Genomic DNA, 144,179 nt, shown 5'->3' with positions numbered 1-144,179 from the left:
AAAATAAGTATGACAAAATTTGTTTTTGATAAAGTCAAAATATCCTATTAAACAGTAAAATATGCTCTAAAAACGCAAAAATATGACATAAATATGCTTTTAAAACAAATATATGCAAAAATATGAATTTAAGGGTAAAACATGCAAAAATATGCACTAACAAATCGATGCCAAAATTCTTAAATAGTTCTGAAACGTTTAAATATCTTATCCATGTGCTCATTAGACTCACCAGAAAAAACATTCATTTGCATATTTTGGTTTCCCTGGTGATAAGAAATTAATTCATACAAACTTAGAAATCTTTTACAGTTACTGTTCTCCAGATATTCCAAATTAACTACTTACTTTCTATACTAATAGATTAGTGGGCGTGAGGTACCATCTTAAGACAATTTATGATATGTGAGCTATTCGGAAGTTTGAGTAATCTGGCAATTATAGTTCTCAAGATTTTTAAAAATAACTATATACATTGTTTGGTAGGTGACTCACACCCTGTTCCGATCCCTCTCATTTTTGATGATTCAGTTTCTTATCAGTGCATGAGATACTGATAAGAAACTGAATCATGTCAAGTTTGAAGATATTCATAATTATAATTTAGCAGATATTCTAAAATAATAATTAATATTTAATTTGTATGGGAGGTGCCACGTCCACTAATCCAATTCCGCATATTTTCAGCTAACCTCCATACAGTAATAGGAAATTGGTTCGTATAACTTTTGAAGACTGTCACAATTATAGTGCTCCAGATATTCGAAAATAACTATTTACTTTGTATGGGAGACGCCACGCCCACTAATCCACTCCAGCACATTTTTGCCGGACTATGTAAAATGATAAGAGAGCTTGATGAATTTCGTAATTATAGATCACAAAATATTTGGAAATCATTATTTACTTTGTATGGGAAGTGACTCCCCCCGAAATTCATATGAAGTTTAAGGGTAATGACAGTGCCACGCCAACTAATTCAATACCGCCCATTTTCATCCAAACTGTGTAAAATTATAAGGGCAAAATGTGAAGACTTCCACAATTATAGTTCTCCAGATATTTGAAAATAACTATTTACTTTGTATGGGAGGTGTCACAACCCGTCGCTTAAACTTCATGCAGTGATAAGAAATTGATTCGTATAAAATTTGAGCCTGTCACAATTATAGTTCTGCAGATATTCGAAAATAACTATTTATTTGGTATTGATGGTACCACACCCATTTATCCAATCCATCGCATTTTCAGGCAAGCAGCTCACAATGGTAACGAAGTAAATACCGCAAAGTTTTGCTACTTCCATAATGATACTTTGCATGAAATTTTAAAATAAAAAGTAGCATATTGTTCATTCCAAATATAGAGGAATATGCATTAAAAATTTCAAGAGGATCGGTCTAGTGGATTAGCTTTCTATAAGGTACATACAAACAAATAAACAATCATAAATATGGATAAACACAAAATTCCAAATTTTACCCATTTTTACCGCCTTGAAGGTAAACTTTCGAAAATATACTTTCTAAATACATAGTTTTGTGATTATAATCAGCTAAATTAAAAATATTTTCCTTTTAAAACAAATATTCGATGTTTAAAAACTAAAGGTATCAATTCTTCACGTTTTCTCATTTTACTGTCCGAGTTATAAAAAACAATATATCCCATTGATCAGTTAAGCCGTTTAGTCTTGATAGTTTAAGAACTAAAGGTTCAAATTTTACCGGTTTTCTTCCTTTTTAACCCTTTCTGGTCCAAGTATTGAAAAAGAGATCTAGGCACCAAATATCAAATCGGTTCAGCCAAACAAACTTACGAAGACATTTATATGGCCTGATTATTTTAATTCTATGGTAACTCAGATTTGATTTTATTTTTCTACACCATTTCCAATTGTATTTCAGAAATTTCTAAATATATTTCAGAAAATTCCAATTGAATTTCAGAAATTTCCAATTATATTTCAGAATTTTCCATTTATATTTCAGAAGTTACTAATTGTATTTCAGAAATTTGCATTTGTATATCAGAATTTTCCAATTGTATTTCAGAAATTTCCATTTGTATTTCAGAAAATTCGAATAACAATACCAATGGAAATTTCTGAAATACAAATAGAAATTTCTGAAAAACAATTGGAAAATTCTTAAATACAATTTGAAACTTTTTAAGTATAAATGGAAAATTCTGAAATATAATTGGAAATTTCTGAAATTCAATTGGAATTTTCTGAAATATAATTAGAAATTTCTGAAATACAATTAGAAATTTCTAAAATACAATTGGATTCATAGTTTTCATGATATTACCCAGCGGGAAATTCATAGGGCTTCTTGAATACTTTGTAAGAGCAGGCAGAGTGGAATGACACAGAAAAAATTATATTTCAATTCAAACATTTATCCCATACTGAACTGGTTTCAATTATTTCATAATACATAATCATAATACAATACAAAAATTATCTATTCAATAATTTTTGTATTTGAAATTCAACCAATAACGAAAATTGTGTAATCAATTGTCAAAATTATGAAATTCAAAACTCAAAATTCAATAGAAAATATCAGAAAATTTTGTTTTTGAGCAAATGAATACTTGATTCAATTATTAAACAATTGAAACCAGTTCAATATGTGATATATATTTGAATTGAAACGGCTTAAGAAATAGTTTTTTCTGTGGAGTATTGGAACTTTTAGAATGTGTATGTATGCATTTTAGAAGGCTTACAAACTGAAGTCCTATCATTCATTCCTTTGAGTTCAAAACAACTGTTTTCTTAGCTGATTGTTTGATTTTGTGTGATTTTTTCATGTAATTCTTTGTGATGTCTTACTAAAGGTTTTGAATGATATACAGTACTTTTGGATATGATCTTGCTAGATCAATAGACTTTCGTTGTTGTCATGGTATAATTTTAGTTTACAGTAATGTCTAGTATCAGATGTAAAGGGAGTTCCAAAATGCATGCATGTTTTAAATTTGGCGCCATTTATGGTGTTATGGCATACAGTTATGGGGCACGGCCTCAGCGTCAAATGTAGAAAAGATCCAAAGACGCCAAAACAAGTTTCTAAGAATGATCACAGTTGCCCCCTGGTATATCAAAAACGCGAATATACACAAAGATCTAAACGTGCCCATTGTAAAAACTGAAATCTCGAAAAATGTACAAAATTATTTAAAAAAACTTGAAGTTCACCCAAACCCGCTGGCCCGCAACATATAAGATAACCGTGGCCATACTCGATTAAGAAGGAGGGACACAGCAGACCTAATCTAGAAGAAAGAATGCCAATTTAACCAAAACAACCATGAATACAAAATTTGTTCGTCCGGCACTGGCTGGACTAATTAAATAATAATATTAGATATAAGATTTGAACCACTTATTGTTAGTTCATTAAATAATGAAGATACAATAAATAAATGATGAGAAAAAAAAAAAATATTTTTTAGAGAACCCATTGAACCAAACTTCATCAGAAGTGAGACTGATCAAGCAGTGACTGTTACTTGTGCTCGATATCGTGGGGTCTTTCTCCCTAAATCAGATAATTACTCATTTCCTGGTCATGTGCTATCTCGTTTCGGTGATCATAATTGAGCTCCAAGATCAATAAAACTACATATATACAATTTAAATTGTTGCTGTTAGTGTGTGGTATTATTTGAGATCTATTTTCAAATGATCCCGCCACGAAAACCCCTATTTTCATAACTGTAACTATTAGTATATTTTTATGCCTGTATCTATCTGTGTATGAATGTGTCATACACTGACAGTTTATATTATAAACTGTGTATTAAAAGAGTTCGTGCTGTAGAATTCTAAAAATTGCGTCTATTCAAAACCATTTGCAAATTGTGTGGTTAAGTTTATTTTCTCTCAAAGTTTGTTTTTTTCCCAAGTACTTCAACTAAGTGTGGCACTATTCCTACATACACAGATTCAAACATACAGTTTTCAATTCAGTTTGTCAGTGTATGGTGGCACTTTTGTCGCAATGTCATTTACTACTGAAACTAAACACAGTTTTTGCATTAGATTTTTTTCAAAATTGTTTTACATATAAAAATATATTTTTTGTTGAAAATAAACAACTAAAATAAATGAAAAAGAAAAAAATATGTAGCCATAAAAAACTAAAAAGATTAAAAAGTATTATTTAAACCTGCTCAAGTACAAGTATGTATGAGTATAAAAGCAGTTTATTTGAATTGCTTTCAACATCTTTATATTAAATTTGTTTTGGGTAGTTTTTTTTTCCAACCGAGGACTTTTATTAAGTGTTGCAATTTAGTAGCGAAAATAGTTTTAGAAAAATAATTGAATTAGATTTTTCATCAAAGAATTGGTTTAAAATATTCGCCTTTAGTAGGGTAACAAAGTTGACCACCTCAGATAGTTTTCATTGAAATTCTCTTAAAGATAACAAATTTAAAGCTATGGTGTAATTAATTGCTTATAATTGTTATTTTTTCTTTTAATTTTATGTAAATAAAATATTTATTTTAATATTGTATCAATCACCCATACTTTTATTGTAACTATTATTTTCTTAAGTTCTCTTCCATTATCTTCTGGCACAATTATAAAATTAAACGATTTTTTTTATTTATTTCGACATCAATTATAATCTTTGATTTCCAGTCATTGATGATAATAATTATGATGATATTAATGATAATGACGATGCTGATGAATAATCCCTTCTTCAAATATATCGCTACATTAATTTTGAGTATTAAGTTGACATTATAAGAGTGCGAGTGTAAGTAATGCCATTAAAAATGCTTTTCATAATGTAAACAAACCAACTGTCACTATTGTAAAATAAATGTTGACAGTAACTTTAGTAGCACTCAATTTCTAGATGTCACTAAACTAACAAAATCATCTGTATTGTTTCCCCAGCTTAGATCTCACTCTTCTACTACCATTATAAAACGTTTTAAATCCTGTAGTTTACACTGCTTCATATAAAAGCAGAGGGTCTCAAAGGTTGGTTTCATATTACGAAATGTTTTATTTTATTAATTAATATGAAAAATTTGGAAAAATGTTATTTACAACCCTTTTGGAAAAATTGCGGTTCAATCATATCAGGATCCATTGTGGTGATTGTAGACTAGAGGGCTTCAAGTTTGTATGGGCGATAAAAAAAAATCAAGCTACAGGACGTCACCCCCTAGAACTGTTCTATAGACTGTATTTGTTTACCATATTATGGTGAATTTACTGTAATAGAATTACTAATTTTAAATGAAACCTATTCCGAATATTATAGTCCAGGTAATGTTAAATACAAACGAGAGTTTTACTAAAATCAAGCAACGCAAACATAACATTTTTTTTAAAAAAATTGGTCAAGTTTGGATAGGGCTGGGGGGCCTACGTCCGCTTAAATGAGCCAAATTATATTTTAGACACTTATGCATTAAGTTCTCTTTCCGAATCATATACAAATTATATATAGTCCCAAAGAACATTTTTGCCTATAAAAGAAAAATATAGGGACTTTTTTGGGAAAAATATGGATCTTTTTACATGTTCCTTATATGGATGAGTGTAAGTTTTTATAGGGATGACATAACTGTTAGCAAGTTTTTTTATTTTATTTTGAATTTTATCGCCAAAATCGCAAAAAAAAATTAAATAGTGAAATAGCTGAAAATAATAAATTTCGCACCGCTAAATCTAAAAAACCACAAAAAGATAGAGCAAAACAAAAAAAAATAAACCTAAATATCTCTTGAACTCACATGTAGCGTATTTTTTGCAGACCTTCTCAAGGACTAATTTTATTCTTAATTTCAGCTCATTCGGATCATAAATAGATTCTTGGCGATTTTATTTTTTAAATGTGAGACCCGGGATGAGCAACTTTGAGGGGCCACTCACTGCCCCCCATTCGGACCACTAAGCTGAATAACTGTAAATCAACTCGAAAACCTTGTAGTATTTCGTTGCGATATTTTAATTAGTTCTCGAGATACCGAATTATTAAAAAAAAAAAAAAAATCAGAGATGTCATCTATTCTACGTTACTATGATATTGTTACGAAGGTGTACTTGAATTCAAATATAACGAATTTAACGACTGGTTTAAAGTAGCATAATGTTTCTCAACTATTATTAACATATCTGTGAGTGTAATTAACATAGCTGTGGAACATAAAACATTGAATAAAAGCTTTGAGATGATCATTGATTGCAAATATGGCAACAATAAATAACATCGAAAGCTCTAGAATTCGAATATACGAGTTTTGACAGTTAAGAACAATCTAGAGTGCAGATGGCAGTGTTATAAATAGACACATAGTGACAATTTAAATTGTTGTTATTGTAAATTTTAAATAAATAAAGAGTTGTTACAATTTTTAAACTACTAAACGGCCTTTATTTGCAATCAAAAGTATCCGGTTTATTTAAAGGAAATAAACCCCGCTTTCAAAAGGTAAAAACGTAACAATATTGTATGAATATTGTACTTAGAGGAACTTAGGCACATATTATGGTTTGTGTAGCATTTTCTGCTTTTGGAAAAACAAGGATATCATTTGTTCCATCAAAAGTGTACAGTATAATTCATAATGAATTTTATAAGATACTATTTTTTTTCCATTTATTGATAAAAAATTCATAATTCAGACAATGCATCCATTCACGTTTCAAAATTATCAAAATCGTGGTTCGCTGAACATGATATTTCTCTGTTGGACTAGTCAATTTCCATACCGAATTTAAACGCGGAGGGGAATTCGTCTGGGTACATTTGACGCAATTAAAAATGCATAAAGACAGTGTCAGATTTCAAACTAAAATTAAGCAAAAGTGGGTTGAAATGGATCTAAATTTTTTTATAAAATTATTTAAATCAATGCCGGACCGCATAATTTTTTTTTATTTATAGATATATATTGTATATAAAAAATTAAGTCTCATTCGAAATCTTCGCATTTGGCTTTCACGTACTCCATAATTCCCACTGGCCAATCATGAATAGCTGCACACACCACATCCATTGGAAAATTGGCCACAGCATAAACCTTCTTTAGATTATGGTTATCAGATGGTCACTCTGCAGAGCAATTAAAAGCTGAAAAATTGTTTCGAAGGTGTTCATCGTTTTAGCCTTATGAGCTGGCATAGAATCCTGCTGTTTTTGGAAATGGAAATGGATAAGTGACTTTAATTTTAAAGAATAAGTTTATATATAATATGTATTCCTATTAGTATAAATTTGTATCCAGTTTCTCTTTCATTAAATTCAGTATATGTAAAAATTAATCTGAAAAAATAATAAAATTTAATAAAAAATATATTAAAATATTTGTATTATTCAGCATTCTCAAATTCATCACAAATATCCCAATTATCATAAGCTTTATTATAATCATTATCTTCATCATCATCATTATTATAATCTTCTTCATCACTATCTTCATCGTTGTTATCATTTACTGGTCTTCTTAAATAAATGACATCCAGAGTTTTTATACAAAAATTAATACAAAAAAAGAGCCGTGCATTGTCTGGACTTTTTTTCTTAAATATAAGCTGATATACTATTCTAAAATCTATAAAACTAATTTTAACTATTACTAACTTAATACTTGTGGCCCATTAAAATTCAATAGGAATATTATATTGAAAGTAACAAAAATAAATGTGTCAAGAAAATAAAAATTCAAGAAAAATATAAACATTTTGTTGTTTCATAAAAAATATGTGTGTTTTCTTTTGCGGATTATAAAGAAATTGGTGTATTCCAGATGGTAAGTTGAATATGTAAATATAATACTGCAATAGGAAAAAATGGACATCGATTTTATATACAAAACTTTTTTTTTTAGTGGACTCTTTACAACATAAAATGCGTCGAATGTAGAAGGAACGCATTTAAGAAGAATACTAGAGGACCAATCTGTATAACCGTTCGTGGAAGGTGATACTGACCTGTACTTTGTACCAATTCAAAAGGTGAGATAATGAACAAAACAAGCTTTAACTTTATATTTTAAATTTATATATGTATGTCATTATTATAATAAATTGTAAATTTGTTTATAATAATAAAAACAACAATTAAAACCATCAAATGCATTTTTAATTAATATAAGAAAAATCTATATTTAACTAATAACAATATAATTATTCAATGTTACAAACTCTATTGTTAAAATTTTACTGCTGACTATTAACAAATTTTTTGTTTAATGTGACAAACTCGTTGTTAAAACATATTGTTGAGTGTTAACAATTTTAAGTAACAAAAATATTTTTTGTATCTACAAAATCGGTTGTTGGTGCCTTTTCAATTAAAAATATAATTGTATTGACGAAAATGGTAATTAATATGACAATTGATTTGTCGTAATTTTTTTCTGTGTAGATTTAATGCTAACAATAATCGCTTGAATTGAAAAACTTCCAATTTTTTCACATTTTTTAAAAATAGCTAACTTTGAGCGCTCACTAAAAATAAAGGAAATAACTTAGTTAATTTATTTTTACAGCTAGTGATGTAGAATTTTATCTACTTTTACCCTGTACCAAAATTTATTATAAAAACATCATTTCTAAATTTCAATTAATCGCCACTTTTATACCATTTGAACCCAACGTGCGTGGAATGAGCTCTTTAGATGATCGTACATATTTTGTTAAATTTCCTGTGGAGCAGTAATTGATTATGATTGTATCCGACAACCAACCTTCTAATAAATTGCAAAAACATTCGTCATTGATAAATTTTTTCCATTATCACCCACAGTCTCACTCATCCATTTCTTGGGTTTTAGCATAAAGTGATGAAAAGGTCTAAAAATCTAAATATTAAATTGCATATTATAATCTCAATTATTTCATACCACAATTCATCTGGCCCGGTCAAGTATACGATTGAGAATCTCTGCAACAGATACTTTAGTTTGTTTAATTTCTTCACAATACTTTTCTTGTTGTTCCAGTTGTGAAACATAATAAGCCTTTTGCAATGCCATTAGCCAACATCTAGCCGAATCATCTATTCAGTCATCTATCTAACCATCCATGTATCTCTCATCTCTTCATTCAATATCACAACGATGATAAAGTTTCTTTATTCTTTGGCTTTACTTTCATTACGAATGTTTTTCAAAAATAAATAAAATGCAAACAAATTGAATTTTGTTTACCCACGTTTTAGGAAATAAAACATCTTGTCATCGCTATCATCTATCTATCTACTCTTCATTATTAACTTTGGTATTATAATTCATGTTTTAGTTGTTGTTACCACCATCACAATTATTATTGTCTTCATCATTCTCATCCTCCGTATCAATATTCTGAAATGTTGAAAGATTTTCATTATTCGCAAATAAGTACACATCCATTCTTTGATGGGTTGGCTGGATGAATGAATGTGCAATGATAGTTAGTCAGTCATTGTGTTTATGAGTGAGTATTCAATTTCACTTGCGTTTATTTGAATTGAAATCAATTTTCAATCCCGCCCCCATCATTCATCCAGCCATTCCCTGTGGAAGTTTTTGATTGTGTTACGTTTTTATTTTATTTCTTTTATTTTATACTTTTATGGCGCACTAATCGAGTCTAATTGGTGCGTGGGAAAAATCCTAAGTGTTCGCGAGTGTGTTGTAAAACGATATTTTATTATTAAGTATTATTGCGACTATTATTCCATCAAGTCCATATAATGGTTTGTATGTGGCTGTGTATTTATTTGGTTGTATTTGTTTTGAGGGAGTGTTACAAAGTTCCTTAGAAATGAACAAGTGTAGCTATATCTGTGTCTAATCATAATTTATGTAAGTCTAATTTTCAGCACCAAGTTAAATGTAATTGTTGGAGCAAAAGCGAAAGACATTTGTTTGTTCCTCCTCCACAGCATAATAGAAATGTAAATTTGTGAAAATCAAAATGAGAATAATCCATGGAGTTGTTAATGAGCAGTCTATTATTTCGCTGCTGAAAATACAGTAGTATTCCAAAGCTTTTATTATAATTTCATTTATGATTTGAAAATGATATTGAATTAGCTGATAATGTTATAGAAAAAGAAGAAAGATAATCTTTAAACTGAATTAGATGTGAATTTAATATTATCAAGAATCTTTTTAAGTGGTAACAGACTTTACGAATATATTAAAATTAAGAAGGCCTTAAAGTTTTTTAAGTATCATTGCAATTGACGTACATGCATTAAAATAAAGAATCGCCAGAAACCAGAGGTTGAATCTAAAAATTATAAGATCAAATGAACGGGCAAGAGAGGTTTATAGAGAACGATCTTTGTCGCAAAGATACTCAAAGCTATTAGTCGTCCTACACTACTGAAATATCATTTAGTCTTCACCAGTTTGGTTTCTAAAAAACATTTTCAAAAATCACATGGTCTGAATCGTTAATAGCTGTGAAAACTGACGATTTGCATTTTTTTTTAATTCACACATTGAACATTATCTAAAAAATAGTGTCCGGCAGTCGTATGTTAATTTAACAGATGTACATTGGAGGCGAACGCAAAAAATTGGTAATAAATCTGAATCTTCTAAACTGCTAGACCGATAGCAAAATAATATATGAAAGAATCGAAGAGGAGGATATATGCTGGTGAGATATAGGATGTCTAAGTCGCCCACCTCTGGTTAGGAAAACTTTATACATGTAAATTGTACAAATTCTCGTATGATCAAATTTTAGTGAGTCAAACTTTGTTATAAATCAATTAGGACGATATGGAAATTCTTGTTTATTTTACTATGTCCAAATTTTAAAAATTTCTTCGTTATCTCCGACCCACATTAGTATTCTTACTAAACCCTTTACAAAACAATTAAAAACATATTTAGCCATTCAAAATTAGTTACTACATTTTGATATCGAGTATGTGATTTGAGAATTTTTACCCTAAAATTGAATTTTAGATAAAAAATAGGCGTTTTTTGGATGGACCTGGTCCCCTCGGAATCAACAATTTAGAAATTTATTTTCATTTAGAATATTTAGTGTAAAGTTAGCTTTTCAAAAAGTGTAACTACCTAATACATCTTCCTAGAAATTTTTTAGATAACTTAAAAAGAAAAAAGTTTTTTTTTTCCCAAAAACTATCGAAAAATCGCCTTTTTTTAAATTCAAATGCATATAACTTTGGAGTCAGTCACGATTAGGGTTTTTATCCCGGGAATCCCGATACAAATTACCCGGGAATTTTGCCAATTTTTCACTACCCGATTCCCGGGAGTTTTATTCGGGAATCCCGGGAATTAAAAACTGACGAAAATACTTAGAAAACAAGATAGAACTCTATTTTTTTCACCAAAAAACAGTAAAAAGTTTTTTTTTACAGTTTTTTGCTTATATCTCGGCAATAATAACTGCTTTAAAAAGTGAATTCATTATTTATAGAATTTATTTCTTATTGAATCATTCTAATTAAGTTTCTTCTTCAAATCCATAACAAAATAGCTTCAAAAATTTATCAAATGATTAAAGACAATTTTTTCAATTTATTTTGTAAATGATTTGATTTAACAAAAATTGAATCATCAAAGTTTGAATAAATTATGTTATTAATTAACTTTAAAATTAATTCATTTTAAACAAAGGCTTTGGAATGAATCTAAAAAATTCAATATTATGAATGGAGTTATGGAATGAAACGCTGACATTCTTTAATTACGGATTAAGATTGTAGTGAATTGAATCTTAATAATGATAATACTAAGTTTTTATATGAAATTTGGCTATAATATTCCTAATTTGGAGTATCATTATTCATATATTTCGGGAATAGCCGGGTACCCGGGAATGTAGTAAAAAATTTCCCGATTCCCGGGAATCAAAAAAGGTCGGGAAATTAAAAACCGTAGTCACGATTTTTAAATAAATTCTTTTTGATTTGCCATATACATTTGTTGTTAGCCCAATAAAAGAAAAATTGATTATTTTCAAATTCGAATATCTCCTAAGTTATAAGAGATAATTGATAGCTTTTGTAGTGCTCGACAAGGATTCTATATATGTAATGGTTTTGAAATCGGAACACAGCTGAAGAAATAGGATCGTTTTAAAAACTGAATTACCCGAGGTGTCCTAATTTGGGGAACCCTGGCCGCACCCCTGGTGGCCCCACGCGGTCAAATTCAAAACTTAAACTCGACAACACTTCTTTTTCTTCTTTCAATCAAATCGGACTAAGAGTTTAGAAGTTACAGATTTATTTCCCTCTTTTTTTTCTCATACCACTGTGCGTTGTCCTGTCCAAATTAAAAAAATGCTTGTGTTCGATTTGTGAATTTTAGAGAAGCGGTTTGAAATCGGTAAAAATAGTTAAAAAAAGAAAAAAAAAACCTGGAATGATAACTTTTATTCATATAGGTTCGGGTTATGTTTGATTTACATTTTATTTTAAAATATGTACAATGAATCTTATGGTCATTTAAGATGTACAACAACAACATAATTAAATAATCATTCAGTGTTTTCATACACGTTTATAAATTCGCAGAAATACACACACTTTATTATGTACAAGTATACATTGGTAATGCAGTCGATGTCTTTACTTAACGATGCTTTAAATTAGACTCACCTATTACTCACTATTTATACACACTGCCATCTGAGTAGCCTAGATTGTTCTTAATCCTCCGACGGTTGAGTAGTTTTTGCCCTTATACGAAGTACAAGGTTCACAGGGACCTTTAGGGAATTTTATATGAAAACGCATTTTTTAATCATTTTTTTTGTTTTGATTTATTATTATTTACTAATTATACATGTATAATGAATGTTAGAAATAAAAATTTCATTTATATATAACATTATTAATTTTTTATGAGTTTTATATGAAAAAAGCCTAAAAAACTATTGTTGAAATTTCAGTACAAGGTCTCTTTTTCACACGTTCCCGTACTAAACACATTTAAATCTCAATAGAAACTAAACTGTTGGTCGGATCGCTTTGATTTTTTTTAAACGATTCTAGATAAAATTTCCTACATGTGTGGGGCGGGTATACTTCTCATGGATCATCAAGGAGTAATTTCAGTTTGAAAATGAAAAAGGTCCCCTCGTATATTCGAATTCTAGAGCTTTCGATGTTAATGTTAGCAGCTTTAACATTTAGTGTTGCCATACTTAAAAATAATGCTAATCAACAGCATGCTATCAACATTGTTGATAAGTAGAAGCTTCTACTGATGGACGATTTGTAAGGACAAACATTTTTCGATATTGTGCATCGATTTTTCGATAGCTTTTAGCATGAGGAAAAAATATCGATTGCTAAATCGACCTACCTTAATATATATTCTGGGTCCCCCTAAGATTCTAAGACGATCTAGCTAAATCCGTTTGTCTGTCTGTTGAAAACACGATAGGACCTAAAATGAGCTAGCTAGCAGAAATTTTCCACAAATACTCTCTGATGATAAGTTTTATTTGGTATTGAAAATTTCACATAAGACCCATACAAATGACACCCCTTAGAACTGTTTGATCAGTCATTAATATGTTGATTATTCAGCAATCCTGATAAAATTTTAAACAAATTATTTTTAAGTACTCTGAAATTATACATACTAATTTGTAGTATGGCTAAAATTGGACAACCTTTGTATCTAGTCCCCATACAAGGTCCCCCTCAGAAAATGACTTGAAAATTGTCTAAAAGTATATACACTAGGGTGGGTTGATTAAGCAATCGATATTGTGCCATAGATATTTCGATAGCATTTGGCATGAAGAAAAAATATTTCTATTACTCCATTCAAAAAATCATTTTCAAGGTGCCCAAATTTCAGAAAAAGTAAAAAAAAATACTTTTTCTTAACTTTTATTTTTAGGGCTGTTAGGCCTTGCTTCACATCGATTCGGATCCATCATTCATCGAAAGTTATGATTCGGTGCAATAATGATTTTCTTTTATAGGATTGAAGCAGCATTTCAGACATACAAAATAATTTTTCAAGTTCTCTCAGTTTCAATTCGTATGATATCCAATTTCCCTGCTTTTGGATGAATCCTGATGCTTGAAACTGTTTTGAATGATTTTGAATTCTCTTGTTGTATTTGACAACAATCTTCAATGACTAATGCCTCAAATTCTTGTTCTTCAAATTTTTTTGGGTGGCCTGGTTGATCTTTGTCTTCCATGTCAAAATCACCACTTCTGAACCGCACAAACTATTTCTCGCACTTTGAAACCGATGGAACACATTTACCATAAGCTTTGGTGAGCAATCGGTGTGCTTCAGCGGCACTTTTTTCCAAATTAAAGAAATAAAGCAAAACTTCCCGCATTGACGCTTTGTTGGCACAAAATTCAACATTTTCGAAGCAAAAAAAAACTTTGTTGATTTCACTATATTGTTTAATAACTAAGTGAGAATAAATGACAGATATGTACCCTTCAAAATGACATATAGGTTTTAATATATTTTATATATTAAATAAAAATATACTTCTGAAGTAAAATTTTATTAGCAAATATGAGTAAAAGTAACCTTATGACATCCTTAGAACCCCATTTTTAATTTTTTGCACGTTTAACATTTTTGAAATTCTAAAATTTGGTCTCATGGCCTATAGTTTCCAAATGACAACCTTACCCACTGTTAATCCTAGACTTGGTGTCCTCTGTTTACTTGGTAATAAAGCTTTTGTCGGCCTGGAGGCATGCTGACTGCCCCAGCTCCAGAATGGAATGCGTTGGCCCAATCAGATGAACATCTTAAAACTACATGATTACCGAAACCTCTATAAATAACGAAAACGAATCCGATTTACCGACAACGACTTTTGAAATGAAAACAAGGACACGATTTAGAACATGAAACATCAGAACGCAACTGGAAGCCTCGAGATTTGCTCAATTATGTGAGGAATTTAAAAGTTACAACATGTTATTCCTTGGACTTTGTGGGACCAGATGGCATGATTAATAAAATAATAGCTCATATTATCACCAAACGAATCTCTGAGGTAGTAACACCAACACTTAGAAATGAACAGGCTGGCTTTATGCCCCATAAATCTTGTATTGATCATATCAATAGTCTGAGGGTCATAACGGATCAATTTGTTGAATGGCGATAAGTAAACAAATTTCATTAGGTATTGCAGAGCGCCAAGGTTGTTTCCTATCGCCACTTCTCTTCAACATTGTTCTTGATACCATCATGGCTAGGATGATGCAGAATGGCAATGGTATAAGATGGGGTCTGAATGGAAGCTTAAGCGACCTAGATTACGAAGACGATATTTCAACGATATGACAGTCAAGCTACAAAACTAACAAATATTACAGAAGAAGCTGCTCTGCCGATAAATATTAGCAAGACAAAAACATTACGTGATAATGAAGCAAGGCATGATAAGTTCTGCATTAAAACGATGTTAACTCCTTCAGCTACTTGGGTAGCATAATAACAAAAACTGGTGGCTCTAAGAAGGACATTGAAAACCGCGTCACTAAAGCCAGACAATCCTTTGGTATACTGAAATCCATCTGGAGTTCTCGAATTCTTTTTCGACGAGTGAAGCATAAAATATTCAACACCAACGTAAAGTCAATCCTTCTCTATGCTGCATCTCGAGATATCCAAAAGCTGCAAGCGTTTGTGAACCAATGCCTCCGCAGAATCTTACGTATCTTCTGGACAAATGTTTGAGGACCCAAACTAATCAACTGTCACTTGCAACGGAAATGAGGAAACGCAAGAGGAACTGGATCGGCCACATTCTACGTAGACCAGCTAACAACATCACCAAAAACACCATCGATTGTAATCCTCAGGGTAACCGTAGAATTGGCGACAAATTGACATCGAAGCTGCTACCATGAACTAAACTTGGGGAGAAAAAAAATTACTTGCACATAATAAATCACGTTGGAACGTGTTTGTTGCGGCCCTATGCGGCTTATTGGAACAATGGAAACGTATAAACATATATGGGGGATTTCATATCAAGTAAACCAACTTTTAAAATCGATGTCTTCAGACACAATTTTTCAACAAGATCGGTCAAGAAATCTCTGAGTTAGATGTGGTCTAATTTGAAATTTTGGCCAAACATGTGTTTTTTCTCATCCATGTAACTTATTACCTATTATTCTTAGCAATATGTGTCCCAAATAGTTTAGATAGCTATTTCTTCAATCTTTCGAAAAAAAATAAAAAAATATTTTAATATTTTTTTTGAAAAAGTCAAAAACTTTTTTGACTATTTTCAAAATGGGCCATTTTTTCTTAAAAGAAAGCTTAGATATTTTCCTTGAAGACCTATTTGGTCGCTTAGTGGGATGCGAGTGGTATATCTATCAAAATAAATATTTTGTAAATCAAGATATACAATTTTTAACTATTTTTTTGCAAAATCTCAAAAGCAAGCTAGGGTCCAGCTCAAAAGAAAGCTTAGGTCCAGTCCTTTAGGAGGTTTTTGGTCGCTTAGTGGGATGTGAGTGGGATATTTATCAATTTAAATATTTTGTAACTCAAGACATACAATTTTTAACTATTTTTAGCAAAATATAACTTTTTAAAAAAAAAATTTTTTAAAAATAATTTCTCCTCATAAGAAAGCTTATGTCTTTTTCTTTAAGACCTATTTGGTCGCTTAGTGGGATAGACCTAAGACACAAATATTTTGTGTTAATGGGTGTTAGTGTAGGAAATTAAAAGAAAACATAACGTACGAGGCGCTACGATCGAAGTCCCCAAACCGCAAATGAATTAAAACCTTAAAATTGGGGGGCTTAAGGTTTTCTCCTCTGGGGTGTATCAAAACCGGCTTCGTCAAGAAAACTCAAGAGGTGAAAGTCTTAGCGCCCGTCCGAAGACGGGCAATGTAAAAAAACTTTTCTGAGCGAAGCCAGTTTTTGATACACCCCAGACTAATTTCATTATGAATTAAATTCCCAATTTTAGAAATGAAATAAATCCCCAAAAAATTAACAAAGTCACAAAATTTCGTTGTTAATTTTGTCTATATAAAATTTTGGGGCCTTAATTTATTTGCGGTTTGGAGACTTTGTTAATTGGGGACTTTGTTCGTAGCTCCCACGTACGATATATCCTTATTTGGATCGATATTTTGAACAACAATGTTTTGAAAGAACTTATTATTTTTTTTTTAAATATCTGAATGGAACATAAAGACCAAATTATTTTTCAGATACTCTTATTTTTGGAAAATCTATTCCACTCTATAGGCGAACAAATGTCACGTACGATGACATGGAATTGCCCATATGTTCTTAATTGTGCAACGGCTTATATTTAAGTAAAATCTTTGGAAACTGGAAGATGTTTTTTTTTTGAGATATCCTTTGACCAAAGACTATTTTTGATGCTATATACTGTTTTGATGTGCAATGGATTTCTTAGCTTAAATATGGGGTAAACAATCATAAAATCCGACTTACAGTTCAAAAAATTGTTAACAGTTTGACTTTAGGTATTTTGCACGCATTTATATTAATTAATAAATATGAACTTTGAACCTAAAAAAATAAACTTATGCAAATTTCTGTATAAATTTAAGTTCTGTGTGGCCATGTAAAACAAGGATCAAAAATTCAATACTGAATTAGAATATTTTTATTACATATCAAGCAGCAGGTAACTCCGCAATTATCTCATTAAAAATGTTTCAAAATATTTTGTTTATAATTAGCACTTATTAATATTTAAATTAAAAATCATTCAAATTGCTGCGCTTAAATGCAACTCAGCATATCGTTGTTGTGATGCAGGCTGCTGGTCGTTGTTCATTATTAAATGTGTGTGTATGTGCATTTGTGTGTTAATCCATGCGGACACTTGTTTAAATATTTTATCGATAATGCCTGTCATAATAATAAAACAATATGACAGCAACGACAACAACGCAAACACTTTTTTCCAGAATTTGTAAATTACAGCAACTTAATTTATTTACTTACACAAACAACTCTACCTACATATTCAGTAAACAATTTTGGGTCATTCACACATGCAACTCTGCTTGCAACATGCATTTAATATACAAAAATATGAGTTAAAATGGCTGCTGCAACTAAAAATTGATGTTTCGCACAAATTTTAATATATTTTTTTTTTGCAGATTTTGGTTGTAAATGTAAATTTTTTGCTGGCAAAATTCAGCTAATTATCTTATTGTTAAAAGGAAAGTAATAATTAAAAACAACACACACACACATTCATAATACACCTATAAGCACGCACATACACACAAACAATGAAAAATAAATCCGTTGAGTTTAAAAGTGAATTTGTATGAGTTTATATGTATGAATGAATGAATGCATCCGTGATGAATGTTAAACAGAACAGAAAAATAAAGCGAAACGAGAAAAAACAGCGGATGTGTGTTGCTGGCAAACTCATTCATTCATGTTTTAAATTTAATTTACAGTTAATAACTTATGCTTGCCTACAATAATAACAGCAACAGCAACAACAAAAACAATAGCAGCCACAATAACATCAACCGTCTGTGTGAGTGTTTTCAAAAGTATAAAATAAACAATAACAGAAAAATTACAGTTGCAATGGCGACAATAATGGCGGCAACAACGGAAATGGAGCACCATTTTATTTTATTTTGTACGAATTCAAATGCAAACTGAACAAATGACTGAGCGAATGAAAACAAATGAATGAACGAATTAATGGATCATTGCCAGTTGGCAAGGCCATCCTTAATGGTGTTGCTAGCACACAACTGTAAATCTACGACAATGAATGGGAGTGGGAACTATTTATGGATAATAATAGAGTACAAATTGTAAATAGGCTCATTTAATTTTTAAGTTGAACGTGGGTTGGAGGGGGTCAGAGCCAGATTGTGTGATAAGAGCGTATATATTTTTTAAAAAAATTCTTAAATTCCTCAATTTATGTGATATTTATTATTATTAGTATTAAATAAGTTTCAACTGCAACCTGATCTACATTCTAAATAATAAATTCTAGATTTAGATATCATGCTTAAGTTTTCGTTATGCAAAGGCTGAGGCATTGACAAATATTTTACAGAAATTAGTGTTTATAAAAAACCGACTTTTTAAAAAACCGGTTTGTCGATTAACCGAAAATTGGTCTTTTTTAGAAAACCGGTTTTTCGGTTAACCGACATCGAAAAAACCGGTTAAACCGGTTAACCGTCATATATATGTAGAAAACATAAAATGTCCAATAAAGTATATACAGCTTTAAAATTTGTAGTTTTTAGTAGTCAGGAATGGTTAATATTAAATACCTATGAATATACAAAAGTGCTAAGTCCATTTTATTTTGTAAAAATTTCAAAATTATTATCTCAGTCAAATGGAATTGAGTATAAATATGTTACTAAATATATAATATACTTGTTTTAATTATTGGTTTATTCATTAAATTTGTCTGATATGGAACAGAAAATGTAGCAAGTCCCAAAAAAGGACCTATAAGATGCAAACGCACTTCTTCTTAGCTGTGATTATTTGTCATTATAAATCATACCAAATAATTAATAAAAATCCAATATTAGATTTCAAATTATGGATTTTGGAACGTTGTTATTTCTAAAAAGCAATTTGTACACTAAGCTAACGAAATGAATAATAAAATAAAATTTTAAGAACAAAACACACAAATGAAGTCAAATTGATTGAAAGAAGGTATATTCAACTTGACGTTTGGTAAAATCATCACTAAGTATATAATGAATCATTATTAAGATTTTGCTTAACTTCTAGAATTCTGCGGAATTTAATTTTTATAGTTTGATTATGTGCAATTTATTCTGAAAAAGTTTTTAAGTATACTCATCGTCCTCTACTATTTAGAATCATTGTAATTCTTAAAAATATCAATCTAAATAGGTTTATATTGTAAATCAGCAGTTTAGGTTTCAAATCAGACCAATAATGTTTGTACAATGAATATAAAAAATGCACAAAACCATGAGATTTCTTAATTTTAAACCGTAATTTTAAAAACCGGTTAACCGAGTGATAAAAACCGGATAAACCGGTTAACCGAAAATCAACATTTTAAATTAACCGGTTCGCAAAAAACCGAGATTTCGATGAAAAACCGGTTTTTCGGTTAACCGGTTTATAAACACTAACAGAAATATAGTAATCGGACTGTTGTAATGTCACAAATCATAATTGGCCCAGAAATCTCAAAAAAAAGGTCTACAAAATAGTCATAGATATATGAGGAGCCGCAAAATAAGAGGTACTTTTTCGATTTTTTTTCCAAATTGGTTTTTTATAACATTTGAGTTGGAATCTTCTAGAAAAAATCAATTGTCCAAAATTTTGAAATAGTTTACGAGTCATTTGAATATTAAAATCGGATCCAAATTTTCCCCGATTTTCTTGAATCTACCATTCTGGGTAGATATAAGGTCGATATGATGCTGGACTATTCTTGAGACTTTTGTGGAGGAATTATTGCAAGCAATTCGTCACATGTTGGTATATCTGATACACATCAGACTGCGATATTCCTGCGTTGAGAACCAAATAAAAGGGGGCTGGTTGTATTTTCTTCAATTTAAAAAGTAATCCAGTGCGCTACACTCCACAGTAGGTAAGTTGGCCCAATATCTTGACCAAACAATTATAGCAATTATAATGTTTTTGTTAATGACGTTTGATTAAGCATAAATCAAAGCAAATAACTGAATATTTGGTTTTTGTAAAAACAAATATCAGCTGATTTATGGGCAGTCGAAGTAGACATTTGCAAGCAACGCACAGTGGTTTAGAAACTTTTTTCATATGGTTTGACTCGAGGTGTTTTCGAGTCGATTTACGTTTGTTCAGCTTCCTAGCGCTAATGTGGGCCAGTGCGTAGCCCCTCAAATTTCTCTACAAACTTGGCCAATTTAAAAAAAAAAAATTTCGGTTTGAGTAAAAAAAAAAATTTCATATGATTTTCCACGAATAAAAATATAAAATTTGAATTAATGTAAAATTTTAACAATTAAAGATATCATAACAAAATTTGGAACGGGGAAAATGTGTTCCGAAAAATTAGTATTTTTAGAAAAGTGCCTACTGTGAGGTTATTTACTGTGTGATAGTAAAAATACTTAGTAGGTATTTAAGAAACGTATGGGATTATACAAATATGAGCTTTTTCGTGAATCGGTGATTTGCCTTTTTAGAATTTTTTACTCAAACCGAATTTTTTTTTAAAATTGGCCAAGTTTGGATAGGTCTGGGGGGTGATATATCCGCTAAAGTGAGCCAAATTTTTCTTTACACGCTTTTGCATTAAGTTGTCTTTTGGGATATATATATGGGCTTTTTTGGGAAATAACGTAAAAAATACGGACCTTTTTACAAGATCCAAATTTGAATGCGTATAACTTTTTATAGGAACGAGATAGCCATTAACAAGTTGGTTTTATTTTATTTATAATGTTATCAGCAATGTGCTGAAATTTTAAAAATAAATTTTGATACTAAGTAGGCCCGCGATATCTAAAAATACAAATCAATAAACCTTCTTGTAGATATATTTATATTTAAAATTTAAGCTCATTCGGATAATAAATGGATTTTTTGGCGATTTTAAAAAAATTGAGACCAACTTTGAAGGGCTACGCATATAACCCCATTAGCGCTAGGAAGCTAAACAAATGCAAATCAACTTGAAAACACCTCGGCTCCAATCATGTTTCTTAACAATATCTCCAATAGTTCCCGAATTTTTTTCCAAAAAAAAGTTTCTAAACCACGTGCGAGATATGGTTTTTACGGTTCAGAAGTAATGATTTTGACACGGAAGACAAAGATCGCCCAGGCAAATAGTTTGAAGATCAAGAATACATAGTACGTGAAGCCCGAATCGATACTAAAGCAAAATATTCATGACGCTAAGGTAATTCTATATATTTGGTAAGAGACCATTTGGCGAGACCATCTTAGGGAACCTGTAACGAAGGCAACAGGTTCGTTTGAAACGAGCATTGGCCGAAAAATGACTGACATGAAACCGTTATATTCCACCATGACAACGCTCGGCCACATATTGTAATACCTGTTTAAAACTATTTAGAAAGAAGTAGTTCGGAAGTTTTAGCCCCCCTTATAGTCCAAACCGTGGTCCGTCCGACTATTATTTGTTTCGATCAATGCAGAACGCTCTCTCTGGGATACGCTTCACTTAGGTACAGAGTATCTGATATTGGTTTGATTCGTTCTTGGCCTCAAAAGATGAGCAGTTCTTTTGGCTCGGAATCCACATGTTGCCAGAAAGATGGGAAAAGGTCATAGCTCACAATGGCCAATACTTTGAATAAATTTGTATTGTACAAAAATGTCAATAAAATTGCAAAATATAAGTTTTTTTTAATTTATACCACAAATCTGGGCTTATTTGCTGAATAGAGGATAGTTGGTATTAAATGTATTTAGTATATTTTATATCAAAGTGTTCTGTTCACATTAAGTATTAAAAATGCATAATTTTACGATACTAATTTCTGATTTGATTTATCTTAAACGATGATGTGATTAATATCTCAAAAGCTTGTGGTCATGGCGCAGTGTTGGCAACTGCCATTTTTTGTTATAATTATAGAACATTTACTACTTTGTTTCAAACTTGGAGTACCGATAGATGAGGAATTATTCATTCAGAAATATAAAATTTAAACATAAAGCTGCCACAGGAGATAAAACTTCTATGATTTTTTGTCCACTATTTAAGAGGGATTTCATTTCAAGCGATCCAATTTCACAGTGCGGTTAACTAATTTAATTCAATAATGATTGAAATTTGGGGATAAAAAAATCAGCAGAATATACATATTTAGTATCTCAGCATAAAATAATCCAAAATTTTCCACAAGAATCGTTTGGGTTAATCATGAGATACAAAGGTCGTATTAAAACTAACTGTAACATCAGTAAATCTGTTGACAAGCTAAAACTGCTGATAAGTATCATGGAAGTTCTTTCAATTCACAATAACTAAGGGGAGAACAAGGATTAAAAGAATAAATTGGCAGAGATCACAATTTACCAGCCTTTTATGAAAAAGCAGAAAACAGAAATCATGATTGAAAATATTTTACATACATACAATTCCGTTTAAAATTATTTCTTAATAATTTATTAAGGATAAATAGTGCGAGAAAATACGAGTTTTTTGCTATTTACCTATGAATAAATTTTTACATTGACTTATTTGATATACGTATGTAAATTAAATCACAGAGAAATGCCTTTAACATGAAAGCAATAAATTTTTTGGATTTACAAGTTACACTGAGCAAAAATTTAATTTATAATGTCTTAAAAACATTTATTGCCTTAAAGTAACATTATTGGCATGATTCTTTTGTTCTTACAGCGTTGTGCCCCAAATTTGTGACATCACTGAATTAGTCTGCCTAACTTTTCATTGGTTTTCTCCAACGAATTCTTGTGTTTTACAATGTTTGTAGTTGCTGGCATGGAGTATGAGTAATTGTGTGTAATGATATTAAATTGTATTACCGTGTGGAGTAGTTTACACAGTGTAAAAAAGGCTTTAATAAAATTGGCCAAATTAATAACATTTTGGCCAATATCCATCCATGCTATATACATTTTATGTACAAATCTTATGCAGGCATACTTTGGGTTTGTAAATATATACAATTTGTACATTGTATACAAACTATATATTTGAGAACATAATACCAGTACGAACACATGTATTCAGAGTATATGTATGTTGTTTACCATGTACATTCATGTATTTTATGTACATTCGCAAATTTGATTGTATTTCAAGGTACACAAAATGTTGCATAATATCTGAGGCATGTTCATGTGTATATTTGTTATAGTTGTTGCCGTTGTGCTTTTTTTATGTCATCAGCATCATGCCAATTTCATTGGCAGCATGCTGAGGTTGGATTCTACAATATCATTTTATTAAATGTATATGTAGGTACATTTGTATTTCTACATGTGTTTACACTATCAGCCAAAAGTTGTTATGCTAATACTAATAAATTTTAAAACGTTTTAAATTATCAAACATCTTAATTATCAAATATGTAATTCGATACGAATATACCAGTTACCGTTATGCTACCGCTACCTCTGAAATACAGTTTCAGCTCACCTACCGTAACCGCTAAGCTACCGTTACCGATATTCTATAAATAATTTGAAATTTTTAATTTTAATAATTGAGTTTATTGAAATTTACAGAATTTGGATTCCTTAGAGAACATAAAAACGCTGCAATGTTTGTTCATTGCATCCTTCTGATTCCTGTAGTTATCATACTTACGGCCATTCTCACAATGTACGATTAAAAGTTAACGTGAACTTTAACCGCAAGTTAGGCTAATTTGAATTTCACAATGTACGATTAATTCTTAATTGACACTATTTAACAACAAAGTTGCTGTTAAATATAACCGAACAAATTTCGCCGGTTAGCATCTTAATTGTAAGAAATATAATAAAAGAACATGGAAAAACATTTATATTTTTGTAATATTTATAATTTTTAAAAGTGTAAAGCGAAGAAAAGTAAATTTTGCACGGGGTGATCCATATACCACCCGGATATTGCACTTACAAACCAAACAACAAATGTGCACTTTTGCTTGTTGGTTTTCAGTAATTGTTGTTCAGTTTGTTCTGTAAATTTTACAGTTAGGTACCTTAATATTTTTGAGTTTTATGTTTTTTTTTATTATACCACTAAGAAAACACAAACTATTATTTTTTATGCCGTCTTTTAGACAATTTTTTATATTTCAATCTTTCATTACACTATTTTTCGTAAACAAATGTATGCATTATTGCCATACTTTCTACTGAATGCTTTGGTTAAGTAATCAAATGATGGTGAAACGTAAATCGGTAACCGTTGGTTAAATGGTCCCCGTTAAACAAACCGACAGTTAGTTAATTTTCCGGTTAAAATGAAATAATCGTACATTGTGAAAATGGCCGTTATTGTAATAAAATGCCGGCAACTTTAAATCGATTCTTTCTCTTGATTCGGGAGCGATTGGCTTCTAGCCTTTCGATATGGTGTTGAGGTGTATCTGCAGCTCTCGAGAGTACATACGGAACATACACACACAAATTAATTTTTATTTATTTCAAAATAACATTTTAAACAATGAAATCTTGCACGTCTGGATGTGCTGGGTAGTTGTCCAATACCAGAAGGATTTTACTATCATCTTTTAGACCAATGTTCTTAAAATGCTCTCTCATTTCTGTTACAAAATTATTGATAAACCATTTTAAAAATATTTGCTGTGTTACCCAAATTTTTATATTGGCCTTACGGAAAGCTCATGCAAACTTTTTTAAAGCTCTTGAACTAGACCTTTTTTCATTAACTAACGCTTTACACTGGTGTGTACCAGCAGCATTAAGACCTTGTGCTATTCTATGAAATTTTCATTAGTACATGCCAAACTGCTCTCGGTAAAGACTTCCAAAATTTTCATCCCCATTATCTCATTGGTGAGTTTTTCCATTGATATGAATTCATTTAATTTTTCCATAAAAACTGTGGCAGCTATATAATCAGCTGAAGAATAAATGAAGTGAATTAAATGTCGCTTGTTTTTAATTTTGAGTGGAATATTTTAGCTTTTTTCTTCACTATTAATCCTGAAATTGGAGTTCATTCAATTCTTTCTTTCCGGAACCATTCATAAATGGAAAAATCTACTTTTGGTTATTCAGCAGTCTTTAAAGTTTTTCGGTTTCGAAAGCCAATAACAGAAGCTCTTTCTACACAAAACTTTAAAAGTTTGTCTTTGTTTTTTGTAATGTCTAACACTAACAATCCACACTGCTCAAATTTCTAATATGCTGCCGACTCATCATGTGAAATCAACACATTTTGATTGTTTGATTGTTCAAAAATAATCGAGAAAAATTATGCTTATAGTCCCGGATAATAGAGGTAATTACGGTTAATCGATGCAGCTAAATTTAAATCGATACAAAAATATTTTATTTCTCTTTCCGGAATAATTAATATACCGGTATACCATATTTGTTAATTTAGTTTTAATTTTTGTAAATTTTTTTTGATAATTTAATTTAGGATGATTACCGAAATAATCCAAATTAGCCTTTGAACCGTATGGAATTCGCCCTTGGAAAATATTAATATGATCAAATCTATATATATAAAAAGAAAATCATCAGGGTACGTTGGTGATGGTTTATGTGAAGGTGTCACGAAATCGGCCCAGTGCGCACAGTGGTTGCGCCCATACGAAAAAAATAAAAAATATGATGGTAATAAATTGGTGGTCTAGCGAAATAAATAGTCGATAATGTTGTCAAATTTTTCTATTTTAATTTTTTTTTGATAATTTCTAACGGTACTTTTGAAATAAAAGCAATTGAAATGTGAACATGCATAGATAAAAGTAGCTCGTTAAAAGAAACGCCAATACAAAGTAAAACTTCAATTGTTAAAGTATATATGAAAAAAGTGTCGACATAAAATGATTTTAAATGGAAATTGTAGTGGATGGCATGTGAAATATTTGTAAGAAATATCAAGTGTGTAAATTGTGTTTTGGCTTTTTAAAAATATAAATCAAAAAAAAGTTATTTTTTAACATAATTTGCTAAACTACCTTAAATTGACTTAAAGTTTTAATTAGTTCCCCAACCGAATCCAATGACCAGATTAGTGGCTGAATGTTGGTACATGTGTATAGTTTATGATAATATATAATTTAGCTGCAGGTTTTTGCAGTTTTTTAAATAATATTCAATATACTATGTCCGATAAAGTCCAATTTCTGGAGGAGATTCGTATGGGGGCTAGGTGAAATAATGGACCGATTTCAGCCATTTTCATTAGGCTATGTCCTTGTGCCGAACAAATTATATATATACAGCCAGTCAGCCAGACGGACGGACGGATATCGTTTAATCGACTTAAAAAGTGATTTTGAGTCGATCGGTATACTTTAAGGTGGGTGCGGGACAATATTTTTGCCCGTTACAAACATCTGCACGAACCCAATTAACCCTCCCCACTATGGTGCAGGGTATAAAAATGGGCGGTAGGTGCATACGACCACGCCCATTTTCTCAGAATATCGTTTTAATGTCACCAGAAATATATTGTGTAAGTTTTAAGTCTATATATTTATTCTTACTATTTTTGTCACTCTCTTCCATACAAGTGCAACCACTGTGCAGTGGTTCCGGAGACACGGCAATTAGATTTTCCAATATATTCCCATAAAAATATCAACAAAATGAACTCTATTTGGAATTGGAATGTTGAGCTGAATCTTTTCAGTCGTTGTTTCGATCGTCATATCTATTATTTTACTGCGGAATTTAAATGCGTAATGGCACAAGACTTGCAGTAAAAAAATTGATGCCGAATTCGATTGAAGCCACAATATTGACTGGCACAGCGAAAAACGAAATTGTGTTTATAGCGCGTAGTCAATGCCATTTGAATTCAAGCTCTTGCGTGTCCATCAAAAACGCGCAAGGACAAACGCTTTGGAGGAGCCATGCTTCTCGCATTAGATTAAGAATTAAAATAATACCTTATAAGTAAAACAAATTCTTAAAATTTTCATATAAAAAAATATTAGGACTTTCATTTTTTTAGTGTAGTGAAGCACTATAGACACAACTTAAGTTTATAGTGCAACAATTTTATAGGTGACACAACAAAATAGTTAAAGGCTAAAAATGAATTCATTTTCAACCACTTTGATGGCAAAACAACGTTTGCTGGGTCAACTAGTAATATATAAAATGAAATGTGAAAATACCAAGTTTCAACAGAATCCTAATATATATAATGAGAATGATTAGCCCTCACTGTATGGTTTAACATTGAATACATTACAAAAATCACTGGATAAGAAAACCATAATCACAATATATGTCAACTTTTGTCCCCTACTGTATGCACATACGAACGAACTACATGTATATGCACCAACACATAAATGCGTAAGTGTGTGAGTGTGTGTGTATATGTATGCAACAATATTATACGTGTATTTAACGTTAAAACCACATTTTCCTTTTTGTTTTACATTTTTAATGATCCTTAAAATCAGTATCTTTTGTCTTTTTATTTTATTAAACAAATTTATTGTAATTGCCATGATAAATTAAAGATTTTAAATGATGCCACAGCAGTAACAGAGAAGGATGTTCTTGTTGATGTTGCTATTTGCCACAAACAACAAAAAATAAAGAGGAGAAATATTAAATGAATGAATTTAATAGTTGTTTGCTTACATTCGATTCTTTCGTAATGTTTGTTTGTTTTACTTTTTTCTTGTCTTCAGACTCGTAACAAACTTTCTCATTCATACACGTACATACATATTTATATAGTATTCTTTTTATATTATTTTTAAAGTCAATTTATTCGTACGAGTACATTTTATGTGAATGTCTGTAATAAATTTATATTGTATTTTGTATGTGAAATTAATATTCAAGAGCATTTTTTTCCTTATAACTACATGGTAGACAAGCTTCAATAAGAAAGTAAGATAAAGTCACACATTGAGAATTTTTATAATGGAATCAGAAGTATTTTTTTGTTCAAATTACATACACCTACGTAAATAGTGTTGCGAATGTAGAAATTTATTTTACATTAAATGTTTCCTATAAGAACCAGTTCAGAGATGATTTCACTGTCATATGTCATCCGTTTTAATCTCAAAATTTTCTTTTAATCATTCTACTAAATTGAACTAAAATTTGTTCAAAAATAGATACCGAGGCAGAGGTGACGACAACAAAGTATAACCAACCGAGGAGCAAAATCTAGTCAAAACTAGTAGTTAGCCGACCAAGATCCGAAGCATTTATATATTCGGTATATAATTTAGTGCATAGGAAAAAACTAGAGGCGAAGGTGGGAGAATAAATTATTAAAAATAAATACTTTCTGTGCCATTCGGTTGCCATGCCCCATCATAAAGGCGGCTACTGTGTCTCAGTCTGCACTTTTGTGTCTGTTCGGGAATATGGTATTGAACTCTTATGCTTTATATTTGGTCGATTCACATGGTCACCTATCATATCAATTTGTCACAATGTCTTAATATTTCTCAATGGTTTGATAATAATACTACTACTAAAATAATACTACTCTGTATGCTATGTTTATTGTGTTATCGTAACCAACCAGCAGAGACTTGAGCCGAACGCCTAAGTGTCGATTAAGCCGAGCCGCCCAGTCGTGAAATATTAGGACATTGTGACAATTATAGCAGACCTTGTGAATCGATCAGTTTTATTATCTGTTTCTGGTTTTCCATCTTGGTCTGTGTCCGACTTCTAAGCAACAGCAGTATAGTTTCTTACCAATGGCAGAGTTGCAAATAGCCAACCCATCTATGAAATGACGACAATGAATGACGGTTCCATGTCCTTATTCTAAGGTACTAAAATCTCCAAGGATAACGTGAGTATTCATACGAAGGGCACAGGCGTCTGTGACTACAACAGACACCCAGGGTACAACCTTTATGAGATCGACAAGAAAGAATTGATCGAGCTCATGTCAATGCAATCACGCGTAAATTGTGAAATATCAACAGGGTCATACAAACGATTGGTCGGCTAGTGGATATATATGCGGCTTCAGCATCGCTGAGTGATACCCAGTGCAAAAATATTCAATTCTGTAAAAATTCAGCTTTATGGAAAGTCACATGATGTCTTCAAATAACCTCTGAACACCAACTTCAATAAGGTTCTACTGGTCAAGAAACACAAGGTCATGTAAATGCAACAGTTTCTCCTGGGATGTCACAGGAAGAATTATCCAAGTTTCCACATCACACAGTTGGGGGCTCTACCGTGGCATGACAGATAGGACTTCGGTATATACGAGGAGAGCATACAGAGAAATACTGGTATATGGGACTGTTTTCCGAGTCAAAAGCTCGGAGGTTACCGCTGTGTTGTAACAACATAAACAATGTTTTAATATTTAAATGGAGGGTTCTGCAAGGTCTATGCGGGACCAGAAAGAAAGTTTTAATCCTAATCTTAGTTGTGCCAGAATGACTCTTATTCTATGCATTGATCTCTTTTCGACATCTACTATCGGCGGTGAGTGACCTCCAACTACGACATTCGACATCATATCCTGCTACCGCAGAATTGATAGTTTCTCTATGAATGTACTTCGTAGCTGATATATAAGAGCTGAGATCTAATGGATACTAATGGATGTATCCATTAGATCCCAGTTCATTCTGGCACAACTAAGATTAGGATTAAAACTTTCTTTCTGGTCCCGCATAGACCTTGCAGAACCCTCCAATTAAATATTATAAAATTGTTTATGTTGTTACAACACAGTGGTAACCTCCGAGCTTTTGACTCGGAAAACAGTCCCATATACCAGTAAAAAGAAATTTTGAAAAAAGTATTCGCTCTATACAGTCCAAACATACTTGCAGAAAGAAGTGCGAAAATATATTTAGATAAGACTTCATTTTTACTTGCCTATTCTTCATACGAATGTTGGCGAACAATTTTAATTACATTTTATATAGCTAAAAATTTCATAAAATTTCAAAACTTTCCCTGGATTTCGGCAAACACTCCTCTATTTCTTGCCCCATTCAGATGATATCCTACATCTCGGAATCCAGTTCACTCCTGAATATTTGTAATCCAAGACATTTTTTTCTTCCTTTAGAAGGCTTTCCGTCCATTCTCGACTTTGTGATGGCTTGTAACAATTTGTATTTTGGATTTCTCATTATATGGCCAATGTAGGCTGTTTTCCATTAGTTGTTACTAGTTCTGTATTCCGCTATATTCTTCTCAACACCTCGTTATTTTATAAAAAATCGGTCCATGGTATTTTTAGCATCCGTCGATAATTTTGAAGGAGTTTAGCTTTTTCTTATCTGTCGCTTTAATTACGTACAGTAGTATCCACCATACATATGTTTTGATAAACGGTATACTAGTATCTAGGTTTATATCATGACTCGTTAGAAATTTTTTATTTTTAAAAAATGAATCTCTTGCCTTTTCTATCCGTCGCCATATTTCTTTTGATCCGTCCAATTGGTCATTGATCATTACTCCATGTTATTGAAAGTTATGAACTAGAGTATCCAAAACCGAAACCGGTCAACCGGGTTTTTCATCTTTGTAAAATCCACCGGTTTCGGTTTTTTTAACTTTTCGGTTTTTGACAAACCGGTTTTTGTATGACGGTTAACCGGTTTTAATGAAATATATTTTCTAAAGCTCATTCAAACATATTTATGAAAAACTTTGATACCATTTTTAAAAATATTGATTTATTTTATAGAAAATTGTAGCATTTGACAACATTTCGTAAAAGATATAAAATAATTGCATAAATATAGAGCCTTAAGACTTCAAAAATGCTAAATTTCCGAATATTTAGTACACATTTCCTATTAGCGTCCACAAATAAAAATAAATTTAATGAGACCCGGTTTTTTCAAAAACACACTGTTTCGGTTAAACCGGAAACCGGTTTCTTAAATTTTACCGGTTTTTTAGACACTACTTCTACAGTTCCATTCATCAACAAAATAAGTTTTATAGCTAAAAATATAATACTAGGGCCAGCAATTAGTTATCTCTTTCAAAAAATGTTAATTAAAATCATACACCAAATCCAAATCTCATGCAAATTATACACATTTTTATTGAGTGGGAAAATACTTTAAAACACGATAACACAAAATATAAATTTTTTTCCAAAAATTATAAGGAGTAGAGCACTGAAATTTGGCACCGAGAATTATATGGACCAAACTAAGAAAAAAATAAAATTTTATCAAAATCGACCACGCCCAACGCCCACTGCCAATACAATCCAAATAGATTTTTTCGCATAAATTTTTTTTTATCAAGTAAAAGTCTAAAAATTTGGTACATATATTTTCTGAAACAAAAGAAGAACGTATGCTAAGTTTTATTAAAATCGACCATGCTCACCTCTACCGCCCATGCAATCCAAATGCAATACATTTTTGTGCAAAAATTATAAGGAGTGGTCGCAGAGCATTGAAATTTGGCACCGAGAATTATATGGACTAAATTAAGAAAAAAATTAAATTTTATCAAAATCGACCATGCCCAACGCCCACTGCCCATACAATCCAAATTGATTTTTTCGCATAAAATTTTTTATATCCAGCAAAAGTCTAGAAATTTGGTACATACATTTACTGAAACAAAAAAGGATCGCATGCCAAGTTTCAATAAAAACGGTCACGCCCACCGCCCACGAAACCCATACATATATAAGAATTTTTTTGATATTTCGTTTATTATTCGACAAAAAATGTTAAGTTTTCGTCCTGTTCCGAAAACTATTTTTTTTTAAATCGAAACAAGACAATCCCACCTTTCATTTTATTAAAAAAAAAGCTTGGGGTAAAGTGGGGCTACATTTTTCTTTCTTCATGGAAAATCAAAAATAAAATAATTTTTAGAGGCTTATAAATATGGCCATATCTTCTTAACGGTTTATGATATCCCCATAATTTTTGTTTTGTATTTATGGAGAAATGCTATATTATTCAAATATGTTAAAGGTAGATGGTATTATTAGGAAAATTATACATATCTAAACCACTGAATTGTGTGAAAATATAAGTAAATTTTAGCTTAACACCCTTGCATGTACTTTACTTCAATTTTACTACTTTACTTCAATTTTACTATCATTACATTACTCTACAAAACTGCACCATTTGATTTTTGAAATTAAGTGTTTGAAAAATTGACTTTTTGACACCAAAATCCCTCTGTGCGCTGCACTATAGGAAATTTTCCCCATTTTTTGGCCATAATTAATTACAGCCAAACGGTTGGACCGATTTAAATAATTTTTTTGGATTCGAATTTTTGAAGACTCTTAAAAGGGAGGGAGGGACCATTAAAACTTTTCCATACACTGAAAAAAACTGTGTTTACCGGGTTCTATGTTCCTGGATCCAGTCCATACCTGTAACTCTTAGGTATTTGCCTAAACTCTTTTATTCTATTTTGTTTTTTGAGTGTAAACTAACTTTTGATAATAAAACAAACTTAGTTATGTTTAAAATTTTAATTTGTTCATCAATTTGATTTTCTAATTCTAAGTTATCAACCATATTTAAAAAACATGGGTTCAAAAGAACGCTCGCTTCTATTTCTTCATCTTCACTTTCCGATTGCTCTTCATCTGTTTGGTAATTTTCTAAAGAAATAGGATAAGATTTCAGCATATTGATTACTTCTGTAGGAAGCTTTAGTTTCTTCTGTTTTTTAATCCGTTTGTTCAGAGAAATACTGGAAATGAAAACGTCGGTCAAATTATTCACACGGCTGCTTTCTCGTGCATGCAACAATCTATCAGATTTATATATTTCATGACGCGATTCAGAGGCGTCTTCACCGAAGCATCCAACGGGAAGCACAGTTGATTCAATAATTTGCCTTCAATGCACAAAACATTCGTGACTGCTCCTCTAAACATTGATTTAGATTTTCTGAACAATCACTTTCATCAATATGTGGCAAGAAATATGCTGCACTCAATCGTTATATGAAAACTTATTTAGAAATCGAACATAAAACAACTGATAAAGTGACAAATAATCAACTTTTCTGCAAAATTTAAAAATATATGTTTACTTTGTTATATTTTTATTTATACTAAAGTATAAAAAATGTATTTTTCAAAAATTTAAATTTTACATTTTGGCCAAGAAATAGGGAAAATTTCCTATAGTGCGCTGTAAGGATTTTTAAACAAATTAATAAGTCTGGGAATTTAAATGTGTAATTTTATTAACTTTTCTACTCATAATATCGTAACAACCTTTAAGCGTTCTGTGAAATTTGTATATTTTTTTTTTATTACAAAAATATCTTCAACAGAAAAAAATTTAAAAAAAATGTTGACCCCAGAAAATTAATTGTAATATTTTAATAAACAAATGTATTCATATAAATATTTATGTAAATCGGACACACATACATATTTAATGTATATAAATATGTACGAATTTATGTATATTTTATTCACCAATCAATTACGAATATTTATAAGAGGCTTGTTTCGACAGTTACTTAAAAAAAACTAAATTCCTAGTGGTTTTATAAGTTAAATCAAAATTTCCATTCTATTTTTGCGATATATGAAATATTTAAAGTTATTAAATCACTCGTAGATTACATTGAAAAAACATATAAAACTCATGTAGAATGTTTTCGCTTTATACAAAATATTTATATTAATCTGAAGACTTAAATGTAATCGATACAATTTTAAACAAGTAACTTATCAAATGTCCTACCTAACCGGTATACTAATGATGAGAAATGAGACGAGAAGAAAACAATATTGAAAACAAAAATGCACTTGAATGTAATCATTCATATTAAACCACATAATTTTAAAAGCACTCCATATTCAGAATTCATCGGCAGCGGCATCACCGTCATCGGTTGAACGAAAAAATGTTTGATTTAATGAATAAATGTATGAATGATATGGTAATATACATTATTTCACATTAAAAACCGCATAATACATACGTGAATAATAAAAAAACAAAGAGAAATGGTAGAATAAAAAAATTAAACACCATTTTTTTTGTTTGTATTCAATATATAATTATCATTATTTACTTCATAAAATATTGTGAATATCATTTATGGATTTTATTTAAACAATTCATGAATAACTGAGTCGGGAGTGCAAATGTGATTGTGTGTTAGTACTCGAATTATGAAATGTAGGTAAACGGGTTGTCCAAAAACAAGTATGTTATTTTATGAAAAACTAGCTGACGCGGTATTGTAATTGAAAATAAATTTAATAACGGAATAATCACATGTGTACACTAAATCTAACGGTGAATGTGTTCCATCGGTTCAACGTACGAGAGAGGGTTGGTTCGGTTCAGAAGTGGTGATTTTGCCACGGAAGACAAAGATTGACCAGCCCAGCCAAAAGAAGTTTGAAGAGCAAGAATTGGAGGCATTACTCCATGAAGATTGTTGTAAAACTCAACAAGAGCTTGCAAAATCATTGGGAGCTACTCAAGCAACAATTTCAAAACGTTTGCAAGCAGCAGGATTCATCCAAAAACAGCGAGATTGGCTACCATAAGAATTGAGGCTGAGAGACCTTGAAACACGATTTTGTATAACTGAAATGCTGCTTGAACGCTATAAAAGAAAATCATTTTTGCACCGAATGGATCCATTACGATAACCCGAAGCACAAGAGATCGTATGTGAAGCCCGGCCAACCAGCCGAATCGACACCAAAGCCAAATATCCATGGTGCTAATTCTCTATATTTGGTAGGAGCAAAGGGTCTTATCTAATAAGAGCTGCTGAAATCTGGTCAGACCATTCCAGGGATCCTGTACCGAATGCATCTGATTCGTTTGAAGCGTGCATTGACCGAAAAAACGCCCAGAAAAACCAAATCACGACAACGTTAGGCCACATTTTACAATGCCTGTATTTAGAATGAAGTGGTTGGGAAGTGTTGCCTCACCCGCTTTAAAGTCCAGACCGTACCCCATTGTTTCGATCGATGCAGAACGCTCTCTCAGGGACACGCTACACTTTGGAACAGAGTATACGATATTGGCTTGATTTGTTCTTGGCCTCAATAGATGTGCAGTTCCTTTGGCGCGGAAACCATATGTTGCCAGAAAGATGGGAAAAGGTCATAGCTAACAATGGCCAATACTTTGAATAAATTTATATTGCACAAACATTTCAAAATAAAAGCTAAAAATGTGAAAATATCTCGCAATCTTAAATGGGAGCTATGGTCAATTATGAATTGATCCTCAGGTGTTTTTAGTTGTATACAAAAGTTATTTGTGGAAAAAAGGATTGTATGGATATCTACAGATAAACTGATATTTCGGGAGGAAATTTGTATGGGGACTAGGTGAAATAATGGAACAATTTTAAATAGTTTCAATTGTGCCAATATCGAAATGTCTTACATGGACAGCCAGACGGACGGACGGATATAAGAACGGACATCATAAAATGGACTCAGAAATCGATTATGAGTCGAAAGGTATGCTTTAAATGATTTGCAATAATATTTACCCTTCCCACTGTAAATGTTGTAAGTTAATGTCTGAGAGAATTCTTATTGTCAGCGTTATATTGTAGAATTTTATGGGGATCATTTTTGTGGAAGATCTTAACCCTGTAGCTCCTCACTTTAAGATTCAATTGGACCCATTTTTCGAGAAAATCAAAAAAAGTCCTTTCAAAAAAGACATTCAAGAATTGAAATATTCTATAAAAATTGTTGCTGGAAAATTAATGTCCTAAATAAAGCTCTTAACGCTTAATTAGCAAAATTAAATGCCACCTCGAGTCCCACATTTTTTTAAAAAATCAGCAAAAATCCATGTATGATCCGAATAAGCAAAAATTTAAAATAAAAATAGTTAATTTATTATCATAACATATTAAAAGAGTAAACTTAGTTCAATGATCGAAGCGCCGTCTTGAAGCTTTGATTTGACCACACAGACATCTATTGTGGGATCGATAAAGATCGATGATCTGCGTATAATTCAGAAAATATGACTATACTATATCGAAAGTTGTGCTATATAGAGCCACAAACCATTAGCAAGTTCTTGGAAAATAAAGTAGTAACTGAGTATTGTTCATATTATATCATATTTAAAATCTTCTATCTAAAAATGTGACCTGTATATGAATAACCCTTTTTATGATTCAACTTTTATTAAACAATAAAAGTGTTTTGTTTTTTAATTACAAATAATTACAATTTGTTTCCATATTTATTGAATTTTGATTTTTTTTCTTCTGTTAGTTAATAATTTTGCAAAATATAAATTGTGCACACATTAACATTACACCTTCCTACCGTCACATACATGCATACAAGATTTACTTAATAATTATCACTGTGTATGAATTTAATTAAAAATAGTTATAATAATAATAATGTAAAACAATATTTTATTACAATACTATTGTACAATTCGTCCCCAGGCTATAATTTCCTTTTATTTTTTGTTTATATATGAGTAATATTTTTAGTACAATAATAGATCCCACCTGACCAATGCAATCAGTTTGCTACCATCGAACTTTATGCAAACCATTCTCTTACAATCTATCGCTAACGATTCGAAAAATGCTCATCTCTCGCTCAGTTTGTGGTAGCAATGTTTGTATTCTAGAATGCTCGAGAACGATATTTACAAAGATTCATTAGCAATTTTTAAAAACTACGGTGAATTGTTGTATATTGTGAATATTCACATTTCTAAAAAATATATTTTTTGTTTATACTTACTATATACATTCTTGAAATTTAAATTGATCACTTTCCAGACAATCAAATATATTTGCATAAATATATGTTTAATACTTATGTATGTGAATTTCTGACTGGGATTGTGTATTTAATATACAAATTGTATTGTTAAATTATTTTAATTGTTAACAAAATTAAAATATAAAATTTAAATGGCATTTACAGGAAGTTAATGTTAATTATCATTTACACATAAATACATACATGGACAATCACATACATGCATTCCTACATTAAATGTTGCTAGATTATATTATTTGGTTGCAGATTTAATTTTTTTTGATTTTTTTTAATAAATGACTTAATAATATGAATTAACTTTGCAATATTATTTACATACAACAAGTAATGATTAATGGACCTGGCTAGAAAAACAGCAGTTAGAGTTGTTTATTATTCGAATTGATTTATGCTTTTATATTAAGAGAATGTTCCTATGATTTCCTTTTGGAGCTAATTTTTATTTACTGACTAACATTTTTAAAGCGATCCTTTATTGACAATAGGTACTTGTGCTGAATCTCGATACAAAAATTTCTACGGGATTTATCATTTCAAATTAAGATATACATTAGGGTTTTTCATTTGTCCAAAGATGTGATTTTCATATGACTTTGCTTACGCCCTGAGTCTCTGTGATGTAAAAGATATACATACCAAATTACAAGAATATTGGGTTATATTTAGGGTTTGCACACATTTAACACTTTTATCTGAAATCGAAGGCATACTTAAAGTGTGTTTAGAACAGTTTTTAACATTATAATCATATATACGGAAAGAAGTCTTATATTATGTATATATAGTAAAAACTGTTTTTTATTATAGTTCTTAACGCTAATCATAAATTTGGTGTTAATAACAATATTTAAATAATAGTTTGTACCAATCGACTTCACTTGAATTTCTTTCATCTTTTGTAGGTAATTGAACTTAAAATGGGAACCAAAAGACGAATTTGGCTGCTGGAAAAGGTACCTACTAATGAGTTTTTAGGAGCTCGGCTCCCTTCAAAGGAACAAGTACTTTAAGTTTTTGTTTACCACCAAGAAACTAAAGAAACACTTTCGGATGCTGCTAAATGTACCAGTACTAAACTACAGCAAGTGAGGAGAAAAGCAAATATCCCTGTTAAGACGTACAACCAATACCAAAATCATGTGGGTAAAGAGAAATCAAGAAACACGGATAAAGCAAATATGAAACGATAGATTTGGAAAGGTGATCTCGTTGAGTTATTTGACATTTCTCGACAAAATGTTATGGACATTGTTAGCGCATCAGAAGAAGATTAAGAATTTCTTATATCACAAAGAGAAGATCGTACGAGTTCGTCAATGAGTGCAGTTGACAAGGTTTTCGCCTCAAAAATAAGAACTAAGTGTGCAAAAGAAAAAACAAAAGATTCATATAAGAATAAACATTACAAAGTAATCGCAGAAACCAATAAGACAGTCATACTGGAACACTCAACTCTATCTGTAACATCTAGTGACGAAGAAGCCAAGTTTTCGCCTCCAGCTAAGAAAAAATTTTGAAAGGGAATTCGTACGAACATTGTTGTGGTTGGCTTGCCGTCATGAACTTATATTGAAAGCGGTATATGAAGCGTGTTATGGCATACCATCAAGTGGTCCTGACATCCAGATTTTTCGTAAATTCCAAAGTCTGTGTGCTTCACTTGATAAGAAATCATATACGACAATGCTAGATGAAGAAAGTCCCATACAAGGCTTTCTAGAATAACAACGAGTGAAAATGGTTACCTACACGCAGAGAAAAATATAATTGGGCATGGTTACTGTAACCATTTATATAGTGTTACAAGATTTTTAACAATATTATAGTCACAGTAACCATTTACATGATTGTGGTAACCATAATATGGTTAACTTACGATTCACATGATTGTCTCAACCATATATATGGTTACAGTAAACATATATATGTTTGTGGCAACCATATTTATGATGAATAATTTTATCATAATATGTTGTTCTCAGATTATGATAAGCATTAAGCCGAGAGCACCATAATATGATAAGTCCTTCATCATATAAATGGTTGTCACAAACATATATATGTTTACTGTAACCATATTATGGTTACCACAATCATGTAAATGGTTACTGTGACTATAATATAGTTAAAAAACTTGTAACAATATTGAAATGGTTACAGTAACCATGCCCAACTATATTTTTTCTCTGCGTGTACATTCAAAATGTCTTAAAAAACGGAAGTCATCCAATAGAAGACTATAAAGAGTTATTACAACTCTAACTCCTGTACCAAGGAGGGTGGTCTGAAAATGACTTCAGTTTCAAGATCCCAGGGGCTCTACATCAGGCAAGGTGGATGGCAAAAGCAATATATTCACTTAAAATTGCCCTCTTCACCAAACAGTTAAATATATCTCAACGAGAGATAAGAGGAATGAAACGGGTAGCACATTTTGTCTGCTCATATATGTTCGATTTTGGCACGAAGCAATTGTAAGTGGATGGGCTCCAAAGAATGATTTGGATATGCTACATGTTCTGAGCACTTAACCAGATGAAGGCGTCAAGAAAATTGCTCTCACAGTTGCTAAGAGACACCTTTGGTATCTGTCAGAAATAAACGTTGGATTGGCTTTTTTAGACGAACGCATTACTGAGGCTGATAAGGAAAATATGATTAAAAATTTAGAAATTTTAAACCCATACACAGTAAATAGTTATTTTCGAATATCTGCAGAACTATAATTGTGACTATCTTCAAACTTTATCAGCCCAATTATGAATCAAAAATTCCGCGGGAGTTTGTTCCCCGGGAGTTTTTTCCCATTGAATTTGAATAGGAAAAATGAGAAAAAAGTCCCGTGGAATTTTTATTCATAATTTGGCTGTATACAAATCAATTTCTTATCGCTGTTTGAAGTTTAATACAAAATTGGACGGATCAGAACAGGGGGTGTGACACCTCCCATACAAAGTATATAGTAATTTTCAAATATGTGGTGAATTATAATTGTGGAAGTCGTCTAAGGATAGCGCCCTTATCATTTTACATGGTTTGGCTGAAAATGGGCGGTAATGAGTAAGTAGGCTTGGCACCTTCCATACAATGTAAATGATTTATTTCGATTATCTGAAGAACTATAATTTCAAAAGTATTTAAACTTTGTACGAATTAATTTCTTATCACTGTACGGAGTTTGAATGAAAATGGGCCAAGCCCACTAATTGTATTAGTGGGCTTGGCGCAACAAGGAGTATGGCACCTCCCATACAAAGCAAATAGTTATTTCTAAATATCTTGAGACACATGTAGTGTGGCCAATTTGATGTTGCCCTTTTTTAACGAAAAACGTTACCCGGAATAAAAGGGATATCAAGCATGCGAATCGTCTAGGACTCCCTTTTAACAATCATTGTCGTTGCTGTAAGGATAGCGAAAAAGAGATCGATTTTCCACCTTCGAAGGAACACCTATTTTCAAAACGGGGTTCCTTCGACTATACTTGATTGTTCGCATGTAGTTTTTGGAACACATTTTCCATGTTTTCGGAATTTCGGTATATGAAAATAAAAAATTTCAAAAATTATAATGAAATTGACTTAAGGACATTTGGATCTATATTATTTCCAAATTTTGGCATTTATACTCGAAAACACGGCCCCAATAGTTCCCGAGATACCGAATTATTTAAAAAAAAAACGTTTCTAAACCACTTTGCGAAGTGAAATTAATGCCTGATGTAATGAGACTTGAACCGTTCCATTAAATGAGGAATGTCATTTGGCAAATCTAAATACTTGTGGTATAATGTAAATCTACCTTGCGCAAATATCGGATTTTATTTATCTAATTTTGAAAAATAAAATAACAAATATACGTAAAAATTTAATTTTTTAAATTTACCAAAATTTACATTCCGTATCCCCAAAGCCAAATTTGGGTAAATACCCTAATCTGACAATGGTTATTTTTTTAACGAATCTGTGTTTTTTTAGCTATCGAGTGGTTTTCTTATATATAAGCCATTAAGGGTGATTTTTAATATCGAAATTATCAGCATATACAATGAATCGAATATCCGAGTACACCAAATGCTGTTTAAATAAACAATTAATAAATACTTACTTTTCACACACAAAATCCACGAAATCCTTTAATAAACCCTCCCTTTTAGAGAATAATAACACACAACAATTAAAATTTGCATATTTTGTCGAAAAATTGTTTTATTTCCTCTTATTACTATATTACATTTGTATATTATTTATTTATTTGTTGGTTTGTTTAATGTTTTTTAAGTGGTACTTGATTTTAAAACTTAAAATATAATTTTGGCAATATAAACAACTGATTATTAATATTATTATTACTATTACTAGGTATTACTTAATTATTTTATTAAATAATATTTATAATTTTTATACAATATACTATATTTGTAATATTAAAACAACAACAATGATTTTTATATTTATAGGAGAATGTTTTTTCACTTAACTTAATTAATAGATGCGAGAATGGAAAGTTTACTTGTCCATTTGATGGGGTTAGGAGGGGATGTTATGGATGGTAGGACGATGGAACTACACATAACGTGTAATTTGAGCATAAAATTCAGAGAGGCAGGCGTGTAATTGTAAAAATGATGGACGTTCGGCTGGTAAGAGTGCCCAACAGTAAGCCATAATGGTGAATCTAAAAAGAGAGCAAGAAGAGTGAAAAATATAAGATTAATAAAGAGAAATTACAGATAACTAATTTATAATTTTTTTATTTAGTAATTGAATAATAGCTTTTTTATTATTAAGTTTATATTTTAATAATATACTGATACTTACAGCTCATCGGGACAATTGAATGGCTGCGCCAGTCTATAGCCATCTCTGAGATAATGTTCCATTTCGAAGGGATCCACTTCGGCATACGGCTGCTTGGCTGATGTGCATAATTCCCACATTAGCACACCAAAGGCCCAGGAATCACTGGCTTCTGCAAATTGCTTATGCTGTAGTGCTTCCAATGACATCCATTTAACTGGACGATTTTCACTATCACCCAAACAATTGTAGTCACCTGGGAATAAATCTCGCGATAGAGAACTGTCGGATAATTTAACGCGCAGTTGATCGTCAATACTGAAAAGAGAAAATGAAAAAGAGAAAAGCAACATAAGTAAATTGAACTAAAAAGTTATTTACAAATAATCCAGCATAAAACTCAGCAAACATGTTGAGTTCGGTTAATTAAAATGAAAAAAAATTCATATTCTATCTTTTAAACTGAATATTGTCTTAAGTTTTGTAAAGAGGATTAGAGAGTCTTTATACTTTCCACTGAATTATTTTCTGAGACAATTTTAATTTAGCTTTGAATACTTACACACAATTTCTTGTCGCTATATCCTTGTGCACCACCCCATGACTGTGCAAATGACTTAAGGCAGTGGACAAATGGGAAGACATCATTACGATTTGGATGGTGGTGATGGTGCGTGCACACGAGGGATCCAATAAAAACTGTTTTAAATTTCTTGTATTATTCATGGCAGGATACAGAACAAATGGTGTGGTATGATCCTCAATTGAAACACCCAACACAGACAAAATACCAGGATGAGAAGCTCCATACAAAGACATGCCCTCTTGCAGCAATAAAGACACTTGCATTTGGCTGGCATGTTGAGCTACAGTTTTGACTAAAACATCCTGACTGTCATTGTAGCTGCCACGATAAACACGACCGAATGTGCCTTCTTGCAACAAACTCGACAAACGGACACGGCAACGTTCCACAGTCAATTCTGAAATGCGGCGATGTAACTCCTCGGGATGTTGGGGTTCGATTTTACGTGGTAGAGTGGTGTGTATGGGTGCTATAATAGAGGGTGTTATATAGGAAGCCGTTTGGCAGGGAGGATTGGTATTGAGTCTTTGGAAACTGGAAGTTCTCATGGGTTGGCCGCCGCCATGATTTTGACGCTTTGTCGAGCCACGCACGCAATATGCCGCCAAAAGCAGTATTAACACCAAAGCTAAAGCCAAAACACAGCCTACTACCAAAGTTATAAAACCAGTAGGTGGTGGCACTACCGTTTCCAACAGCAAAGGATCATCCAAATCCGTTTCTTCTTCTTCAGCCAACAAACATATCTTTTTTCTTCTAAACACCAAATGTGTTACATTATTTAACGCTCTATTCAATATCACTTCTATGGAGATGGTTATATCCACTTCTGCGGCCCGTATACCAGAACACTTAAGACCTATGGAGAAAGTCTGGACTTTAATTGGTATTTCGCCTATTTGGGAAATATTCATGGTGGGACGCGGCAACACCGCCTGATCAGAGGTCACCACATTAATGCTGTAGGGCAGAGGTCGGCCGGCTTGACTTTGCCAAGTGAAACTTATGTCACGCACATTGGCCGGCACAGGCACAATAAAATTTAAGGCATAGTTATTAATGTGGCCATCACGTACGTAATAAACTTCAGCGGAAACACCTGAAACAATAAAAATAAAAAAATGTTAGTAATTTAGATCTTAAAAACAAATAAAATAAGTGAAAATAATATATATAAAACCAAAAACTTTGTAACAAATTTCCTGCAGAATCTATCTTATATTAACCTCTCATCACTCCATAATAAATCACAGCTACATTTGCCGAGCAACACGCACCAAAAAAAAAGTTAATAAATTTTGGCCTTAACACAAATTGGTTTTAGCCAAACTGCCAGAAAAAAGTGTAACAAAAATAGTAAAATATAAAAGCAAAACATTCTTTTGGAATTTTATGTTAAAATCTCATGATTTTTTAATGCAAAAACTACTAATTGTGCCATGTTCGTGTTAAATTCACAAAAATCATGTCATGACAACATCCTTTTTTTTTGTGAGAAAATAACTGGAATTTTATGTGGTAGCAAGGATGCTGCTTTATGTCAGCATTCATTTGATGCACAGAATTTTACTTTTTTTGCTGACTGATGGCTTTATGTTTTGCTTTTGGTTTTTTTTTAGAAATGTGGCCTTAGCTGTCAGTGGAGACTGAGAGAGAAAGTCGGTTGGTTTTGAAGAATTATGTTTGTGTATTTATTCTGTGGGTCATAATGTCGCAAATGTATTAATTTTAACTTCAGGTGGCCAGTTTTAAGTTATAGGTTTTAACTGGTAAAAGAAGGTGAACAATATTTAGTTTAGAGTGTGGAATGTTGCCACAGATATGGAAAGAGTTATATTTTCGACAAATTTGATTGTTTTTTCTTCAAATCATATCGGATGTCTAGAGATCTAACGCCACTCTGCCAATTATAGAAAAGCAATGAATACAATCACCAAAATAAACAGGAAGATAATGAACACTCCTATAAAAAGTTTGACGTGGGGCACCACAATTGTTATCCACTAGAAAGCAGAGCTTGTCCCCATAGATTTCAAGTAAACTGACCTAGGATAACTAGAACCTTACTCTTCTATTGAAATTTACGATACCTCAGTGTTGTAGAATTTGTAGCCAATCTCAGCAAAGGTAGTTGTTCCAACGAATAAAGAAGAAGTGACATTGGAGTCTGGAGCCAAACACCTAAAGTGATACAAATGAATAATAAACGACCGAACTCGCAGTCGGCCAAAGCGACTGCTGTGTTGATATTATAGATACAAAATCTCTGTGGAGTTGTCCGAAAACGGAGTAAACTTTTCATGCAGCAAGCCCTGAGCACGATCAAAGAGGTCAGTAGTGGGTTACATGACTCTAAGATTCATAGAAAGTGAATCACTTTGGTTGGCTCAACTCCCGAAATGCCTATTCCTCCTGAACGGGCTACTTGCTCAACTACAGTTGGCAGACCTGTAGCCAAAAGGCAGACCTGTAGCCCAGTTCTCCTATAAAGAGTAATAAACAGGGATTCCCACTGGATAAAATTTTATGTAAAAAAGAGCCCGCAATTTTTAGGCATCTCGTTCTAGCTTAGATGGCTGGCCTTTAACTATAAAGGCTAAAAATTGGCCAAACCTTTCCAAAATTACCATACTCGTCTCCAAACACAAAGAGATCAATATATTGAAGACCACCCATTATCAAAACTGAGGGACAATGAACGGCACGTTCAAAATGGGATACGTAGATAATATTTAGACGTCGAGATTGACTATCATTCGTGATTTGAAAATTCCTAAAGAAATAAAGGTGGCACACAAATAATCATAATAATGAATGACCCCAGATAATTACAATTCCTTATTTTAAGGATGCATATCGTCTCATTCTTCACCGAACGATAGGTAAGTGATGGCAATTATTCAATGATGGGACGTCATTTACGATAAAAATGGAACTTTATTTATGGCAAGAATGATTGGCCGAATATGATTTGGAAAATCCAGAAGAAAATTGTGCGCAATGCTGGAAATCCTTCAATTGTAATTGTATTCTGCCTGCCAAATTATCTATAAAGGAAACTATTTAAGTAATTTCTCAAACTGCAATCAAGGGAGAATACTAAGGACAATTTATGACTGAGGATTACTTCCATGATCTGCCATATTGTATAAAAGGATCAATGAAGGTTAGAGAGCAGTACAATACAATCATTATGGTGTTTTAATATTAAACGATTTCGATTTAGGACTCTCAGAGATTATCCAGAATAATATCATTATTTTTGTCAAAGATTTCTTTAGTATTTCGCCTTAATTGAAGCGCCCGAGTGAAATATGTAGATATACGAACATAATTTCAACTTACACTGAAGAAAAAATATGACTTAATATTGAAAATTTATATTATTTCAACCACTAACATACTTTTACAACATCTTCACATGGTCACCCTAAAACCACAGAGAATGCATTAGTAATGAGCTGGGTTTATGGTGTGCTACCAAAATAAAAACACACACCAGTTGACTGACAGTCAGTACCAAAAAAACACACAACGAAAACGAAGCAAAAGAACAAGGAAAAAAAACTAAAACTGAAAAACAAAAAAGTATCCTGTTCCCTGGTAGAAAACCTCATATTAAATCAAGTCACGCACACTTCATTAGTATCATCATATAAGATGTGTAAATGTGTTTATGTATTGCCACATGTGTAAAATTCTTTTTATTTGCCCTCCTCTCAACAGATCAACACTTAAAGCAGGGCTAAAAGTGAAAAAAGCTATAGAGAGAGAGAGAGGGTGAGAGGGAGTTAGTTGATGTCTGTGGTTTTGCCAATAAATTTGCACATAATCAAGTTGCAACAGAACACCAACAAAAACAAAAAAAAAACTAAAATAAACTTCAAATTTACTGATTCCAAAATCATTGCTAGAGTGTATAAGAGTGAGTATCTGGTTTTTGTGCTACTTGTAGCAAGAATTTAATAGAATTTCCAACAACATCAAAAACAAGGGATGTGGCATGGCCACAAAACTTATATTTGGCTACTGCTTTGATTATAGTCCATATAACATTAATATTTTTTTGCTAGGGTTTCTCTCTCTCTCTAATGCTGTTTAAATAAAATGCATTTTCGAAATTTATATGAAAGTATTACAAGATTTATATCTTGAACAATTAAATTTTCCAAACCGAGAAAAGTCACAAAATTTATTTTTGGCCTACTAAAATGCTTTTGTGGTTATTGTGGCTTTTGCTGCAATATTTATGCTTGAATGTGCTGAGCTGAGCTGGTTGCATGATGCCACATTGTACATACATATTTTATATAGTGGTCATTCGACTGTTGCAAACTAATTATAATACTCTGTAGTATAATTCAACTTGTGTGTGATTTTATTTCATTTTTATTTTTTGCTACAAGTGACATGATTTTGTTATTATTTGCTGTTTTGTGTATAAATGTTTGGGTTTGTGTGCAAAGACCATTGTGCATATCCTGTCTCTCTTTTTTTTTGAGGTTATAATAGGATAATTGGTTGCTAAACAAGCAAAAAAAACTAGAGTTAAATAATAAGGATTTTATGTCCACAGGGTTTATAATTTAATTGAGGTCAATATTTGTATTGTATTTTGATTTGGAAGTAGTAGTTTTTTTCCGGTATATTTTTAAATTGTGGTTGAGATTTTAAGAAGCAAAATTTTGTGATTTACTTGATTGTTAAAGGATATGATTGAATATTAAACTAGGCCATAACACTTCAATTTTGTCAAAGAACAAATATGAATACATTAAAAACTTATAATTTGTTTCTTAGGGAGATATACAATTACCAATTGAATTAAAAATTACTTATAATTTCTACTATTGTATGAACTGTATAGTTCTTATCCTCGTAGCATAGGGAATTTTAGTGATATTAGTTGAGTTCCACACTGTGTATTCCTTATTCTCTTGGGTTTATAGATATATACTCTGTAACACGAACATAACTAGGGACACTGGTCTCAAGAAGAATGAAATTGCGAATGAGATAACTAAACTGGTCAATAGTCCCCTCGAGATGTTCGTGGTAGGTTTAACGACATGCGAAAATATAATTGGAAAACGGAGTTGCAAATTCAACAGCGTTTATGGTTATTTTTCCAAATTTCGTTCGCTTTGTTTGTCTTTTGAGATCAAGGAACAGGATACAAGATCTACTTTCACCAATGGCTCACTGAGAACCACTAGAGCGTGTTGCCTATCATAGTTCTGTCCGATGACTGTCAATTGTTCTTTATATTAGAGGGAGAAGAAGTCATGTCCATGATCTATCTCTCTATTTCCAACACTTTCTCAGAAGCAAACGTTTTTGATATAGAGAAATGCCTTTTCAATCGACCTCAAGTGATTATCTTTCGTTCGCTTTGGTTTTCTTGCAAGATCGGGGAGCTGACCATAAGAAATTTCTCCTACACTGTTTGTTCGAAAACCATTAGCATATGGTTTCCCCTCTAATGACTGTGTAATGTTATTTATTTTAGCAGAAAGTCCTGTCCATATGTCCGATATAAATTCTCAAGATGTTCTTCCTATGGTGACTATTTTAGATTATCTAGATTAGGCTAGATAATGGTGCCCAAACACGACAGAGGATAATATAGTATGGCCTTTCTAGATCGTATCTCAATTACTTAAATCAAATATATTATTATTAATAGAAACCATAGATCTCCTTCTGTTCGTTATTATGGATTGAGGCAACAGATGGACTCATTTATGCATTTCAGTGGAACATGGTTGACAAAAAATTAATAAGAAAATGTTGCTGTTACCAGAATTACAAAAACTAATGGTTTGAAACAATGATATTAGGGTTCCTAATTTCCCGGACTTTTTCCTTTCCCGGGAAGAAAACTTATAAAGAAATTCCTGAAAATTCTCGACAAACGTTTCCCGAAAATTTACAAAAAAAATATTCCCGGGAAATTTTTCCCTAAATCATATTTAATTGTTGGGATCTGATCTCCATCTATAACAACTATAACAGATTCATCAGACGGAAAGCAAATAATAGATATTCTATGGTTCAGAATTTCAAGCCTGGGAAGTTTTCAATATTGAAATGTCGATTTGACGTTTGATATAGAAAGTAATGACATCCCATTAACACTCAAACTTTCCAAAAGAATGACATTTTCTACACTTAATTCCTACCATTTTATGAACACTCTCCATATAATTTATGTTTTCAATCTACCATTTAAATTAAACTGCATGTCAAAATTTAATAATCTCATTGTCATGTCTACTAGTTTTAATAGTTTTTCACAATTTCACATGCGAGCACAAAGTACATTTAAAGAGATTATTTTTAAAATGTTATTAACAAAAGTACTCACTCGACTGTATTCATATTATGACAGATGAAAGAGACATTAGAGACAGCAAATAGAAATGGTAGTTGAACAAAACAGAAAAAAAACAGTAATGAAAAATGTTATTATAGTAATAAATGACATTTAGAGAATAAAGCAACAGAAAAAAATTAACAGCAGACACTTTCACACATGTAAAAGATTAAAATAATGCACAAAAAGACAATTTGCACCTTCGCATCTCTTTGTATAAATGAGTTCAAAAGAAGAAAAAAAATTGTTCTCACTCACACCTTTAGTCTAGGACAGTGACAGTTTGGATGACAGCGACACACCTTCATCATTCAGGAGCAGTGACATGATGACAAGAAGAGGTAAAAAAAAACTACTCAATGACAGAAAAACTTAAGAGGATTTTCTTAAATGACAAAAGACTAAATGTTGAAATGAGAAACACTGTAATAGGATAAATTTTAATAGCAAACATTTCTTGTCATACTTAAATGTTATAATTAAATTTAAAAAAGACAATAACTGGGAAAAAAAATTAAATTCATTTAATTTACTGTTAATAAAGCGGGTAAAAACAAAAGACTAAAAATGTATTAACAGGATTAAATTAAAACTAGACTGGATGTCAGCTATAATAAACTAAAATTAACAATAACAATAAAACAATTGAAATGTTGTAAAGTTTAAGAACGATTTAAGTAGCTGACAAGCAAATGAAGTTAAAGACAGACAAACAAAGGCATACAGCCATTTGAAGTTGCTTTAAGGGATACACCCAGGAAAAATGTTAGTAAATAAAGAACTGGAATAGAAATAGATATAAAAAAAAATTGGCCAGCCGGCAAATATTTCATTCGAACTAGATGTGTTTAAAATATAATTTTCCCAATAAAAATCTCAGCTTTAATTTCTTTCAAAATTTAATAATAAAATCTTTTTCTCGAGTGTTATAATAAAAAAAAAACTCTATAAACAATAGTTCAGTTCAAAGCAAATATTTTCTACTCAGTTTAGTGAATACAATTTTCGAAATAAAAAGAAAGCTGAAAAAACAACAATATTTGAGAATAACAATAAATGCGGAAGCACTCAAGAAAGTAAATGTTTTACAAAAAGAAATAAAATTTTATAAATACAACAAGGAACAAAAAAAGTAAAAATAAAACGTTTTAAAAAGCCAATGAGAATAAAATGTAAAAAAATAAGGATAAAAAAGGAACTAAATACACTTAAATTGTAGGGCACACACACATATATATAAACGCCAATACATACATATAAATAGCAGGAGAACAAAGTTCAAAAGTTTTAATAAATACACACACACACATAAACATTATCCTGATTTACACATACATACAAACATTAATGCATATAAGAAAAGGAAGCAGCAGCATTTACAGTTAACAACACTATTGCTACTACTACAGCAACAACAACAAGGATGACAAAATAACAACAATATAAAAGAGAGAGAGAGAGACAGAGAGAGAAAAGCTTTAAAAACAAGAATCTAAGGAAAACAATACACATCATCATAATCATCGTAGTTGATAATATTGTAGACTATAGACATTGTTGTTGCTGTCGTCATCATCATCACACAACAACAACTTTATCGTCTTTGTTGTTTTTTTTTTATTCTTCTAGATAAAAAACGTTTAGTTATAGTCAACATTACAATAGACCTTCATAAAAAAGTGTCAAATATCCTTTTATTTCAATACTATTCTACTCTCTTCCTTCAGGATTTCCAAAGGCATTTTATTTTCAAAAAAGATTTTTTTTCTAGATTTTTTATAAATAATAATACTATTTGATTCCTTAAACATAAGAAGCTGATGCTGATGTCTTTTTCCAAGACAAAAAAAAACAAGGAACAGAATTATTGCAAGGAACGTTTGTCATAAGTACGTTGTGTAGAAAATACTTTGTCAGTTGAATGAATGAATGATTTTTTTCTTTGTCTAAATGGCATTGAAATGTAAATAAAATTTTATTTCATAAAGTACCAGAAATCATTTAAATTTTTTTTTGTTCTTTACTACTCTCCTTATTTTATTCACTTTAAATGAAAATCAAATTTAAAATTCTAAACCGAGAGAATAAAATAAGTATAAAAAATTTATAAAATAGAATTATGTATGAACGTGCTAAATAAAAATAAATAGATAATACACCAGAAAAATAAAGCTAGAAAAAATAAAACATTTGAAAAAAGGAAATTTATTCTAGACAAAGTATTAAATGAGACAGGACAGCGTGACGCAAACTTTTGTAAAAATAAACTAATATATCAAGGAAAAGTTACTATCATTATAATTTACATGTTTTATATACTCCCTATGCTCAATTAACAATTTAAAATGTTTAAAATTACAAAATCCTACGAAATTTCTTAAATATAAATCTGCCAATTCTGCCTGACATGTTTTTATTTATGCCGCCTAAAAGCATGCCACAGTTTTCGTGTAACTCTAGCAAACAGGAAAATCCTCTAAATATAACTGATAATTAATGGGTTACTTCAGAAAATGGCTTATAATTTCAATAATTATTAACCGATCGCATCCAAATTTTGTGAAAATATAGCTTAGTGCAGTACGAAACTAAAAACATTTAATAAAGAAAAAAATATACGAAAGTACGAAGTAAAAAGTAATCTTTTATATACATATATAATTTTTCAGTACGTGTGTTAGTAACAGAACTCCTCCTTAACGGCTGGGCCGATTTCGATGAAATTTTTTGTGTGTGTTGGAGTTGGTGCCCGAATGGTTTAGATTCACAATTGACCTATATAGATACAATGTGCGTGGCGTCTCCCATACGAATTAAAAATGTATTAATACATTTACCGAGCGAAGCCGGGACGTTCAGCTAGTAGATATTTATAAATTATATCCTGCCGGTTGTGAATCTTCTAAACTACTCAATGAATTTGCAAAAATATTATAAAAAAATCATAGATCATGGCATGGTCATTCACAAAATTAAATTTCCATCTGCCGTGTTTGTGTATAAAGTAAGAAGTAATAAATTTGACAACTCTCTCTTTGGCATTAAAGTCTCCCGTTTGGGAATCCCTTATATCAACAATACAACAATCCTTATTCATAGAGTCCCAAAAACAAAAAAATCAAATAATAACCAAATAAACAACTTAACTTGGTTTTAGTTTCTCTTTATTATGACCGGAAATACGATTATGAAGAAGTTTTATTATGTTTTCTTCAGTCTACTACAATTTTTCTTGATTAAGACACTAAACACTGAATTTGAAAACAGAGTATATTTTTGAAATCTTCAAAAAACAACATTACATTTAACCATTTAGCACAATAAACATGTAAATACTAGTCATATTTCTTTTTAAAAAATCTTTACAATTGTTGGGGTCTGTCTCTTCATAGACAATGAAGAGAATTTTAATACAATAAAGCGACATTAAGACGACACATAAGGATACGATTTAATGTTTTGCTGCTTTTATACGCCTGAAAGTCAAAATGATCTTTTTGGGTTTATTTTTTAGGAAAAAAAAAAACTATTTAAATCTTCTATAGAATTTAAATTGTTTTATAGCTCTAGGCAACAACTTCTTTAAGTATTTAAGGAACTTAAATTTCATTTGACTTTTCTCTATGGTTTCCAACAAATAAATAAAATTACGTGTTAAATGGTATTTGATTTTTTGGTATCTTATACATATATATTTTGGGTCATCCATATGTTTTCCTTTTTTTGGACATGTTTAAGTCTGGCTCAAATTTCTTTTTGTGTTTTTTTTGTTTAAACAGCTTAACATGTTTATGTAAATTAAATAATATTTATTTTTATTGTTGTTGGCTATATGTGTTGTAAGTATTTTATGCAAATTTATTTTGTTAATTTTGTTTAAAATAAAAACTTGTACATACAATATTTTTCTTGGCATACAATGGCTGTTTTCTTTTAGCTCTTTTTGTTCTTTTAGTAGGATTTAAATAATTTTAATACTTTTGGCCCAATTTCAGAGCAAAAAAAAAAACCAGGCAACACTAAGTGAAGTTTTTTTTTTGTTGCTGCTGTTGCTCCTTAAAAAGATTAAGTTAAAACGGTGGGCTTGAAGGTTGTTTAAATTAAACAAAGATGTAATTCTTGAATTCCAATGCAATCATTTCCTTAGCATATCCTCCAGGGGCGACGAATTGTTCGACTATGCCTCATTTTGTCTGATTCAACCTAAGATCCAATCATTTCCTTAGCATAACCTCCAGAATTAACGAAGAAGGGGCCAAGGCCACTTATAGTCAGTTCCTTCCTAATTTCATTCTAAAATTTAACACAGTTTTGCTAAAATAATTCCTGCACTTTGTCCCACTGTTGTGTAGCAAACATTTTGTTGGCATTATTATTACATTCTTTCATTTAATGCGAGCGTATCTAATTAAGTTTTATGCTGCATTTAACGCCTTAAAAATTTACAATAAAAAATAATGAAAACAAAACGAAAAGAATGGAAAAAACTCTCTTTCACACACACAACAGAAGGAAATGAAAACACACACAATGATTTTTGTGTTACTACTACACCGAATAATTTTGCTCAAACTGAGTTTATTATTACATAAAAAGGAACAACTACCAAATCCTTTTGGGCAAAACATAACAGCCTTTAGGAACGAAAAAAAAAACACACACAATAATGTTTAAATATGAAATAAAAATTCTTTTGTTATTTATTTCTGTGTTCAAGGATTATTTTGTTAAAACATTTTTTTTATTTTCCTTTTGCTAGTTTTTGGACAATGTGGCTAAAGTTAAGGCAGGCATTTTGGGGAAAATTGGTGGTGGTTTCGCCACTTAATTTTAAGGTTAAATAAACACGGTGGGTTACTTGAAAAAACAGATTAAGTTTGGTATAAAATAAAAAGAAAACTTTGGAAATAAAATGATATTGTAGAGGATTTTAGAAGGATTTAAAAAAAAGACTTTCTTATTTTTTTTTTTAAATGAAAACATTTGATTATTGGCTTTTTGGCGAAGAGAGTGTTCTATATATTTCTTGAACTTTTATTAACACTAGATCTGTATAACACTCGAAAAGCCTCATAAATGTAGTTTTTAGTATATTGTTCCAGTTGTCTTGTTTAAAAAGCTTCCAATTTTTTAAAATCATGTTGTAAAGTGTTGTAGGAAGTGTTAAAATTCATTTTTATAATAATTGTTTAAATGGTTTTTCTTTTTTGTTTTGTGTAATATTTAATTTGAAATGCCTGTTGTTCATTTTATTTAACAAGACCCTTAAAAAATCTCTTTTTCCTTAATTAAAATTTCCCCATAAATCAGTTTCAAATTTCATTATTTCCATGTGTTAGATTTAACACAAATTTTTCATTTGGGCGAAACAAGTAAAACGAATCTGTCTATAAACCAATTAGAAATATTACCTAATAATTTTTATTACTAAATCTTTTTAAGAAAACAAAACAAAAAGGGGAAAAAACACAAATTATTTATTTGCTGTTTTAAACCATTTTTTATGGAGAATGGGAAAATATGTATAAATATTTTGTTTCGTATTTTTTTTCTCGTGTGTTTTTAAAATAAATAAAGAAAAGCTACAATATAAGACACATGGTTATACTTTAACCCGCCTATGTCATGTAGTATTTTAACAAAAATTAAAAAAAAAATTTTTAAAAAACACATTTTTTTGGAGGAATAACAAACAAAAAAAATTAAAAGAAACCACCTAAAAGTAATGAATTTCCCCAACAAAAAAAAAAATAGCATTCAAAATGATAAACTGCGACTACTATTACTATACAACTGGTCGCTGTATTCAATAGCAAATACTGCATCCACAATACAGTATTCAATGATGATGCTGCTGCCAGCCAAATGACTGAGTGATGAGATGCTCTTTCCTGTTTGAATGGCTGGCTGGCTACATTCAGCCCAAAAAGAGAGGGCGTGTTATTTAGTGACAATGTCAACGGTGTAAATGTGTGACATGGTATGGTTGACATTAATTAAAAATAAAAAAAACTTAACATCAAATAGGAAAAACATGTTGTTGTACCTCTTTTTTCACTGAGAATTGCTGTATTTGTTCAATTTTATTATTTTGTTTAACTCTAAGATGGATTGACAATGTAACGGATACTGGCTGCCGGTTTATAGTGCTGGTTTTGTTAAAATTTAATTCTTTATGAGTGTATGAGACATGTTTTTATGGTAAAATTGTATGTTTTTCAAAAAAATTATGGGGTTTTCAACATTATTTTTAACATTTATGGGTGTTATTTGAATGAAATACGAGAGCAAGTATTGTTTTGAGATATGCCAACACAGATCAAATTTGACATTAGTGATGTAAGATTTTAATGACTGACGGTAATAGTTATTGCTTTTATTTTGAACAGCCCCAGAACCAGTCGTCTTATAAAATCAAAAACATCTTGCGAACCACTTCGCTCTGTGCGATCCTAATAAAGGCAATTGCTGAATACATGTTCAGAGTATCTCAACTTTATACAAAGCAAATTTATGATTTGTAAGATCGTTCTTTTCGAGCGACATTAGCTTCGATCGTTTGTATTTGTTTACAGATCTTTCATCCCATGTAAAACTGAAATCAAATTGTGAACATTTTCGTACTTTAAATTGGTTTGAAATAGCAACTCCTTTCGTTTTGAACCATCCCATGCCAAAGTATTTTGTTGCCTTTTGAAAATCAATCGTGGTCGTTGCTGGCTATAAAATGAATTTGCAAAAGATTGTCCACAAAATATAGAAAACCTCAATGCATTGCGGAAACTGATATTGCAAGATCATATTGTTCGGAAATTGAGATCTGTTAATAAGCTATATTTGCATTGGATTCCCCAAATTATGACAATCTCTCCAAAATTAATTAATTAAATTTTAGCTTAATGCACTAAAATCTTAATAAGGAATTAAAAAATGTCAGCCATTTATTTCATAATTTCATTCCTAAAATTTAACTCTTTAGCTTCATTTGAAGGCATTTATTTAAATAAAATTCATTCATAACAGAATTCATTCAATCTTTAAATGGCTAGATTTTTGTTAATTCAAATCTAATCCAAATTGAATTAAAATAATGTTTCTGCATTCAATTGATTTTGTTTTAATTTGAATTCAAACAAATTTGTAATAGATTCAACTAAAAAACAAGTAAGAAATACCCTACACCAAGTAAATGAGTAAAAATATTTTTTTTTTAAAATATCAATAATTTACATTTTTGAGTGATTTTCGGAAGTGGGCCTTATATGGGAGCTATGACCAATTATGGACCGATCACCATAAAATTAGGTCGTGTGATTTATGTCTATATTAAAGTTAACTATGTTGAATTTTGTGTGTATACCAACATTTTTAAGCGATTTATGCACGTTAAAGTGATTTTCGGAAGCGGGTCTATATGGGAGCTATGGACCGATCGTAACAAAATTTGGTGACATGAATTTTGTATATATAAAACTTATTTGGAGCGGAATTTGTGTAGATACATAGATAAATTAAACGTTTATGACCGATAAAGTCCAATTTCGAGGGGACATTTGTATGGGGGCTAGGTGAAATAATGGACCGATTTCAGCCAGTTTCAATAGGCTTGGTCCTTGCACCAAATTTGATCGAAATATCTTCGAAATTGCGACCTGTACTCTGCGCACAAGGTCCTATGCACCAAATTTGATCGAAATATCTTCGAAATTGCGACCTGTACTCTGCGCACAAGGTTTACATGGACAGCCAGCCAGCCAACCAGACGGACGGACGGACGGACGGACGGACGGACATCGTTTAATCGACTCAGAAAGTGATTCTAAGTCGATCGGTATACTTTAAGGTGGGTGTTAGACTAATATTTTTGGGCGTTACAAACATCTGCACAAACGCATAATACCCTCCCCACTATGGTGGTGTAGGGTATAAAAATTCAATGCATTTTTAAAGCTATTTTGTAGTAGATTGAAATTAAAGAAAATTTTAATAATTCAATATGGAATTAATTCTATAAAGAATGTATTATTAAAGGAATGATTTCAATACGATTAAGGTACTAAGGAATTAAGAAATTAAATAATTCGTGCTTTAATGGACTTGTAAAGAGAATATATTTTATTTTATATTATTTTATTTTGAAAATTGAATTGAGAATTAATTCTTTTGAATACAGAGAAAACAGATTCGTGATAGCAACCGAATTTGTTGCTAATCGAATTATTCTATCTTAGTGACCGAGTTTTACACTTTTGGCTATAATATTTTGGAATGGGTAACTAACGTTTGGTTGCCTCAACTGAAATTCATCTTTATCAACTGACTTTCTGTTGTTAGAACTGAATAATGCTATGTGTGCAACCGAATCATTCGATTGGCAACAAATTCAGTTGCTATCACGAATCTGGTTTCTCTGTGAACCTTTAATACCATGAAATATTTAAAATATTCTTGCAGTTATACAGAACGTTATCTTTAAGTGCTGTAAGAGTCTGTTCCCCGTGAATTCCAAAAATCTCAAATTAAAATATTTAGATCAGCAAATACTTGCGATCATGCCGGCCACTGCAAATAGACAAACGAGGTGATCCGCAAATACATCCCTCTAAATGTCTGCAAGTCTCAATACATCAATTTCCGGACATAAAACTTATTGAACTCGCGTAAAAAACGTAAAACGACCTGCTTGTAATACTTTATTTGACTAGAAATCATTAGAGAACTAATGAAAAATCATCCCTCAACATGGATCATTATTCAACATGTCAATGCAAGCTCTCACTGATATTTGGATCATTCCTCTAAAAACTCCATTATGGTACCAAATTAATTCATTTTATTTCTAGATCGTTTGTCTGAAGAGTTTAAAACACATCTTCAAGAGTTACCTTTATCGGACAGGAAATTTTTTGACGAGAATTGATGCAAAATCATCTCAAATACTGGATCCTTATAAACATTACCATCATAGGGTAACATAGAGGAGACGTTCTCTCTTGTTTAAATTGTTTAAACCCAAAATCTTGCAACAACAAAATACATGTTAGTCAATGTCTTGAATTTGATATGTGATTTATTTTATTTTTGTTTGTCAAAATGGGGTATCTCATCTCTGTGTGGAATTCTTTATTTTACAATATCAATTTGGCTGAGTATTAAATGGTTTGCCATTTATCAGGCTTCAAAATATTCAAATTTCAAATAGTCATTGGTGATTTCTTTCTATTCCCTTAAAAAACATTATCTTATTTTGACAGTTCCTATCAAAGTCAGCCTACTAACGAAAAACCCTTACGAAAAATGTCAATGACAATATTAATATGTGACATTTGTTTTTAAATTTGTCGCGGTTTGTTAACACCAACCTACATAAAAATTTTAATTATATTTTTTTTTATAACACGAATGTTTAAAAAAAACACAATGTTATAAATCCACAAAATAATAAATATAAATTTTGTTAGAAACGCCAGAACGCATGAAACAAAAAAAAACAAACATGCAGCAAAATAAACGGCCAGCCACACTATTAATGACATCGATGAAAGGCTGCAAATTATTGTAACAGCAACAACGACAAAAACAAAGAATCAAAAAAACTATTGTAAAATAAACTGTAATCAAATAAACTACATGTGGCAACATGGTCATAAAACATTTTACCAGATTAAACTGAAATGTGTTAATAGAATTTGTTACATGTTAATCAAACGTCAAACGAGAGAGAGAATAAGTGAGTGAGTGTGTGGGTTGTATGGTTTATTTCCAATGAATTTCCCACAGATTCTACGAAATCATAATCCCATACAAATCCAATAAACATTTCTAAATAAAACATTAAAATATTTAAGAAAAAAAAAGCCACAACTTCAAAATAATAAGAATTAGAATGAAAATATCAAAATACAAATAAATAAATACAATTTATTGTATCACAATATTAAACCTAACAACAACAAAAAAAAACATTGATCACGTCTTAACTTTTTGTTTTGTAAGAAAATAACCAATATCTATTGTGATTTAAATCAGATTACTAGATTAATACAAAAACAATTTCTTAGAAGTTACACCAAACCCTTTGAAAATGTTAACAATTTCTTGTTTAAATTACCTGTATCTCTTGTTTAAACCAATCTCTTGCCAACCAAACACATTAATTTATTGTTTGGATCACTGTAACGCTAACGGTTTCAAATGTTTTATTTGGAAAACATTTCAAAATGTTCCATTTCCCTTTAAAATCATTCAGGCAATTAACACATGACCAGCTACAATGTTAGACAAAGACAACGTTGGTCTATAAACTAGTTACTTGTGTTTTATTGTCTCCAGGTTTCACTTGGTTCTGGGACATTTTCACCTTAATTCGTGTGCAGTTACCAAATATAACCCGCTGTGTCAATTTATGCTTATTGTTCAAAAACATCAACCTTTCCTATCTTTGTATTTTAGGGAATTTTGTGTTTTGTATGTTTTTGTCACATCTTTCCATAACAACAGGAGCTCAATTTACATTTGAAAATATTTTAAATGAAAAACAGAACCAGAAAAACACAGAAATTATGTTTTATTTGCCTGTAAATCTTTAGCCCTTTTTTGTGTATGTCTATTCAAATCCAATTTCCTGACAGAGAAAAACAAAATTGAGAAAACATCTACATATGTATGAGTACTAGTACATGCAGCCAGAGATTTGAGATGAGTGTATTTATTTTTGTGTTCGAACACGTACAAAAAGTTTGACATTTTTATGGATAATGTCGCTAGAACAGAATTTACGCCCCGCGGTCTACCGTCAATATAAGTCAAAATGAAATACAAATACAAGGTTCAATTCCAAAAAGAAAAACATATACAAAAACCCAACCAGGCAGAGTTGGAAAATAGTTTAATGTTAGAAAATATATAAAATTTAAAGCATCAATTTGATTGCTGGTCCCTTGGTATGCAGGAGTTGACTTTTGTCGAAGCAGATCTTCTTTGCATCTATCCAGCATTTTTCAACTTATGATTAATACACTTGGTTCACTGAAAAGACATGTCTTCTACATTTTATTTGGGAATGATTCACACTCATATCTTTGAATATGGAGGAATGCTTCAGATGGTATAACAATGGGACCTAACAAAATGAAGATTTGTACAGGTTTTGCTAAGAAACAGAAATCCAGGTCGAAATTATATCGATGACTGCATTTGAGACAGGATTTGTACATTATATTATTTGACAGGAGAACTTCAAATAATCTCGATATCGATCCAATCACCTGACTAGTTTCAATTTCTTTCATCTAGGGATAGAATATACAAAACTGTCGAAATTTAAGTAAGAATATCTATCTCATCATCGATGTGTTTTGCCACAACAAACGATTTTCGTAAATAGTCGTGGATCAAAGGACAACCAACTATAATTTCCCCACTTAACAATAAATATTCAAATTATATAATTCAATTTCAAGATGGAATATGTGGTAGATCGGTTGACACAGCTAATAGATTCGGGAAGCTTTACAGTTTTAGATTATATTTTTCGCGGACTTTCTTGAACTCATCCTGATTCTTCCAAGTCCATGAAACAAATGAACTGAAATATATAGACTGACGCACTTGAATCCTCCTTAATCCGACCAATCAGACTTATCCTTCTGCCTTCTGTCCCTGTCACGTCATGTAAAGAAAGTTGTACAGCCTTACCAATGTTCGATCAACCAGGATCAAGCTGTGGCAGAGGGGGTGTCCTACTATCTCCTCCTCTCCTATCTTATGGCAACTTCTGCAGAATTCATAGAAGTGATCTAGCTGTATGCCGAACAGACATTGACCAGTAATTATTGACGCTACATTCTGTAGTCGATCACACGGAATATTGATCGATGACTGATCGACGATAGCAAAACTTAGGCCATATAGCCCATGGCGTTGACCAGATGGTCTCAAGCGATACTACTGCGCAATCATAGAGTATCTCTAGACCAATCCTCATCATCATCCAAGAGACCAGTAAATCCGTAATAAAGTTTTCAGGAACATTTTGGCCTCCCGGTACCCGAATTAAGCCTAACTCTTGAATTTCACAGAAGAACTTATTCGTTATGGCAGCCGAATTTGTTGCCAATCAAATTATATTATATGCTTAGATTTTTCATTCCTATCAACTGAATACCAGTTAATAAAGAAAAATTACGATTGAAACAACTTCAGCTGCCACAACAAATCTGACTATCAGTGTAATTCGCTAAAACCTCAGCCAATTCACAGCCATGATTGAATTTGAACTATCATCAAGGAGATATCGAGAGTTTCATCTCCTTTAAAGATGACCGGACAACTTCGGTTGGCACAACGAATCTGTTTGAACTGGCCGACAGACTAAAAGTACTTGCATTTTGCACTCTGCATATATTCGGTAAAATATCAGCCAGTTCGCAGACCATTCCAACTAACACTGAGTTTGAGTAATCATATAAAGATCGTGGTATGAAAATGTTCCGAATGTATTAATTTCTGGCTTGAAAAAGCAGTTTAGCTCTCATATCACAAAATACTTTTTCAGGGTGTAACATTAAAAATGTAAAACTTTACAATGGTGAGATATACACCAGAGAAAACTCCTCTTATATAAATAAGCAGTAGCAATGTACTGACATACAGATTTGATTATTACAAAATTTAGTATTTTGTACATAATTTCGAAGTATGGTTGTATTGTCTTCAAAATGATGTATAAGTATTTTAACAAATTTTCAGGAGAGACAAAAAATAAGTTATTGTTCACAAGATCCCTTCTAAAAACTTTTGTCTCAGTTGAGATAAATCGGAAATTGCACATGGAAATTTTAGAGAGAGCACTCATGCTTCTGTGTGAGTGAGTTATAGCATAAATTTGTGAATAAATTTTCGCCTCATTTACGGTCTTAAATTAAATTGTGCAAATTTCTCAGAAATTCAATTATTAATAATGTTTATTTAATAAAAAAAAGATTGACCCTCCTTTAAAAAGAAAGAACTGTGAAGCATAATTTATGATAAATACAACAAACCGCCACAAAAAACACAATTTTATCGTGTTTAAATGCCATTTAACAAAATCAACAGGTGTTTGGCTTAATTATGTGTGGTTCATAATTTTCTTTATGGATTTTATTTCTTTTTTTTTGCGCAAAAAATATTACCAAAATGAAAAACCAAACTGACAACCTCGCCAACAACAACAACGACAAAAACAGAAAAAAAACTTATGTTTAAAGAAGACTAAAAGACATCAACAACTAGAGGAAGCAAAAAGTATGCTGTTCATTCTTAAGCAAAAAGTTAGTTAGTTGCAACAGCGAAAAAAATTGTTAAGCTGAAAAAAAAGTCAGCAGCAGTTGAAAAAATAAAAACTTCCTTTTAAATCATTTATAATTTTTCATTTAACACCATATTTTCGTGACTTTTTTTCCACATCTTTTTAGCTTGTTAAACTTTTTGGCATGTTGTTGGTTTTTTGCTCTCAACTTCCTTCTGGTGTTATTTTTACGTTGTGTCTTTAAAGTTGAGGCAAAAACCAAAAAAAGAAAAGAAACTAAATAAGAAACGTTTTTAGTAAATGATGGTGTTTTATTACATATTTATACACTAAGCCATCACTAAGACAACATATAGACATGGTAAATGTTACACTGCTTAAATAATTATAAGTAGAGTTGTAACAAAAAATTTTGATTAAAAAACCAAAAGCTTTAGAATTTAAGTACATATTCTAAAAAAAATTAAGTTGTTTTAAAAATATTTTGTTAATTTTAATTAAATTTTATTTAGTTCTCTATAATTATCTAACAAAGTGTTGCTGTTAAATGTTTTATTTTTGTTGTATTTATGTTTTTCCATATCATCCTCTAAAGCAGCTCTAAAGCATTTAAATCCTCAAATTCCCCTATAAAACATACAAATATGTATGCTAACTTTTACTAAGACTCCTTAAACTACACATGATGTTACTGTGCTGCTGCTGCTGATGAGGATGATGATGATGCTTTTGTTGGTGGTGGAGATGGTGTTGCTGGAAGAACATAATTCAAACAACTTGACTTTTTTGTCTTGTTAACTTGTCGAAGTTGAATGAGTATGAAAAAAAAATACACCAACGAAATAAATATATGCCGCCTTAGCTGCAAATCATTTAGGCATGAGTTTTTTTTTTGTATTTTGGTTGCCACTGCCACCAACTGAGAAGACGACTTCACCCAAAACAAAATATCTGAAAAGCACAGACACATATTAACAAGAAAAAAAAAACCCAAACACGAGTGTCAGACAGACAAAACAAACAAATTCTCATATTGGCAGACAGTAAGACAGACATACAGACGGACGGACAAGACAAGTCTGAACTTTAGTGTCTTTCTGTAAAGTTACTAGCACTACTGCTTCATTTCATACAAGCACGCCACAGACTGTTGGTGCTTTAGCGAAATTCTTTAAACATTTGTTTTGTTGTTAAGGAGTGAGATCGAAAAATTCTTAACATACATATATGTTTATAAAAAAGAAACCACTAAACTTACAGCTTTAATTTTTTTTTTATTTGATTGAAATTATTATTACAATTTACAAAAAAAATTATTTTTATAGTTTTAATCACTAGTGATGAAATTTTGAACCTTTTTCGGAAACCCTTCCATTAACGTTTTTATAGTGCTTTCTGTCACTTTGCTCGAACATGTAGTCCATCTCCGTTTAAAATCTACCACACTTTTGGACACCTTTTTTGTACTCTTCAATTCTCTTTTAACAAGAGCCCAATATCTCTCCACTGGCCTTAGCTCCGGGCAGTTTGGAGGATTTGCCTCTCTTGGTACAAATACCACATTATTGTTCTTGTACCACTCAAGGGCTTGTTTGCCATAGTGACAGGATGCCAAGTCAGGCCAAAAATAAGTGGACACATTATGAAGTCTTATGAATGGAAGCAGCCTTTTTTGTAAACATTCCTTGATGTAAATTTCGGTATTTATAGAGCCCGTTGTAACAAATGAGTGGCTTCTTTTGCCGCAACTGCATATTGCTTGCCATACCAAGAACTTTCTGGGAAATTTTGTCTGCTTTTGGGTCCTAAACTTTTCTTCAACATTCCCTCGAGCATCAGCAACATAAAATTTTTGACCTGGAAGTTGCGAAAAATCTGCCAGAACATACGTTTCGTCATCCATTATGCAGCAAGAATATTTTTTTATAAAACTTGACTTCAATTTCCGTGCTCTGTTTTTGGCCTCTAAATTTTTAGTAGCGTTCCTGTCAGGAACTTTTTGAGCCTTGTATGTTTTTAAACCTGCATTAGCTTTAACTTTTCGTACCAAATAGTCCGAGCACTGAGCTAACCGGGCTGCTTTCCTACCGGATGTGTTGGGAGCTCTTTTGAAAATGCGTTCTATTTTTTTGGCTTTAGAAACATCATGTGGACCATTCCTTCTACCTGAACCAGGTTTTCTATCAACTGACAAGTTCTCCCGGTACTGTTTAATAACATTGGAAACAGTTTGACGGCAGACCTTTGTATGCTTGGCCAACTTTTTGTAAGACCAAGTTGGGTTTTGTTGAAAATATTTAATAATTTCAGTACGCACTTTTTTCTGGTCACTCATTTTAATCAGATTAACAAAAAAATTAATATAATTGACATTACACATAATAACTGACATGTTTTTCAAAGGTAACTTGATCAAAAAAAAATTCAAATAATACTTGGGTTAAAAAATGTAATGAAAAACGTGTGTTAAGAATTTTTCGATCTCACTCCTTATTAAGTAATATATTAGTATAACTCGAAAACAGAGCTTTAAAAGAAAATATTCTCTATCAAAAATTCTAACAAACTTTATAGCAAAACGTTGCCAATTAAATTTACAGCGTAGCCAATCACTCAGTTACAAAACCACATCATTTATGTCTCTAGATTTCATTTGGCAGTGTTTTTGCAACACTTGCAGTTTTTAAAGTTCTTTCCAGGGAAAAACTTCTGCAGGTGCCATTGAAGGTTTCAGAGCATTGCAGAAACTGAACAGCTTTCGTTTAAACCATTGCGATGCCAATTAAATGTACGGCGTAGCCATCTACTTTATTACAAAACCTCTCCTTTATTTTTGCACAAAATGTTAAGCCTCTCGATTTGCCATACTTAATTATTACACTCAGAGTTCAGAGTTCTTTAAAAAATTGTATTCTAAAACTTAACAAGTTTCATATTAACGCATTGTCAATTATATTTATGATATCAAGACAAACTTTGCTTTAACAACTTAATTTATAAAATCTGTTCTCAATGTTTGTGATTAATGAAGGCTCTATCTCTTAGCCATTGTGCAAAGATCTTTCCCGGGAAAAAACTTCCTGCTCACGTTGTCAAAAGCTATTTGGGGGGGAAAAACTTTTATTGATACAGTTGTCGTTCTGCTGACAATCTTATGTCATGTACGCTAGGTTGATTTGGTTGCTTCCCGAACAAAAACGCTCTTGGTTTCATAGCCTGTTCCCGTTGCAACAGCGTAAGCTAAAAATACATCGCAAATATCTTAATTCAAGAGACGTCATTCATCTTGTGTAAGCATCAGGCCGAGTTAATGAAGGAGTTGATCATTTCTAAATCAAGAGACATGTCTTATCAGTGACCGAATAGTTGGTGACAGAGAAGGTATTCCATTGACACATTCTCCTACTCGTTGTTGCAACACATGCAAAAGTCCTTGTAAGGAGATTGTAGTCTATTAAGCTCTCGACAGATGAACAGCAATTCGGGATGTCTGTGCATTCATACAGCGCCTGATTTGTAAGGTTTCCATACATGTGGGTTTTTTTTCAAACTTTTCGTTGGCTGTTTATACGCTTAGAAACTTAATCCTATGTAGCAATTGTTCTCAATGAGTTCCTGTTAGGTAAAGTCCTCCGCAAGTCCGTCAGCCAGATAATTATCTTCAGTCTCCCTATCAAGGTACCCAAACGAGGGTAACCGATGAATATCTAGCTATGTATCTCAAGTAACACCATACATTCATAGACAATTTTAACTAGGGATCTAATGCTCATCCAATATAGATCAGGATACCCCTACCTGACACATCTTGATAGTGAAGATGTCGGCCTGAATTATAATACAGTGATCCGGCAGTCTTAATAGCAGTCTCCAAAACTCCTATACCCCTAGATCAAGAGCCTTCATAATTGTCAAAAAATCTTGTTCGCTGAACAGTTCGGTTATTGTATAGTCCTCAGGTATATCCGGATTGAATATATATATACATTGAGCATGTCCATAATCAAGATCTGTGAGCAGTCCGGGTACTGTATAGTCCTCAGGTATGTCCTGATTGTACCAATAAATAATTGGAGTATGTTCATAATTCCTGTGCTTCCAATTCTACAATTTTGGTCAGGGTCCGATGAATGCCTAGGAATTCGTTATCATAATCGCCATCATTCTCTTGATATCTTTAGTATAAGGCGGCATTCCAAAACCTTTCTGTATATAAATAATTTAGTCAATATCTTTATACAAAGCTAAATCTAGAACTGATTTTGATGGAGATTTGTAACTGTTCCGCTGTTGGCAAGAGTTCTATCCAGGAAAATACTTCCATTTCTTAGAACTTCTACTCTACTTCTACTGATAATATTAGGCCTCGACTCAAACGATTCTGGAACAAGAATTATTCTATGCAACTTTATGTTGAACATTATTTTTTATCTGAAATCCTTGTATATTTTATATAAAACCGCTGGCAATTACATTTTCTGCATTGCCATTTTAAGAAAATTCTGTTTTCAAAATTTTATTTAGAAAACTTTAAAATTAATTAGCTATGGGAAATTGTCCAATGCAGTTTAAAAATGGAAAATATATGTGTATTCCGTTTTCTTTTGGGAAACTGAATTCCCAACTTAATATCACGAATTGATTCTTTCAGTGTTGCATGCTAAGGCAGTAGAAGTAGTAGTATTTTGTATGCTTAGATTATATGCCACACAAAAATAATTTAATATACATTTTATATATTTTGTTTTTGTGGCTCTATACAACATCTTATGGTTTTGTATATTTCATTTTATTTTTCCTCTTTTTTTCGCACAAAACCAATAAAATATAAATATTGTTTGTTTTGGTTTTTTGCTCATCTTTTTTTAATATTTATTTAGAATTTGTTGTTGCTTTTCAAACATATTTCATGCGAAATTCTGTGGGTTTCACTTATTGGTTTTATTCGTATGCCTGTCTTGAATACTTATTTCAGTTTTTTCGTTTTTTTTTTTGGTAACTCAGCATGGGGGTTTGATACATGCGATTTTCTTATGAAAATGACAAATATGTTTTATATGATTTTTTTGCCTCTATTTAAAAACATAAATTATGAGTTTTGATTTGGAAAGCATGTTTATGTATAAGAACACTATACAAAATCAAATTAGTTTTTTTTTTGTAATTGTTGGTTTTATTATTTTGTAATTTACAGTAAATCATATAAATATACTATAAATTTAAAAAAACAAATAATAAAATTTATTTTGGAAAAAATTCTTATTTCCCCCTTTTTGTTAAAGTGGCTTATTTAACAGAAAAGGGAGACTAAAAAAAAGTAGCAGCAACCAAAAACAAATAAAGCAAGAAAAAAGCACATTTTAGAGGTTACAAATACGTTTGTGACATGTTTGCGATTAATGTCAAGTAAAGTGACATAAAGGCTTGACGCTTGATGTGCGAGTGTAACATGACAGTCTGGCAAATAGAAAAATGTAAGTAAAACAATAAACATTAAATTAAAGAGTTGCCAACTGGGACTAGGTATAAAGAAAAGAGTTCAATGTTAGTATTATTAAAGAACTCTAGATGGTTTTAGTTAAGTTTTTTGTTTAAACTATTTCATTTAATTTAATCAGTTTTCAATTTGTTAACTTGGCAACACCTTTTGCTTAAAGCCACTTTAATTTACTTTTGAACTAGTAGCAGATATTTTCGTTACTACCGCCACAACTACTTAAACAAAGTGACACTACCACATCTATCCTTTCATAGAATACCCACTAAGCCACCTTTGAAATGTAATAGAACGAAGTGTGAGTGATGTATGGGCCAATGTTTAACCAAGAAGACAGTATGAAAAGTACTTTAAACATTAAAAACATTTTGATTCAAGTAGAATCGTAGATGTTCCTTCAAAGGTTCTCCGAAGACAATCAAATGGTTTTATCTTCAAAAAAGTTAACGACTAACGTTTTTTTGAATATATTCTGAATACTATATCAATATCTTTAACACTTTTTGGACCACAAACACTTAAATCGATACCCTGTCAAGTTTTATTAACCGATTAGGAACAAAGTATTTAGAAATAATTAATTTTTTACTCCTGAAACACAAAATTGTATAGTCCACATGAGAAAATGATTTTTCTCATGTGGACTATTTCCACTATCTAAATGGAAAGGCGTTTGATGCTATGATTAATTTCATAGAATTTGAAAGCACAATTTTTCCTCTGTTTTCAAATTAGGAATTTCTAGGATGAAAAAGAAATTCTACGAAAAGGGGAGCTAAACAAAGAACTCTAAAATGAAAAATTGGTATCCTATTCCAGCTTCGAAAGGTACATACATATTTAGATCTAAGTTAGATTGGTGAACACACCGGCCCAAACTAATCCGAGAGTGAGTAGCGTTCAATCAATAACAGGAACAAATTCGGTAGACCCAAAGAAACATGAATCTGTAAAGAATACAACCACAACTAAAGGATACAAAACCAAATATAACGAAGTACCGCACTTCGAATATCCAGACCCGTACCGACAAAGATTATAAACAACTGTTTTGCAAGCATATTGTACGAAATTTTACGCTGCAGCAAACCCAGTGCACTCCAGTGGAGGAACTGCGAACATGTTTTCAAGTTTCCAAGCAGTGTGCAATACTTAGGGCGATACAAAACGACCAGGCTACGTCACGGTTGAGCAAAATGCCATCTGTATATGATATGATCTCTAATATTTAATCTTGTCAAAATCCTTTATTGACTGATTTGCAAATTACACCTTCCCTCGCGACAGATACTTTAGCGATGTCGCCAAAGTTCATCTACTATCATCGATCGGAGCGACTTAAACTGCTACATATCACACTCAAACTGGAAGAAAGGAAGATGCTGAGAGTGTCCTGGTGAATTCTCAATGAAAACCAGGGCCACCCTAAATGTGATGATAACGAATGGAACCGATCCATACAAAACGTATGGCCTGTTCAAAAGACCGATCTGTCATAGATGGAGCTAGACTGGATATAGTCTCAGTAGACGAGAGACAACCCTGGAATACGTCAATTATCTTATTACCGGCCTAAAAAGAGGTTATATTCCAACGCATTATATTTCAAAAGGATCATGGTCATAATAAACCAGGAGTCGTGATAATAATAATCCGATTCAAGCCATTCATTCTTTGTGTTTACTGAGGAGATGATAAGGACACACATATTCAAGATGACAATAATCATTCCAACTTTGGTTAAGAGGGTGATTTTTTGCGGCAATTGAACGAGATAGTTGACAAGAACACGTCTGCAATATCAGGTATGATGCAAGTAACACAAATTAAACTCCACCTCTAAAAAGCAGCTTTACCATTCTTGCTCCGCCGGATGACTGATATAGGGAAGGATCTAGTACTAGTCCAAGAGCTGTCAGGAAATGGTAAGCGGACTTGTAGACAAACGTACAGTAGACAAAAAATGCGAATATCTAAATTCTATCGATGCAGATATCATATTAGCAGCCTGGGATTCAAGCATTGGTTTCAACTATGATTTCAAGGGGTACAGGAGTACGAGTTCTATTGTACATTTCGAAGATTTTGTAAAAAATTTAACAAACAAGAATTGTTTTCCACACAACACTTTTCCGTATTTCCTCGTACCAACACCAAAAACTACTAAAAATTAACAATGTTAAAATAATCACTCGAAAAAAAAAACTTAAGAAAAATGCCATAAAAGCAACAGCAGCCACAATTTATGTTGGAGTGTAAGTTTTATTTAACTACAAAAAGAACGAGGAAATATGAAGAGGAGAAAGAAAAGGCCAAAATGTTTTCGGTTAAAGCCCAGTTAAGTAAGTAGGCAAATAGGCGGTAACGCCATGCCAACACATGCAACACACAAGCGAAGACTCCTAAATAAAAAAAAAACCTACATCATAAATAAGTAAGTGCAACACTCTTCTCATGGGGGCCTAACGAAGATGTTGCCTGCTGCTGTTGTGGCAGAAACAATGAACAAATTTGCGAGTTTGTTATAACAGAGCGAGCAATATGAAATATTATTTATTCCAACAAGATGATGACGAGGCGTATAAGCAGAAAATAAGCGTTGCAAATACATTTTAACTCTCACTGCCATGGCATGGCATGTCGTGGCAGGCATACATACGTTCACCAGGGTGATGCTGCCACTATTACTTTAAGATGGCGCTGCACATACATTCATATATGTTGATGCTGCTGTGTCCATGACTGTAACACGATTGTTGCTTTAACTTGCTTAAGTTTGGTATTCCCCCTGCCTGGGTGCACGCTGACTTGGCAAAAAAAAAAAACATTGTTATGATGCCGGGGCATACATTCTACATACATACTTACATATCTTTCCATTTTTGTTGCTGCTTGTGCGCCCATAGAGTTTTGTGATGCAAATACATATGTCAAAAATTTGCAAACGCTTGTTAATTTATTACAAGACTTGTTAAATAAAATACAACACATTACACACATGCACTGAGGAGCGACTCTTTGTGAAAAAAAATTTGCAGAAAATACGAAAAAAATATTTTAAAATAAAAACACAGGAGACACTTGAGATGTTGATGCATTTTGACTTGAAACTGTGTTGTTGCAATAACGTAGAAGCATCCGAAGCAGCAACAAAAAATTCTTTAGCAATCAGGCAAGTGCGTTGAGTTTTCTTCTTTTTTTGTAATATTGGCACGTTTTTGTTTTTGTTGCTGCTGATGCTGATGTTGCCTCATCGTGTACGCCATGGAGTGTAGTGTTTTAAAGACTTTCCGTAAAACAGCCTCCAGTTATAACAGCAGGAGCATCTGAAGAATCTCTTCAATATTTTAATGTTTTTGTTTTGTGTGCACCCAACTCACACACATGTAAAATGTATGAGCTAAAATTTTAAACGGCAGCTCAAGTTATTCAATTACTAGAGAATATTTTATGAGTTGCTTTTTCCCATTTTTTTTTTAATTTTTTTGCATTTTAAACACGCGCATTTATATCTTTTTTTGTGAAAAAGGTTGGTTGTTTGGTTGGCTTATTTCCTTTTTGCCGTAATATATTACAGCAATAACAACATGAACGGCTACAAAAATTACAAATGTCATTGCACCTACACTTGGGTGAAAAGTGGCAACTTTTAAGAGTTTTGTTTGTTAAGAAGCCTCGTTGTTAACTACACGCATCATGTCAGATGATTTACAAACACTTTGTATTTAAATTAATAACTAACTGTATTTACGATTTATGCTTAAGTAAAAATGTAAGAGAAAATTTGGCGAAAAGATTTGAATTTATTAGTTTTAATAAGTAGAAAGTGTAAATATGATTTTCCTGGTTATTTAAAAGCTAGCATTGCTTTAATGAAGTTGGCAACGTTTATATTAATTTAGTTTAACATTCTAAATGTTGCCATTTTCTTCAAAAAACTCAGATTCGTTATTTCAAACCCAAAGTATGTGATATAGGTTTTAGTTCGCTAAAGTTTTCTTCAAATTTCCTTAATTTTTTAAAACTTCCCAAAAACCATTTATATAATGCTGGAAAATATATGTTTATTACAACAATGACCTCATAATTGCAGGCAAAATTTTTCCCGATAAAACATTTCCTTATGCTCTACCAGATCGATGGTAGTTAGCAGTTCTCATAGAGATCTACAAGTTCTCAAAAAACGGGTAATGAAATTGCGGCTGAATTAGTTGCAACGAATATTTATATAAATGTCGGTTGTGAGAACACCAACCTTAAACATGATTAATGATAAAATCACACTTCATTTCAACACATTGCGGAATAGTTTTCCGAGATATATACCGACGAAATCGGAGAGCCTATTCCAGCGTCGAAAGCTTCTGAGATACAGGTTAGTTTGGTGGAGATACCGGCCCAAACTAATCTCAGAGTGACTAGCATTTAATCAATAACAGGAACAGATTCGGTAGGCCTAAAAACATTTGGATCTGCAAAAAAAACCACCACAACTAAAGGATGTAAAACCAAATACAACGAAGAGCCACACTTCGAATGCCCAGGCCGGAACCTACAAAGAGTAGAAACAACTGTTTTGCATGCATTTTCCAGGAAATTTTACGGTACAGCAAACTCAGTGCACTCCAGTGGAGGAACTGTGAACATTTTTTCAAGTTCCCAAGCTGTGTCCAATTCTTAGGTCGATACAAAACGACCAGGCTACGTCACGGTTGATCAAAATGCCATCTGCATATGATTTATAATCATTAATCTTGTCAAAATAATTTTTTGACTGACTGACTTCCAAATTCCACCTGATGTCGCCGAAGGTCATCTGCTGTCATCGATCGGAGCGACTCAGACTGCTACATATCACACTCAAACTGGGATATGGTAGAGAGGAAGATGCTGAGAGTGTTCTGAAAAATTCTCAATGAAAACCCGGTACTCCCTCAGTGTGATGATAACGCATGGTATCGTGGCCTTCCAAAACTTATGGCTTGTTCGAACGACCGAACTGTTATGGACGAGATACAACACCGGAATAGGTCAATTGCCTTAGAGCCGGATGAACCAGAGGATATATTTCCACATCGGTAATCCTGACATTCCAACACATGACATTTCAAAAGGATCATGGTCATAATAAACCAGAAGTCGTAATGACCCGACTAAATCGAGGGAATCTATGGCCCTGGATTGATCATGTAAATAGGTACCCATTATTGCAGGATCGCAGGGGACATTTTCTCTGCAATGCCCTTCACTAATTGTGTTGGCTCATTTTTCATTCAGAGTCATGGGAACAATCGAAGTATGTCAAATGGTGTCCTCTTTTAGCATATGACAGACATACAGTTTTACTAGTTCCAGTATCCGTTTCAGTTTAGCATTGCCAACAATAATTGTTGATTTAAAACAAGCAACAACTCCAGCGAAAGTTGAAATAAACATCGGCTGTGAGATCCCGAAGCATAAACTTGATAAAGGATTAATTGCGAAACAATTCTCTGAGTTATATTACGACTGAATCGCTGTGGAAATATGTGATATTTTATTTAATTTTCTATTAATAACTGATCTCAATATAGCAGCAATCCATAAATGGGTAAAAAAATATCACAATTTGTTAACATTTTAGAATAGTTTGTAACATTTTGGCTGTTTTTCACATAATTACGAATTTATATACAAAAATATATTGAATATCTAACAAATTAAATACAATTTTCACAAATCTTTAATATTTTATCAAGTTTTTAAGACTACAAGATTCAGCTAGTTTTCGCAGTAAAATGTGGCAGCATGAGCATTTTAAATAAACAAGTTGGTAACGCTCTATAATGTTTTGTTTACATTTGTTAATCTCTGTTATGAAGAGAATAATTTTACTGTTGTCTCTACTGTAGTAATCTAGTTGTTGTTGTTACTCATTTGCATGGTTAAATTACTCATGTAGTGTATGTGTTTGTTGTTATACAGTAGTATTGTTTTCTTTAATTTTTATTAAAACAAAATTACTGTAACATTAATTTCTTTCAGTGTACTTATGTGTTGTAACATTAATTGTTTTTGTTTTATTTTAATGTTGCCATATTTGTAAGAGGAGCCAGACACTTTATTTTTTTTACACATTTTTACATGGTTTGTTTTGTTAATTATTATTTATGATAAATTGTCATATAGATTTCTTTCCATTTAAGCCCAAACATTGAATTTCTTGTGTCATTATATATTTTTTTTTTAATTTATAAAGTTTATTTTTATTGTTTTTTATTTTCGGTTTGCCGCCTTATTTGGTGTATAATTATTGTTATTTTTTTGTTCTGTGTATGTTTTTGTGTGCCAATTTAAAGAGTTAGTGCTGCAGTTTATTTTTAATGTTTGTTTTAATTATCTTTGGCCAATAAATTATGCAAAATAATAAATTTATTATTTTCAACCATTTGCTGTGTCATTCTGTATGTCCGCTTGTCATTTTCACATAATTAATTACATTTATATCTAATTTAAAATGAAATAAAAATGCAATTAAATAAACAAACCGTAGTAGAAAAACATGTACATGTATTGCAAATTTACAATAATAAAAGTAGAGTAATAAAAAACATAAAAATTGTGCATACATTTTTAATATAAAATAATATAAATTTGATTTTAAATATAAAGTTAATTTATTGACAAGAAAATTATTAAATTAATGTCGGCTCAATGTAGTACGTGTATTATTTAAACGTTTAATTGTTTCAAATAAATTTTTTAAATTTAGTGCAAGGGTTCGGTAACTATTATTAAGTTTTATGTCATTGAATGTAACACTATTTAAACTAATTATGAAACTATTACAACATACGAGAACCAGATACTTAGAAATGGGTTGGTCTACTAATTGTTCAGGTTTCTTTTAGAAATGAATCACTTTTAATTTCGAAAAAAAGTCTAAATTGAAAACAAAATGGAAATTTTGTATATTTTATAGAAATTCCATAGGATTCAAGCACAACGATATCCATGTTTTCAAACAGTCTCATATTTTTGTCTTTCCATTGAACAAATTGCCAACCAACACTCATTTTCTATAACCCTAAATTTAAGTGTTGCCCACTTTGTTTTAGCATCAGATATTTCAAAACAATTTGCTGATATCTTAAACCGGAAACGTTTCAATTTATTTTAAAAACCCTCCCTAACATAAAATATAATGCTTAAATTTATATCCTAATTTAAAAAAGAATGTAAGGAAAACTAACAACATTTTACATAAAGAAAGGTTAGCTAGACTATTTATTATACAAGTATAAGTACTAGCATAAAAAATAATTACAAATAATAATCTAAACTAACAAAGTATGTATAGGGAACTATACACTTGGCTTTTGTATTCCCAGTGAAAGCTTAAACATTTAACGAACTTTGACTGACTTACGGCATACGAGTAGTACAGGGAATTTAATGATAAAAAGGTCACCATACAAAACACCCCACAACACAACAACAATAACAAGGAACAAAATGTGAGTACTGCCTGGTGGTTGGCTACACTGCACGACATGTTGCCGTATTTGTATGATTTTTGTTAAAGCTAGATGGTTATCGAAATAAAAAACCACGTTGTTGGCCAACAAAACAAAAAAACAAGGAACAAAAATATAGCAAAAACTAATAAAGCCTTAAAGGTTTTTATTTTATTAAAAAAAAATCTTTGAAAAAATATTAAAAAAAAGCAATACATACACATTTTATCAATAACTATTTAAGTGTTGTACAAGTACTTGTATAGTTTTCAGGGCTGGTGGTTTGTACTCCATTGCACCTTAAGGCTAAGTTTCTTTGAGTGTACAGAACGTGTGTGTGTGTGATACCAGAAGTGAAATGAAAAGGAAAAGGAGACGAAACTATTTAAAAACAAGTAAGAGTACTATATTCGGCCGTGCCGAATCTTAAATACCCTCCACCTAAATATGATGGTATAACAACTGAAATAATATAACAATTGTTAGAAAGACTAGTTTACGCAGAAGATATTTTATTTCAAGTGTACAAAAAATTGTATTTAATTCAGCAATTTATAATTTAAATTCCTATTAGAACGTATGAAATTTAACAATTTATATACATAATAATTAGTTAATACGTTTGGATAAACATTTTTCCCTGTTAAACTCAAGTGAAGAAACAGAGTATAAAAAAGGGTATACAAATATATTTGGTCAAATTTCAAAATATTTGGTTGTGGGACTTTTATGGGAGCTATGACCTGTTATGTATTGATTGTCATAAAATATTTTAACGTGATTTTTATGGACTTATATGGGTGCTGTGGCCAATTGTGTACCGATATTCACAAAATTCAGTATTATGATTTTTGAATACAAATTACTGATAAGTGTACTATTTTGATTCAATATATGGAAGCTATGACCTATTATAGTCCTAAGTATATGAGGCCTATTTTTATAGAATTTCATATAAACAACGCTATTAACAAAAGTGGACCTTATATAGGAGCTATGCCGAATTATGGATGAATATTTAAAAATCTTGTAGCTCGATTCTTGGATACAAATTACTGATCGGTGTAAAATTTTGGTTCAGTACAGATTTTTTTGGATATTTGTGCAGGTTAATGTGTTTTCCTGAAAAGGTTCTTATATGGAGGCTATGACCAATAATGGGCCTACCATCATAAAATTTGGTACATCGATTTTTGTATATATTGAATAAATTTGTTTCGAATTTCAACCTGATAACTATATTTGTAACAAATTTATGAGGATTTTAGTGAGTTTCGGGAGTGGACCTTATATGAGAGCTATAGTTAAATATGGACCGATATTCAACAAATTCAGAAGTATGATTACTGGATACAAATTACTGACCTGTGCGTTATTTCATTTTGATATCGATATGTTTTAAATATTTTTTAAGGTTAATATCTTTTTCGAAAATGGGCCTTATAGGGGAGCTATGACCAATTATCGGCCAATCTACATATAATTTAGTACAGTGATTTCTATGTATATGAGTACTATTTTTGTCGAATTTTAGCATGATAAAGATATTTATAAGTGATTTATGAGTACTTAACTGATTTTTGGAAGTGGACCTTATATGGGAGCTATGGTCAAATATGGACCGATTTTCACAAAATCCTGTAGTATGATTTCTAAGTATAAATTATGGATCTATGTAAAATTTTGTTTTGATATTGATATTTTTTAGATATTTATGTAGGTTAATGTGTTTTTTGGAAGTGGTCCTTATATGGGAGCTATAACCAATTATGGGCCGATCTTCATAGAATTAGGTAAAGCGATTTTGGTATATATGGGGACTATTTATGGCGAATTTCAACTTAATAGTGATATTTATAAGACGTTTATGCTAATTTAAGTGATTTTCGGAAATGAACTTTATATGGAGGCTACGGTCAAATGTGGGCCGATCCACAAAAAATTTGGGGTTGTAATTTTTTTAAGTACGAAACTTATTTTTCCTGAATTTTGTGTGGATACTGCAATTTTGTAGGCATTTACAGACCATATAACCATATTTCGGGAAGAAATTTGTATGGGGGCTAGGAGAAATCATGGACCGATTCTTATAATTTTCGCCAGAGTTAGTCCCTTTAACATAAAAATAACGTGTGTACAATTTTATGGTATTATCTGCAATATATTTTCACAAATAACGAAAACTATGTTAAAATTATCAAGTTTTTTTTTAGGTTGTCTCACATTTTGGTTCACAACTCTGGTTCCACTGAACCGATTTTGCTGATTTTCAATACCAAACTGCTTAGGAGAACAATAAACATTTTTTATGTAAGTTTACCAATTTTGTTTGCCTATTTTGGACGTGAGCGTGTTTTACACAGACAGACAGACAGACGGACAGACAGACGGACATGGCTCAATCGACTTAGAATTTCATAAGGATCAATAATATATATACTTTGTTGGGTCTCAGATGAATATTTCTCAATGTTACACACGGAATGACAAACTTATATATACCCTCATTCACCACTTATGGTGGTGGAGGGTATAAAAATACTGCTAACGATATTTATTTACACAAAACTTTATACAAAAGCATAAAATGTAAACAACGTCTCTAAGAACTTTATAAGATTTTCACGAGTTGATAAGATTTTAATTTTGCCTGTTTTTTTTATTAGTTTTTTTTTAAGATTTTTTCTTTTGTAAATTTAACCAAGCCATGAAACAAATATACATTGAGGCAGGAGCAGCAGCAGTAATGCAGCCACTACCCAGTCATCCACAGTCAGATTGAGCCACAACAAAACAAATATGTATTTAGTTGTTTTTAATGTATTTAACCTTTAAATGGTTTAAATGGAAGTAAATGTTACATTTGTTAATATTTATTATTTAATTAATTAGAATTAATTTAGAAAATTAGAAGTTTATTCGATAACATATTCAGCCCAGTTATGAATAAAAAATTCCCCGGGAGGTTTTTCCCATTGAATTTGTATAGGAAAAATGAGAAAAGGGAAAAAATTCCAGGAGAATTTTAATTCATAATTGGGCTGATTGTTACGAATTTGCATTATCGATTTGAATTTAACGGTCTGTAACGATTGCCTACAACATTCATCATGTTTATAAACATGTAAATCAGTAAAAGCTTCTACTTCTCAACAGTGTTGATAGCATACAGTTATAAGCATTGTTTGTAAGTATGCAAACATTAACATTGAGAACTCTAGTTTTGTCCGTTAAGAACAATCGAGGATACTCGAAAGAAGATGGCACTGTGAATAAATAATAACTGTAGTTGCAGAAGTTAGTGAGTTTGTCATAAGCGCTGTTGGAATTAACATCAACTGTATTACCGGTGTATTCTACATTACCAGTGAGTTTATGAAGTGTATAAGAGAAGTGTGTGTTTTAAAAGAGAATGACTATTTAAATTGTTGTATAAATTTTAATAAATAAAGAGTTGTTACAAATTTTAAACTACTAAACTGCTTTTATTTGCAGTCAAAAGAATTAGTTTTATTTAAAGGAAATAAACCACCATTTTTATACTCTTCAGCTTCGTGAGAAGGGTATATATAAGTTTGTCATTCCGTTTGTAATTTCTACATTTTTCATTTCCGACCCTATAAAGTATATATATTCTGGATCCTTATAGATAGCGGAGTCGATTAAGCCATGTCCGTCTGTCTGTCTGTCTGTCTGTCTGTCTGTCTGTCTGTCCGTCTGTCTGTCTGTCTGTTGAAATCAATTTTCTGAAGGCCCCAGATATCTCCGGGATCCAAATCTTGAACAATTCTGTCAGACATACTTTCGAGAATTTTGCTATTTAAAATCAGCAAAATCCGTCCATAAATAACGGAGATATGAGCAAAAATCCGAGACAACCTCTGAAAATTTCATCAAAAAACACAATGTATTGCATGCTTTGACAAAAAAGCAACAAAACGTTTTTGTTTTTGGATGTGCATGCTTTGCGTATTTTGTTTTTTTGTGTTTTGTTTCTTTTGGCGTTGTTGTTGTTTTTTATACAACTAAACGTTTGTTTGGTTGTGTGTTCGTTTTTTTGACAAAACAGCAACAAATCGTATGTTTGGATGTGCATGCCTTGCGTAATTTGTTTTTCTTTTGTGTTTTGTTTTTTTGGCGTTGTTGTTTTTTATACAATTAAACGTATGTTTGGATGTGTGTTGGTTTCATTGGCTTGCGTATTTTGTTTTTGTTTTTTCTTCTGGTGTTTTGTTTCGTTTGGCGTTGTTGTTTTTTATGTTCTTGATAAATTTAGGATGCTGTACGCTGAAAGTGGGCAATGTACATACATATATACTAATTATAAAAATAATAATGCATCCACAACAAAGGTGAAGGGTATATAAGATTCGGCATAGCCGAATATACTTGTTAAAAGGTAAAAATGTAACAATATGTTGAAATGCTAACAAATTTGTTTTGTTTTCTCTAAATTATTTTTATTGTATCAGGATTTTATGGCCACATTTATTAAAACGCATAAAATAAAGAATATTGCGGACTAAATTTTCTTTTGCGTTAAAAAATGGCCGCATGAGCTTTTTAAACAAAAAAAGTTGGCAGCGCTCTGTAATATTTGTTTACGTTTCTTAAGTTCCATTATAAAGAGAACCATTTTACTGTTGTCTCCATTATAGTAGTATTATAGTGAAAGTATTGAATATTTGGATACTCAATACTGTCGACTCAATATCAAAAATACACGATACTTTTCAATATTTATCTGTAAAAACGTGCAACTCTATTTTTCAAATATTTATGTTTAAATGCTAAATTCAACTTTTAAAAGCAACTCTATTATTGTATTGGTTGTTATTCATTTGCAAACAGCGAGGGCAAATGATATTTACAAATTATGCCAATTTTAATCAAAAATTTTACTTCTCTTCAGTTCTGATTCTACTGAAACTGAAACATTGTACCTTTTAAGCTCGAATTGTACCAAATGGATCTTAAAAGGTACAATGTTGTAACACATCGTACCCGATGTGTACTTATTTAGATATTGGTTGTTATAGAGTAGGACCAGGCATAGTTGAAATGGTCGTACATTCTTTGATACTATTTCATGTTAAAGAGTATCGAGTTACTCCTCTTCTCATACAATTCTTAGACTCAGAATGATTTCTTATATAATTTATAGACTTTTTTAAGCAGTTATTTGCTATAGAACGTCTTTTGTATAACAGTTTTTCCTATAGAAAAATTTGTGTATAACAGTTTTTTCTAGAAAATGATGTATAAAACGATGGGCAGAGAATTTGATGTATACAATTTTTTTTTATAGAACATTTTGTGAATAATAGTTTTTTCAATAGAAAATTTTGTGTATAACAGTATAGAATATTTGGTGTATAACAGTTTTTTCTATCGACAAGTTTGTGTATAATAGTTTTTCTATAAAAAAATTGTGTATAACAGTAATTCTATAGATCATCTTGTGTATAACTGTATTCTCTATAGAAAATCTTATGTATAACAGTTTTTTCTATAGAAAATTTTGTGTATAACAGTTATTTCTATAGAAAAGTTTGTGTATAACAGTTTTTTCTATGGAGAGAGGTTTTTGAATAACAGCTTTTGTATAGAAAATTTAGTGTATATCAGTTTTTTTCTATAGACGATCTTGTGTATAACAGTTTTCTGTATAACAGTTTTTTCTATAGAAAATATGAAAATTAATTTTTTCATCCCTGAGTAGGGCTGTAAGTACTGAACTATTGTAACGATATATGATTTTAAAACCATAATCAGAAAGTATATACTATTTCTATCAAATGATAGTTCGATTATGTAAAAATATTAATAGTCCAAGCATGCTGCAGACCGTAATAGTATTTCCAAAGTTGGGTATACATAAAGATGTCATGTTGACATTTTCTAAAATATACCTATGCGAAAATACCGTTTAAGGTTTAATTTCTAAACTCCGATAACAGCACAAACTAACGCAAAAACAAATATTGAATTAAAAATAAAAAAAAACATACTAAAACTGAAAACTAATAAAAATAAAAATAACGATGAATGTCTAAAGATTTTTAAAATAAGATTTGGCTGGAATTGAAAAGGAACTGAGGACAGAAGAAAACAAAAAAAAAATAAACCAAGTATATGAACATGACTTTTATACATGATGATTTTTTTTTAAACAGACAGACAGACATATTTAAAGAAAATCATGATGATGCTGATGATGACGACAGCAATGATAATGCTGGTGGCTGGTAGGTTGGTTGCTGTTGACGACATGTAGCCAATAACAATATTCAACAGCAGCAGCAACAGCACCCACAGTTGATGATGGAGAAAACATTTTAGCAACAAAATTTTCTAACAATTCTGTTGAACTAGTGCTATGAACGCAAAAACTATTTCAAAAATAAGTAAAAAGAAAGAAAACACATGAATTTTTTTGGATTTGGGAATTTTGTTAACAGTTGCAGACACACAAACAACATGGAGTCAACAAGCAGCAGCAGCAATAACACAGGCAACAACAGCCAATATATTCTTTACACACATATCCGGCAGATATTCATGGTGTTCATACAATATTATTCCTCTTTAGAGAGAAATTTCGAGTGTGTAATACATGTTGCCAGTATTGTTTAATACAACCCTAAGGCCAACAATTTTCATTTGCTGAGGTTGTTGCTGTTAAAAAGATGATGATGCTGCTGACGATGATAGTAGTAAGTGTTGAAAGCAGCCAGCATTAGTTTATTTTATTTTTTTTTTGTTGAGTTTTTAATATGAAATATATAGTTTTTATATCTTAACAAGCTTATAACACCGGAACACACAAATAACAGCAACAGCAACAACATTTATATTGGAAAATTTAAAATATTTGCCAGAAAATCATGCTGTAATTTAAAATCATTTATAAAAATATACAAACAATCATGTACAATTTAATTTAAAAAGGGGTTGGTTGTAGCAAGAAATATTTATAAAGAATTTTATAAGAAAAAAATTCTAAATATGAATTCTTGACAAGATCCTACACATATTCAGCATACAAAGTAACAACCTGGGAAAGGAAAAATATTTTTTAGCAGGGAGGAATAAATTGCTAAAGAATGAACTGTTGCCATCTAGAAAGAAGAAGGAACAAAAGCCTGGAAATGAATGGTTGCCTGGTAGCTTGATACTTTTTTGGTTTATGCCAACATATCTATGAATTTCAAATAAAATGTTAATTTTATGATTTTTTATTTATACAACATACATATTTACTATATTGTATTGTATAGAAAGAATGTGTGGTTACAATGCATGGGTGTCTGTCTGGCAAAGCAGCAAACGAAAATAACAAAACTTCTTTGCCAGATTGATTAGGCGACATTAACATATGAAAACAAAAGTTTGCTGTAAGCAACATAAACATGTTGCATGGTTACTTACATGCCTGCCTGCCTGCTTGCCATAGCAATTGTTTGGCTGGCTGACTAACTGACGACTGGCTGTAGATGAAGTTGCCTCAAAAAAACAAAACTGCAGAATAAAAATGATGACTAGTTGATGAAGGCTTTTTTTCATTTCTAGACAATTTCCAGCAACTCTTGTCAAAAATTTCAATACAATGCATTTATTTACTGCTGGTGATGTGTGTAGGCTGCCTAAAATAAATCTCTACGAAAACTGAAAAAAACGAGCCAAGTCTTAGCCATGGCAACCAACTCAAATCAAATACAGAACAGAACAGACATTGTCATCATCAAATCATGTTGATTATGTTTATCAGTTTTCCTCATCATGATGTGGCCTGGCCTCATCATTTGAATTAAATCAGAATTTATTTAAATTTCTTTTTATGTGATTTCTTGATGTAGTACAATGTAGTGTGGACGTTATGCATGTAAAATACAATGAAAATTTAAGACACCATACAGGCAAGGAATAGGGTAAGGACTGGTTACAGCCCGGCCAAATAATGAAAACCTCAATAAGAGCAGATTTTATGATCTCTTGAACTTAAATAATATATCGCTGTTAAAGAATTCTGCAAGACATTTTTGAATCCCTGTTATATTCTAGTAACAGACACAGATCTAGTTATGTGACCGGTTCTTCCGGGGTAAGAATAGTTCAAGGTGAGCTCAGAAAATTAAAACATGAAACTGGAGCAGATTTTGTGAAATTTCTCAAATTTGAACGTTGTGATCTCTTTATCTCGAATATATTGCTTTTAGCTTTTTATCGGTTGTTTGTACTATGGGCTTCAAAAGTGAGTAAACACGAGTGAATCATATTGTTACAAAATTGTTACATTATGTTTCTCAACATTTCTATCTCTGCAGACTTCTAATTGTGAACAATGTTGTTTACCGGCAGTTAACATAACTGTGGACATAATTAACATATCTGTAGAACATACAACATTGAATAAAAGCTTTGAGTTGATCATTGTAGAAATATAACTTTCATGAAGCTACTGGAAGGAAGATGGCGCTGTGCAGAAATATTAGCAGCGGGTGCAGTCGGTATTAAGTTTATCATAAGCGCTTTTAGAGTAATATATTTTTTTTAAGATAATGAAAAACATTAGAGTCCGCGTTCAGAACCTAATCTGCAACGAACCGAAACTTTTAAATTTTAATCGATGAATGGATTTTATGATTTTCACTATCTTCAAAATATCATATAAATCACTGGCGTTTACTCACTTTTGAGTCATATATTATTGTAAGGGACAGTCACTGTAACAGAGCATTGGTCTACGAAATTGTGAATTTGTATGCTCTATGTGAAAGATCAATAAACTAACCCAAACGATTGTGTTTTAAAAATTATATTTCCTGTCACGAAATAGATAATACTTGATTGAAGCTTTATTTTAAATTCGTCTCTTTCAATTGATTTATAGTGTTTTCCAAATTGTGCTAAATAAACTATATTTACACTCTGTTATTTGAATTTGAATAAATTTTTCATATGATCAGGCATGGAAAAGTTGAAATACTATTTCATATTCATCAAATATCAAAATTTGTATGCAAAAAAAAACTTAAGCTTAAAGATAGATAGATTTGAAGGGTTGTGTACTATAAAAGTACAGTTCCACTCGGAGACCCATAGGATCCAGGTGTGAACTAGATGTGAAGAGAAGTAATGAAATTGGTGAAGAAAAGAAAGGAGTCAGGTGACAAAGAAAAATAAAGTGAAAAACCCAGTACAAAGAAAAATAAGAAAAAGATTCACAAGATTTAACTAAGAATAGCCAGCCTATTCCCATGAGATAGACTAATAGATTTCCTAGATCTAGCTATATCCCCCAGTTCATCAAGGAATTTTTTCCCATAGCCATTTTTGAATGAGACCCTATAGTATACGACAGTTACATGGAATATGTTTTACTGTTTCTGGTTCCTCAATATCTTCGCACAACCTACATAAGTCCTGTGCCATATCCATATCCCATTTACCAATGAAGGCTCCAATTGAACAGTGCCCGGTTATCGCTCCTACTAAAGACCTGAAACTTTTCCTATCCATCCCAACTAGTATTCTGGTTGCCATAGCATCCAACTTTGGCCAAATTGCCCTGGACATCCTGCAATCCTTTCTACTACACCAGGATTGTTTAGTAGAGTTCCGGAATATTTCGAAGATCAACCTATAGTACTGCCATATAACAGTATCTTTATAGAAAATAGTGTGTATAACAATTTCTTTTACAGAAATTTGTATGTACAACAGTTTCATCTACTGAAAATTGTGTGTGTAACAGTGTTTTGCCACGATATTTTCTATCGCAAATTGTATGTATATCAGCATTTTCTATAGAACATTTTATGTAAAACAGTATTTTCCAAAGAAAATGTTGTTTGTATAACAGTATCTTCTATAGAAAATTGTGTACAATATCAATGTTTTCCATAGAAAATATTGTGTATAACTTGTATTTTCTATAGAAATGCTTATGTGTAACAGTATTTTCTATAGACAAATTTGTTTCTAACAGTATTTTCTATAGAAAATTTTGTGTATAATAGTATGTATTCGATTATTATTGTTATTGTAAATGTGATTCCATCCCTGCATATAACCCTTTTAAGATTTCCTTTTCTTTAGTTTTTTTTTTGCATAATTTTTTCACATTTTCAACTACTAACTTACAATTTCTTTTTTTGTTGCACAAATAAGATAAAGAAATAATGCCATCATAACAAGAAGAAATATCTTGCAAAAACAATATTCCATTAAAATCTTAAATTTGAGATTCATTCTTCTAGGTTTGCAGCAACAACTGAAATTTCATATACAATGCATTATGCATAAAGTTGCAAGAAATGGCAGGCAGGCAGCATCAAGCAGGCTCTGGCTGTTATGTCAAGACACAACACAAGTCAAGGCAATCCATAAACCAAACAGTTCGTTCTCTGTTATTCCATTCATTCATTCATTTCTACATTTCAGTTTTCTTGTGTGTGATAAAATTGTATATTATTGCAATTCTAATACCAAAAGATTTTAACATAAAACAAACCCCAAAGACAGCCAAGCCAAGTCAAGCCAACCAAGTTTGTAATATATGTAAGTAAAATAATTTTTTTTTACAAATAAACCAAGACAAAAAAAATTTGCATAACAAATTTTTACTTCAAGACCAAATCAAATTAAAAATATTCAAAATGGTTTCAGTTGTTGCCATTTTTTGCTTTTAGCGTATATTTTTGTTAAACTAATTTTAATTATTTTATGTCTTTTTTGCTCTAAAGAAAAACTTACTCTACATTTTAGTTTTCCAGTAAATACATAGTACATAGTTTTGTTGGTTTTTAAAGTTGGCGTTGCCAGCAAAATATTTGTCTTACCTAAAACGAAAAAAAAAGAAAAAAGATATATAAAAATTAAAAGAGAATTAATACAATTAGAGTTTTTAAATGAAATATTTAAGAATTCTACGAATAAATAATTAAACTCAAAGAAATGTTGTTAAATTAATTGACACAAATATTTTTTCAAGTGTTCATAGCACTGCTTCTGCACAGCTGCAGTGTCATATTGAATTAGTGGTTCTGGTACAAGACACTGGAAGAAATTTTCTGTTTTGTAAAAAGAAGCTAAAGTTCCCATGACAGCCGGTAGGAGTCAAATCTCTAACCTTAATCATGCTTTCATATCTGAGCTTCTCGATCAGGAGCTCTCGAAACTCTCTCATATCCTTGGATCGACCAAATGATTTATGGATTCCGAATGCCGCATAAACATGTATAACACAAGTTAGAGCTGCTTCAGATGCATCAATAACCGCTTCTTCAATGATCTCTCGGAATCCTCAAATGTCTTAAATATTTTGCTCTTATTAAAAGACACATTGTGCGCCCATGTTTTGACAGATCGTTAATCAACTTTTGTCGATCAGGAGCTCTCGGATCTCTCTCACATCCCTGGATCGACCAACTGATTTATAGATTCCGAATGCCGCTCATACATATATAACACAAAGGAAAGCATATTAAAGCTGCTTCAAATGAATCCACAACCACTTCTTCAATGATCTCTCCGAACCCTCAAATATCTAAAAAGCTGAGAGCATACTCCTCGAAACTGTCACAACTGTATAGTTTAATGTTAGAGTTTATTGCGTGAAATTTCTCCAAGTGCAATCATGATATGCTTAAATATGTTGCGCTTATTAACAGACACATTGTGCGCGCATGTTTTGACAGATCGTTTGTCACTTTTATTCAAACACTTTACAACTGTAGAAATAAACACAACCAATGATATAAAAATGTAGATGCTGCATAAGAGTACATATTCGTATTAAAGTGCAATTTCCAGTTAAACAAATTTTTTCAAGACTTCTTGCTTTCACATGTGTAATTTTCTCATTATAAAAATAAAAATCTAACAAAATAAATTTATGGGTTACACAGAAACCGAAAAAACACTTGTAAGTAACGAATTGCACATGTTTTTTGTGGAAAAGTATAAGGAAATTTACAGAAACCAGCGGAAACAGGTCTAAAGTGTTAAGAAAACTGGGTAAGGGGACAAGTTTTTTTTTTTAAATTATAAACAAATTTTCCTACTAAACGTTTTGAACTCTAAAAAAAAAAGAAATGTTGTTGGCAGGATACAGGATATTTTCTTAACAAATTTGTTTAAATCTTTTTGTTGTTATTATGACTGGTAATTACTTATTTGTGTGTGGTATTAAAAATACAAATTTGTATTTCTTGTTTTTCTTTTTTTTTTCTCACACAAATCACAGACACATGGGGCCAGTTACAAAACTCAAGTGGTTTATGTGGAGTATACTCTTACATATATTGTGGCAACAAACTACTACAATAAATATATAGAGTAATAAGTGTTGTATGTATGAATGAATGTGTAGTGTTGGTGGTACGTATCTCAAAAATACATTATTTAAGTACTTAAGTGTTTTATTATATCGTATTTATTTATTTAATTTTTTCCTCAGCTTCTTACCCCCAAAACAAATATACAAAATAAGCAGAAAATACCATGCATAATTTCATTCATTACATTTTTTATAAAGTACCCTACAGCAAAACGGCAAACAATACTAGTTTGGACAATAAGTCAAGAGAGATCTAGGATCCGACAAATTATGGGACTGACATTCGTGAAGACTTTGAAGAAATACTGCAGTAGTTGTCTTGGTTTTAGTCAAACTAGAAATAAAAACTTATTGAGATACATCATTCCCAATCAGTAAGATCCCGACGTCTCTTACTGAACTTTTTTCATATAATCCATAACATAGCCGAATATTTTCTAATGATAGTTTTGGTGGAAATGAACAGAGAAGATACTTTTACAAATGTGTTAAGGGAAGCATGATGAGATCTCTAAGCTTAAGCTTTGTGATCGCTCTAGTTCTCAAAATTGGAAATTTGAACTCTCTTTTAGCACTTCATTTTGTGTAGTATCATTTCTCGTTCCACTTATGCCAACTTTAAAAACCTTCTTCCTTATTTATTCTATAAACATACACAAACAAAATACAGACTTCTATTTCTTTTCCAACAACATAGTTTCGGTTGTTGCAGCAGCATGCTAGCTCGTATTTATTTAAATAATAATCTTTTTATTTTTCATTTTCTTATTAGTTGTAGCTGTTGTTGTTCTTTAGTTTATTTTTTAGGAAAAATAAATTATGAATAAAAGCAAAATATTATTACAAGACTGATGTATGGCAGCAGTAAGCTGTAGGGACGGACGGTCGCATGGACAGACTTATAGAAATTCTGTGCTAGAGTCTGTGGGCCTGTATGCAAACGAATTAGTTTTCAGTCAATATGCATGAGTGGTCGGTTTTTTCGGTCTACTTATGACTGTGAATAAATAATAATATATATACAAATACAGTCGGGAGCATAAAAATAGAGACACGTTTAGGAAAAATAAAGCAAGCTAAATAATAGACCATCATTGTCAACATGGTGTGCTACAGATCAATAACAACCGATTTCGTAAGGACATTCTGTATGAACGATTACTCATGGAGGTGATGTGAATTGACCACCAAGATCGTGTGACCTGAGACTGCAAGACTTTTTCTTGTGGAGTTTTCTGAAGTCGCTGTTTTATGTCAATAAGTAGAAAGCGATCGATGCGATCCAAGTGATCATAACATTGGTCATAGACGATGTCATATTTCATATACAGGTATTATTAATACATTAACAGCATGTTTTATTTAAGTTCAAAATCGATCGACCCTTTTTGAAAAAATCATTATAATGAGGATAACGCACACAATTTCCATTACCTCATATAGACAATATAGAAACTTGTGAAGAATGAAGATCCTTCTTAAATAGTATTTGTGATTATTAAAGGATATTTTATAAAACTGAAAGTGTTGTAGAGTCTAAGTGTGCCAGACATGACTGTCTGATTAACGATCTTTGAACTGCACCAATATCAAACATTGAAACAGCTTTCATGATAGTTATTGTCTGCCGAAGGAAGGCCACTCGAAAATGAAAACAATTCGAAGATATCAGAAATACATTTAGTAATAGTTTCCACAATCGTAAACATCAGATTTCCAATTGGAATATGAGTTGCAAATAAAGTTGCAAACTATGTGTTTAAGAGTTCATACTTTGAACAAGCCAAACTTGCATTTTATCCAATTAATTTCTATAGAATTGATATCTTCGGCTGCACCGGTGAAGCAGCATTTCGTGCAAGCGTGAATGGCGGAATTTATTCACTGAACTCAATAGTGTATGTCGTTCATTTCAACATAAATTTTGTTAATGGTTGTTGGACATTTTTTCAAGTGCCAGAAAAGATTTATCACGCTTCTTCAACAAATGTCTTTTAAATCAAGGATATACCAACATTGTGTGGGAACTGGTATTATAAGATTCTGTCTTATCTTGACATCAGAACATACTTGGGAATTTGTCTGTCAAAAAGGGGTCTTTGGGTACATAATTGGACAATGGCTTCTAGCTTCTCTCTCTCTCTCTATCCAAATTGATATTCAAAAACATTCAATGGTATCGTATTCCTTTAGAGAATTTATATTACAGTCGGAAGGAGAAGAATCAATCAATCTCTAAGAAGCCAACTCTATCAAAAGTTATTCGGGTTTCATGACTTTTCTTAGAAGAACAAAACAGGTTGGCAATGTGTAATGACATCTATGGGTACACGTTCAATATATATTGTGATATTTGGATCGCAATCCATTGTAATGGATCTTGCAAAATTAGGTTATTCTGCGTTTTGGATCGCGATCCATCAATACTGCATGCTATACACTCAATATTTATTGCGATACTGGATCGCGGTCAATATATATTGTGTAGCAGTGCCCTATGTGAGAATTTGTTTTCCAAGAGATTTTATAGAAATAAAAAAAGTAGCCATTAGATACGGACACAATTCTTTGGCACGACAAATACGAGATGAAATCAACAAATAATTTTAATGTTTAGGTTGGAAAAAGTTTAAAATCAAATTAATAAAAACTACAATATGTCCTTATTACTTCACCCACGAGTGTACATCTTCGAATGTACAATCTCACACCAACCTTATAGAAGGAAGTATTATTTTTCTTATTTATTTTCAAAATAAAAAAAAATACAAAATATTTACTTTTAGATTTTTATTTTTGTAGCAAATTGCATTTGAAGCTTGAAGTTAATTTGTTGTTTGTGAAAACTAAAAAATTTCATACCACAAGTATTTCGTGCATGCATGTTGTAAATTATTATTACTTTCGTATTATTTAGTTTATAAGTGTTAAAAACTATTTAACACATTTTTTTTTAAACAACATAAAATGCAAAGGGAAACAAGAAACATATAAAATATTTACTATAACTAAGTAAATTGCTCTTAAAGTAGAGTTTAAAGAGCTGGCAATTGAAAATGTTTTAAATTGGTAACGCTGGGCAATTTGTAACGGTTTTAATCGAGGGTGATTAAAAGTGTAGTTGGAAATAATTGAAGATAAAATGTGTACAACAGTGAAAGAAATTGATGGGATAAAATTCCACTAAAGGAATTCTGTTTTGAACATATAAAGAAATAAATATATATTTGGATAGGAACAATTTATGTTATACAATATAAGATAACTGAATACCAGCTAGAGTTTTTGTATCCCTTTATATATTTTGAATAACCATTATAGGCCAAAGAATACTCAAAGTCTTGGGACTCATAATATTCCCATTTATGTTGCATTTAAAGCTTTTGTTTTCTTTGAAGTTTAAATTCTCTTTCAAAGTGTCTCCTTAAATCCTTAACTTTAGCCCTATTATTTCTTTAAGTGTAACTTTGTTTAAAAAAGCAGTTTTGTTCGTTCTTATCTTACGATATGAATGTAAAATGGATAATAATGACATGTTCGATTGGTGGTAGGGCAAAATTAAAGATAAGACCTCTTTTTGGCTTATAGGAGAATTTCTTAAGAAACAAAAATTAAAAATAAAAAAAAACACCAAAAACCAAGCACCAAATAACAGCAGCATACAACTGATAAAAATCTTGTCGAAGGCATAATAATAAAATAACAAAAACAACAACAGCAAGACAAAACATAAAAGAAGAAGCACACAAAATAACAGCAACACAATTCGAGTACAATCATCAGAACCTACATACAACAAACACCAGCAGCTACAGTTACATGGCAGGCAAACAAATACATACCAATAACAACAACAACAAAAACAGCAGCAGCAACAACAAACAGTTCAATAACAAAATCAGTGTTGCGTAAATACTGATATAATACGTGCCTTGTTGTAAAATACTGAGAAAGACAGTCAGTTATTGAATGAGTGAGAGATGGATGGGGAGGGGGGTTAAGAGATAATAAATAAATGTTTAAGAACGCGAAGAAGACAAGGCGAGTACTAAATGAAGGAAGAAATTGTAAAACCACAACAAGAACTACAACCAACAACAAATTATAATTTGTTTTCAAAATGAATATTGGTACTATTTTTTATGGGTTTAGTTTTTTTTTTTTGGAAGAAAGATTGTAGTTGTGACCTCTTTTTTCTTGATATTTTACAAATCAATAACAATTTTCTCTAATAATTCATCTATTTATCTATCTATCAATGTACATATTTTGTTGGTTGCATTTCTCAATTTGGAAATTGCATTCATTTATAATTTTATGATTATTTGTTATTGTCATTACACATATTTTGTTTATTGTTATTGTCCTGGCTGCAGGCATTCTAAATAGTTTGTGTGGCATGCCTTGGGGCAATTGCTGTGTAATTTCATTTTTAATGATACAGTAGTTGTTGTTTGGCCTGATGGCAGGGATCATCATTATGCTAAATTGGAAATATTGCAAGGGATTTTTATATTGTGGGAGTTGAGAGGTTGCCAGGTTTAGAATTTTATGTTTTTCGGGTTTAAAAAGTATATCAATTTGTTATATGTAAGTAGAGACTAAGACTTAGATCAATAAGCCCTATTAGGAAAGTAAAATTACACAAAATAATTACTAAATGACGTAATAATTTAGGCTAAACTGTTTGTTTTTAAACACTTGCCTTTAAATAAAATATGGGAAATTCGATTCTTTTCCTTTAAACGACTCCTTAACTAGTAAGAAACATTGATTATTGGCATACCAATTATTGAACTTATTTGGAACATAAATATGAAGGTTTATGCCAATTTATATTTCTCTATTTTTCATTTTTAAACATAAACATTATTTGACTGGACTACATGAGACTACCAGCGCAAAAGTGGTGTAACCCCAAACTATTTTCTTAGGGTTAGGTGTAACTTACACCACTTTTGCTCTATTACTTAATTATATTTTTTTAGCTCCATCTGCTTTGGAATACCAAAAGGAAGCTTACTCCACTTTATACTGAGAGTTGGTAATGTAAGGAACGTATGTAACACCAGAACAGCAAATTGTGGATTACACCACTTTTGCACTGATGGCCTCATTTGTACTTCAAAGATAAAGCTTCTTATTTTTTTAAGGTATACTTATTCAAAATGTTTTATCTTACGATAAAAGGTGTGTTCCGATGGATTTCCGTATTCAATCGTGGTCCTTATTTACTCCAATACAATATCAACCCACGTTGATTGTTGTTTCAGAAATCATCGATTAGTTTTACTTGACAAAAATGTTTAGTCGCATTGGGTACCATATTATTTGGCAATATCTAAGACCTATGAGTAGATTGGTTGAAAGAAATGTTGAAAAATTCTAAATTTTTGCTTCATAAGATCGTAGTCAGCAATAAATTATGGCTATGTACCAAAAGGAAATACAACTAAGCCGTAAAAATCGTTCAAAGGCACTGAAAAATATGGTTCAGAAAACATTAACTTGTCTTCATCACGACTTTAAAAAATGTTGGACAGCTAAATAAACTCTTGAAAATCTTAATTTTAAAAAAATTTAGGTAACTTGAAACAATAAAAGGTGAGATTGAATGATAAGTAATCTAATTTCAGTTAATGGAACATGGAAAGTATAAAATTCTAAAGTCCTGTAGGTTTTAATAAGTTGCCCAGGAACGAGGAATATGAGAGATATTTCAGTAATATACGATCATAGAACGAGGAATGTTCGATTTATTGGAGTCATTTCTTTTATATACTCGTTATTTCGTCACCATTTATAGGATCAAAAACTTAGTAAGTGTTCTTCCTGTCATCATTTCAATGCATAATCGCACAATAACGTATATTTGGTTTATTCGATATTCTTCTTTTATAAATTTGTCAAGTTTTCAGTGTCTACAGATTACAGAAACTTTTATAATTTCAAAATTGACTTATGAACAAATTTTTAAATCAATGTTTAATAAGTCAACCAGGTTCGAGGAAGGTTGGAGTACTTTAGCTTTCATATTACTGTAAATCTTCTATTTTGAGCAGTTTGTGAATATGGAATGATGTGTTCAGTATAGATGAAAGTTTCAGGTAAATACAATAAAATGGGATTGAAAAATGCGAATATAAATATGCTTTAGAAATGTTTATTACAGATTTAATGGCAACTCTTTGCTTACTATTCAGAACAATATAATTTCCATTCTTCATGTCTTTCATTATATTATTTTCAATACTTATTTATTATTATTTGTTTTTACTGAATTTAAATTAAGGGTTATCAGTTGCGTTGCCAATTGCTAAAGCTCAATCAAGGAATAATAACAACAATAACAATCTGATTGTTATAAGTTTTTTTTCGATTCTGTTATTATTCTTTATTATTGTTATTATCGATTGAATTGAAACAATACAATACTGAAACAATACAAAAACTAATACATTATTATTAAACTAATAATTGAGATTACAAATAAACAAACATTGTTGCAAAAGTTTAAAGCAAAATACTATATATTCAAATTTATTTATTTATGAATAAATATATAAAGATGAACGAACTTTTCAATGAAATTATTTAATCAGGATTTGTAGAGACAATAAAGAAGAAGCAGACTATAAGATTAAAGTTCTAGCTAGACGACGTATAAATGGCGATATGAAAACCAATTTGTGGTTTGTTAATTTTAATGGTTACTTTTCATACACTTAAGTACGAGTGCAAAACAACTGTGGTTAATGATTTAAGGTGAATGAGCTGCTGTATAATGAAAAAAATAATCAAATACTTGTTGTAATACAACTCAAAATACTGTTATAGTAAATGAGCTAGCATTTGTATTTAAGTATTGAGTTTTCAATTTGCTTGTAATTTTGCCCATTATTTATTTAAATCTTTAAAAGTGTGGTTAAACAGCCATGTGAATGCGTTAAAATGGCAAAGCAAACTTAACACCGCCACAAAAACCCAACAGCAAAACACAGCAACACTGCTGCAGCAACTTAATCATCAGTTGTAAATAATGGTAGGGGAATGCGTGAAAATAGCAAGTCAAATTAACACCATCAAATAAATCAAGCAAAGTGTGTTGTCAAGGCAAATATAATGGATTTTTTGCGAGTTTTAATATTAAAGCGTTGATACATAAAAAACAAAAATATTAAAGAAATTTATAACCACTTAAAATGTAATGAAATTTCAACAAAAATGCGTTTAAATAATTAATTTATTTGTGTTGTTTGCTTTTTTTTTATTGTTGTCCTAACAAATTAATTGCAAAATATCAAAAAGCCATTAATTTCAATCTAGTAGAAAATTTCGTAAAAGAAACAAATTTCTATTATCAATTGACCAATTATAATACAGACAATTTTATTTATTAGTCATGCAAAATAAAAGACAATTTACACAATATTGAAAATTCAACTCATTTCGTATTTATTAGGGCAGTGGAGGGGGAGGTTTGCTGTAATAAATTGTAAATATAAAAGGCCAGCCACTGAAATATTTATACAGCTCTTAGTCGAATGTGGTGTGAAGTTAAGGAAATAAATATGTATATATAAAAAAAAACAAATATTGAACATAAAAATTAAACCAAGAAGTAACAAAAAAGCGAGACATCATGAAACTCCAATATAACGACGACCACAACGAAAAAATGAACACAAATCAAAATTAATATTTATGATCACATTGAGAAGATGATAAACAGATATATGTCTGTATTCACACATATAGGAGAATACACAAAGAAATTTGTATTCCAGTTTCAACAACATAAAAATGCCTGCGGAGACCCAGTGTCTTCCAAAAACAAACAGCAACGAAGACAACAAATGTAGGGTCTGCTGCATGGGCAGCATAAAAACAGCAACTTAACAAAAATGTGCAGCATGTCGTAAATTAACAACTTTGATAACTGCATGAACAGAAAAAAACCAACTCACAGCAATCAACAGCAAACGAAAATAATAATAATAAAAGCAATAAAAATTATAGTATGAATAAACGAAAATAAAATAAAATTTTGGAAATCATCAATGACATGAGCATAAGAAATAAAACACCCACTAACAACGGAAACCTCAAATTCTTTGGAAGATTCTTTAATAATTCAAAAAATCCATAACTTAATCATTTACAAGGGTTAAACCATAGAGAATTACACATAGAGGCGAGACATTCCGTTTTGTCAAACAAATATAAAACAAATCATAACATGTATTTTGTTGTTGCAGGAGTTAGGTTTTTGACAACAGACTTGGATTTTTGATTAAACCGTAGGGTAGAACCTGAGGCACAACTGAGAGTAAAATATATTAAAAATATTTATTCTCTCCCTCTTCTCTTGCAAATCTTAGGTTTTTGACAACAGTCCCCAGTTGTTTGCCTCTCAGTATATACTGCTATCTATTTTTTATCCTTCAAATGTTTTATTAAAATTTCATAAAATCAGCAAACGCTTTAAATTTTATAGAAATAAAAAATATTTAAATTAATTTTTTTTGGACACCAAGCAACCGAATAACCTATTATTCCAACCGACCATAAAAATGCAAAACAAAAAAATAGCTAGCAAACAGTATAGAAATTGTAGCAAATAAATTTGGTGATTTTTTTAAGTTTTAAACAATTTACCACTGCGGACAAACACAACTGTGTCAAAGGATGAAATTATGAACCAAACTCTAGTAGGTCATAGGTGATTTTAAAGAGATGCTCTACATTAATATTCATATTTAGGAAGAGATTCTATAACATGTTGTATTAAAACAATTCTAAAGCGATTTTAAGACTTAGAATTCATACACTTTGTTTGCGAATTGAGTCGAGATCGAGGAATATTATATTTCCTCAAGATAAAAGTAAAAACAGATCTATTTCAGAGATTTTTCATATCCTATATTCTTGATCCTTTATGAAATTCTAACTCGATTTTTGTCTATCCGTCTGTGGAAAACTCTCTCACGTCTAAAGGACACAATCGATGTAGTGAGAATCACTCCAAAAAGGTTTATCATTTTCCTTTGTTGTTTGGTATTGAATTTCATCAAAATAGAATTATGATCGTGTATGTAAGAATGGGTGACATTTTAAAGAGTGCAATTTGAGTAATTATAGTTTAAGGTGGAGGGTATTAGAGCATTCTACGTACAGCTGGGGTTTTTTATAAAATTTTTTTCGACTCACTTTTCCTACGATATAGAGCAACTGCTAGTGAGTGAATTGCTGAGTTTCTTTGAGTGCACTTTTAACAACATTCATTATCGTGCTGTATTTAATGGTTAAATTTTGTTATTTTCCTACTACGATTCGTCCAATATACAAAATTTGGTCCAATATACAAAATGACCGATTTTTCTCAATTCCACGATAATTCGGAGCCTCACTGACAAAATATTATCAACCCAGCGAAAGCTGTATCAACCCAAAGTTTTTTTCATCAGGAAAGAACTCTCTGGAACTATTACAATAACCATTTTCTTAAAGAATCGGTCTACAATTTACTTCAAAGTGCGCGAAGATCGTTTAATGCTTTACCATTGTGGTATTCAGTACAAATAAATCTTTTTTACGATTAAATATCCACGTAATATGGAATGAAGTATTTGTATTCTGTATTCTGTAATCTTTCAAAGTTTAATATGACAGAAATAATAGGAGGTTATAGGTTATTTTATCCACAGTCACTCGAATCGTATACCAATTTCTCTATTCTTGTCACTCAGTGTATGTATGAATTGTGTGGACTGGATTACTTTACTTTGGGTTCTGCTATCTTGCATGTGATATCTCCAGCAATACCACACGGGTCAATTAAAAGTGGAATCTTTAGAGAATTTCATCAGCAACATTAGAACAGATTCCTGTAATATGGTAAGAAAAACGTGGAGTTCGAATTTAGAAGTCAGTTAACGACTCCCTTTCAATAACTATTGCCTCAGTTGACGATATCATTTGAAAGAGAAACCAGTTTTCCATCTTCTCTGAGAATTTCCGGATCATCAACATGTTACCATTCAAAGACTCTTGGGTAAACATACACTGGAGCTAAGTGATCTATCAGGAAATAGACAAGTTCTGATCTCCACTAGTAACAGATCTTAATCTGAAATCTCTGAAGAGTGGTGTGATCTTATCACAGCGCGATTAGTAAGCTGCCACAACATTCAACCAAACAACAGCAAAATTTATGGATTTGAAATGAGGAGCATTATTCAGTACCCACTTGTTTGGTTAAATAGATTTGTCGAGTATGAATCCCAAATATATACAGAATGTGTTTGTTTCAAGCAACGAGTATCGATTGAGTGATTTATTGGGTATCACAACATCATCAGGAGTCGTAATTTAGCTCTGGGTGGAGAAAGAGCTCTCGCCTCATTGCAATTACCGCTTAAGGGTAATCAGGCTGTCGCTTTTTCGGTGACTTCGAGAGTTTTGACGCTCACTGTCGCATCACTCTCGTCGTCCAACTGTACCGCGGTTTTCTGCATTAACCTCATACATTCTTTTCGGTTACAATTTATAACCCATAATTTGACGTGGTGGAGTACCAAACAAAATTCAAATTGGATATTGGTGGATCCGGAGTGGAGTTTCGGTAATGCCGGCTTCCTATACGAAGGTATACGTATGTCGAGTGATTATTCCTGGACGATGATCTTTTTTGGCGTGACTATAACATCCTTCTGGATAAGCCCAATAATTCTGCAATACTTTGCGAATGTTAAAGGGATACGAATGGCATCAGCTTTGGAATGGACCCCAAGTAGCTACTGCAACTGACGATTTCTTTCGAAAACTGTCGACTAAAACTTTAGTTAGTCTTAAACTGTTGTATGAACTTCAATACAAAGGAATCAAGTTCCATGATTCCAAGCTACTTCTTGAGAGTAGGGTAGGGTATAAAAATAACCAAGAATTTTAAATTTAAATATTTCGTTTTTTTTTTGTCGTTTTTGGTTAAACAAGATATGTGATACTTTAGTTTTTATGCTTGTTGATGCTCATATGCTAAAGTTCTATTTTTTTGCAGAGATACACAACACCAACAAAATAAAATAAAATAAAAAAAAAATAAAAATATCCACACAATTTAAAAAGCTGTGATGTGACATTTTTTCACATTTTTTATGATTTTATGACTCTACTAAAAATGTAGTGTGTGTTCGAAACAGAGACATACGACACACACGAGATGTTAGCGACAACAGCAGTTCAGCCAACAGCGAAAAAAATCAACATAAATGCACTAAATTTATTCTATATAGTGGAGGACAGACAGCAATGAACAACAAAAAAATTGGTATAAACATTTTCAGTTTAGTTGCGTTCACTTTTTTTTCATTAGCTGGGATATTGATACTTTTTTGTTAAATGTCCGTCAACAGCACAAACACCAACATGATGATGACGTTGATGACGGCGAATATGATGATGAACTCGTAATTAAATTGATGACATCTCCCCCAACCATCAATGAATTCAACATCAGCCAACAACAACCTTTTGTGTTCATTTGCGGCCAGAATGGGGAAAAATCACAATTTTGATCTGATGCTTTTACGGTTGTTGCTGCTGTTGTTTATGCTTTGACTTTTTTTGTTGTCTGTTTTACACTTAAAATAGGCAACACATCGTGCTTCACATAAAGTATGCAGCAACTAATTATGCGTTTATGGTCTTGATTTCTTTTATGCTTTTCATTTTTGGTTTATTTGCCACCTCATGTTTTATTTAAATGATCTTTAATTGTAATTTTAAACGTTGTTATGTTGCTGTCCTCTATATTTTCTTTAAATTTAATGCTTTTAAGGAATTTTTGGTGGTTTTTTTTTTGGGAGGGGTGGAGGGGTTTTGGCTTCAATTTCTTTTCAGTGGAAATTTATACAATAAATATTTATACTTTGAAAAAAAGTGGTTTGGAATGTAATCTCACATGACAGAAAATAAGGAATTTATGATACTTGGGGTATTCAAATAATTTTGAATTTAAGAAATAACTATTTTTGTCTATCAAATATTCAAGGAATATGGATCTTGCACCATCAGTTGTCACACAGCATCAAAAGTTTTCTGACACTGCATCCGACTTTTGTATAAGATTCCAATTTTTATTAAAATTCCTTGAACCAATAGATATTACTCTTTAAGGATCATTCCCACGGCATATTGATCGACTTTCCGGAACAACATGAGCTTTACAGGCCTACGATTGTCTAATCAGAGTCAGCTATACCAACCGAACATTTTTCTCAGTAAAATACTCTTAACAAAAACGAACCGTTTTGAGACCAATTGCCTAATAACCGTCATGTTCGGCCCCTAGAGGCTATGAGTACCGACACTCATGTTTATTGCCTCTCAAAGGTAAAATAATGTAACTGAAATTCTAGCTATTACTTTATTCTAACAAACATTATTTAATTATTATTGCTGCAATTGACTTTAAATTTAAAACCCTATAAAGGGACAACAAACTATAAATATGATGAGTTTTCATTTAAATTTTTGTGATTTGAAATTTGTTACTTTTTTCTTTTTTATTACTCATTTTTTGTTTAATGTTGTTAACGTGCCCGTATAGTAACTGCAATTTATTCATGAAACACATGTACCAGAGTTTGTGGCTTTTTTCGGAAAAAAGTTTACTATTTTTTTTATGTAATTTAAATACATATGAAATTGGGTTTTTTATACATTTTATTTTTATTTAATTTTAAATTTGGTAATTCAATAAAACGATTAAAAAAGGCAGCAAAAACATACAAAATGTGTTTTTAATTAAACATTGAATTAATGACAACAAACGTGTGTGTGTGGACAAACAACAAAATGTCTAAATAAATAAATTGAATTTAATAAAAAAAATAATAACAGAATTTAAATTCAAATTAAATAAACTGTAAGCAGCAAATAAAGAAATTTAAATATTTTTTAATGACATTTTCATTTCATTTATTTTTTTTTTTGGAAAAACATAAAAAGTAATTAACAGATCACCAAATTAAACGTTTCAATTTGTCGGCTAGGCTTTACATCTACTAAAGTTAGATCTATTTTATATTTACAGTTTTGTAGAAGAATTTCCAACCAGCATAGACATTTTATTGTTAGAATGTTTGAGTAAATGTTTTAATTAGAGACCTGTTATATGTAAATTTAAAATGGGGGCATAAAGTTGTTCAATGAAAGCTCAATTAAGGTTCAGAAAATAGTAGGGATCGCATAAATATTTCTTAATAAAAAGATATTTGTTGTGTGTATTAATACTCCTCATAAATATTAATATAATTTTGCATGTTTTTGAATCTACTTTAAAAGCAATTTAACCAATCTGAAACATATTCTTCAGGAGTTTTCAATAAACTTGCAATGTACCTTTCATGTGCAGAGACATAGTTTCTCATTGGGTGACAAACCGGCTGCTATGTGGTCCATTTAAATGCTTGAAACGTCAAATATATGTGCCAATATGTTATAGATGCTTTCACTTATATATCCAGACTTTCGTTAAACAATAAAGTGTCTTTAGAGCTTCAAGTTTTGGAATACATCGGTCTAGATATTATGATCGAGTCTTTCTATAAACGGTTCCAAAGATCTTCGTGTGCGAACAAGTTTTGTTGGTTTTGAAAAACCAATTACAGTTTATTTTCGAGCTCATATTCAACGTTCCTAAATACACCTTTTCAAGCTTCGCCTTCATCTCAAGCATTCCCACCAGTTTTTGCATCCAAAGGAGGCTTTTTCCTTATTTTAGTTAAATTTTCATGCAATACAAAATGTTCGAGACTGGAAAGAATTCCCAGCCATGCACCAATATCACATGACGATCTCGCAATGTCCGTTCAAGCACTGCATCAGTGTTTTAAAAGCGAATGAAGATTACGAATGAATTCAAAAACCGAGAGCACGTTGGAGATTTTTCTTCCAAACTCGAGTTGATTAGCAGTTAATCCATATCAAATATTACTCGATATCATTGCAGGAATATGCTCATGGTTATTTGCATTTCTTGCTAGCAGTATATCATGTCTTTGTAAAATTAGAAATTAGCATTCGTGCGGCAAAACAATCTGAGTATGAGTTTCAAACTTTACCATACTGATGTTCGCTTGGACTGCAGCTTGATTATAATTCACTGATTTGACCAAAGTGATCGAAAAGTGTTTATTGAATGTCTCTCTGCGCTTTAAAACTTGAAGAGTCTCTACGATTTCACAGTTGGACCTATCAAGGTTCATGGACCAGTGTGAGCTCCTTGTCACCAAAGCCCATACAGAGTTGTGGTTTGGCCACAATGTGACGGGCCTCATCGATAACTGCTTGCTCCATTTCTTCAAAGAATTCATCCAAAAATTCAGAATTGCATTGGGTCTCCCTTTATGCAACTGAACAAGAAGTCTCGTCACACAACATGTTGAGGATCAAGATCATATTGATCATGAACTCTCTTGTCGTCGCATCGGTAGACTTGTAGGATGATTGACGGGAAAATATAGTACAAATTCACACATCTTTCACGAAGCGGCCTTAGAGATTTCTCATTCAGGATATCCACGATCATTTCAGAGTTAACTTCAAGTTCGAATATTCTGGCCACCTCTATTATCTTTGACGGTTGTGAGGGATACGCAGATCTATTAGCTTTTGATATAGATCTTCTTCGAATCAGATCCTTGGCGGATCGCTCATTGACACATGCCATTAATATAAAACGATCTTTGTACTTCCCAAAATCATCCATTAATTTCATGCCATATTTTCATTCTAAGGAGCCTTATTCAATCACAGAAAGTTCGTTTTAACAGCGTTCAAAAAACTTATAAATATTTAAAGCGATCGATCAGAAGAGAGTAGACGGTTGAAAATGAAATGATCGGGACTTTAAGAAGTTCAATAAAAACAATCTCAGATTGTTAATTTTGAATGTGAGTCTCTAAAAACTCGGTATAAAAATAATTTGGTACTAAATTTACCAAAGCAATTCTAAGTGATCAAGAAGGTACATTTTATCCTAAGGAATTGTGTGGTTACCGTAGAGAGTTTCTTGCAAAATAAAAAAGACTTGTATTCGGAATATCACCACAGATTAATCTTTATGATCCTTTAGGTGAATAACTAAATTATTCCAGAGAGGTGAAGCTTATTTCAATCTAAAAAATTCCCATACGTCTGCATAACAGTTTTAACTGATCGTTTTAGCATAACGATACTTTAATAGCAAAATATTAAACAGTTTGACATTTTCATTTAATTGTTAAATGATGAAATTAGTATTTAAAACCTAAAACCAAATTTTATTAAGCTGGGAAAAGAAGCTGAACTTAACAAACACGATTACTAAACGAAACTCTAATTGACCACATGGGGCTATGCAAATTTCTCCAAAGGGATTTCATATGAAAACTATTAACTTTCCACTATAGTTTTTGCTTAATTTCTTAACAAATCAGAATAAATTAAAGATTTCGTCAGAAATTTTGTTAATCTGTATATGGAATATTTTTTGTTTTCTTAAATGTTTAAGCTTAAGGCTGCCAAGAAATAATGATGAATTTCTATCTCAGACATGATTAATGATTTTGTAATACACATTTCACCAACATCATTTACAAGTAAGTAACAGAGAAACAAAACTTTATGTTAAATGTTTAAACCAATTAAATTTTTTTAAAAAGTGTGACCATAAAGAAAAATCTCAGATTTAGTAGAGTAAAAAATCGAAAAAAAAAATCAATTTATGTAATTTTTTTTGGTAAGAAAACAAATAAAAAACTACAACTACGTCCAACCATAAATTAGTAATGGCCAGTTTCTTTAACAGCCAACAATCAATACAAGACAGACAAACTACTGGACAGACGTACTAAAAAAAAGCTGCAAGTAATACATCAAAACATCATTAACAGATCCAACACAACGAATGGAGGGAAACAACCACTAGCAGCAGAAATTAAAAAAAAATCTTACAATTTTTCAAGAAACATGTTAAAAATTAATGAGTTTTTTTTCTTGGCTGAAGTCAGCAGACTTGTAACTCTAGTTATATAGAGGTTTCCTACAACTTGTAGCATTAATAGCTGTTACTCTTACTTCTATATTTTTTTTTTTAAGTTTTAATTAAAAAAAATGTTTTACTTTATATTTATGTAAATTTCCATTATAAAAAAAACAAAATAAACAAACAATATTTATTTAATTATTACAAGTCATAAATTACAAGCAGGTAAATACTTGTACATTTATATATTTTTTTCTTTACATCATGTTCTTTGTAAATGAGATTTTTTATATAATTTTAATTCTTCGAGAGGTATTTAACGTTCTTTTTCATTTTCTAGCCTTAGATTTGTAAGTATGTATGTATGTATCTATATATTTATTTATTTCATTTAATACTTTTAGTTGTGGATTGTTTTTCAGATTCTAGATTCGTAGCAGTTGAGTAAATGTAAACATGTCTCAAGTGCTGCGGTATGTCTGTAAAGGGACGACGACGACGACGACTTTGGTTTCTGAACGTATGGGGTATGTGACGTTGCTTGGCTGCATATTCTGCTTGAGAACAAGTCATTAGAAAATTTGTTGGTTGTAAGTATGTCATTATGTTTGGCTAAGAAGAACTTAATGCATTTTAAGTAGTGCATTCATACTAAAAGCATATAAATGGGGAATTTCATAGTACACTACAGCATGTATGAAGAAAATATGTTGAGGGGAAAGATAGTTGGAGGAGACGTTGGCTCTACCGATGACTTCATATTTCCCTTTTTTATTTCCATTTCGGCGATCCTCTTCTAAGTGAAGAACTCTTTTCAGCTTTTTATTACCAGAGCTTCAGGTGATATACATATTTTCTATAAGAGTCATTCAATATTTAAATACGAAATTTTCACGCGTTTTGTAGGACCAGAAGGCCAATATGTTGGTTGTCTGGCTACCTTTTGGATTCATAAGGTGACATATTTTTTTGGTACTATCTTCTTATGTCTCTCTGTTCGGTAAGAAATCGTTCAATTAAAATCTGAATTGGAAATGAGAGTATGTATAAGTTTTAGGAAAAATTTGGTTGGATCAGCTGGTATTTTGATAAAAATGTCTACCTTTGGGATTCAGCAGTCGGTAAATCCAGTATTTTGTGTTTGACATTGTGGTGGCCCCAAAACTTTCAAGATGAATGGATGTTGCCAGCATATCTCTTGAGAATTTATCTAGAGCATAATTTGTTCACGTTTATTATAATATTGTTCCTGACCTTAATGTCTAGTGTAAGTCCTAGTAATTTAATCTTATAACTAAACAATTATTGTTCTGTCAGTGGAGATCATATTTGGCAAATTATTCTCAAATTAGATGAGTGGTAAATCAGCTCAGCCTTGATCTGCCTTGAGTGACTGTAGCCTTACTAGCGGGTTCGGATGATGATGCAATTTTGACAAGCTAGCTTCAAGAGTTTTTCTAAATTCATCCTTGACCAAAGGCAAATCTAAGTCTCTGTGGATGTTCACATTTCTTATGTAGCATGAAGCTCCTGTCATGGTAAGAATTTGGGATTGCTTGCTGTTCCCCATAATTGGTTTCCTTATGTCCAATTATGACTGTCTTATACAGGACGACTTTGCAGCTAAGGCTTAATTTCGATTGGTGGTGGATTAGCCAGTGTAAATTAGAAGCTTTTAGTTTCATGTGGAGCCGCTTGGCTTCTATGTGCCGACGCTAAGTAAGGCGTCTATCTAAATGAATACCAAGGTATGTAACGTGATCAGACTGTAGGATTTCTTAATAAATTAATGATTAAAATACCAGCTGATTAGTTGAATGGAATGAATAACCTAAAAATATAAAAGTTATAGCCATTGTGTTTCTAATTGCAGCTTCCAAATCCAACATCAAGTCGATGCTTTTATTCAGCATGTAGTGGGATACCTCTGGTGGTTTAGGTTGTAGTAAAGAGGCTATCATATGAAATAGTGATACACTTGGTCTCTTCAATATCGGGCATGTTGTCATACCTGAAATAATGAGTCGATTCGTCAGGTCGTGCAAAAACAGGAATCATAAGGTACTGAATCTCACATTCACTAGAGCTGGACTTTGGCAGATAAGATGCATAATCGACTCCTCTCCTTTCTCTTTAATAATACAACAGTCGTGAAATGAGATATTCAATTTCCTGCCATGAAATCCACTACTACTAGATTCCGCGGATAAATCCGATAACAAATATATGCACTCCTTGTGGTTTAATCCGTTGGCATTCCAGAAACATTCTCAAATCATCCATTATCTTCTTAATAGTATTTTTATCGTTTGGTTTAAGGCAAGCTTTTAAGAGTGTCCTGTGTGAAGTTTATCATAATATGATTAAGAGAGTAAATAGTTGCATAAGAGTTTGCATATTTAGAGGAATACTAAATTGCTGGTAGCTCGATCTCAGAACAATGGCAAAAGAACCAGTTTCAGGTTAAGCCTGTAACTATATTAATTTGATTGAGTTTAAACTGAATTTTCATTCAGAAAAGGAACTCCAGATTTAAGCGATTTAGAATTGTTATACAATTTGTCGGTAGGAGATTCCAATATTTTATCTCTCAATAGCTTTTTCCAGTTAAGTTGAAAATATCGTTCAAATATTTGACGTAATAAGACGAACAAAATTAAAGAACATTTTATCTTAAATATATACAATTTAATTATTAAGTTTATAAATAGTTCATTCCAGCTAAATCGGTGCTTCCAGGTCCTCCACTTATGCTTATATATACAATTTTTCAATCAGACCATTTGGTTTTAATGTCTGCATCTTTATTACCATAAGCCATCTAATTTTTATCCAATGATTCTCCAATTTGAATGTTCACCATGTCAATCGTTAGGATTGTTTAAAGTCAGCTGTTGCATTTAATAATTTGTTGTCGATAGATACTAATGTTGGAAACGAATATCAAGACAGGCGGTAAATCGAAGAATAATGCATACGAGCTAAGAAGTAAACACTCGACTGTTTGGACGATCCAAATCCAGAAAAAGTTGTTTGTGTGCGAATTTAATCGTCCCAGTTAATTTATAAAACCAGACATGTTCCCGTTGTGCCATTAGAGCATTGCAGAAGTTCAATTTTTAATGATAATCCAGCGCTTTGGCGAAATAATGAAGGGTAATCGTTAATTGTCAGCTCTCATAGATCGGTCAAACAAATAGAGACTTTTCGTAGAGCTCTGATTTGGCACAAATTATTTCCACACATCGAAAATGAACTACAAAGTCAACGAATTTTGATCCTTGAAGAAGTTTACCTGTTCGGAATATAAAAATAGCTTCGAGAATTTCATAAAACGCATCCAAAAATGTATACAACTCATGAACATTGCGACAATATTCCACATTTTTAATAATAATTAAGAAAGCAAAATAGTTTCAAATTCAAAATTCCTTTAAAATTCGAAATTGTAAAATTTTTATAATAAAACCTCAAAGGAAACTAATTTTATAAGGAATTTTTGTTTTATAAACCTTGGATGAATTCAAAATTTCAGTAAGAGTATAATTGACATTTGTATCCAAGTAACCAAATGTCCACAAGTCTCCACAATTTTCTCCGCGCACCCAACATACCATAATTATGACATAAAGATTACATGGATGGCTTGTTAATACACAATGTCTGTCTGATTGTCTGGCTGATGACAAAAAACAAAACTGAAAATTAAGCAATTCATGTTTAATTTAAAATATTCTAATGTATTTGATTTTAAATTTATGGTAATTTCTTTTCTACTAAAGAGTCTTAAATTAAGTTGAAATTCATTATGTATTTTTTGTTTGTAATTTAAAATGTTTGTCATTATTATTATTTGTAACTGTTTAAATTTAACAGCAATTCGTGAATATATTCTAATTGTCAGACAGATGAACAAGAAGAAGAAGAAACATAAGGCAAACAATAACAAATACAATTGAAAGAATATTTGAGCCATAATAAAATGTTACAATAATAATAACAATGATTATTAAGAAAACAAAAAAAAAAGAAAATTAAAATAGGTACTATTGACTTAAACAGGCATTAAAAATTCTTAAAAAATTTTATTAAAAATATTTACTTTTACACTAAACAAAAACATAAATAGAGACACAGACGAAGAGAGAGAGAGAAAACAAAATCCAGCAAAATAAACGTGTTATAAAAAGGGGGAGAGAATTCGAAAACAAATAATAACAAGAGTTAAAAACAACAACAACAATTCTGGGAATTACTTGTGTTTGCTGTAACAACAATAAGAATAAGAACAACAACAACAGAAATAGAAATATAAAGAGTTAAAGAAAACAATAATATTGATCTGTTAATTCTTGTTAAATACTAACAACAAACATAATAAATTTTTAACAAATAGTACATATTTTTTAGCATTTAAATATTTATTCAAGTAGTTTAAATATTTAAACAGAACTTACCTAATAAACGCATTACTTCCTGAGAATTAAGATACAAATTCAGATGGCCCCAGCAGCCGCCCAATGTTGAGAGCATTATTAACATTGTTAATGACAGCCGCCAATGCACGGTGGTCAATTCCGGCCAAAAATCCATAACTTCTTTATTTCTTCATAAAAATGTTTGAAATTTGGTATTTGTATTAAAAATAACATAACCAACCGATCGATAAATATTTCGATGTTCAAATACAGGGTTTGATCAAAAAAGCATGGACGTTCTAAAAGTATCAAAAAAATTGCATGCAAGTGGCTGAAATTTAGTCCAAAAATAAAGAATAAAATATGTGATCGAAAAAAAAATCGGTCATTCAAATTTCGGATTACATATACAGGGTTTGTCGAAACAATCATGGACGTGTTAAAAGCATCGAACAAATTATGTTATTCATGTAAATGCCTGAAACTTAGTCCAAAAATGAAGAATAGCATAAGTGATTGAAAAAAAATGGTCGTACAAATTTCGGAATACATATACAGGGTTTGGCCAAACAAACGTGGACGTTTTGAAACTATCGAAAAAGTTAGGTTATTCATGTAAAATTTGAAATTTGGTGTACATTTAAAAAAAAAAACACACTTGATCCATCGCAAAAAAATATTATCAATTGCATATAGGAGTTGGCCAAATAAACATTGACGTTATAAAAGTATAGAAAAAAGTATGTCATTTTTGTAAATGGCTTCAAATAGGTTTATAATTAAAAATAACATAAATGATCCATTGAAGAAATTTCGACATACAAATACATGGTTTGGCCAATTCAGAATAGACGTAAATAACTCTCAACCTTACACAATTTTTGAAATTGACCAAAAAAATACAAAAAAAACGTGTAAAATATGTAGGCACTGAAATCGTTATGGTTATTGGAATGGCAAATAATTGCAGCTGAAATTTATAGTGCTTACTCCTGATACTTTATAGTATTAAATGTAATTTACACTTAACCTCTAATAGCCCCTTTTAATTTGTTCTGGCCTTTCAAACTTTTTTTAATTTAGTTTCTATAGATTTTTAACTAGTTCCAAATCATTTCACTTTTGTATAATAAATAACATGCAAAAACTCCTTAATAACTACGTAGAATGGTTAACTGCTAAATGTTTTATAGAAGCATGTGCTAATTTGCAAAAAAAACTTTAAAGAAAAAAGCACAGGCTACTTCAATTTAAGAGTAAAAAAATCACATTTTTCTAATATTAAAATGACAACAAAAAACCTTTGACTTTACAGCTCTATAAATAACCATATAGTTACTTTATAGCCAAAATAGTTATGATACTGTATAATCTGAAGTGTTAAGAAAAATTTGCCATCAAAATTTTATAAAAATTAAAAAAACAAAAAAAAACATTTTTGGCCGGAATTTACCACCGTGCAATGCAGCTGTATTTTGTTGTTTCCTCTTGTCTTTGACCGTAAGTGTAAACACGCCATTTTGTCAGGTTGCCTTTTAATAAATTGTTCGTATTTTTCTGCTTATTATTAAATTGGCAACTAATAATAAATTTTAATTTTGTTTATTTTCTTTTAATACAAAAATAATTGGCACTTGTTTTTTTATTATTATTATAAAAATTAATTTCACTTAAGAAAAACAATCACAGTTTTATTTACGTTAATATTTTTTTGGATTTTATTTATCTTTATAAATATTTTTTTGTTATAAATTTTTGTTGTATTTTTATTATTTTGTTACTCTCACTCTCTGCTTATTTTATTCTTTGCTTGCTCTTTTTTATATGCTTCTTCAATTTTATACATTTTTCTTTCACAATATGTATACAATAAAAACAACTAAAATCAGGCAAAATGTGAACAAACACAAATGTAAACAAAAAATCCATAAAATGCGAATAAAATCATTAAAATTTTGTATAAAAATAGCACGTTTTCTTTTATTAAAACTTTAATATAAAACTACACTTTATTATTGTATTAATTATGTAAAAAAATGTACGATAATTTTCCCGAAATGTCAAAAAATTCTGGTGTAATGAAAATTTATATATGTAAAATTAATATTATTGTTATGAACAAGCGCAGTATTAAACACCCTGCACTCTTGAATTATAGCTGTCAACTAAAAACTGCCAAACTTGTTTAACAATTCTGACATCTAGCAATGTTTTGCAGTGCTGCCAAGTTTATCTCATAATATATTTGTATACTTTTTTGTTAGCAGCGCCCTCTTACTTTAGTATAAGTAGGTTAAAAAATAAACAAACCCGAAAAGGAGAATTAGGGAGAGCATAGTATAAAAGAAAGAGAGAGTGTTTAATTTAGAGAGCTATATTTGTTATTTTAGTGATAGGGGCAATTTCATTAGTGTGTATTTAAAATTTAAAGTGTGGATTTTATTTCAGCTAATGTGTACATTTGTTTAGTAAAATGTTGTCAAGTAGTGGATTTAGTAAGAGGGGAAATTGTAAAATGTGGAGTGTATTTTTATATAATAAGAAAAGAAAGATCAGTTTTGTAAATAAATTTAAGGGTCTACAAAATCGCCTCTTTCATTAGACTGTATTTTATTTTTCCATGTGGATGCAGTTATATTTTGTAAAGAGCCCTGTCTTAAAAGCAGGGGAAATTTGTGGAATTTATTTTGTATGAATGATCAGTATGTATTGTTATCCCTTTAGGTATCCCCTATTTTTGTTTTAATACTCCCCAATATAACAGTTTCATATAAAATGTTAGAAATAAATACAAAAAACAAAAACGAAACCCATATTCTCTCTCATCTGAAACAAACCGATACTTTTTAAAGGATCTACCAATTTTAGATATAAATAATTTAATTATATTAATTAGAGAGCATTTTAGGTGACCTACACTGTTGCCTTTTGACCTGTGTTCCCTTTTGAGGGAATAGTTTATCTGGATTTGGCATTTTCCAATATCATATGATACTCGGATTTAAGCTAAGATATCAAAGGTTTATAGTGATGATGATGCCGCCAAAACTAATTTTAATTATATTAGATACCCTGATTCTAACTTATATGTCGAATGCTACGTGTAGTTTTCGAGAAATTGCATACATAAGAAAAAACGATAATAAACTATTTTACAAAATTTTATTAAACTATTTTACCGATTTTCTACGATGGAGGTCATTAGGACTCTCCCGTAGACTTACTTACTCCAACAGTAATCTGTCATATTATGTATCCAAGATTCTCAGGAAACTTGTCTAAATGACTGTGCAGACAGTGTACTTTTAAGCTCATATTACATCCATTATTTTTGAAGCTAATTAAAAGGTCTTCTGATTTCTTAAGTCAATTTTCACATCAGCAACAAACGATTTTTAAGCCGCTGCTTCTAAATCATTCACTGAAAAAACAACGGCAACTTTCTTGAAAGAAAATGGACCAGTTTTAACTTATGCCTTCACATACTGCATCACAAATTCCAATTTGATGTGTAGTGGAGACAAAACGATCTTATCATTGGAAACTAAAGGCTAGCAGATCAGTAAGGTCAGCTCTCTTACCATGCATTTAAGGCATCTTGTGAAAAAAGTGAAGGCGTTATTTAATGTTTCATGGTTCATTATTATACCCTACACCACCATAGTGGGGAGGATATAATGCGTTTGTGCAGATGTTTATAACGCCCAGAAATATTAGTCTAACAGCCACCTTAAAGTATACCGATCGACTCAGAATCTCTCTCTGAGTCATATCAATTTCCTACCTCTGTCCCCTGAAAACCCAACAATTTGAAAAAATATATCCTGGCGAAAGTCTGAGTGACACACATCAAACGATGGGGATGAACTAATGCTACAAATTGTATTTTCAATAAAATTCATTTTCCCGTTTTTGTCCTTCGTGGTACCTTTTTCCCATTGAGATTCATTTTTATACTCTTAAGTTTGTCATTCCGTTTGTAATTTCCACAATATAATATTCCGACCCTATAAAGTATACATATTTTGGATCCTTATAGATGTTGAAATCAATTTTCTGAAGACCCCAAATATCATCGGGATCCAAATCTTCAATAATTCTGTCAGACATTATTTCGAGAAGTTTCCTATTTAAAATCAGCAAAATCTGTCCACAAATGAGATATGAGGAAAAATTAGCACAACCTCGATTTTTGACCTATTTTTGATCTACACTGAATCAATTCTCCGTACAGACATACTCATAATATAAACTAGCTATTTATGGTCACTTTTCAATACATATTTAAACCTTGTTTTAACTCATTTTATAAAAAATCTTATAAACTAGAAATCAACATAAAAAAATACAAACATTTTCATTAAAATCATAAAATTTTACATAAATTCAATAATTGAACGAAAAATATCACCTAAAAATTCTCCGTACAGTTAAGCGTTTTAAGGCAAGGAATCCCAATATTGGAATGGGCCAGCTTTGTTGTTGTCAGGGAATCTATTTTATACCACTCTTCCATTATAATGGCTTTTAGCTGCTCTGGTTTATTTTTCTTGGATGGTCAGTTCTTTGTTTATTTGCCATTGTTCCGGTTTTTTTGAATTGTTGAATAACGTACTGAATGGAAGAGCGTGGTCTTTTTACAATATCCTTGATTTCGGTTAGATTTTATCCTTCATTTTGCAAGTTAATAATAATTTTCTTTCTATCGATTAAAATTTGCTTATTTTTTCGGATTCATTTCAGTATTTGATATTTATACCCTACACCACCATAGTGGGGAGGGTATTATGCGTTTGTGCAGATGTTTGTAACGCCCAAAAATATTAGTCTAACACCCACCTTAAAGTATACCGATCGACTTAGAATCACTTTCTGAGTCGATTAAGCGATGTCCGTCCGTCCGTCCGTCCGTCCGTCTGGTTGGCTGGCTGGCTGGCTGGCTGTCCATGTAAACCTTGTGCGCAGAGTACAGGTCGCAATTTTGAAGATATTTCGATAAAATTTGGTACATATTATTTTTTCGGCTCAAGGACCAAGCCTATTGAAACTGGCTGAAATCGGTCCACTATTTCACCTAGCCCCCATACGAATGTCCTCCCGAAATTGGACTTTATCGGTCATAAATGTTTAATTTATATATGTATCTCCACAAATTCCGCTCCAAATAAGTTTTATATACACAAAATTCATGTCACCAAATTTTGTTACGATCGGTCCATAATTAGTCATAGCTCCCATATAGACCCGCTTCCGAAAATCACTTTAACGTGCATAAATCGCTTAAAAATGTTGGTGAACACACAAAATTCAACATAGTTAACTTTAATATAGACATAAATCACATGACCTAATTTCATGGTGATCGGTCCATAATTGGTCATAGCCCCCATATAAGGCCCACTTCCGAAAATCACTCAAAAATATAAATTATTGAAATTTTAAAAGAAAATTTTTTTTGCCCTTTTACTTAGTGTAGGGTATTATATGGTCGGGCTTGACCGACCATACTGTCTTACTTGTTTTGACATGTTTTCAGCATTTTTACTCTCTAAATTAGATTTTTCACAAAGTGAATCAAGAGTTTATGTTATAGTTAGATTTCATTTAAAACAGCAGGAAGTGTCTAAATAAAACAAACCTTTTTCTAAGTATTTACTAGCACTAAATCAACATTAGGAATTCCTTTTAAAACATTTATTACAAATATATTTAATAAAAGGAAATGTTTTTCGTTTAGTGTGAAATAAGTCATGTACTGTTATTAAGTCATAAGTACATTAAATCTTCTTTTTTTAAGCTGCAAACAATCTATCTACCTGTCATACGAGTATTTGCATACACACACTGCATATATAGTACAACATGATTGATTGCACGAGATCATATTTTTTTTTGTTATTTTACAACCTCTAGTTAAGATCACTAATCTGTGCTGTTGTGTTGTGCTTGTATGTCGGATTCTGGTTGTGATCATTAGTTTTAGTTTTGTCAAATGTTACTGGGCTTAAGTCAAAAATACCTGTCAAATAAAACATTAATAATGTGTTGTTTCCTCGTTTTATATGACAGGTCCTGTCAAAATGCATTAAAATCTCTTGCCATTTTGAAAGTATACTGTTGCGGATCTTAATGGTCAGTCGTCTGTCAAATGAAAACCAGAAATAATCCGTTACTCTTCTTACACCTGTCTGGGGTTGTAAGTAAATGTTTGAATAGTTAAACTTGTTAGTCATACAATATTTATGTAAAATTGTAAATGTTTAAAGTAAATCTAGTGACATGATCTCAGATTTACTAGATTCTGTACAATGGTGGGTTATAAAATGATTTTGTTAAGATTACATTTGTGTATGATGTGTATCTAAACTTTTGTATATTCACTTGCGAGATAAATCTTAGGAATTACAAAATATTGTAACATATTAAGTAATGTAAAATATTCTAGACACTGAATAAATGGAAATAATGTCACGAAAAATACTTATTTTTATAATTATAATTTAGAAACTGATTCATATGTATGTAATTAATAATAGTGAATTATGTTTATATTTTATTCTTGAGATATATCTTGTAATATGTATATTTTGGTCATAGGAAAACAGTTTGTGTAAATCAATACATATACATATGTATAACTTATTTAGGAAAATGTTTAGAGCTATTTCTAAAATTACTACTTCTGGAATGAATGTAATCTGCTTCTAACTTCAAGAAATATGTAATTCAATCCATGTCCAAATTATATACAACACAAATATGGGGCTTGCATGAAATGTATGTATCTTTAATTTTGGAATTTATTGAAAGCACCTTGAAGAGCCATTAATTTTTTCACTCAGCAAACACTTAATTGACAGTTCATGAACTTGAAAATAAAACGAAAATTCCACAAATATATGCGAAATAGCATCACCTTTAGGCACATTTTATTACCTGACCATAGTGGGGAGGGTATAATGCGTTTGTACAGATGTTTGTAACGCCCAAAAATATTAGTCTAACACCCACCTTAAAGTATACCGATCGACTTGGATTCACTTTCTGAATCGATTAAACGACGTCCGTCCGTCTGGCTGGCTGGCTGTCCATGTAAACCTTGTGCGCAGATATACAAAATATACAATTATATATACAAAATTAATGTCACCAAATTTTGTTACGATCGGTCCATAATTACTCATAGTCCGCATATAGACCCGCTTCCGAAAATCACTTTAACATGCAAAATCACTTTAATATGGACATAAATCACACGACTTAATTTCATGGTGATCGGTCCATAATTGGTCATAGCTCCCATATAAGGTCCACTTCCGAAAATCACGCACGAATATAAATTATTAATATTTTTAAAAGAAAAATGTTTTTGCTCATTTACTTAGTGTAGGGTATTATAGACCATACTATCTTACTTGTTTAAATGCTGGAGTCGTGTTGCTCTAACAGTTTTGATGTTGTCAAACTTTCGGCTGCTACAGTTCTTACTAAATTGAACTTTGATTGACTGAGAAACTTGTGGTTTCGAAATGAAAGAGTTGTTGCAAATTAACAGTTCGAAGCTAATGTTTATTGGTTTATCTTCTCTGAAAAGTGTAAATTCATTTTCAAACATGGAATGGGTAAAGGATATTACATCTTGGAATTTCCAAGTTGGTGCCTGGTCTTATTTTCTATACAATATCGTATTCTTGTGTGATATGTGTATTTATACCCTACACCACCATAGTGGGGAGGGTATTATGCGTTTGTGCAGATGTTTGTAACGCCCAAAAATATTAGTCTAAAACCCACCTTAAAGTAAACGATGATTAAACGATGTCCGTCCGTCTGGTTGGCTGGCTGGCTGTCCATGTAAACCTTGTGCGCAGAGTACAGGTCGCAATTTTGAAGATATTTCGATAAAATTTGGTACATATTATTGTTTCGGCTCAAGGACCAAGCCTATTGAAACTGGCTGAAATCGGTTCATTATTTCACCTAGCCCCCATACAAATGTCCTCCCGAAATTGGACTTTATCGGTCATAAATGTTTAATTTATATATGTATCTCCACAAATTGCGCTCCAAATAAGTTTTATATACACAAAATTCATGTCACCAAATTTTGTTACGATCGGTCCATAATTAGACATAGCTCCCATATAGACCCGCTTCCGAAAATCACTTTAACGTGAATAAATCGCTTACAAATGTTGGTATACTCACAAAATTCAACATAGTAAACTTTCATATAGACATAAATCACACTACCTAATTTCATGATGATCGGTCCATAATTGGTCATAGCCCCCATAAAAGGCACACTTCCGAAAATCACTCAAAAATATAAATTATTGAAATTTTAAAAGAAAAATGTTTTTGCTCTTTTACTTAGTGTAGGGTATTATATGGTCGGGCTTGACCGACCATACTTTCTTACTTGTTTTAGATTTTTTTTAACCAATATATTCCAAACAATCATTTGTAAATTTCAATGGCTTTCCGATCTCATATAAACGACGAGATTCTAGAATTAACAAATAATGAATTTAATGAGACCATATAATAAGTTAAGGAATACAAATTGATTTAAAAATTCATAATTTTATATTCTCGAATATAAACAGATTTAGCTGCAATGATATTCTTAACTTTATCAGAATCAAATTTTAAGCAGCTTTACATTTTTCCTATTGTATAAAATTAAATCTTAAATCGAATTAAATCGTTTAGATTGATTATGCAAATCACTGTGGACGTGAAAACTAAACAAACAATTGAATAATATTAATTTTCACCTGCACAATAACAAACATAATTTTAACACTTATATATATTAGTGATGATTTTGCAATTCGGAAATTTAAATGATTGTGATTTTATAACAAATACATACAGATGTAGGTAGATGTATTTCAATATATTTATATGTATTTCAATTTAATAAGTGTACAATGATGTGTGCATTTATAAATTATTTCATAATTTTGCAAATAATTTCCATGATATCTCATACGTTGTATTTAACTCTATTAAATTCATACGCTCAACATCAGTTTTCCATGATGACAGTGTATTGTATTGCAATATGAAATTTTATTTACAAATTCAACTATTATTTGGTGAATTTTTTTTGGGGGGTAGGGGGGTTTTGGGAAATAGGAAATACATTATAAACCATGATTAATGATAAAATGTTCAAATGCATACAAATAATCGTTATATGTTATATTTATCCGTCCTTCTGTCCGTCTGTCTGCCTGTCTATTTGATTATTGTGTGTTACATTTTAAAATACTATTGCCCCTGACATTAAACAGTTATTTAAGAATAATAGCCAACGACTTAACAGTGAGGCTTGGAATAATAGCGTGCCAAAGGGATACAAAGATCGGTCGGTATACCATCTCTCCGAGTTCCTATTTATCAATCCAATTCGATGTCGCAACCTAAAGGATGCGAATGTATCCAAGAATGATCCGTTTATTGCTCATTTTTTAGCATTATATTTCTTAAACGATCATTGACTCGAGATTGAATTCCTGTAAATTTCAGTTTGAAAAACGTTTCAGATATTAGAAAGTCTGAGACATTCGTAAAGCTCCAGATAATCCGAGCAAATTCTCGAACCAGTAGCTGTTTTCATCTTTCAACCATCAGTGTAGATTGAGTTCATATTATCTTGAAGGATAGAGTTTGCTGCTATTCTCGTATAAGAAATTCTGTCAAAATTCATTGCGGGTAGCACATAATTTGACTCCTGCCTCAGATAGATATTTAGTACGATAACGTTTATTTGAGACTTACACAGAAAAACAGATTCGTAATAGCAACCGAATTTGTTGCCAATGATTCGGTTTCACATATGGAATTTTTCGGTTCTAGCAACAGAAAATCAGTGAACAAAGAAGAATTTCGGTTTAAGCAATCAAACTCTTGTTACCACTTCTAAAATTTTGTAGCCACAACTGTAAAATTCGGTCACTAAGGCTATGAATCAGTCTTCTCTGTGTAGGACCTACTTAGGAGAAGTGTTTCTGATGAATATATTAAGGAACATTTTGTCCAGCATCGTCTCCAGACTGGTTTGATAACTAGAGATCGTACAAGTGATCGCAAGACATGCTAGTCTTTGTCCTCCTCATAATCCTCCACCACAACACAATTCTTCGATTTCTATAAAATTCCTTATAACAAGTTCATTAACACAACTAAATAATTTGATAAATCTCCCACTGTGTTTTGCAATTTTTTTGCACTAACATGTTTTAAATAACTTTATAAGACAAAGGTGATAAATAACAAAAGTGTGCTATAATTTTGGGCGTTACTTTATGTATTGACAATGAGTGAAGCGACAACATTATTCCAACTACAAACTGCTAAAAATGTTCAAACTACTCGCAAAAAAAAGCGACACGAAACACACATAAAACCAGCAAGTCCAAACAAAAATCCATACGAGTATGTTCAGAGGAAAGAACAACACTATAGGAAGCAACCCAAAACAGGAAAAACAAAATAAAAATTGCAACAGGATCCGTAATTTTTGCACCATCATTACACTACAAGTCATTTTTATGCAACAAAAAAATAAATGAGAAAAAGGACGAATTGAACTGCACAGCGTGTGGTCTATTGCATGTTGTGTTATTGTAAATAGTTCTACCCGTATTTGCAGCAACAAAAACATAAACAAAACTCTCTTATAAGGATATTTGAGTGTACGAATAATGTATTGTAAGAATAAAACCTCCTATTAAAAAAATATTTTCCTAGATTTAAGGAAACTTCATATGAAACTGGTTAAAAAAACAAATCCAACAGCAACAACCAACATTTTACCACCCGATGTTTAACGTTCGCTGTTATTTATAGAAAGTCCCCTCTATCATCCTGCCACTACAAAGATTAACAGCACATGAGTAGGATGGCAGTATTTCAAAATTCAATATATTGTTTTGACTTAAAGAACAGAGGAACAGAGAAACACAGGAAAAATCCAAAAATATAAAAGTCATCATTGAATTATAATTAATTGTATGTTATCGATAACCTTGACTGTGAAATCATTAAACCAATGTTCGTCGTTGTGAAAAGGGTGAAAATCTGCACAGAAGTCTGAGTAAACACTGAGTTACGGGAGTATTGAAAGTACTTTCCCTTTTTTTTCATTTCTTTTAATTTATTTGTTGTTGCTTCTGACGTCAAATGACCAGACATACGGCTCCATTAACGTTCCTACGAGTATGTGTTGTTTTGTGAAAATAACACTGGTAGATCGGGTGTGTGAGTGGAAGGATGGATAGATGTGAATGTTTAATATATGGATGAGTTTGATAATGAATCGAAGGTGACACAATCTGTTTTCATTGTTCAATAGTGTTCGATGACAGGCAGCTTTGTTATTTTCGGGATTTTAGTAGACTAATGATTAAGTGTGAGTGAGGTGATATTTGTTTTGGCAGTATGCTCATTAAATACACTGTTAGAAAATAGAATAGAATATAACTTGCATTTCACCCGCTACATCATAAGTGGAATTGTTAGAATAAAGCAAAAAACTGCAATTCACGACATTTTTAGTTATGCTTGCTAAAGCTCTACTTGGACAATATTCAAGGAGCACGATTTAACTGCCTTGTTTTATGTTTCAATATTCATTAAATTAATTTAACCGACAATAGTTCTTAATTAATTCAGATTCATATGTGTAAAGTTTTTAGTTCCTAATTTTATTAGTTTCGTTTTGATAGAATAAACAAAATCTGAAGCTAATTCCTCCTTTAATTTATGTGTCTAAGTTCAATAATTTTGAAAATTCAAGGCGAACTATTAGAAGAAATAAAGTTCCTACTGCATACTCACTCATTCACCATCATTTGTGTCTAATTTCATATTTGCAGGTCTCTTATGATAGAAACATCAAAAAACATAATTAAAAAACAAGTAAGAAAGTATGGTCGTTCAAGTCCGACCATATAATACCCTACACTAAGTAAAAGAGTAAAAACATTTTTCTTTTAAAATTTTAATAATTTATATTTTTGAGTGATTTTCGGAAGTGGGCCTATGTCCAATTATGGACCGATCACCATGAAATTAGGTCGTGTGATCTATGTCTATATGAAAGTGATTTCGATTACGTTAAAGTGATTTTCGGAAGCAGCTCTATATAGGAGCTATGACTAATTATGGACCTATCGTAACAAAATTTGGTGACATGAATTTTGTATATATAAAACTTATTTGGAGCGCAATTTGTGGAGATACATTTATAAATTAAACACATAAACATTAAACCGATTTCAGCCAGTTTCAATAGGCTTGGTCCTTGGGCCGAAAAAATAATATGTACCAAGTTTGATCGAAATATCTTCAAAATTGCGACCTGTACTCTGCGCACAGGGATTACATGGACAGCCAACCAGCCAGCCAGCCAAGCAGACGGACGGACGGACATCGTTTAATCGACTCAGCAAGTGATTCTAAGTCGCTCAGTATACTTTAAGGTGGGTGTTAGACTAATATTTTTTGGAGTTACAAACATCTGCACAAACGCATAATACCCTTCCCACTATGGTGGTGTAGGGTATAATTAAAAGGTACCCATTGAAGCTTTCTCACACTTGTTCAGGACCATACATATATGTTTGTTTCAATATTATATTATATATTTGAGTTTAAAAATATATTTTTCTATGTTCATTACTACAGAATTTCAAAAAAGGACCATAAATTGTCCTTTGTAGATTCTCACTCTATTACGACTGTATCCATTTTTTAAGTTTTTTAACTGAATCCAATTCTACAAATTCTATGTAACCATTGTTAAAAAACATAACAAAGATCAATAATTTTATTTTAATTCAATACCAAATAATAATAAATAAAAGTAAAAGACATTACTTTCTTGTTTGAGTACTTAACTGCAACTAAATTTATTTTATTATTTCTTTAACTTTACAATTTTGTTGTGTTATATTTTTGCTTACTATAACTTTTCTTATTGTTACTACATATTTTTCTTAATAAATAAAGAGTTTATTTTTTGGGGGATTCAAACGGTCTGATATTAAGTCATATTGTCATAGGGTTGCCAGCCTGGCTGGACTTGGCTGGATTGTCCAGCTTTTTTGATGCCTGTCCAGTTTCAAGCTAGAATTTCATTTGTCCAGCTAAATTGAAATTTTCGACAATAATATCTATATTATTTATTACTTAAAATTTACTTACTACTAATTAGTAGACAGTAATAACTTATGCAAAAAAGTATATGTATTTTTTGAAGAAAGGAAAAAATATACCAAAAAGCTTTATGGGAATACGTGTCATGTGGAATTTCTGTTAATGATGTCAATGAACAAGAATGTAAAAGTTAAGGATTATCAGAAGCATATTTATATTTTATGCAAAACATAATGCAGGAATTACCAGCTTTTGAGAATAACTCGTGTACAGTTTTAGAGTTGCTCGATATAATGACCGTACTTTTCTACTGGCTATTTATGAGGCTATTTATAAGCCGCAAAAGTAGAATAAATGAAAAATAGTTTGGCTCCAAAGTTAATAGCATTTTGAAAAAAATTTCGCCTAATGAACAAAAAACTTTTAAGACTTACGTAGAAGACTTTTTAAAAACAGCGGTCAGCTATTTAGAACATCGTTTTTTTTTAAATAGCATTTTTAAATTTAACCTTGAAATATCTGAAGAAATAGATAACGATAAACTATACATATGTATATTGATTACTGCAGCATTCGTGAAGTTTATAAATAAATACCAAGAGATTTGTCAAAGGATATGGTCCTATTTTTTTTACCAAAGGTGAAACGAATGAATTTGAGAATTTAAGAAAAGCTGCATGTTTCGTATGTTCAATACCAGTAAGCAAAGCTGTTATGAATTAAACACAATCAGAATGTACTGTAACTTCAATAATTTAATTTTTTATTATTCGTATTTTTAAACTGGTAACTTTAAATATTTTCATATGTAAACATTGTTATGTTTGTTATTTACACATCTAGTGTTTTCGTTTTGATTTGCCGTTTACATGTCCAGTGTTACCGTCTTTAATCATTTATTACCCTTAAATGTAGACTATGTCATGAATTACGTTTTTTTTAATATAACATTGGTAACATTATTACTTTTAATACAACGATTCGACTCAAGATCATTCTTTCTAAAGAATTCGTCACGGGAAATAGAATTGTGTAAGTTATATTATAAATTTAAATATAAGATTGATATTAATGTATTATTGAATTCGTTTAGATAATAAAACCATACCAACTACTATTGAGAAAGTAAATCTCATCTGAATTTACTTTGCGTTTTATTATAATTCTAATAAGAGTGTTACTGCCGTAACATATGAATTGCAGCCGCAATAACAAAAGCTTTTTGTGAAAGATTTTTTCTATTTTAAACAATCTTTATACTAAAGAAAGAAACCGAATGTCATTCGACCTAAAATATTAATACGAAAAAATTTATAGGAAGTTTGTAAAATTTTTTAAAATTGTGTACAAACCTCTAGGTTTGGAATTGACCAAAATGCGTAAGCTCAAAAACGAAATAAAGTCGCAGTGTTTTTAGTATTTAGTAATATAAATATGTATATGACGGACGTAACCGAACAAATTTAAGTTTAGTTAAATAAATTTTAAGGAATGAAATGAAAATATTTAATTGTGATTCTAAATTTCTAAATATTAACACACTGCTAAAAAAACACTTTTTGTAAGAACTTGAAAAGCAACCAAGTGGGGGTTGTAGACCCAAAGATTTTGAAACACCCTCAAAATTTTTAGTTAATTTGAAAAACCTGTTTTCATTTTTAGACCGTAAAATTGTAAACAGTTATGAAAAGGAATTAAGAATTAAGCTTTCATAAAATCTATACATAAAATGTATTTTCTATTAAAACCTATTTTTTGTACAATCTTATAAACAAATTTGTATATAGAAAAAAACGAGACATTACTTGTTAAAATCGGTTTAAATTTGCTAAAGTTTGTAAACTTTTTCGAAAAAGTTCGAAAAAATTTACTTGTAAATTAAAAACTACAATTATTTTACTAAAAAACGTATTAATGAAAAGTTGAATAAAACCATGTTTTGTTAAGAACTAAATTTGCTTTATACATTGCTATAAATTTGCATAAGCTTTCATAGCAAAATAAGCAATGAAAAGCCACTTAAAATAAAAAAGTTGATGAATTTTGTTTTGTTTAGATATTCTTAACAAAAACAATACTTATAACTTACAAATATATTAAAAAATGCACGACATTTTAAAGCGTAATCAATTTTCTTTCTAAACCCGTTGAAAAATTAAAATCAGACAAAAACTGACTGGTCGATAAGTTGACGAACGTCACTTAAAAGGGTTTTTAGAATAACTTCTGAAATTGAGAGTGTTCTGAAATTTTTTCCAAGTTTTTTCTCACTGTAGCACAGTGTAATACATTTGATTACACAAAACCAAAATTAACATTTTCTCAGTAATTTTTGTAATGTCCAGTTTCTTTTTTTTGATTTGTCCAGCTTTTTAGACCGCAATGTCCAGCTTTTTGCAAATCTGAATCTGGCAACCCTATATTGTCATAATGTCCTAATATATTATGATAGTTTAATAAGACTAAGAACTATGTTTATTGTTTTGTCATAAAATAACACTTTTTTGTTTGAAACACAACAAGAATTTGTATAAACTATCATAATAAGTATATTAGGACATTATAACAATATGACTTAATATCAGAACGTTCGAATCCCCCAACTGTTTTAATTAAATTTATTCGATTACCCAAAAAATGGAAATTTTTGATTTTTTTTGTGGTCCTCTTCATATATGTTTAATATCTATGTGTACATAGTTTCACTGTTATAGAAAATTCAAAAAGTCCATTAGTAGGATAAAAAGTAACATTAAATCACCGCTTGTGGATTGTCATATATTTGAACACTTACTGCATTTAATTTAATGTTTCTTGGTTCATGATCTTTGGGAATTTTCTAGGATAATAAATATGTCTCTAATTTAATGTTTATTTATATGGAAAAATTACCATTAAATACATCTATATGGTTTTTCATTTATTCAGGGCTTATTCGTTTTATTTTGAATCATTGTTAAAAAAATATACAAAAAGTACCAATTGATTATTAACAAGTAAGAGTGCTATATTCGGCCGTGCCGAATCTTATATACCCTTCACCAAATTATACTTCAAAATTTTAAATATTTTTAGGTAAACAAAATTTAACTTTTTTTCCAGTTGTTTTTTGAATTTTTTGGAAAAAAAAATTTTTCGATTGTTATTTTATTTTTTTTTTTTTTAAATTTTTTTTTTTTAAATTTTAAAATTTTTTTTTTTTAAATTTTAAAATTTTTTTTTTTTTTAAATTTTTAAATTTTTTTTTTTTTTTAAATTTTAAAAAATTTTTTTTTGTTTTCGGGTTCAAAATTTTTTTTCCCGATTTTGACCCATTGTAGGTCCAACTTACTATGGTCTTATATACGTCGTTGCAAATGTCTTTGAAATATCTATCATTAGATATCCATATTGTCTATATTAATGTCTTAGTAATCCAGATATAGGTAAAAAAATAGGTCAAAAATCGAGGTTGTCTTGGTTTTTTCCTCATATCTCAGCCATTTGTGGACCGATTTTGCTGATTTTAAATAGCAAAATTCTCGAAAGCATGTCTGACAGAATTATTGAAGATTTGGATCCCGAAGATATCTGGGGTCTTCAGAAAACTGATTTCAACAGACAGACAGACAGACAGACGGACAGACAGACAGACAGACAGACAGACAGACAGACAGACAGACAGACAGACAGACAGACAGACAGACAGACAGACAGACAGACAGACAGACAGACAGACAGACAGACAGACAGACAGACAGACAGACAGACAGACAGACAGACAGACAGACAGACAGACAGACAGACAGACAGACAGACAGACAGACAGACAGACAGACAGACAGACAGACAGACAGACAGACAGACAGACGGACATGGCTTAATCGACTCCGCTATCTATAAGGATCCAGAATATATATACTTTATAGGGTCGGAAATGAAAAATGTAGAAATTACAAACGGAATGACAAACTTATATATACCCTTCTCACGAAGGTGAAGGGTATAAAAACTATTATAAAATCTCCCCCTCAGTTCCATATAAGCTTATAAGCTTAACATAATGTTTCTACGTTCATTGGTGAAGAAATTTGAATTCTTACTTAATTTTATGTTTCTAGGTCCATTATTATAGAAAATTCAAAAAGTACCATTAGAATACGGAAAAAATACCATAAAGTATCCCATTGAATTTTCGATCATATACTTTTATTATACTTGTACATACATCAGTGTCACAATTTGAACTGGCTGCGCCATTTAGGTTGTGTTTGACAGCCAATGATACCAGACTACAAGGAAGATGCCTAACGTTCTGAACGGCCAGTTGAGGTCTATTTGAATTATTTATTCACTGTCTTTTAATATATTTTATATTCGATAATTCTGGGAAGTCACCTGGAAAATATGATCTAAGTAGGTCATATTAATATTGGAGGTAAATGTTATTCAATATGCTTTTCTTAAGTCTAATTTAGACAAAAATAGTCTGACATTATTAGTCTATTATTTGATATTATGACAGAGTTTGAATTTATAAGATTAATATGTTGGTATACCAACATATTAAAAATCATCGAAAATTGTATAATTTGCTACTAATAAGGAATAATTTTTCTGAGTGTGTGGCCATCAGTTTTACCTCTGTCGTTATGGAAATTTTACAATAATTTATTTTGTGGTTGATTTTAGACAAAACATCTCCCTCCATATCGACATTATGCGTTGTATTGTCCATATACATACGAGTACACGTTGCCTTTTATATGTTGGAGACTTTATGTGTCTGCCTGTCTATGGATGCTCTAACAATAGATCATACTTTCAATAAGGATACGCTACATACGATGCAGATTTTGAATCTATACATAATTGTATACTTGTGTACTAGTATTAATGTATGTAAGTATGTAAATATATTTTCGTGTGTAATATGAATTTCCTCCTGTTAACAAAAACCATTGTCATGTTTTTATACGAACGTATCATGGTAACAAACAGTGCTAACATAAAATTGGTAAAACAAAAAAACACTCCAACTCTAAAATATAAAAATAAGTTTTGTTGTTGACAGCAATATTTTGTTGGTACGACAAAAAAAGTCTATATTCAAACGCATGCATTCAGAATTAAGTACTAGACAGTCGTATTTAAATAGTTCTGATCAAGCAAGGGATGAAATGGTTGTAACAATTGTACTTTTTTACTACAATTGATACCTGTAAAGTACCGTATATTTACAAACTTATGTAAATATTTAGTACAGTTAAAAATTTACTTAAAAGCTATTTTTTCTATCAGATTCTATTCATGAGTTTCGGCACTTCATCCGAAACAGGAGAAGGACTGATTGGGTTGGGCAACATGCTATTCTCTCTCGCCTTCTCCCTGACCCTCCGATCATTAGTGATCGGAATGATATTGAAATTGCGGTCAACAATTTGACTAATGCGTTTGACAGAGCGATATCAGATTCATGCAGACCTAGTATCTGCAGAGGTAGGAAAAAACCACCTTGGTGGACTTCCGAGATAGCGAACACTCGTAGAGAGTGTCGCAAACTTTTCAATGAGGCCAAGAGACTGGGCAACTGGTCTGTTTACAAGCCCTCTGTAAATAAATTCAAGAACCTGGTTAGGAAAGCGAAGCGCAAATCCTGGAGGTCCTTCTGTAGCGGCGTGGAAGGTTCCTCTGAGACGAGTCGCTTGCGCAGGATCTTGTCATCTTCGGCCGCTGTCCCGAGCTATATTCAGAAATCGAGCGACAGCTGGACTACTAGCGGAAAGGAAACCCTAGAGGTTTTGATGGACGCTCATTTCCCTGGCAGTGTTCCCCTATCTGAGGGTAACACTGCGATATCTTATACTGGGCCTTTTGAAATCACAATTCTCATAAATGAGGAGAGACTAAAATGGGCCCTGCGTAGCTTTGACCCATATAAATCTCCGGGTCCTTATGGCATCATTCCGGCGGATCTGCAACGGAATGAGGATTTAATTATTCCCTGGTTGACTCGTATATACTCGGCCTGCTTGGCTTGATTATATATTCCGGAGTCGTGGACCAGATGTACTGTGGCCTTCATTCCCAAGGGAGGGAAGGCATCTCATACTAGACCCAAGGACTTTAGGCCTATCGTCCTTTCTCTGGAAAACTATGGAAAGATTGATTGATCTACACCTTCGTTCATCGATTAACCCGAACCGACTATCCTTATCTCAACATGCCTATATGAAGGGTAGATCTGTTGAGACTGCTTTACATTCGCTTGTGGGATTCGTAGAAAAATCACTCGAGCATAAGGAATATGCATTGGTGGCCTTCTTGGATATTGAGGGGGCCTTTAACAATGTGACGCCAGAGACGATCCTTTCGGCTCTAGGCGGTCTGGATATAGATCAATCTATTATCTGCTTCATAGGTAGACTTCTGACCAATAGAGTCATTATCTCCTCTATGGGAACTGCTACTATTTTTAGATTAGCGAACCGGGTCACTCCACAGGGAGGGGTTTTATCTCCACTCTTGTGGAATCTTGCCATTAATATGTTACTCATGAAATTAGATTCCATGATGTGCAAAACTGTTGCATATGCTGATGATGTTGCCGTAACTGTTTCTGGGAAACACTTGGACACATTATCACAATGCCTGCAAACTTCACTTAGTATACTCAGCCAGTGGAGCACTGCAAGTGGACTAGGTGTGAACCCTGAGAAAACGGAGCTTGTGCTGTTCTCCAGAAGGTACAAAATCCCTTCGTTCCCATTACCGCGCCTTAACGGAGTGGAACTTAAACTCTCGGACAGTGCTAAGTATCTGGGAATTATACTAGACTCTAAGCTATCCTGGAGCCTTAATATTCATGCGAGAGCGTCCAAGGCGGCTGTCGCTATCTATGCCTGCAGAAGGGCCATTGGGAGTACCTGGGGAATAAGCCCTAGGAATGCGAAATGGCTTTTCGATATGGTGGTTAAGCCCATACTAATGTATGGAGCACTAGTTTGGTGGAAGGCTCTAAGTAAATCCACCTACTGTGGGATAATTGAGAGAATCCTGCGAATATCCGCACTAATGATCACGGGTGCGCTGCGCAGTACTCCGTCTCGTGCTTTGTTTGTAATGATGCACTGGCTACCGGCTGATCTGATGGCAAAACAATTGGCCATAAATTCGGCGGTTAGGTTAAGTACTGTTGGAGCATGGAGGTCTAGTTGTACTGGCCATGCGTCTTTTTTGGGCAGTATATCTTATCTCCCTGTTAATATTGACTACTGCACTCCCTTACCCTTTATTGACAGACGCTTCTCTGTGTCATTGACGGGCGGGTCTCCTTCTTCCATGGACTCGTTTGTCATATACACAGATGGCTCTAAGTCTGCGGATGGGGTGGGTGGAGGCTTTTATATTCCCCATTTTCAGAAGAGGGTGTGTTTCAGGCTACATGATCAATGTAGTGTAATTCAAGCAGAGAATGCCGGGTATCTCTTAATGAGATGGCGAGACATTCTAACCTGGAGTTATTCTGGGTGCCTGGTCACTCTGGTGTACCTGGCAATGCTATTGCGGATGAACTGGCCAAAAGAGGCTCACGTCTACAAATTGACGAGATCGATAACTTGGTCGGTTTACCGCTGTCTTGCTGTAAGTCAATCATACAGCGTAAATTATTTGAGTCTGCTCAACTCAGATGGTCTAACTTGACAAACTGCACGATATCGAGACTCACCTGGCCCGTTTATGACCATCATAGGTCAATGTTCCTCACGGGGCTACCTCGGGCTAGGCTACGAGCTCTGATGTCAGTGCTCATGGGGCATTGCTTGATAGGTGAGCATGCTAGGAGAATGAATACTCCATATAATGACTTCTGTAGAAGTTGCCATGATGAAGACGAGAATGAGACGATTGAACATTTCCTCTGTCTTTGCCCTGCCTTAGCAGGGGTGCGGACTGCGACAATAGGTAGTCCATTTTTGCACGGCCTAGCGGATCTATCTACTCTGGATGTCAGGAGGATGGATTCGTTCATTCGTGCGTCAGGTTGGTTCGGCATTGAACCCAGTTCTGACATGTGAAGGATCTCTTGAGGTCCTGAGCATGATCCTTAGGGTAACACAAAGGGACCAATTTCATGGACCCAAGTGAGCTGGTTGATAACTAGCTGCCTTTATAACCTAACCTAACCTTCGGCACTTCAAATCGATTTTGATTTGACGTTTTTAATATCCATCCAGTTGGCTTTATTAATTAGATAATTTTATGGCATTTATATTCAAATATGATGTTTGGCATGTGGCCACCGCGACTAGCGCGTACTTGTCGTAACCTGGAGGTCTAATTTTCGCAAATCCTGTATTTGTGCAATAACGCGACGAATATTCGATTCCAAGTGCTCGATCGTTTCTGGTATATCTGCATAGACCTGGGACTTTACATATTCCCAGAGAAAGTAATATAATGTCGTCAAATCACATGAACAAGGTGGCGAGTTAACAGGATTTCTTGAAATTATTCGCTCACCAAATGTTTCTTTCAGTGAATTGACCATCCAGCTGAAACCACATGCTTGCAATACGAATGCAATACATGTCTGTTACTTTCTGACCATCGTTATTTGTAAAGACATGTGGAACACTGATTAAATCGGTCAATAAAGTGCACCAAACAGTGAGTTTTTCTGGATGTAATGATGTTTCGACAATGGCTTGAGGATTATCATCGCTCCAAATGCGGCCATTCGATTTATATATACGCTAGACGCTGCGACCACATGCCGGAATCATATTTAAACATGAATACCATACTATTGTTTAATTTAAAGTTCTTCGTCTCTATAAAAATACCCTTTATTTAGTAAGGGGATAAAAACGTACTTCTTAAGAATCATTTAGTACCCAGCCATATTCTGTTATCGCAAGATTGAAGATTTCGCAAAGAAACAAAATGCATACAAAGCAAAGATTGAAGATTTCGGATAGCAATATTATTGAGTTCAACTGTATCTTATCAAAATACTGGTACAATTTGTGTCGTAAAAGTACCATATTTTTTAAATTCTTGGTACAATTTGTTTTTCCCACTTTGCATCTCTATTCTGATCAGATACGGATATCCATATGCATAAAATATATGAAATTATGTATGTGAATGCCTGCGTTAATGTGTGAGTGTATCTATCTGTCTATAACTGTGTGTGTGTGTGTGAGAGAGTCTGACATTTTAATAAACAACCAAATGTCAAATGTGTTAATTGGAAAATAACTGTGAATTATGATCTTAATTTTCTGATATGGATGACAGTGTAATATGTATTATTGGACTGAACTGCTTACTGTGCGTAGGAAAGAGCTTTAAAACTGGAGTTTAAGTTTTGACACTACGAGTACCTAAATGAACATGTAATATAATTATTACACATTAATTTGTGTGAGTGAGTATAAGTGTGTACGTGCACATTAGGGTGGACCTTATTATACACTTTTTGAATTGTAAAATGTTGCTCTCCGTCACCTGAAAAAAAATTCTAAACAGCAAGTATAATCGGATATCGTTAACACATTTTATTTGAAGTTTCGAGAGCTGGGTCAACGTTGCACTATTTTGAAAAAAAAAATATATATAGACAAAATACAGAGCATTACCTTTGCGCCATGGATATTATTTGGGTTTGGTATCGATACGTCTGGTTGATCGGGCTTCACATACGATCTCTTACGCAACGGGTTATCGTAATGGTTCCACTTTTCATCGCAAGTAATGATTCTGTGCAAAAATGATTTTCTTTTATAGCGTTCAAGCAGCATTTCAGTCATACACAATCGTCTTTCAAGTTCTATCAGCTTCAATGCGTATGGTACCCAATTTCCCTGCTTTTTGATGAATCCTACTACTCCCAAACGTTTGGAAATTGCTGATTGAGTAGCACCCAATGATTTTGCAAGCTCTTGTTGAGTTTGACAACAATCTTCATGGAGTAATGGCTCCAATTTTGGTCAATCTTTGGCTTCCCTTCTGAACAGCACAAACCATCTCTCGCACTTTGAAACCGATGGAACACATTCACCATAAGCTTCGCTGAGAAATCGGTGTGCTTCAGCGTCACTTTTTTAAAGAATTAAAGCATAACTTCCTGCGAATGACGCTTTGTTGGTACAAAATTCGACATTTTCGAAGCAAAAAAAATATTGTTGTTTACATGACAGAGCATAACGTTACACCTTAGGAGAATCAAAAATCGATAAAGTCCAATATATGGTCCACCCTAATGTATATGTGTTAGAGTTTCAAATTGCAGTGTTAGTAGCCAGCGGCAATATTTAGTTTGTGCATGTATTTCTGAAAAGCTGTGATAATTTTTAAAATTACAAACATTATTAAACTGAAAAGTCAATACAACATTCAAGCTTGTGTCATCTTGTGATTTTTAGACATGTTTTTTAAGTGCCGTAAACACAAAATATTTACGCAATCTAAATTAAAGCTATTTATAGACAATTCAATAAATTTAAACATTTAAACTAAATTGTCCATTGAAAATACGCAAGATCTCAGATAGGTCGAATTTCCGTTTTTAGAAAAGAACATAATATAAAAAAGTCGAAAACTGTTAGTACATATTTAGAATAAGTTTATATTCAATTCATACATAGAATAAATTAAAGAGCGGTCATTATTATTTGTTCATGGTTCACAAAATACTTTCCAGTATTAATATGGGGGATTTCATATCAAGTGAACCACCAATTTTTTAAATCGATATGATGAAATATGCTTCAAGGTTAGCCAAGCAGGTGTTTTTTCTCATCCATGTAACTTATTGCCAGGGAAACCGGAAATATGCTCTAAAAAAATGTTTTAAGCGCTTTAAATATGCAGTAAAAACTTTAACTTTAAAAAAACAAAAATTTATAAAACTCAATACACTTCATTTCTAAAAAGGTAAAGTAACAAAAAAAATAAACAAAAATAACGTGAACTAAAACAAGTATAACAAAAAACAAATAAGAGTGCTATATTCGTCTGTGCCGAATCTTATATACCCTTCACCAAATTATACTTCAAAATTTTTAATATTTTTAGGTAAACAAAATTTAATTTTTTTTCCAGTTTTTGGAAAAAAAAATTTTTCGATTGTTATTTAAAATTTTTTTTTTAAAATTTAAAATTATTTTTTTTAAATTTAAAAATTTTTTTATTTGTGTAAAAAAAAAATTGGCTTAAAAAATTATTTTTCCGATTTTGACCCATTGTAGGTCCATCTTACTATGGTCTTATATACGTCGTTGCAAATGTCTTTGAAATTGTCTATATTAATGTCTTAGTAATCCAGATATATGTCAAAAATAGGTAAAAAATCGAGGTTGTCTTCGTTTTTTTCTCATATCTCAGCCACTTGTCATAGTTGGGGGTAGTGCACTAAATGTTGATTGAAATCAGCATTGCACTATCACTCACTAAAATTGCAAAAAATTTAGTTTGCACTATTTTTTATCAGCATTAGTGATAATGCTTATTTCTTAACTAGCACTAAAATAAAATAGTGATAGTGATAATTTTTTAACTATCACTAAACGAAGATTTAGTGCAAAAATCTGCACTACAATTAATTAGTGCAAAATTTTAACCTGCAATCAAAAAAAGGCTGCATTAAACATACTATCACTAAATTTTCAAAAATGAGTAGTCATTAAATTGTTGAATCCAGATTCGAAAAATAAAAATTTTGAATATTTTTTGTTATTTTTAATGAAATATTAGTCTTAAGTATTAAATTAGTGTACAGAAACAAATTTAAACCATTTTGAACTTAAAAATTTAGTGCACAATTTGAAGTTGCACTCAAATTAGTGCATACAAAAAAGTTGCAATAAACTGATGATTGCATTTGTTTAAATCAACTAATTTAATTTTGAGTGCAAAATTTTTTAACTCACTATCACTAATGTTTAGTGAGGCTGCTAATTTTCAACTCATCACTAAATATGAACAAAATGATTGCACTAATTTTGCACTATCACTAAGTATTAGTGCAAACTGCAAAATTAGTGCACTACCCCCATCTATGCCACTTGTGAACCCATTTTGCTGATTTTAAATAGCAAAATTCTCGAAAGCATGTCTGACAGAATTATTGAAGATTTGGATCCCGAAGATATCTGGGGTCTTCAGAAAATTGATTTCAACAGACAGACAGACAGACGGACATGGCTTAATCGACTCCGCTATCTATAAGTATCCAGAATATATATACTTAATAGGGTCGGAAATGAAAAATGTAGATATTACAAACGGAATGACAAACTTATATATACCCTTCTCACGAAGGTGAAGGGTATAATAAATACAACATAAAAACAATAGGAACTTAAGTTATGAAAAGTCCTCGAGAGGTATTTTTTGATGATATTTTATATAAATATAAAGTCACTACTTCAATTAAGGTTATTATTGCAATAAATTACAAAATATTGACTTAGATTTTTCAAATAAAAATCATCTGAAAACATTTTTATACATAGAAAATGTTCTTTCAGCATCAACTGATGTTATAGGAGCAAATTTAAAAGATAATATTTCTTTAACACTTAGAACGGTTAAGTTTGAATTAGAACTAAAATTTGATATTTACATGGCGCTATTATTAAAATAGTACTTATTTTATATTAAAAAAAAGCCATATATTTTTCAATATTGAATTTTAAACAAAGGAAGTAAAAACCTGCATCACAACAGCGAAAAATGAGTAAGATAAAATTAGTTTTTGATAAAGTCAAAATATGCTATTAAACAGTAAAATATGCTCTTAAAACAAATATATGCAAAAATATGCATTTAAGGGTAAAATATGCAAAAATATGCACTAACAAATCGATGCCAAAATTCTTAAATAGTTCTGAAACGTGTAAATATCTTATTAGACTCACCGGAAAAAACATGCATTTGCGTATTTTGGTTTCCCTGCTTATTACCTATTGTTCTTAGCAAAATGTGTCCCAAATATTTTAGATACATAGCTATTTCTTCAATCTTTCGAAAAAAATTAAAAATAAAAAAGTTTTAATATTTTTTTACGAAATCAAAAACTTTTCTGACTTTTTTTTCAAAAGCTTCGATATTTTCTTGAAGGGCTATTTAGTCGCTTAGTGGGATACTAGTTGGATATCTATCAAAATAAAGGTTTTGTAACTCAAAACATAAAATTTTATACTTTTTTTGCAAAATCAAAAATTTTTTTGATTTTTTTTTTTAACCTTCGCTTTACCAAAGGGTTTTTATGTACATGGTTTACCAATACCCACCCGGGTGACACTACACTTCTATAAATATATGCGACGAACGAAATTTTAAAAAATTGAAAAAACCTTATAAAAAGTTTAAAATGTTTCTATTAAATTCGATAGAACTCTAAAATTTGATCAGTGAGTATAAATTTCATTTAACAAAATTTCACAACAAAAACGATGTGGTCACCCGGGTGGGTATTGGTAAAGCGAAGGTTAATGGACCCCTTTTTTATTTTTTGCTCTAAAGAAAGCTTAGATATTTTCCTTGAAGATCTTTTTGATCGCTTAGTGGATGCGAGTGGGATATCTATCAAAATAAATATTTAGTAACTGAAGATATAAAATTTTTGAATTTTTTTTGTAAAATCTAACTTTCTTCAAAATGGTCCCTTTTTAATTTTTTTTTGCTCAAAAGAAAGCTTAGGTCAATTCCTTTAAGATATTTTTGTTCGCTTAGTGGGATGCGAGTAGGATATCTATCAATATAAATATTTTTTAACTCAAGACATTGAATATTTAGGACACATTTTTCTAAGAACAATAGGTAATAAGTTACTTGGATGAGAAAAAAACCCCTCCAACTCAGAGACTCCTCGAGCGATCTTGTTGAAAATTTTTGTCTAAATTGCTCTCCAATAGTGCAACTTTCATCCCGGTCGGAAGACATCGATTTCAAAAGTTGGTTGGTTGACTTGACATGAAAGCTCCCGTATATAAAAATATAGTATTTTTGAAATTCCCCTAAAAATCGCGAAAACTCCTGACAAAGACAAATTTTCATCCCCAAATTCAACAAAAAAAATCCACTATTTGTTGGAATATTGTCATATCTGACAGCATTGTTCTAGGCTATACGGTTTGCGATTTTCTTACATGTGTATAAATCATATAGATAGTTTGTTATTCGACATTCAAAATTAATTTTCTTAGGGTCCAAAATTTCACCAAGAGCTGCTGAGTTTTTCTTGCATTTAATAACTCGGAAAAATATTCAGAAATTGTTTGGTATCAATGTTACTATAAATGTCTACAAGAGATATTTTTTAAATCACAATTAAGATTGTAATTATTTTTTCAAACTTATCAAACTAAATGTAATTTATGTTTATGAAAAATAAACGAAACATCACAGTCCATTACATTTATTTAGTGATTTACTGTAATCAGCAATTTAATAAAATCATATCAGCAATTTATGTATTTGTTTATATTTAAATCTAATTAACTTTAAAATTCATGGCAATATTTATGAAATTCAATGTCACTCATTCAAACATTCCATGAAATACAAGTATTTTCAATTAGATTTAACAATTTAATACTGATAATTTTGAAATGTCCCTGATGTACAGTAAAAGCTTTTTCAAATTGATTTTTTTACAAAATTTAATCAAGAATTTTAAACAATTTAAAAAATACATATTTTAGGCTTGTTATTAGTCATTAATTATATAAATTATGGAGTCCCGTATCTAAAGTCTCCAACTGTTAGGCTTTAAATAAGTTTAAATAGAAATTTTGAATTTGAATCTTCAAAAATGTTATGAGTGATTAAAATGTTGTGTTATTAAAATACAGAAATACTATTTCTTATTAGTTTTGTTGCTTTTCCATAAATAAAGTATTTGAAGTCGTCTTGTATTTTAATCAGCATCTGGTGTTGTGTCTTATCTTTAACATGTTGACACTTTGTGAGGGAAAAGACATGACAGTTTTATAAATGACCTTGTGCTGTTTGTTCAGTGGTTCCAGCATTTAATCCATCACATGCTAGTATTTGGCAATTTATGAAATGTTGACAATTATTTGACATTTTATCAAAAATATAAGTATTTATACATACATTTGAAATAGCACGAACAAAATAGTCACTTTAAATACAAATATGACATTTAATTGCTTGGAGAGAGGTTTGGGATGGAGGAAATAAGGTCGTTTACTTGTAGTAAGTTTAAATTATGGAGTTTTGATAAATTTATAGATTTTAAAAAGACGTGACCATAGTTTTCTTTTATATTATGTCATTTCACAAGAAGCTTCTGGAAGTAAAAAAACGCAAAACATTAAAATTTTGTTAAAACCTAATTAGAATTAAAAACTAGGTTAAAATATGTGTCAATTGAAGTGACTAATAATTTATTATATTTATTATCACATCTTTTACTATACTTATTCTCTTTTTGGATATTCAAACTCAAAGTCTGTTGAAAAACTTACAACTTTTATTACTTTTTGACACTTGAAACTATTGAAGAAGATAAAAAAAACTAACAAAGCAGAACTTCTTGATTTGCAACATGAATTGTACTCAACCTAAATTTAAAAGCAATTTAGTCGAAAAACTAACAAAATTTAAAAAGTCATATTCATCAACAACCTCATCATCGTCATTTTCAATATGATTATCATACTTGAACTAAAGAAACAAAAGAAGCGCCATTAAGTGCTACAAACAAAACTTAATTGTTAGAAACGCATTAACCCAAATTGGATGGCTGGTTGCTGCATGAATAGACCGATAGATAGATAGATGCATGAATAAATGGCTAGATACGTTAATGTGTTGATTTTTGTGTGCAGTTGTTGTTCTTGGCTTCAGTTTTTTTTAAATATTTTTTCATCGGTATAAAAACAAAGCTTTGACGACGATCTTATCAAGTGTTTTCGTTTATTAAGAGCAGGAAGACAAAAAAGTTACGCTTCTATTTCTTTATAAAAAAAATTAAATTGTTGGTGTTATTTTCTCAAATTAATTTAAATCAAGTGTTTTCTTTTTTTTTTTAAATTGTTACAATGAAATGAAAAATATTTGTACTTGTATGTTTGGAAACCACTGCCACAGCAATTAACTATTGAAGTTCATCAAATTGTCTGCTGGATAATTAATGAATGTATGCATATACATTCTAAAGTTAACAGTTTAGTTTCTTAGTACGTAAAATGCGATAAACTATTCTGAGATGACTTTAGTTTATTAGATAAAAAGTAAGAACTGGACAGGATACAAAATGTAAACCAAACCTTTGAGATTTACTACATGACGAACTTCATATTATCAACTTCAGCAACACCCTCCCCTAAAACGGACCTGCAACTATTATAAGGGCAATCATCGGCAATAGTCTTCACTACCCGAATGATGGAGGTAAAGCTCAAACTTAGCTTCTTAGTAGGTGAAGTCCAAATTTCAAAAGTGAACCACACAAACTTGTTTTGGTATTACTTAAGAAAGACTGTTACCTCCTCCGCTCATGCCACTGCAATAACACGCAAATTGCGAAGTAGAAAGAAAGATCTCAAAGAGGTAGCCAGTAACAATTGTGGCTAAGTATAATTAACTTTGTTAGCTAAGTTTTATATTTGGTATTAAAGTTCATTGGCGGACTCAGAAATTGTCAGGTCACGTCGATTCCTATAAGCCCCAGTCGACCTATATCTTCATATAGGAAGCTGAAACGTTTAAAACTTGTTATTAAGCCTTACATTACACACGCGCCAGAACGAGACGCAAAAATTGTCGGAGGCAAAAAAAAGCGTGGAACTTATAGTAATAGCTGTTCAAAAAATGTGTTCATTATATAATATTTATATAATAATCTATCATTATATAATAATCTATCAAACGAGTTAAAAGTCATCATAACTTAAGTTTAATGTCTCCCCAAAGAATGTCAGGAATGACCTTCATATATAAGAGGAGATTACTCGTATACGATATCTTTGAATGACTTTCATCAATTCCGCGTTCCTAGTTCTATTTGAGAGGAAGTACAAGATACCTGACTTCCGAGCAATAATTTAGAACCAGTATCGATACCAATCTTGTCCTCAACGACAATTAATTTGGTACTATTCTAGATGGAACATTTAGCTTCAAAACAGTAGCTAAGGATGACTATTGGAAAAAGTTAGCCTCCAGTTTCAAAGATCATTCAATTGAATACAAATAAAAAATCCAATAAAAATTTAATATACAGATATAAGATTTAAATGGTTTTAATTTTCATTAGATTTTCTTCTACCTTCTTTAGATTCCAATTAATTCTGTTAATCGCAAAAAATAAATATTTATTTTTTTTTTTAATTTTTAATTGCAAATGTTTTGCTTATTTAATCAAAAATTAAGTAAAGATGTTAATTAAAACTTGAAGAAAACTTAATAATATTAAACAAAATTCAATTCCACGGATGGTGGTTTTATTCCAAAAAATTTGGTTGTACTTTTTGTGAAAAAGCAAAATACTAAAATAATTCCACTTTCTATAGAATAGAATTCTGTGACAGCCGGGATTTGCCGTCCCGGGAATTCCCGTGAAAAACTCTAGTCATAACGTCTATGAACATTATTATAGAGAATGACCTTGATATTTATCTTCACTGGTTTTCGAACTACATCCTCCTAAAGCCTACGATCTTGCAATTCAAATAGTATGTACCTCGTGATGGAGTGGCCTCTGTAAAGTTCTAGTTACTGAATGTTAAGAATGGATGAATATTCTACCGTCTCTACAGCGATAACATTTCTACATAAACGATGCTGCTAATCGTATCAGGATTGTTTCCGGAAATGATTAGTGATATTATGCCCATTGCTTTAGGGTTGATCGATAACTGGGCAACGGCATCTAAACTATCATGGAAGCAGAATACTCAACATATGGTTAATAGAGCAACGGTGGCCAACTACATCTGTCGTAAGATATTTTATAAAATATGGGGACTTAGTCCCAACACAGTTAAATGGATGTATACGGCTATAGTACGTCTAGAAGAAAATTTGTTGTAGACCAACAATATAAAGTCCAGAGATCAGCCCGCATTGGTATAACTGGCGCACTAAGAACTAGTCCTTCAAAGGTACTGAACACTATACTGCACCTTGTTCCAATAGACCTTCACATAATGGCCACCACTGCCTGCAGCGCAGCGAGTCTTACCTCATTTGAATGTTGTATATCGAGAACATATGGCCACGCGGGGATTCTGGGCCTACTACCTTTGAGTCCACCACTTGGATAACAATATTGCCTCGATGTGGTGGCTTTAGTGTTGGCTGTGGGTTTTATCTTGGTTGTGGACACCGCTGATGTAGGGTCACATTTCGAGATAATGAGCCTTCACGACCAAAGGTTATCCTCCCCTGTCTTTTCCGTTACACCTTTTTAACCCCTCTCTTCCTCTTTTGCGCTTCCCCCACTTGTAAGTTTAACGTGGTTGGTAGCTGTGCCGAGAACCTGAATGGCTAATTAGTGGTAAAAGAAGATTAGTCGATAACAGCTCCCCTCTAGTGCTTATGCCACGGGCCGGTTGTAATCATTTCTGTCCAGTCCATGTACGCTGTTACTGCATGGGTGTTCCATACACTTACGTGCCTAATCGTGGGACCAAAAATGAATCCAGACAACAACAACAACAAAAATAACAACAACCCCCTGAAGAATACCCACGATCTCGGATCATCTTCAGAAGACGATCTACTAGCCTCTAGTCAAGAGACTTTGGCCGTAATGTCAGGCAGAGTGGTGACCGTCACAGCACTCTACTGCCCACCAAAAACTCGATAAATGCTCCTCTTTAAGCATATGCCAAGGCTGGCGACCAATTGAAGAAGAAAAGAAAAAAGGAAGAGTCAGAAAGACATCCTCAAATCCCGTTACGCCAAGCGTAATTCATTGCTGACAAGATTGACAAGAATGCTGCCAGCGGTACCCCCCATGAATGAGGACACCAGGATATATACAGATGGTTCTAAAATGCACTATGGTGTTGGTTGTGGTGTTTTCTGTGACGAACTTGGGATAGGCATATCATACCGCCTGTAATATACTACATGACCATAATACTCGCGGCAATATTGGTATTTTTTGTCGAAATTCTGGCAGCATCTCTCACTGAATGCCTATACAACTTCATATTCATTAGTCAGGCAGTGTAAGAATACTCTGTCAAGGCTAGGTCGTCTATCTGACATTATTTTAGTTTGGGTTCCTGCGCACAGAGACTACTATGGCAATGAACAGTGAGTGAGAACAATGAGATCTACTTTAGACATCTCCAATGCGGTCTCAGTAGCAGTTTCATAACCAGAAATAAAAGGGATATGTCAATGTTGCTGGCAGTATTAACTAGACACTACGCAAGCATGCAAATCGCCTGGGACTGCCTTAGACCGACCATAGCTGTAAGGATAGAGTAAAAGAGGAAACGATTTTCAACCTTTTCTGCGAATGTCCAGCTCTGAATGTCAAGAGGCATACATTTATGCCTTGGTGAGGTAGCCGGGTCTAAACTTAATAATCTACTAAAATATCTCACAGCTACAGGTTGGGAATAACAAACTCGATATTCTGATATACATTACGATGTAAACGACATTACATCTAACGAGTGGTGTGTGTGGTCTTGTCAAAACGGGGTCCCTTCGACTCTACTTAATTGTTCGCACGCAATGAACTACCACGTAAACCAACCAAAACCTCAAGGATATCTTTAATACTTTAATACTACTGCTATCACAGGAAATATATTACTTCATCATTCGGTTTCACGAAAGCCAAATAGAACATTATCCAAGCCTTCCTTTTCACACTCATCGTTGAAAGTGGTTTAAATTTCCGAATTGCTGAGTGGTGCATGAGTATATTGTTTATCCATCTTATGGTGTTGAAATTGTCATCGACGCATTATTAATGTTCGCAAGTTGGGCAGTCAATTGTTGCCAAAAAAACAGTGTTTAGTGAAATAGGATCATTGCACGAGAGAAAAACGGGTTTTCATTGTTGATTGCAATAATAATGAAAGATTGGTGGCCACAGTATGAACGATATTTTCACTTTGATGGTTTTGTTAATTTGGGGTTCAGAAAACCAACATGTCGAAAACCAAATTCATCCTCAACGTACCAGCATCATTGGACCATAATCTTTATGCCACACACATGATATATGTATTTCCTGGTCGTGTACTGTGCAGTTTCGGTGATCAGATCTCCATTAGATTTTTATGGGTATGGGGTATATACCAACAAGCTCTCTCACTCGAGCACTAAAGGAGGAAATTCCACATAGAATCAACGAAATCTAGCTACATTTATCAAAATTGTCTTATGCCTACAAATTTCTTATATATTTCATGTTTCAATGAAAACATGAACAACATAATGTAAAAACTGTAATTCAAATCCTGGGTAAATGTTGGAACTATCGTTATTAGTTGTGTGGATTGAATGTCTATATAATTTATAAAAACAGGGCGTCTTATCCAAAATAAGGACATTTGGAAAAGTATTAAAATTTCTCAATTAACTGTTGTATATTTAGAGCAAAGTTAATTTGCTAAATTGGGTCTAATATGCCTTTTCTTCCTGAATATGCACATCGTAATCATTGAAATTTGAATCATTTTATTTTATAAAGTTGTCAAAAAAATCAATTGAATCCATTTATCGTTTCAAATGATTACTATATACGAATTTAAACTAACTTTATATACAAATATAATTACATACACATGCAGACTACCAAATATTTTTGTGCCTCAAGTGAAATTTTGTTGTAATTGTAGTTGAATTGCCATGATAATGGATTTTTCATATCAACCAATATTACATGTTTGATAAATCTACAAATGTAAGCATAAGTGTGTTTCTGTGTATGTTAGAGCGAGAGTATCTAAATTGTATTTTAGGGTAGGGAAATAAGTAAGTAGAAGGAATGTTCCACATAAATAGTGGGAATAAGTAGTGTATGAATTGGAGATGAGGGTGTGTGTGTTTGAGTCACTTTAGTTTCATTTATTTTTCATCATCATTAACTTCATAGAGAATATACAATCGATGAATATGATGAGTACAGTTGGGGATGCTAAAGTAGCATAAACATCTTAAGGAAGTCGACTTCCAGAAGTCACGGCTTGTAGAAGTTACTTGCAGCAATTATGTGGAAACACATGTTTGTTGCTTGCTGCAAGTGTTTTGCAGACTTTCAGAAGAAGTCGGCTATACGTCGGGTAAACGGTTTGTGATATTCTCTTCTGTTTTCAGTTTTTTGGAAGAGTAGCTAAAAGCCGAACTGTTGGATGTATAGCCAATGTCATTTTAGTATCCAGCTTTTGAATACTTATTTGGATATCATCATTAGACATTCTCAGGAATTTTTTCAGCTGCATGGAAACTTCGGTCCGCAATTCTTAAAGTAATGTATTTTGGAAACTTAAATCTGTTTGTTTCTTTTTAATTAAATATGCTGCGATGGCAGCTGCCAATCTTATACATTTTTATAGTCATTTTTAAAAAAGGTAAACTCTACTGCAAGCTGTACTCACATTGTTGGGAAACACATCTCCAACTTCTTGCAGCAAGTTCATCGTAATAACTTCTACAAGCTACTTCTTCAAGCAGACTTTCGCAAGTTTCGGTTTGAGTGCAAAACCTTCAGCAAGAACATGCAGAAGTTCTTCCGCAAGTGTCTAGCTAGTGGACATACGACATAAGTGTTTCATAGTATTAAAGTCCTCTGATCGCCTCAATATTTTAGGTATTGTAGAAACAACAGATTACTTTTAGTCAATGAAAGCGTACAATACAATTCAATTTCGTTTTTTATTTGAAACATGGGACAGAATATCAGGTATTTTTATAGCCTTAACTGTTGTCATAGTTAAGATAATATTAAATATAATATTTAATACTGATAGTAGTGTTAAGTATGAATGAATGTAGTTGATGCCATCAAAATTATTATCATTGTGTGCGGGGGAGAACTCAATAAACATACTTATATACTCGTAGATATATTTATTTATTTATTTTCTTTTTTTTAATAATAATTTCATATTTTGTATATAGAAACTCATACACTCGGCTATGTATGTTCATTATGAGCTTCGAAACATTTTAATAAGATTCATAATTGTACTTAATTGCAACCACACACTAGAGAATCCCCCAACTACGGACAGAGGGGGTGAATTACTAAACAGAGCAGCGGAATGTTGGGAATGTCTGTTGCTGTCTTTTCATTTAATTATCAAGATGAGAAAATATTAATCACACCCTAAATAACCCACACATTGCTCAAGGGATTGTCTAATTATTATTTTTTAATTTTTTTTAACATCGGAATTTTCCAATTTTTTTCGGGACACATCACGATTATTTGTTTGGGTATTGTTGTTTAAAAAACTGCAGTTTTTTAATGAAAGTCATAAAAAATCTAACAAACAGATCTTAATTGCTTAAAATGCATTAACGAAATTTAGAAAATTGTTCAATTCATTGTGTACATTGTTTTAGTTTACAAAAATATTGCATATTACTTATTCAATTGATGTTTGCTCTGCGTGAGAATTTTGAAGTTAGTGGTGGCAAGATGTCTCAATTAAGTGAGAAATGTGACTTTGTAGAAATCATGACACTCTAAGAATTTCAACAATGTGGCCATGAAAATAAAAAATTTTAAGAGAATAATAAAATTTAAATAT

The 144,179-nt window shown here is 31.6% G+C and overlaps 1 protein-coding gene across 1 annotated transcript; it reads right to left on the bottom strand.

The window, feature by feature from the left end:
- Positions 1-41,604: 41,604 nt before the first annotated feature.
- Positions 41,605-110,416, bottom strand: dnt (tyrosine-protein kinase Dnt). Its single transcript, XM_065499488.1, has 5 exons — positions 109,732-110,416; positions 108,304-108,411; positions 42,790-43,912; positions 42,249-42,545; positions 41,605-42,105 (listed from the first exon to the last, which is right to left on the bottom strand). Exons 1-5 carry the CDS (start codon positions 109,781-109,783, stop codon positions 41,994-41,996), a joined length of 1,692 nt encoding a protein of 563 aa, XP_065355560.1. The 5' UTR covers positions 109,784-110,416; the 3' UTR covers positions 41,605-41,993.
- Between the last annotated feature and the right edge of the window lie 33,763 nt (positions 110,417-144,179).

The sequence above is a fragment of the Calliphora vicina genome, chromosome 2, assembly GCF_958450345.1.
Source record: "Calliphora vicina chromosome 2, idCalVici1.1, whole genome shotgun sequence".
Lineage (NCBI taxonomy): Eukaryota > Metazoa > Arthropoda > Insecta > Diptera > Calliphoridae > Calliphora > Calliphora vicina.
The sequence above is the reverse complement of the archived record's forward strand: the minus strand, read 5'-3'. Positions and strand labels throughout refer to the sequence as shown.

What these genes read in the sequence shown, in the direction of transcription:
- dnt (XM_065499488.1), bottom strand. Translation starts at nt 109,783, where the DNA reads ATGGCGTGTTTACACTTACGGTCAAAGACAAGAGGAAACAACAAAATA. An exon ending in AGGAAACAACAAAATACAGC is followed by an intron (nt 108,412 to 109,731) that starts TGCATTGCACGG and finishes AATTGACCACCG; the next exon opens with TGCATTGGCGGCTGTCATTA. An exon ending in TTCAATTGTCCCGATGAGCT is followed by an intron (nt 42,106 to 42,248) that starts GTAAGTATCAGT and finishes CTCTCTTTTTAG; the next exon opens with ATTCACCATTATGGCTTACT.